The 108,411-nt window shown below is 39.5% G+C and overlaps 3 protein-coding genes and 1 long non-coding RNA gene across 6 annotated transcripts; 2 read left to right on the forward strand and 2 right to left on the reverse strand.

Annotated features, from left to right (window-relative positions):
- Positions 1 to 1,548: 1,548 nt before the first annotated feature.
- On the forward strand, positions 1,549 to 65,441 carry ROCK1 (Rho associated coiled-coil containing protein kinase 1). 2 transcript variants are annotated; one of them, XM_083748318.1, is made up of 34 exons: positions 1,549 to 2,849; positions 15,157 to 15,238; positions 17,795 to 17,895; positions 18,637 to 18,774; positions 21,824 to 21,999; positions 23,237 to 23,321; positions 23,717 to 23,861; positions 25,733 to 25,871; positions 27,806 to 27,897; positions 28,445 to 28,604; positions 29,833 to 29,899; positions 30,897 to 30,985; positions 32,125 to 32,173; positions 33,035 to 33,170; positions 33,419 to 33,510; positions 33,647 to 33,893; positions 34,647 to 34,753; positions 35,929 to 36,079; positions 37,268 to 37,428; positions 39,305 to 39,489; positions 40,154 to 40,223; positions 41,872 to 41,966; positions 42,676 to 42,841; positions 44,321 to 44,414; positions 45,995 to 46,083; positions 46,455 to 46,643; positions 47,117 to 47,282; positions 51,021 to 51,091; positions 51,658 to 51,746; positions 52,256 to 52,334; positions 52,444 to 52,705; positions 54,045 to 54,249; positions 59,418 to 59,474; positions 62,374 to 65,441. In XM_083748318.1, the coding sequence occupies exons 1-34, from the start codon at positions 2,757 to 2,759 to the stop codon at positions 62,375 to 62,377; spliced, it is 4,131 nt and encodes a 1,376-aa protein (XP_083604444.1). In that variant the 5' UTR covers positions 1,549 to 2,756; the 3' UTR covers positions 62,378 to 65,441. The 2 variants fall into 2 exon arrangements, with proteins under 2 accessions (XP_083604444.1, XP_083604445.1); XM_083748319.1 differs by lacking the exon at positions 59,418 to 59,474.
- LOC310848832 lies at positions 54,279 to 56,761 on the reverse strand. The gene is made up of 2 exons (XR_014566638.1): positions 55,413 to 56,761; positions 54,279 to 55,245 (listed from the first exon to the last, which is right to left on the reverse strand). It is a non-coding gene; the product is annotated as an uncharacterized lncRNA (long non-coding RNA).
- Positions 65,442 to 67,797: 2,356 nt separating the features above from the next.
- USP14 (ubiquitin specific peptidase 14) lies at positions 67,798 to 83,202 on the forward strand. The gene is made up of 16 exons (XM_083749617.1): positions 67,798 to 68,039; positions 69,161 to 69,306; positions 71,509 to 71,541; positions 72,174 to 72,278; positions 72,884 to 72,987; positions 74,531 to 74,589; positions 75,281 to 75,411; positions 75,736 to 75,816; positions 77,075 to 77,163; positions 77,875 to 77,989; positions 78,773 to 78,838; positions 79,542 to 79,634; positions 80,268 to 80,396; positions 80,947 to 81,007; positions 82,221 to 82,328; positions 82,468 to 83,202. The coding sequence occupies exons 1-16, from the start codon at positions 68,024 to 68,026 to the stop codon at positions 82,623 to 82,625; spliced, it is 1,494 nt and encodes a 497-aa protein (XP_083605743.1). The 5' UTR covers positions 67,798 to 68,023; the 3' UTR covers positions 82,626 to 83,202.
- Positions 83,203 to 84,039: 837 nt separating this feature from the next.
- On the reverse strand, positions 84,040 to 101,832 carry THOC1 (THO complex subunit 1). Of its 2 annotated transcripts, XM_083749615.1 has the most exons (21): positions 101,672 to 101,832; positions 99,690 to 99,763; positions 99,531 to 99,591; positions 97,993 to 98,059; positions 97,338 to 97,456; positions 96,949 to 96,997; positions 95,974 to 96,069; positions 95,575 to 95,657; positions 95,118 to 95,191; positions 94,184 to 94,292; positions 93,378 to 93,509; positions 92,975 to 93,075; positions 92,587 to 92,653; positions 92,305 to 92,355; positions 91,610 to 91,680; positions 90,881 to 90,979; positions 89,229 to 89,294; positions 88,183 to 88,266; positions 87,870 to 88,017; positions 87,158 to 87,236; positions 84,040 to 85,725 (listed from the first exon to the last, which is right to left on the reverse strand). In XM_083749615.1, the coding sequence occupies exons 1-21, from the start codon at positions 101,774 to 101,776 to the stop codon at positions 85,430 to 85,432; spliced, it is 2,031 nt and encodes a 676-aa protein (XP_083605741.1). In that variant the 5' UTR covers positions 101,777 to 101,832; the 3' UTR covers positions 84,040 to 85,429. The 2 variants fall into 2 exon arrangements, with proteins under 2 accessions (XP_083605741.1, XP_083605742.1); XM_083749616.1 differs by lacking the exon at positions 87,158 to 87,236.
- Between the last annotated feature and the right edge of the window lie 6,579 nt (positions 101,833 to 108,411).

Below are 108,411 nucleotides of genomic sequence, written 5' to 3' on the forward strand. Positions count from 1 at the left end.
CTATCTTTTTCAAGCCCGATAGAAGAAGAGACTTTGCTTGTTGCTAAAAAAATAAGAGTGAAGGTGCTGGGCAGATTGCCTAGCCCAGAGCTTCATAAATGAAGGGCAGCCAGAGAAACGGCCCACCTTGTTTGATACCTTCCACAGGTGGGGACACTGGTCATCCAAGCTACTTGGGCAGGCTCATAGTGGGGTTAGTGGTCCTTTGGTTAAACAGGGGCCAAACTATTTAGGACAGGGATACTTAACACCCTCCAGATGTTTTCAGGCAGCCTCTATAATCTGTGACCACTGACCATGCTGGCAGGTGCTAATGGCAGTAGGGATCCGATACTGGGAGGGAAACATGTTAGGACCCTTAACTGTGCCTAGAAACAAACTGGAAGTCACTGAAGCTCCTTATGTATTGGTATGAAATTATCATATTCTGTCCCAAATCTGGCTGTCTGGTTTTTAAAAAGGTGGGCTATAAATAAATCAATTGTTCAGGGTGATGGTGGAGGAAAGTCATTAAAGTCTCTGTGAGGGATGATTTTTATAAATATTTCTGATTTTGATCTTAGTAGTCAGTGGCTCCACAAAAAAACTTTAATAAAGTAATATTTTTCTAGCAGGGGAGAGGTGATGAGAGACTGGGCAACTCAAACTGAAATGAGGCTACAAACACATTAGAAAAGAGCTATAGCTGTAATATGTGTTAACTAAATTAGAGTCTCTTCAGCTATTGGCCTGCCCAGTGAGTAGATTACAGTTTACATTCGCTTACTCGATTGTTCCAAACATTTATTTGACAACCCAATTCTGGTCTTGTCCATCCAAGTACTTATATGCCCTCTGAAGAGAGTCTCCCCTGATCTGTTCAGCACAGCAGCAGCTGGCAGTAAGGCTGCAATGCGAACCATGCCTACTCAGAAGTCCCATTGAAGTAAATGGGCTTTACTCCCAGGTAACTGCGCGAAAACAGTATTTAGGGAGAGACGCGAGACAGAACCACCCGCAGGATGTACTGAGTTTCCGTATATCACTCCTAGGAGCAGCATGAAATATGACTACGCCATGCAATCAAGGAACTTAAGCCAGGGAGTCCTTGGTTACTTGACGGGTCCCCCCGCAAGGCACCGAAAAGAGCAACCTCAGCTTCTAATCCCCAGTCCGCAAACCACCTCTGCCTGGTGCAGCCCAGGACCGGAACGGACTTGCTGCTGGGATGTCTTACACACCCATCCTTTCGTGCGGTCTGCAGGCAGCACACGGCACTCCGGCTTCAGGAGATTGTGGCTTGTTGCGACAGCAAAGGCTGCGCCAGCAACTCAAAGCCGCCGCCGCTGCAGCAGCAGCAGCAGCAGCAGCAGCAAGCAAGCAGCTCGCGGCTGCCTGGCGTTATTACCTCAGCACTTCACGAGCACAGACCGGCCGCCGCGCTCGCGCTCACAGGCGGCGGCACAAGCAGAGAAGAAGAATCTAGACAGGAGAACCCGGGGCGGGAGGGGGGGGGGGGAGAGAAGAGAAGAGAAAAAAAGGAGGCGCGCGCGCGCACGCGCTCAGATGCCAAGTAAAGTCGCCGCGCGCTGGCTTTCCGCCCCCGTCCTCCGGCGCATGCGCTCCCCGCTTCGTTCCCCTCAGTCTGTTTGAACAGGAAGGCGGACATATTTGTGAGAGTCTGCCCTCCTTGACTAGCTGCTGAGGCAGCGGCGGGGCCTCGCCGTTCTTCTCTTCGCCTCCTTCGGTCCGGCTTCCCTCACGACTTGGGAGCAGCGGCTCCTCCTCCGCCGGTCGCAGCTGCGCAACGGGGGCAGCAGCAGGGTCGAGCAGAACCAGGAGTCCAGCGGCCGCACCAGCTTCTCTTCCCCCCACCCCACCCCCATCGCCCGCCCCGCGAGAGAGAGACGTGAAGCCCGGCGGAGTGCGAGGGAGCGCGGCTGCTGTCGGGAAAGAAAGAGCGGGGAGCAGGCGGAGAGAGAGAGAGCGGCGCAGAGGCGACGAGCGGAGGACCCGAGGAGGGGGGAAAGGAGGCGCGGGAAGGGAAGATGCCTTAGCCGTTACGCGGCCGTTGCTGGAGCCGCGCGTGTCCAGAGGGCAAGGCGGAGGCGACCGCCCTTCTCTTTCTCTCTCCCCACCCCCACCGCCGTGTCGCGGCCTATTCTGCAGCTGGCAGCCTCCCCCCGCTGCTGCAGCTCGGGCAAGGGAGGCCAAGCCGTGCCCTCCTCCTGCCTCAGGCCCGCGTCTCCACGGAGGCAGCTGCCCCGCCGCCGGTGACGCTCTGCTGAGAAAGTTTCCTGTTTTCATGCTAGGCCTCTCCTCTCTCTTTTTTCCTCTTTCCTCCCCTTGTTTCAAAGAAGTTGCTGCTGGGTAGCTGGCATCGGAGAGGAGGAGGAGGAGAAACCGCTACGCTGGCTGCCAGGGCGGCTGGGAAAATGTGGCTGCAGAGGCACGGGGGCCCAGGCTGGAGGCGAGAGGAGACTGGCAGGGCTGTGGCTGCAGCCTAGGCGCTGAAGAAGAAGGGGCAGCGGGGAAGGACTGCTCCGCACCCCCCAGGCCCCCTACGGGAGGGGGTAGCGCCTTCGCTCCCGTTTTCGGCTTTAGCTCTCTTTGGCGCGAGGATGTGTGGCAGGGAGAGCATGAGGGACAACCCCAGCGCATCCCCAGACCTCCTTTGAGAAAGGAGGACTAGGAGAGCAAGATCGGAGCACTCCTGTTTCGTTTTTTTCTTTTCGTTTTTTTCTGTGGATTAATAAAGCGATCACCTCTTCAGCACCATGTCGACGGGAGAAAGCTTTGACTCTCGGTTTGAGAAAATCGGAATGATGATAAAGGATCCCAAATCTGAAGTGAACTCGGACTGCTTATTGGTGAGTTGAATGTACTACTGTTTTTGATAAATGAACATTAGCTCGGACTCCTTCTTAGAGAAGAGAGCTTCCTCCTAGAGGTTTTTTTTTTTTAAAAAAAAGTCTACTGATGTTTGCCTTCTGATGAAGAGGAATAAATGTATTCTGGGTGTTATGTGAGATCTATTTTTCCAAGAGGCTGCTGCTCATCTCCTTATGTATTTCTTTAAGCTGCTGCTTTGCTTTCACTATTTAATAGGCTGCAGTAGTATTCAAAGATTTGAGTTAATATGCTGCAATAAAAAATGTTGTTAGGTGGAGATCTGCCTTTATGCTGCAGCTGTAACCCAGGAAATCCTTTGTGAAGATTTGTACTTCTAAGGGGATATGTTAAGAGTGGCTTGTTTTTGTTCCCACCCACCATATTCTGGAAAATGTGGCTAATTAATCACTCATCTAATGTATTACCTGTGCTGAATAGTGCACAGTTAAACTGTGGGTTTCTAAATCTGAAAGTAAATCAAAATATTATTTCATTCATACATGTGAAAGTAAACAAGTACTTTCAAGTAATTCAAGACATGGTAGAAAAGTGGCAGGAGTGGTGGCATCAAAAGTAAGCACAGAGTTGTACACACAATTTTTATTTGGCTTGTTGAGAGTACATTTAAGAGTCTTTCAGCATGGTTCTATGCATGCCTACTCAAAAGTAAGCTCCAGTGAAGAGCTTACTTCCCATGTAAGCAAAGGCTTTGCTTTTGAATGAAAGATGAAACAAGTGAGTATCTTTGATTTAGTAGGCAGCTCATTGTAAAATTTCTTCTCTGAAGCAGACTGTTTTTAAAGCATTTTGACAAAACTTTTTAATACTCTACTGAAGAAGCAGCAGTTTGACTTCTCCTTAGTGCATATAAATTTTCTAGTGATTTTTTTTTGTTAAGAATTTCTCAGTGTTTCATTCTTGTCATTTAAAGGCTTCATTAAGGTAGAATACAACTTTATCATAGCTTCCCAGAGCCGACTAGTGTGGGAAGCTTATATGCACCGCAGTGGTTGTTGGGTGTATTGTATAGCTATATAAAAGACTTGGGATTTCAATATTGTGACTGACTTGGGTCCTAAATAAAGACAGGATTCCACTAGTGAGTTCTCTTAAATGAAAGAAATTGGCAACCCATGCCAATCAGAGGGTTGTAATATGTAAAAATTTAAGAGATCGAAGGATTTTTTTTTGTTCATTATATGCATGACATACATTTTATAATGTATATAATATAATAAACTGGAACAGAGGTAGGCAGGTATGTCAACTAGTATTGAAACATGGTTCTCCAAGTAGAAGTTACATTATGTGGACTAAACACATACTGAGGTTGGCCTAAGAAATTTCTGTATAGACTCTAGAATCCAGTGATTAACTTCCTGTTAGGGCCTATTGACATGATCCTTTCAGCCTAGGGAAGCTGCACTTTTGTATTGGTTCAGATTGATACTTAGCTACATGAGCTGAGCCCAATAGTATAAACATCAGTGGCTATGTTTGTACATCTCTATAAGCCATAAGCCATGGTTTACCATGCACAAGCAAATTGTGCCAGCTTCACTCTTCCTGCTTTTGCCAAAAGGAAAAAAACCCATGCAGACATGACAATAGTGTGATGTATTGGACTTGGGATAGATCAGTTTGGGTACTTAATCATAACTGCAGCTTTTCAACTTAGGTTGTGTGAACAGTTTCTGTTATAGTTCTAGAATATGTAGGCATGGGAATCTCAAGGCATGGCGAGGTATGTGATATTAAGGTGTAGTAGAGCAGTTTCAATGTTTGTTTGAGATAAAGCTAGAACTGATGGAAACGGTGTAATTCACACTGAACCTTGTCTATATTTTGTAGTCATCTTATAATCTTATAATAGACAAAGTGGGATCCATAATCTTTGAAAAAACATTAAGGGAATTCTGTAAGAAATAGTAGATCAAATATTTAAGTAGAGTTCCTCCCTACAGTGGCCCCCTCTTCCTTCCTTTTTAAATAAGGGCTCTGATAGCTATGGATTAACCTCCAGTCATGGTGAGGCCTCTTGTAAATGGGTTGGAGAGATTTGGAATCTGTTGCATAATATTGGCCTTTGCTGTGCTACTTTTTCTGGTTAACTTTGAAGCAGCTACACAGCTGACTGTTGTTACTAAGCAACAGTCCTACATATCTTCACATATTTTTTCTTTTCTTATAAGGCAGGGCACTTTTACATACCTCGTCCATGGGTGTTGTATGGGCAATTCATGTGGCAGTACGTGGCAACTAAATACCCTTACTGAATGCTTGTGGATAAAGGCAATGAATGTTTTCATGTTTGTGATAAAAACATTTAAAACAGGCTTCCTCAACCTCGGCCCTCCAGATGTTTTTGGCCTACAACTCCCATGATCCCTAGCTAGCAGGACCAGTGGTCAGGGATTATGGGAATTGTAGTCTCAAAACATCTGGAGGGCCGAGGTTGAGGAAGCCTGATTTAAAACATTATTCTGAATCAAGTAGATAGCCTTCATGGAAAAACATTTTCTAGCATTAACCACAGATTGGTAATATGTAAACTAGGCCTCAGTATTTAATTTTTGGGCAATGGCAGGAAATGTGTATGGGACATACTGAATATAGGAAGTTGAGTCAAACTATTAGTCCATCTTATTTAGTATTGTCTACACTGACTTGACAGCCATTCTCTAGGGTTTCACACAGCAGCCTTCTTCAGCCATACTGAGAGATAACAAGGGATTGAATCTGGGAGCTTCTATATGCAAAACATGTGTTCTACCCCTCCATTACAGTCCTGAGTTGGACAGGTATGTCCAAAGTCTGTTTCGGGGGTTAAATTCTAAAAAAAAACCCTCAACAACTTCAACATTAAAAAAGCTCAACAAATTCAATCCTAAAAAAACGGTCAACAACTTTGGTTGGCCCTTTGATTGGCCCTCACAGCCCTTCACTTCATCAAATCTGGCCCTCTTTGAAAAAGGTTTGGACACCACAGTACTCTCTTATTCGTGCCACCTTTTGTTCCCTTGTTTGCCTTCCCTTCCCTTTTTGACTCCTGCATCATCTTCCCTTTCCTGTAGGAAACCCCAGTGCATTAGTCCAATATACATAGGTAGTTCTATATTTTTCAAAAATGTTTTAATTAAGCTTCAGCTCTGCAACCTATCCTTAGTTCACAGAAAATAATTGATGTTTCTCTAGGAGTGTGTGAGTGTGTGTACTGTGATGTTGATTTCCTACTTAGCCAAATGCCAGATGTGAGGTGGCAAGGATAGTGATCTCACCCATTATTGTATCTAAGCCTGGTTAGGTAAGCATCTACATTTATTCCTCAGCAAGTATGTAATGCTTCTGTGGACAGAGCTGGATTTAACATTAGTCCAAGTAGGAAATCTTCAGCATTTACCTTTAGATACCATTCCCTTTGACAGTTTCCCTTTAAGATCAGATCTGAAAGAATTTTGCTGAACAAACAATGTGTTATAGACTTGTTCATTTGTATCTGTTCAGGAATGCAGATATATTTGTCCATGAATTTATGTAATCTAGTACATTACTACAGGTCTGAGATACTAAATGAAGAAACCTATGGGCTTCATGTAGCCCTCAGCTACCTTGTGAAGTTAATGGTGTTGTCTTGAATTCCTATATTTATTTTTATCATCAAATGTTGTGGAACTTAAGATTGTAGAAAATATAATGATAAAAACCTAATTCATGGAAATTTAAAATAAAAATGCCTCAATTTTATTAAAATATTTATAAGTTTATCCAGTGTTAGGGATGGATGTGTAAGCTGTTGAACTGTTAGGTACCCAAGTATATTATTTTTGCCAGTTGGAGAAAATAGAGGCAATATTTGGAAAGAAACAGTGTAGTAAACAAAATTAAGGATTCAGTATTTGGGATATATGCATTGTCCATATTTCGTGTTATAGTGAAGCAGAGGTGGAGAACATGAGGCTCTCAAGGTGTTGCTGGAATACAACTCCATTTCCCTTGACCATTGGCCATGTTTGCTGGGGCAGCTGGGAATTAGCAACTAATAACATTTGGTGGGCCACATATTCCCTGCCCCTGTGGTAAACACAGTTAATGGTTTACTATGGACATAGAGATAATTTCCACTTGATCCTTACCGGTGGCTTAGCATTATATCCAAACCAGGAACAAAAAAGCCATCATCAGGAAGCCATGAACAAATCTTTGTTTCAAATCATGGTTTGCTCGGAGCCAAACAAGGTACTATCTTTGGTTTTGGTATAATTAAGCCAGGGATTGTGGTTTCAGTGTTCCCACAGGGAGGAGCAATGCAGAAGCCATCTATGCATACATGATAAACTATTAACATGCAAACTGAGCAAATATGTAGATAATTCTTATGTAGAATTGTTATTCAGAAATGGGAGAAATTTAATTTATTACGAAAAAGTTCATAAAATATCTCTAGGATGTAATAAAGTTATAGCAGTACATTTGGTGCTCAATTACTCCTTAATACTATTGGTTGAACATTTTATTCTGTACGGTGGTGTTTTATTAATTCATCTGATTTGGTTGTCACAGCAAACCATAATATAGCATGACAAGAATGAACCTCAGCCTTGCTTCCCCCACCACATCCCAGATGAAAGGAATTCAGAAGTGTTAATTTCCCTTGTCATGCTGTCCAACCTACAAACTGCTTAATGTTAACATTAACTATGGTTTGTTTGAAACATGCTAACTTTATGCCATGGGTACAAAGATAACTTGTTTCCTTCTGTGGTTAATGCTAACCACAATTTGCTTCTTACTTTGTCCAAAGCTTGAAGTGATGCAGAAGCAGACCTCTTCACTTCCATAATGACAGCTTATCATGTGCCGCGAAATCCAGTCGAAATTTGTGGTCCTCTGGCAGAATGCATCATCTATCTGTGTCTATCAAAAGGCTCTAAAATAGTTGTGTGTACCTTGGCATTAGCTGATCTTGTATCTTGGGTACATAACTATAAGTTTTCACCCCCAGTTCTCTGCTGATTTGGGCCTAGATCCTCACACCCTCAATCAAATTGGAGTAAGCAAATGGCAACAAGAAGGTCCTGATTTGCCAGGCAGCATTCTCTCTCTCTCTCTCTCTCTCTCTCTCTCTCTCTCTCTCTCTCTCTCTCTCTCTCTGTCACACACACACACACGTGTGTGTGTATGTATGATGATGCTGTTGCTGTGGGGCTGCCTGGTCTGGTAGTGGGGTGGGGGGTGGGGGTGGGAAAGGTGCCTAGACAATTTGTTTTGGTGCCCACAACCCAGGTCTGAGGAGCCACATGGCTCCTAGCATTGCAATCTCAGTTTTTATCACTGGTTCCTGCTTGTGCAATGGGGCTTTCCTCCTCTTTGCCCCACATGCACCCCTGAGATTGATTTGGGGGCTCAAGAGAACCTCCCAGAACACCATGCAGGGGGGATGGGGGATTATTTTGTCTGGCAAGCTGCTATGCTCACACAGACTGCACGTTTGTGATAGCGCAATTTAATTTCTGCACTGTGTACTTAAACTTCCAAAAATATTTAGATAAAACCACTTACCAATGATTCCTGAGTAAACATAGCAGTCATGGGATAAGAGAACAGGTCCTCTTATGCATCAGTTATTTGTTAAAGAACAGGAAGTGGAGAATAGAAATAAGTGGACAGTTCTTACACTGAAGAGGTGTAAGAAATGGGCACCTTCAAGGGGACCCATGCTTTAAAACTTGTTCTTGTAAATGACTTTGAGTTAGAGATGAGCAGTGAGGCTGCCAAGTTTTCTGATGACATCCAATTGTTCAGGCTAGTAAAGGCTATAAGAGTTTGCAAGGAGCTCCAAGAGGATCTCTAAACTGTAGGAACAAATGACTCTATATAAGCAAATGTGGTACAGTGTAAGTAAATGTACATGATGCACAACAAATCCTAACCATTTACACATGGCTGAATTTGCGGTGACTGACCAGGAAAGAAATCTTGAGGTTGTGATATACAGTAGTTCAGTGAAAATGTTGAATCAGTATGCTGCAACTCTGAATAATGGGAATTCCATGTTGGGGATAATTAATAAAGAAATTGATAATAAAACTGTCAATATCATGACAGTTTTGAAAAACAAATGTAGTATGACCACATTTGGAATATTTTGTACAGTTCTGATCACTGCACCTCAAAACAAAACTATGGATTTCATTAACATAAGATACAGTTACAGCCACTAACTTGGGACAGCTTTAAAAGAGGTTAGACAAATTCACAGAGGAAAAGGCTATTGCTGCTAGCCATGACTGCAATATTTTATTTATTTAAACCATTTATACACGGCTTAATATTTTGAAAATCTCTAAGCAGTAATAAGAAAATGAGTGGTAGGATACCTTTGAATCCCAGTCAGTGGGGAACAATAGCAGGAGAGGGCTATTGTGTTCATATCCTACCTGTGGCCTTCCTATAGGCATCTGGTTAGTCACTGCGGGAACAGAGATGCTAGATTAGATAGGCCCTTCGTCTGATTCAGTAGGCTTTTATGTTATTATTTATAACAAAATTGCAGAACACCTAGGTAAACAACTAAGGAAAAAAGTATTCAGTTACTGCAGTGTTTGGTGTCTGTTTACGAACAGCTTTGTGTGCTGGAAGGAAGAATTGGATTTTACAGAAAGTTAAACTCATAATAGATTATCAGTGTATTGCAGTGTTGTAAACTGAATGTACAGCCTAATCAATGACAGGTTCCTTTTGAGAGAGAGAGAATAATGTTTAAGATTTAAAATTGAGATTGATTCAACAATAATGGATCCTTCAGGTATATGGGATTCCACAGCACATTTATAGGAAGGAATTGGGCTGTTCAGGCAGATGCTGTCAGTGTAAAGATGTTAATTCCTTTTGAGGCATATGATGTGGGTTAGTCCTGTGGTGGTATATTTTTCATCAGAAATTGTAGTACTTTGTTTTGGAAAAAATCCTTGATATTTGCAAATGTTGTGTTGTGGGGTTGAACTATAAGGACTTGCATTGTCCACAGGCAGACAGTCAATGGACCCTGCAAGTCATTAGTTTCAAACGGATATAAATGGATAAACATCTACCATCAATTGCTCAATGGGTTGAAAATCTTACATCACTTTCCAATTTGAATTTTGGACATATGGACTTTCCCCCTGCTGGTTCAGAGATCAAGGGTCCATCTAGGCCAGTCTCTTCCCTTTTTTTCTTTAGAAGTATTCTTTTCATGCACAGCAGGGGGTTGGACGAGATGACCCTCACAGTCCCTTTCAACTCTACAATTTTATTATTATGATTCTATTTGTGTTTAAACTAGGATTGATGGATCATTCTTAATGTGGGCTGACATTTCTTTCATCATGTTTTTAAAAAGATAGCTGCAATGATTTACCATACCTGATCTTAAAACGTTCAGGTGAAAGAGTTCCCAGTCTCTAATATCAATTTTGGTCTTACATTTGATCTTTTATTAAAAAGAATACTGTTAATTTGAAGCAAACTTATTTGTGTGGCTATATATTCTTGCAAACAGTGTCCTTAAGGAAAGAGTGCTCCCAACCTCTAATACTCAAAGAGAGTAAGAAACCTATTAACATGGATGCCAATTTTTTTATTTTATCTCCCTTGTAAATGTTGGAATGAAATGTTAGTTAAGATGAAAGTATGGAGACATCAGACATTGCTTTTGCAGACCATCAGAATAAAACTATTTTTTCTATTATGTACAATCACTTAATCCCATTTAAAATAGTGTGTCTGATCATGTATTTAAAGCCTGGGGGAAAATATTCTTCCACTCCAGTCTAATTGTGTCCACAAGGGTTTATAGTTAAAGTGTGTTTAGGGGAAAAATAATCTGTGTTAAGTGATCTTGAGTGTACACTTTAGAGACAGCTGATGTTTGTTTGGTTTACTTCTTGGCAGAAATACTATTTCTTTACACCCCATAATAGTGAGGGAAGAAAATGGTATGTCAACACAGTGAATTGATTTAGAAGAAAAGGGCAATTTAAATAATTTAAATGAAGTTTTCTAATGAAAATTGTTCATTTGTTTCCTAACATGACTACTAAACCATGTTAATTTACAACTAGATGGGGTATTGCTTGAAATATTCTTCCAACCAGGTCTTGCATTTCTTTGTTGCACTTTGTCTTTAAAGTATTTCCATATAGGGTCTGCCTTACTACCAGCTTCTGATTGTTTATAATGTCAGCAGTGCAACCCCATAAAACAAGGTGGGCAACTTTTCTTTTTCTTTTCAGGACTGCATTTTCTTGGGGAGTAATCTCTTCCAGGGGCAGAATGCCAGCAGTGGGTTGACCCAGAGCTGATGTTGGAGAATCAGAGAAGAATTGGGAGAATCAGAGTGTTCTAGATTAATTCATGAACACCACCTTGTTTCAGATTTCATCATAACCACATCAGATTCCCTATTCTATGCAGGTTTACTCAAAAGCAGTGCTCAAATAGGTTTTTATTGTTACATCAGAGCAACGCAGCCACTGTTCTTGAAAGAAAGTGAAAACAATTCTTTTCTGATTAATGCTCTCTGCACACTCAAAACACATGTGGCAGAAACTACTAGTTTGTTGCTGCACAGCTGGTGCTATACAACTGTAGAAAAAGTTAATCATGTCAATTTTTGAAACAAAATATTGCACTTCTGTTATTTAAGACACTGTATTTTTTCTAGCTTTTTGAAGTTCGCTTTCCTTCTGTGTAGTGTCATAACAAAGAACAGTTAAGGAATTACAATGGGTTGGAGGAGTGGGATAGTTTCAGGAAGTATCTAGGAATGCATAAAGTGAGGCTTTGGTTCCCAAGCTGTAGATTGTCCATTTATGCTGTAGTTTTATACTGAGAAATATGTCTCATTGACTCAGTGGGGCTTTCTCCCAGATAAGTTGGCAGAGCATTGCAACTACATCATAAATACGGGAATATAGGAACCCATACATTAGACTTTTTTTCTTGTCTTCTTTCTAATGTTGCAATCTTCTGCTTTGTTCTGTTCCATCCTCATAAAAAAGGTAGGAAACAAAAGCAAAATGGTTATGGCTGATAGCAAACAAGATCTGTTAGTCACTCAGCAGACTAGAGTCGTTTATATTTGTAAAGTGAAGATGAGAAGCCTATGTTTAGTAGGGAGAGTATAAATTGTCTTATTTGAGAAAAGATCAACTTGGTTCTTCACTTAAATAGAAATACCACATTTATCTCATTGTACTGTATCTGGAAAGGCACTGATGCAGGTTTAGAGATCAATTAGTAGCAAGTTTATATCTGGATTATTATTAACCCAAGAGAAAATACTTAGTTTAAAAAATCTAATTTAAATGTTAAAAAATCCAAAGCTTTAATAGATGGATTTTTATTCACCCTGCATGTAGCCGATTGTCAGTATTATTTATTTTACTGCTAATTAACTCCCCCCCCCCCAGCCCGCTAGGACCTTCTCTGGGTCTGGCTTCCCTGACTCCCTGATGTCCTCCCACTCCTCCTCGTTTGACCACCTTCTCCATGGGCCTCATGACATGCATGTGCATATGTACATCTGGGGAAGAGCCAACTATGCATTTTTACTCAGAAGAACCCCATCGTGTTCCTTAGAGCTTCCTCCTTAGTAAGTGTTTTTAGGGAAGCCTGTTTTGTGGTACAAATGACCCACCCAAGCATTTCCATACGTTGTGGGAGAGGGAGAAGTACGGTAAATAAACCCTCTTGCCTTCCTCTTCATCACTCAGGTTCAGGACTTGATGAGCAGTTCTCAATCTCAATAGTGATACATATTGCCAATTGTGTAGTAGTGCTAGACTGAAGTTCAGGATTAGTTGAGGGGGAAATTACTCCACTGAGCTCCAGCAGTCTTATAAACTATGGGGAGAATTTACCTGCTGTTCTCTCCCCTCTTGCCCACTGCTGTTTCCAGGTTAAAGGTAAAGGTACCCCTGCCCGTACGGGCCAGTCTTGCCAGACTCTAGGGTTGTGCGCTCATTTTACTCTATAGGCCGGGAGCCAGCACTGTCCGCAGACACTTCCGGGTCACGTGGCCAGCATGACAAGCTGCATCTGGCGAGCCTGTTTCCAGACCTTTAGCTTATTAGCTAAAAGAACCATTCACATTAGGAGGCAGTATGTTTCTGCATACCAAAACAGGAGAAGGCCATGCATTTAAGAACAAGAGCAGAACAGAGGCCCATCTAACCCAGCATCCTGTTCTCTTAGTTGCTGACCAGATGTCTACATTAAGAATACTAAAAAAGGCTGTTGCTTTGCCTTTCTTGTCTGTTGTGTAAGCTTTCTGGAGGCATTTAGCTTTCCACTACTGAAAACAAAATGGTGTACTTGATTAATTTTTGGATTGATCTAACAGGGCTTTCCTTGTGTTATTATCACATTCCCATTTGTTCTCAGATATCTGGCTCCTTCCAATATCTGAGCTGTATATTTGCATAGTTTAGTCATGTCTTGATTTAATATACAAAATAGCTGGGACAAAGGACACTAAAACAATTAGACTTTCAAAACCAAATTTCACAAGCTGAGAAATAAAATAATTAATGAAAATTAGGCTTGATGGCAATCTAAATTATCAAGGGACTGGAGCAACTCCTCTGTGAGGAAAGAACACATTTTGGGCCTTACCTTAAAGGAGGGGTGGGAAGTCTTTTTGGCTTCTTGGGCCAGATTCTTTATCAGGATCTGCCTTACGGATGGGGTCACACATCTGTCAGTTGCTTGATATCACAGTGATGGCGAGAGATTTGGCACTTGAAAGTCCTGAAGTTGGGACTTCAAAGTGCATTGCAGGTAGCAAAGCGCTGATAAAACAAAGGTGTTTTCCTCCATTTACATTTAGTCCTGCCAAGCTGGTAGGATTCAACTGCTGCTCATCAGTTGATGTATGTGGGGTTAAATCCTGCTAAATTATTGAGTGTTTCAGTTCCCTGCAGGATTGAACCCCACCTCTCTGCCAGAGAGTGACATCAGTTGGTTGACAGGAATGTGCCGTTTTGGGGAAATGGCTCTGTGAGCCAAAGTGGACCCAGTGAGGGGCCAAGATTTGCTGCCATCCATGGTTTAAAGAAGAGGCAAGTGAGAGGGCACATTATAAAGATTTGTGAAATTATGCATGGTGCAGAGAAATTGGATAGGGAAAAGTCTTTCTTTCCCTCTCATAACACTACAACTCACTGAATCCAATGAAGCTGAATGTTGGAAGATTCAGGGCAGATAAAAGAGAGTACATCTTACAAAACAATTTGCTCTTACAAGAGGTAGTGACAGCTACCAATCTGAAAGCCTTTACTACAGTGGCTCCTAATTGGCTGGGGCAACCCAGTTAGATAGGCGGCAAATAAATATAAATATTATTATTATTAGCTAGACGGATTCAGACGATTAGAGGATAAGACTTTCAATTTCTACTGGCCATGATGACTCTGTTTTGCTTCCACTGTTCAAAGTATGCCTCTGAATTCAAGTTGCTGGGAATTGCAAGTGAGAAGAGTACTTCTCTGCTCAGTTTCTGCTGGCAGGCTTGCCATGGGCATTTGGTTGGTTGAGCAGGACTCTTATGTTCTTATGACTGTTCAGTCAAAGCAGTTTGTCATAATTCCTTACTAATAGGAGTAAGACATGCTGCATGTGAGCGTCTATGTATTGGGATAATTATCCAGTCCTGGCATTGGAAGAGAAATAGCACATCTCTGACCTTCCTTCACCTAAATCTCACATGGGGACCTAGTCTTAGATCAAAAGAGTTTTTACCAAATGTTTTTCTGAAATTATTTGGATGATATGTGTTTGGGGGAACCTTTGAGGTAGGCATTGGTTGACAGGGTGGTGATGGAATCTTCACTAGATTCAAGCCCTATATGCCCTTGGAACTTTACTAAGTGGAATGCTAAGAAGAGAGTTTGTATTTGGGGTCCCTTCTACACACATTGTTTCTTAAATATAAAACTTAAACTAGACATTATTTCGTTGGGGCACCAAGTAGGTCCATTTGACACAGTTCAGTATACTTGTGCTCCCTCAAACTTTAGCTCTTGCCCTACAAGTGCTTTTTCTCTCCTGGATTCAGTCGAGCTCCTCTGCCCCATTTGTGACCAACTTTTTACTTTTTTATATATCTCATTTTGTAGACAGTAATGTGATGAATTATTTACACTTCATGTATTCTTTAAACATTTTAAAGCCTGAGAAGTTCTGTACAGTATAGCTAATACATACAAATTGTGTTCTAAAGAAAACATCACTTTTGTTCTTCAGGATGGATTAGATGCATTGGTGTACGATTTGGACTTTCCTGCCTTAAGAAAAAATAAAAACATAGACACCTTTTTAAACAAATGTAAGTATGTCTTTGTATATATGTTTACAGGATTTCTGGTGTTGATAATGTTCCAATATAAAGCTTTTTTATTAAAAAAAGAGGAATTTTATGTGGTTAGCAGTTTGCATGGAAATATGGTATCTTTTTCTCACCCGTATATGCATTATCACAGTTGTTACTGCCATGAACTTGTTGGAGGAAGCATGGGCTAAAAATTAAAGCTGGGAAAAGAGAGGCAGATGTGGCAATTCATGCTGTGCATGTAATGAATAGGTCTGGGCAATATATCAGTTCATTGCCTGATAATGGATTAAAGTTAAAATTGCAAGAGCAATTTCAGACGTTTGGAAGAGACAATGTATTGTGAATCCCCACTCACTCCCAGCTGCAGCCAGCATCGTGCTCTTCAATCCAGAGAGCCCAGCCAGCCTGCCTGATGCTCACCCATTCCCTCCCTCCCTCCCTTCCTCCGCCAGCTGCCGGCTTACCACAAGAGTGGGGCTTGCCAGCCTGCACCTTAATTTGTTTCTCTGGCTATGTGAGTGCCAGCAGGCTGTCTCCTCCCTCCCTTCCTTCTTGTGCTGATCACTGAGCAGAATGGAGCCACCTCCCGTGACTCACGTAGCACTCCAGAGGGTGGCTCCCAGTACCTGTGGTTTCAGGGTGAGCCGTGGCTCGTGGCTGCGGGGAGGCTAGTGGCTTATCTGTGGCAGTTCCAAGGCTTTGGAAGGCCCTCTCTGGGGAAATCCACCTGGTTTTTTCTGTGTTGCCTATTTCTATAGAAATAGAAAATGATTTTAAACAAACAAACTTTAAATATGTTGTTATCTTTATTGCTGTTTTTCATAACTAAGTTTTTGTTCTGTGGCTATTAATATTGTAGCAATATTGCATGTTTGTTGTATGTTTATTTAAGATGTACTGCGGGATTGAATTGGCCATGTGTTGGGTGTGTTGGGTTCTCAGTATAGAGGCATTGTGGAAAAATAAAATCCAGTGCACATATGCTCAGTGTGGGGATTTGTAGAACCTGAAAAATTGCATAGGGTTTTGATTTGAAATATTTCTAAAATTACTGCACTACAGAAATGCTGAAATGCCTACAATGTGAAAGGCTGAGAGTTTTTTTTTATATTAATCAGTCTATAAATTAATAAAAGAGAAATAAATAAAAACACTTTCCCACAATGCTTCTTAATGAAAATGATGACTTATTATGGCAATAAACCAGAGGACTCTTTCATATTTTCACATTTGCTTATCGTCCTGGTAAGTCTATCGTCCTGGTAGTCTAATTGCTTAACTTTTTAAACATTATAATTTTGGATTTCCTCTTCATATATGCTAAAATATTTATCATTTTGTGGTCTAGCCACTATTCCCCCCCCCCCCCCAATTTAAATGTCCTATCTTGGAGAATGGGAGAATGATAGCATACAATCAGTTTAATGGATGATTGCAAAGATGATGTTTTTGATGCATTAAGTTGTCTAAGTGTTAACCTTATGTGTTTGAATAGTATGAGATCAGAGGTTTCATCCTTGCTAAGTTCATTCCTTTGGAACATAGGAAGTTGCCTTATACTGTACTGTGTTGGACCATTGGTCCATCTACCTCAGTATTTTCTACAGTGATAGGCAACAGCTCTCCAGGGTTTCAGACAAGGTACATTCTGAGCCCGACCTGTACATGATTGTGATTGTACCTGGAACTTTTCCCATGCAAAGCAGGTGCTCTGCCACTGATCTACGACCCTTTTAGCTTCCCAGCACTAAAAATTTACAATCTGTGGTTTGGGGAGGCACACTCTATATGTATATCTTAATAAGGATTGTAATTGGTCAGTATTCTAGTATGTAAATATTGTTCCTTTGAACATTTCATTAGAAAAGTCTGTTTCGGTTGCTGTGTTCTGCAACCACAGAACTGAAATACTTTTTATATAATCTCATGCCAGTGTTGACCCATGTAGATTAAAATAGCATGTTACCAAATTTGGAGTTAGACTATTTGACCACTGTGAATTTAAATTATTGGTTTATTGGATGATGATTTTTAAAAATGCAGACTTCCTGCTTCTATTTTCATGGTAAAGTTGTTTTTTAACATGAAAAAATAATAAAAAGGCCAAACACTGGAATCTTATTTTAGTATCTAATTTGTAACCTAAATAGCTGATATGTTGTGATGAATGCAGATTTGTCTGGTCTAATTACTAGTTTCATATATTTGCATATAAGTTGAATTAAAATTGAACTTCTCTCCTGACCTGTTCCTACAGTGAGTTGTTTTATTGTGCGTTTGGCATTTATATGTTGCCATAGGAATGAAAGTAACTTCGAAAGGAGATACTTGCAGTAAAGAAAAAGGATCTTAAAAAGAGCAAACCCTAGTCTTTAAACAATTTGTGTATTTAACAGGCAACAGATGTTGCAAGAAATTACCAGCAAATGAAGTATGAATAGAATGAGATGTTTACCCAGTACATTTTTCTTATATGAAAGTTTATTTTTAAGATTGTGTGTGTGCTTATGTCTCATGGTGTAGTTTTTTTAATTTATATTTTCATCACAGATAAAGACACAATAAACAAAATCAGAGATCTGCGTATGAAGGCTGAAGATTATGAAGTGGTGAAAGTGATTGGCAGAGGTGCATTTGGGGAAGTTCAATTGGTAGGTTTACTTTTTGTGTATGAATAAGGCTAGCATTTATAAAAGAGGAAGCTGCAATTGTAACAAAAAAACAACGCTTACATGTGCACCATATATTTGTGGTGATTCCTCATCTGTCCCCATGACACTTCATGCGTTTTTTAAGAGAATTACTTGTAAGCAATCGCAAAGCTGTTTTGATGAACAAGCATAACAGGACCAAACAGTAAAAAATGGTCCTGATTTTAAAGGCACCTATTAATCACTAATTGCTTGCCCTGGGAGTATCAGGCTTTTGCGGGTGCAATGGTGCCTGCTAGTGCTGGGTTAGTGACATCTACTGTGTTGTCTTCAACCAGGTGCACCAGACCAAGCACATTACAGTACCTTTCAATCATAAAATCATTTAGCATTTTCCATAGAGATATGTCAAGCCACGCCATGACCTTGCTGCTTTTTCCAGGGTCACAATGCTAAGATTTTTCAGGTTTACAAATGCATTGACTATTATTATTATTATTATTATTATTATTATTAGAATTATTATTATTAGAATTATTATTATTATTATTATTATTTTATTAACTATGCTCTGGAGAGCTTGAGAAGATCAGGGATGCTGTCTGTCTTTATGTGAAATGCAGAAGGACCTGTCATGATTGATTGATGCAAGGCATGTGTATCATATTCATGTAGACTAAGCTTTGCCTTAAATTTTAATTTACGGTAACATTTTCTTCATCTTAAAATTTGTTTTTAAAGGTAAGACACAAGTCATCACGAAAGGTTTATGCCATGAAGCTTTTGAGCAAGTTTGAAATGATAAAAAGATCAGATTCTGCATTCTTTTGGGAAGAAAGAGATATCATGGCATTTGCGAATAGCCCTTGGGTTGTGCAGGTATATTGACTAATTTTTGATGTGTTTATACCATTAGTTTTGCTGAATAAGGAAAAGTTCATTTTTCAATAAAAGTGCTAATTTACAGATTTTTAGCAACTTTAAGTCTTAAGTATGTTTGCATTTGCTGTTCCAAGTTTTGCAGTGCATATAAATGTGATGATTACTAAAAATAGAAAACCTGAGTGAATAATTTTTAAGTATCTTGAGCAGAATCCAAAGATGCAGGAATGGACTTGTGCTCATAATGCTTCATTCTCAACTCCTTGCCCTGCAGCTTTCTAATCATGGCTTTTTTAAAAACACTTTTACTAAAAATAACAATATTTGACTATGAATGGCCTGGTTCTGTAGACCATTGCTTGGCTTACTGAATCAAGAAATGTAGTGCAACTGGACTTCTCTGCGACCCATCCCCTCTGCAGGGAGGTGGGACCGATTCGGATGGTCCGCCCCCGCCACTTAATGGATCCAAATGGTTTCCAGAGAGTGGTAGGGGATGCTTTATCCCATGTTGATGGCCTTTCAGCCGATTCCCTGGTGGCCCGCTGGAATGTGGAGTTAACCAGGGCTATTGACTGTTTGGCTCCGAAGCGCCCTCTCCGATTGCATGGAGCCCGGAGAGCCCCGTGGTTTTCCACGGATCTGAGGGCAATGAAACAATCGTTGAGACGGCTAGAGCGCCGGTGGCGGATAACTCATTCCGAATCTGACCGGACACAGGTTAGAGCTCAACGTCGAGCCTACCAAGTGGCGATAGCGACGGCGAAGAAGACTTTCTTCACCGCCTCTATTGCATCTGCAGAAAACAGCAGCAGGAGACTCTTTCAGGTAGTTCACAATTTAGCGGAACCACCTGTAACATCGGGGCCCAGTACGGGCCACATGTTCTCCTGCAATGATTTTGCAAATTTTTTTGCAGATAAAATCGCTCAGATTCGGGAAGAAGTAGACTCCACTGTGGGAGCAGGGCCGGGGCGGGAGAGTGCTAGAGTCCTGTCTGGTCAAGTTGTGTGGGATCAATTCCAATCTGTTACCTCCGAGGATGTGGACAGGCTGCTTGGACGAGTGAAGCCAACCACCTGTCTCCTGGATCCTTGCCCATCCTGGCTTATAAAAGCTAGCCGGGAAGGACTGGGCGATGGGCTTCGTGGGGTGGTGAATGCTTCCCTCCGCGAGGGAGCCTTCCCAGACCCGCTGAAAGAGGCGGATATTAAACCGCTTCTTAAAAAACCATCTTTAGATGCGGCCACGATGGCCAATTATCGCCCAGTCTCAAACCTTCCATTCTTGGGCAAGGTGATTGAGCGAGTGGTTGCTGAACAACTCCAGGCACGCCTGGAAGAAGCGGACCATTTGGATCCCTTCCAGTTGGGATTCAGGCCTCATCACGGGACTGAAACTGCCTTGGTCGCACTGGTTGATGATCTCCGGCGGGCTAGGGACAAAGGTGAGAGCTGTTTCCTAGTTCTGCTGGATCTCTCAGCGGCCTTTGACACCATCGACCATAACATCCTTCTGGACCGTCTAGAGGGGCTGGGAGCTGGGGGCACTGTCATACAGTGGTTCCGCTCCTTCCTCCTGGGCCGTGTCCAGAAAGTGGTGGTGGGGGGTGAGTGTTCAGACCCCTGGGCTCTCACTTGTGGGGTGCCTCAGGGTTCTGTCCTCTCCCCCATGCTTTTTAATATCTATATGAAGCCGCTGGGAGAAGATCATCAGGGGGTTTGGACTGGGTGTTCATCAGTATGCAGATGACACCCAGCTCTACCTCTCCTTTAAATCAGAACCAGTGAAGGCGGTGAAGGTCCTGTGTGAGTGCCTGGAGGCGGTTGGAGGTTGGATGGCGGCTAACAGATTGAGGTTGAATCCTGACAAGACAGAAGTACTGTTTTTGGGGGACAGGAGGCGGGCAGGTGTGGAGGATTCCCTGGTCCTGAATGGGGTAACTGTGCCCCTGAAGGACCAGGTGCGCAGCCTGGGAGTCATTTTGGACTCACAGCTGTCCATGGAGGCGCAGATTAACTCTGTGTCCAGGGCAGCTGTCTACCAGCTCCACCTGGTACGCAGGCTAAGACCCTACCTCCCCGCGGACTGTCTCGCCAGAGTGGTGCATGCTCTAGTTATCTCACGCTTGGACTACTGCAACGCGCTCTACGTGGGGCTACCTTTGAAGGTGACCCGGAAACTACAACTAATCCAGAATGCGGCAGCTAGACTGGTGACTGGGAGCGGCCGCCGAGACCATATAACACCGGTCTTGAAAGACCTACATTGGCTCCCAGTACGTTTCCGAGCACAATTCAAAGTGTTGGTGCTGACCTTTAAAGCCCTAAATGGCCTCGGTCCAGTATATCTGAAGGAGCGTCTCCTCCCCCATCGTTCTGCCCGGACACTGAGGTCCAGCTCCGAGGGCCTTCTGGCGGTTCCCTCACTGCGAGAGGCCAAGTTACAGGGAACCAGGCAGAGGGCCTTCTCGGTAGTGGCGCCCGCCCTGTGGAATGCCCTCCCATCAGATGTCAAAGCGATAAACAACTACCTGACATTCAGAAGACATCTGAAGGCAGCCCTGTTCAGGGAAGTTTTTAATATGTGACATTTTAGTGTATTTTTCATCTCTGTTGGAAGCCGCCCAGAGTGGCTGGGGAAACCCAGCCAGATGGGCGGGGTACAAATAATAAATTATTATTATTATTATTATTATTATTATTATTATTATTAATAGTTTGAAATCCAGTTTGAAAATAGATTAATATCCTGTCCTGTTTATTCAGAGGCTGGTAACCATCATTTCCTTGTTCAGATGAAACAAGGACACTATGGTTAAGTAAATCCTTCCTGGTTTAATTGCAGCTTGCTGCAAGTGTATTTTCAGATAAATAAGGCATTGTATTTAGATGGTAAACTGGTTCTTCCTTTTGGTTGATACACATACTGAACAGCAGTGAATTGCTAATAATTTAAATGTTAACAAATAATTCTAATTGAGTGAGAGGAAGGCAATAATGATGAACTGAACACACAGTAATCTTAGTTTTATTTCCTTTTATAGTTATTTTATGCATTCCAAGATGACCGCTACCTTTACATGGTGATGGAATACATGCCTGGTGGGGACCTAGTGAATTTAATGAGCAACTATGATGTTCCTGAGAAATGGGCAAGATTTTATACTGCAGAAGTTGTTCTTGCATTAGATGCAATTCACTCAATGGGCTTTATTCACAGGTGTATATGCTATTTTTCTTAATATCTGACTAACTCAGTATTCTATCTGGAGTGCATTACAGTATAATCAGTTGCATGTTTAATTTTTTTTTTGAATATTTATTCTAAATAGCCAGAATTTGCCCACTTCCTTACATGTTTGGGCTAGCCAATCGCAGCCATTTTGGGCAGAAACCATGAAAGGAAGGAGGAATTACACAGCTAATTTCATGATTTTTGAGGAACTGTCCAGCGTTTGGAGTAGTAAAGCTTTTTACTACCGCGGACAGAGGTTGTCCAATCTTCCTTATAAGTTAAGATTTTCCATCAGCTGCAAAACTCTGCAGAAAAAAAATGTTGTAAAGCAAAACAGTATGTGATATTTGAAGGAAAGATGTCTAAATAGGGTGTTCATGTTGTGCCTTTTCAGAAGATGTGTGCTATCAAGTTCAAATTTTAGTTAACGGCAGAGACTCAAAAATTAAACAAATCAAGAAGCAGGAAAGACTGGACAGGCAGAAGCTTTTTCCTTTGTTTGTCTTTTGCTGGTTGGCTGCAGAAGTTTGTGGTGGAAACCAGGGAGGGAGAGATTTATGCCAGTATAGATTAGAAATTCCAAATTCTGCCAAATCCAAACTCTCCCCCTGCCAGTGGATCTTGGATTTGGATTACACAATTAGGCTTCTGATTATGTTGCCACTGCTGTAAATAAGGTAAGGTGAGGCTCTACCATATGCTGAGGGAGGGAGCGAGAGAAAGAGAGAGTGAGTAGCGGGGAAATTAAAATGTGTAGTTCTGCAATGTGCTTTATGTTAAGAGATACAGAGGCAGTTTCATCACATTGAACGTAAGTCAAGTTCAAGAAATACTAAGGTGGCACTGGAACCATAGCCTCTTCCTAAAGAAAATTTCTGTCCTCTGTCTCATTTTTAATGGTGATATGCTAATGGTAAATTATGCTGCCAGTGGACTTTTAAAGGGGTCAGGCAGCTGGTGATTGGAAAGACCTCTGCCTGAGACCCAGGAGAGCCACTCCCCGTTGTGTAAAGCAGTTTCATTTGTTTGTGTGTTTAAATCACAGCTAGAGGAGGAATTTGCTCAAGGAAGAGGATAAGCTATGACAACAGTAATGGCCAAAGGTTGGCTCTAAGTTTGTTAGGTGTTAGTTGTTAACCATCTTATGTGGCAAGACGGGTATGTAGCATAGATGATTTAAAAAATAAAAAATAAAACCTAGATTGATTTGCTTTCTTTTCAGAGATGTAAAGCCTGATAATATGCTGCTAGATAAATCTGGTCATTTAAAACTAGCAGATTTTGGTACCTGTATGAAGATGAATAAGGTTGGTATGCTTTTTTAAAAAAAAATCTGAATTAACTTCCATGCTTTTGGAAGTAATATTTTTCTTGAAGAATGTTACTTGAATATCAGTTTTGCCTAAATTTAGATACTTGGAATACTGATGTGGTTTTTTTTTAGTTTTATTGCTCGTTTAAATTTTTTTGGCATGTTTTAAAGTGTTGCTTTAATTGTTTTTACCAGTAATTGTATTGTTTTATTATTTTTGTAAACTAAATAAATTTCATGAAATAAATAAAATTCTTAAGATTTAAATGAAGTTTAGCTTACATTTTCCCAAGGAAATCTAGGAAAATGTTTTGCTTCAAGATACTTTTCAGATCTCAGGTGAATTCTACAGAGTGCCTGTTTTAAAGAACCCCTCTCTTTTCTTTATAGGAAGGCATGGTACGATGTGATACAGCTGTTGGAACACCAGACTATATATCCCCAGAAGTATTAAAATCTCAAGGTGGTGATGGTTACTATGGACGAGAATGTGACTGGTGGTCAGTTGGTGTCTTTTTGTATGAAATGCTTGTGGGTAAGCATCAAAATAATCAGTGTTCTGCAAATGACATTAACTGCATTTACTGTTGAATAAAAATGCCTTTTATTTTAACTATTGCTTAAGGTTTACATGGAAGCAAGCCCCATGGAGTTCAATGGCTGCCTTTTACAAAGATTATAAGATTGTAGTCTTCTATACTTCAAGGCTACATCCTTCCAGATCTTATGCTGTTGCTAAACATCAAGTCAGGGAGCAGAAAGACTTCAGCTATTCAGGGTTTGATCTCAGATGATCAGGCTGACCCTTGTGTTCAGTAGAGACCTAGCTAGATAATGGGAAGGCTTAATCTTATCCAACTCTTACTGAGGGATTGCATGTTGCCTTTCGATGTAGAGTTTAGGATTTTAGCCTCCTTTATTTAAGGCTCCCACCTGGGGCTTTCTTTATTGTCTCTGGATGTCACTTTATTTTATGAATTGGCACACCTGTCAATAGTTACACCTGTCAAAATAGTTGCATATGTAAAAACTATCTTATCTATAACAAAAAACGTTTTAAAACAACACATACATAAAAACTATTCAAATCCAAGACATATACCAATGGAAAGGATAGATGCTGCTACACTAAATGTCTGATTTTGAAGATGTTGTTGTTGATGATAACAATAATAATAGTAATAATAATTTATTTCTACCCCACCCATCTGGCATTTAGAACACTGCGCAGTGATTGGTTTTGTATGTAGAACACATTGTGGAGGTTTTTGGCACATAGATGACAATGGTCAGGCTATCTGAATCCAAAAATGGCCATAGTTGTCTTACCAGCTAAAACTAGCACAAGGCACTCCTAGCCACTAAACTTAGAATCATACTGTCAGGGCTGCCTCTAGGTCCCAGCTCACAGAGGACCAACGCCAGGTTGATGTAATGTACAAAAGTCTTTATTGAAGTTTGGTTTCCATTCCAACGCCAGAGCGTGCAGCCCTACGTCTTAACCTTAGATCGGCGAAGTCCCGTCTGACTCATCACCCCTTCCGCACCAGTTTAAGATCCTAGCCCTACTCCACCTCTTCCGTTGTTCTTTCCTCCTCTGGGTCCTCCTGCCCCCTGGGGTTTCCTCCTTTCTGGACTCTTCTGACGCTGACCCCCCTGAGTCTTGCCCCTCCTTCCGGCGGGCTTTAGGACCTGGCTCCCTATCTGGGCTACCTGCTGTGCCGCTCGCCTGTACATTTGAACTTGGCGCGCGCGCCCAGCCGGTAACCTTCCTCCTGACCGTTTCCCCGCTCTCCGATGGAGGCGTGGTCAATCCTGACTCATCTCCTCTCGCTGGTAGTGAGAACACTGGTCCCGATTCCTGGGACTCCTCCCCCCCACTGCGCTCTGGTGGGGAAGCTGGTCCTGATTTCCAACTGCTGCTCTGGGAGTCCCCGCTGGCCCCTTCCTTCTGGGGTTTCCCCCTTGGCACCCCCCTTGCCCTGGCCATCGGCGCTCCCTTCTGTGAATCTTCCGATTCGCTGGAGAGGCTCGTGGAATCCCTCTGACCGCTGTCACTGCCTCCACCCCCCTCGGATTCCTCCTCCTCGCTCTCCATCTCCGCCCACTCCTGTGCCTCTGCTCCTGAACCCCTGACACATGTGATGTGAAAATGCTTCTACCGCATACTTGTCAGAACGTGAGCTTCTTAGATCTTCAGTACAACTGGAGTATTGCTTTCTAATTTGATTTTTATGTTAAGTGATAAGGTGAATCCTGACTACTTAAAATCATGGCATGAGAAATAGCAATCATTTGCTTTCTACATCCAGTATTTAGCCTAGTTCTGACACAATGTTTCCTTGGAATTTTATTGTCTTCAGTTATTGTGTGACATTTTTTCACTTTCGTTCTTTTTAATTTTAGGGGATACACCTTTTTATGCAGATTCTTTGGTTGGAACATACAGTAAAATTATGAACCATAAGAATTCTCTTAGCTTTCCTGATGATAATGATATTTCAAAAGATGCAAAAAATCTTATTTGTGGCTTCTTAACTGACAGGTAATATTTTACATCAAAATGAAAGTTTTTGGTTTAGAGGTTTTTCTGTAGTAAACTTCATCACCTGGTGATAAACCAGTTTTATGAATTTTACATACATTTTAATAAACTTTTTAATCCTATTAGGTCTTGTCCTGATAATAAAATATAGTGTTGCTGCTGTAAAACCACTCTGTATACGAGAGCTTTTAAGTCAGTCTGACAATTCAAGAGCTTGAAATCAGTTTCCTAGTATTTTTATTTGTTGAATAATAATCTTATGTTAAAGGGACATGGGTGGCGCTGTGGGTTAAACCACAGAGCCTAGGACTTGCCGATCAGAAGGTCGGCGGTTCGAATCCCCGTGATGGGGTGAGCTCCTGTTGCTCGGTCCCTGCTCCTGCCACCCTATCAGTTCGAAAGCACATCAAAGTGCAAGTAGATAAATAGGTACCACTCCAGCGGGAAGGTAAACGGCGTTTCCGTGCGCTGCTTGGGTTCGCCTGAAGGGCTTAGTCATGCTGGCCACATGACCCGGAAGCTGTACGCCGGCTCCCTTGGCCAATGAAGTGAGATGAGCGCTGCAACCTCAGAGTCAGTCACGACTGGACCTAATGGTCAGGGGTCCGTTTACCTTTACCTAATCTTATGTTAATAATTGGTTTAAAAATGTCTTTCTAAATGTTTAAGTACTTTAAGTTTATATACATTTTAAGCAGTGGCATTAATAGTATATGCAATCATACCCTGCAAAATATTTAAAGAAATTAGAATTAAACTGGCTTCAAGTTTGAATATCTTAACATTTGTACGAATTTTGAAATCTTTTACCTCATTCCTGTGTGTTCATTTCTTGATGCAAGCAATCATTTCTTGGACAGTCAATATCCAAACAGTTATGAGCTGTACAATGTGTTTCTTTTTAGCTTTAGTGTGCATGAGTTTATTATTCTTAGGTTTAATAATTTATGTAAAGATGGAATTTAAAAAAAATCTTGCAATTTAAAATATTGGTAGGATTATAAATGCGGTTTCTTGAATACCCTAAACAAGACTATAGATACACTTCTTTAAAATAACATGTGTGAGATTGTGCTGCTGATGTTCTCATCGACTTGGATCCCAAAGTATCCTTTCTGCAAGCAGAAAAACTCTTCTGCTCATAGAGAGGGGTTTTTATGACTTAGCAAAGAGCAGATGAGAAACTAATCTATAATGCCAACAATGTTCTTGAGTTTGTAAAAGCTCTTATAAAATTGTATGCGCAAGACTATTCAGTATTTTTTCTCAGGAAAAAATACTTCTAACTGTTTATAGTGTTAATCCCTAATGTGGAATAATTTTGTGCATTAATGATTGGAGTGCACACTTGCAGTTCTCCAGAACTGCAAAGCAAGACCTATGTTTCGGTCTTGCATTGCAACAGGGACTTGCGTGTGAATGGGCAAGAATTCGCCTGATAATTTTGTGGACTTTGACATAACTCTAGATACATTGTTGTGTGAAAACTTTTCCTAGCACTTATACAGCAGCTTACAGAAACAGTTCATAGTCTGTAGCAGTCCAGGAACATATATCAAAAGAGGGCGGGGGGAATGCTGCATTGTGTTTTGTTGAGGAAAACCCCCACTTTGGGTGGGGGTAAAGTGGATGGGAGGAGTGGTTACTATTTTTTATACACATTATTTCTATCTACCCCATAGTTTCAAGACAATGTTATGAGGTAGCATGAGTTTGAACCACAGGAGGTGTGAAACTGCTCCCTCACCTCAGATTCGGAGTGGACAAGCAGTTGGTGATTTTCTTTTGAGCTCTTCTCAGCTCCTAATCACCCCTCTCTAATTTTCCATTTAAGAAGTGACTTATTGGGGTACTGTTGCAGATGATTGCATGCTTTATGTATTTTGATCTTCAGAGCTTGCATATTTACTTGTTTCAAAATATCCCTTCAACAGGGAAGTCAGATTAGGCCGAAATGGTGTAGAAGAAATCAAGCGACACCCTTTCTTCAAAAATGACCAGTGGTCTTGGGAAAACCTTAGAGACAGTAAGTATCTCTTTTGACCACGCATGAAGCTATCTGCATTGAGGCCCATATCATATCTTTTAAAAATCAGTAGTATAAATTAGTTTGGTGTCCAGACTTGTATATACACAAAGTTGCGTATGTATATATAGATCGGGAGCCTACTCCAGGCATAGAATTCACCACTTAGGACACTGCAGAAATTAAATAGCAATCAATTTTTAGTATTTGTGAAAATATATTGCTCAAGAGATCCCTATTTCATTGCTAATGTGAGGTCTCTGGAGTGACCAATGGGTGTGAGGTTTTTAAATTGACAGCTGTCTGGGGACCTCAGGAGCAATCTGTTCTGTTTAGTAATTACAACTATATTTAAGTTTTGAAGCTTTGATTTTGTAATAATAATATTTTTTCTATTGCATGTGCTGCTCAATGTAGAATAAAGAGTTAAATCTTGCCATGTCTCCTTGTGATTCTTTCATGCCTCTTCTCCATTCCAATTGTAACATTTTTAATATATTAGTTTCAATAAACATTTTAGTAATCCTTTTTTTGTTTGTATTGATAGCTGTAGCACCTGTTGTGCCTGATTTAAGTAGTGATATTGATACTAGTAACTTTGACGATTTGGAGGAAGATAAAGGAGAAGAAGAAACATTTCCTATACCAAAAGCATTTGTTGGCAACCAGCTGCCTTTTGTAGGATTTACTTACTACAGTAACCATCAGTAAGTATACATGTGCTACTGAAAATGCAGGCATGTGAGCTTAAGTTGTGAGAACAAATCCTATAAGATTTGACAGCAATGTCACAAAAGCAACTTAATTCTGGGTTTAAATGATACTTTAAAAAATCTGTCTTGCCATATCATCCTGAAATGTGCAACACTTACTATAGCAGTTTTGAACTTATGGTACGGGCAGCAATTTTGTACATCTAATTTTGGTTCCTCTTGATGTGACATCATACCATATCTCTGATTTTTGTGTTTTTCTCAAGCAATGTCAGAAGGCCAGGCTTTTAAGTAATTATTACTTCCAGTGCATGCTTACCTGGGATAAAGTCTCATTGAACTTGGTGCGGTATATTTCTGAATAGACGTTCATAGAATTCCACTGTTAAGGGTCAAATTATTCTATGTAGTCTGCTCATTAATGTGCCTTTGAATTTGTTTGCTTACTAGCTATGGAGAATAGCAACAATGTCTAGTGAGCAAACAAGGAGAAATCATGCAAGAGGTTGATCCACTTAATTATTTGCTAATATAATTTGCAAAGAGTTCATGGATTCTTACTAGGATTGCGAAAAACGTCAGATTTCATCTAGAGAAATTTTAACTCTTAAAGACCATTCAAAATATGATAGTAATACATACTACAGGTTAGAAATACATAGTCAGATACGTATTTCACAATTACACAGCTAATTTCATGATTTTTGAGGAACTGTCCAGCGTTTGGAGTAGTAAAGCTTTTTACTACCGCGGACAGAGGTTGTCCAATCTTCCTTATAAGTTAAGATTTTCCATCAGCTGCAAAACTCTGCAGAAAAAAAATGTTGTAAAGCAAAACAGTATGTGATATTTGAAGGAAAGATGTCTAAATAGGGTGTTCATGTTGTGCCTTTTCAGAAGATGTGTGCTATCAAGTTCAAATTTTAGTTAACGGCAGAGACTCAAAAATGTCAAAATACACTTTAAAATTGCATGCACCCTTCCTACTATATAATGTGGGCATTTAAGTTTCAGGTATATGGGTTGCAGAAATGTGCAAGCAAAGTGATCAGGGGGCTGGAGTACTTTCACTATGAGGAAAAGCTAAAATGTCGGGGGGGGGATTAGTTTTAAAAAGGGTAACTTAAGGATAGAAATGAGAGAATTTCTAGTATGTACAAAGTGGGGAGAAAAAAAGTTGTTCTCTCCTCATATTACTATAACTTTTATTGTGTGCTTACAGGTATTTATCTAGCTGTACAGCAAACTCTAATGACAACAGAGCAAGCACCAACGTAGATAAAAGTTTGGTATGTCTTTTTTTCTTCTTTTTTTAATCCCCCCCCTTTGTTATCAGTTTAAGACCTCAAATAAGTGCTATTAGCTAATTAAATATTTTGTTGATTAATCCTTTGTATTGATAACTTGATTTGAATAAATGTAAATTACCAAGACATCCATATATACACAGGTCCCTCTTTCCGAGCACAGTATATTCCCAGGAAATTGTTTGTTAGGCAATCATTTGCATAAAGAGCTGATGATTTCTATTATTTCCTATGGGAACATTTTTCTGGCTCTCTTTCCATGCTTTCTGCCTGAATCTGATGCAACCAATCAACAAAAGCCAGACAAAGGAAAAGCTGATTTGTCCAACCTCCTTTCTTCCCTCCCTCCCACCCTCCCTCCCTGCTTTCTGCCCAAAATGGCAACGCCAATCAGCAAAGCACAAGTAGGGAAGTGGGTGAGCTCCAGCTGTTCCGATATGTGAGACAGCCCTTTGTGTAGTGAGGGTTGGGTATAATTCTTTGTATTTTGATAACTGAGATTTCGTGTAACGAGCATTCTGATAGTGGGACCTATCGGAAGATTTGTTTTCAAGATATTGAAGGAAGTGTAGTGTAAAGATTAATAACCAATATTTGCACTCATGTAAGAATGAAAATGAGGAGTCAGTTCTTTTTCTTTCTCATTATTGCAGCACAGCAGAGCTAAAATGTCACCAAAAATTAAATCGATTTTTAATTACAATGTTTATATACTACTTGATTATAATAAAACCTCAAAGTGGTTTACAAATGTGTCTTAATTTCTGGTCCCATTTATAAGAACGTGCCCATGTTTATTAATCTGTTAAAGCAGCAATCTCTTAGCTGAAACTTGCTGTTCCAATTTTTAAAAATAAGATACTGAGAACCATTCAAAGCAATTTTATATGGCTGTTGTAAAATTCATTATAATTTAGCTAGTCCCATAAGATCATGTCAAGTATGGCTTTTATTTTCATTCTGTATTTTATATTTAAAGCTGGAATCTCTGCAGAAAACTATCTATCAACTTGAAGAACAGCTACATAATGAAATGGAACTGAAAGATGAAATGGAACAAAAATTCAGGTGACTCATTTCATTCTATGTTATCAGAACTTCAGAAACACCTGTTTTATGAATTTTATATTGGGGAATTATGATGGTATTAACATTTAATATGTGTAGACCAGGAGATTTGTAGCCCACCTCCAAAACTGAATATCAGGGTCTTAGGAGCCAATTAATGGCACCAATTCTGAAAGTGATATTTTTAAGAGTTGCTGGTAGCAACAAAGATGCTTTTGCTTGTTGGCATTACAAAGAGCAAGACTAAGCACTCTTAGGTGAATGTGTATCAGTTATCTTGGGAATGAAGAATTTGAAAGATAGGGATATAGTCACTTTGAGTCTCCCATTTGCCTGCTTTTTGGTTTAGTTTCCTTCCCTCTTAGAGGTCACCCTGGTTCTTCTCAGATTATATTCTGGTTGCTATAAAATACAGTGGTACCTCGGGTTACATATGCTGCAGGTTACAGACTCTGCTAACCCAGAAATAGTACCTCGGGTTAAGAACTTTGCTTCAGGATGAGAACAGAAATTGAGCTCCAGGGGTGCAGCGGCAGTGGGAGGCACCATTAGCTAAAGTGGTGCTTCAGGTTAAGAACAGTTTCAGGTTAAGAAAGGACCTCCGGAACGAATTAAGTTCGTAACCCGACGTACCACTGTATTTCATATTCCTTAGTGGCAGCTTCAGATATTTGGAGCTAGTTAAAATCTAAGGTTCTAGTTCTACACAGAAATAGTTAAGTAAAATTCTTAGGTTACTAGGATATCAGTGTTAGACATAATGTGTATTCAACATAGCACTAATTTGCTGGTTTCGTCAGCACAGGCATTTTTCCTTATGGATTGTTTCCCCCTCTGGGGCAGATTGGAGATGGCATGGAGCAGTCACAGTGAAGGAGAGGGAGAAAAGTCCTGTTTTCCTAGTGCTATTTAGTTGAATACTGCCCACTCTGTATGACATTGGGCTATACCCACTAACAGGTTGGTGGTAGCCTATTCTGTACACCACTGTCAGCCTTTTGGTCACAGATGTAGATTACACAGCCATGATGATGTGAGTTATTGCAGTATAATTGATTAAATTGGGTTGTTTGCAGAGCAGTTGTAGAGCAGTGTCCAAAAACAAAAAAGTGTCACTAACATAATTTTATTTTTTCTAGAACGTCAAACATTAAATTAGACAAGATAATGAAGGAATTAGATGAAGAGGTAAGTGGTTTTTTGTGTGTGCTTGGAATTAGTTTCCCCCCATTTTTAAAAATAATGGTGTTAGAATTTTACTTACATACATGTGATTTCTTTCTTCAATCATTTACTATTACAAATAAAACAAATCTCTCTCTGAAAGATTTCTTTCCTTTTGGGAGAATGAGGAAAGTCAAGACTTGCACCGTGGGTTGCTTGTACAGAGAGACTTTTGCCAAGGTCTTGATTCATTTATTTTAATCTCTACTCTTGGAACGCTGTCTCTAGCCCAAGCATGGCCAAACTTGGCCCTCCAGATCTTTTTGGGACTACAACTCCCATCATCTCTAGCTAACAGGACCAGTGGTCAGGGATGATGGGAATTATAGTCCCAAGTTTGGCCATGCCTGCTCTATCCTGTCAAGTTGATGGGCATGTGGCTAGTGACTGTAAAAAAGCCAATATACAGATAACTCATATCAGTTTAATACAGTATTTTTAAAAAATCTAACACAGTTATGATATTTATTGCTCTATTTTATTCTAAAACATGAGAATATTTTCTTTAAAAGATGGATTATGAATTTCCTAAATAAAATAATTTGGACCAGTTTCAACTAAATAGTTGTCTGAGTGGGAGCCAGTGCAGTGAGTCCTTCTAGTGCAACAGGGTTTCCCCTCCTCTCCCTATGCACCCACTTAGATCGGCTCCCAGAACAGTGGGCAGGGAAAGAGATATTGTTCTGTCTGGCAAGCAGAAATGCTTCTGCTAATCCTATTCGTACAGTGTTGAATTCCACTGACAGCTTCATTGGGATGATTAGAACTTAAATTTTCTACCAAATTTAAATGGTGAAAAATTAAATGGCAGTATATATCTTGCAGGGCAGTCAGAGAAAAAATTTGGAATCAACAGTTACTCAGGTTGAAAAGGAAAATATGCTTCTGCAACATAGAATAAATGAATATCAAAGAAAAATTGAGCAGGAGAATGAGAAACGTCGAAATGTGGAAAACGAAGGTAAGCTATATTTCCTTTCAGGAAGCACCTTTCAGGTAAGACAGATGGTCTGCTTTGTAGGATATTTTTTGAACAGCATAAATATCTTAGTATTCTTTTCAGTATTATAACTGGGGCATATTTGTGTTTGAATATGCCTCAGAGCAGTAGTGGCTTGTTTTTTTTCTTGCTGTATAGAAATATTAGAAAAAATACCTCCAAGAGACATGCATATTTATTTACATTTAACATTTCCCCTTTGCATCTAGTGTCAACGCTAAAAGATCAGTTGGAAGACTTAAAAAAAATCAGTCAGCATTCACATATTACAAATGAAAAAATAACGCAGTTGCAAAAGCAAGTAAGCAATTTTCTATGCCTATATCTGCTTTCCCTCCAAAATGTATCAATTTAGGGTAAATGCAACAGAGCTGGATGTATTTGTTGTATGATACCCACTGCTACCTTTTCTTAACTTCCCCTTCCCCTCCCAACAGCTTGAAGAGGCTAATGATTTACTGAGGACAGAGTCAGATACCGCAGCAAGGTTGAGAAAGAGTCACACAGAAATGAGCAAGTCAGTAAGTCAGTTTGAAGCCCTAAACAGAGAACTGCAAGAGAGATGCAGAATCCTGGAAAGCACAAAATTACAAGTGGAAAAAGACTATTATCAACTTCAAGCTGCGTTGGAAGTGGAAAGAAGGGATAGGAGTCATGGATCAGAAATTATTGGAGAGCTACAAGGTAATAATTTAAGCCAAAGTAAATCTAATACAGTGGTACTTTGGTTTAAGAACTTAATCCGTTCTGGAAGTCTGTTCTTAAACCAAAGCATTCTTAAACCAAAGCGTGCTTTCCCATAGCAGCAGGGGACTCAATTTACAAATGGAAGACACTCAACAGGAAGCGAAACATGTTCTTATTCCAAGGCAAAGTTCACAAACCCAAACACCTGCTTCCAGGTTTGCAGCGTTCTTAATCCAAGTTGTTCATAAACTAAGCTGTTCTTAAACCAAGGTACCACTGGAGTGCCTTCATTTTTGTATTGATCAAATATATGTATGAATTCAGTGTGCTTTCAATACAGTGGTATCTTGGTTTACGAACTTAATCCATTCCGGATGTCCATTCTTAAACCAAAGCTGTTCTTAAATCGAGGTGCACTTTCCTTAATGAGGCCTCCTGCCGCCGGTGCCCTTCCAGCGTTTGGCTTCTGTTCGTAGACCTAGGTAAAGTTTGCTAACCAGAACACTACTTCCGGTTTTGCGGAGTTCATATACCGGATAGTTAGTAAACAGGACTGTTCTTAAACCGAGGTACCACTGTACTGAATTTTAATACAAGCTGAGAGCGTAACACTAACATTAGAAACACTGTCTCTTTTTTTAATTAACCAATGACCTCTGATGTATGTTAGGAGCTTTATGTGGGTAAATCATAGTTTCGGTTTTGTGTGCAAGTACTGTGGCAGATTATACTATTTAATTGTTTATGTAGCTCGGGTTACATCTTTACAAGAAGAAATCAAAGGTTTAAAGAACAATCTTGAAAGAGTGGAAGAAGAAAGAAAGCAGGCCCAGGACATGCTTAATCATTCTGAAAAGGTAAGATCATTAAAACAATGAGGCATAAATTTCTTGTTTCTTGGAATACAGATGCATATTTCTAAAAATCTATAAAAAGCAGCATGTGAATGTGATTGATAGGATGATTTTATAAGATCTAAATTAAGCCACGGTGTTTGAATTTAAGTTTGTTTAATTCAGTTGATGTGAGTGGGAATATGTTGGCTCATGTAATATTTTTTTATATAGTTGTGGATCAAGCTTTTAAGGGTGATAGAAATGTGGCATTAATACCAATGCATCTATTGTTGTTTTTATTGCTATGATACCATCAATGTATATATATTTTCACCAAGTATTATAGGGAAAAAGGACAGACTGTTACCCTAAGGGACATTAAGTCTGTATCATGAGAGTGAGAGGTAGGGAAAAGTGAATGTTTGATTCATTTATGGGTGAGGATTAAAGGATTAAACCAAAAGCTTTCTGCAAAAAGTGGAGTAAGATGAGAGATGTTACAGCAAGAGTTTTTGGGTGGCTTACCATAGCAGAATTGAAGAGGCAAAGTCCTAGGAGTAAAATGACTTGGGATGCATCTTGAATCAGTGCTTGTGGTTGTCAATATATATATTTTAACCAAATGCAGATGCAGTGATACCAATTCCTATCAGAACTTGTAATATAGGTGGTTTAACCCTTCCTCCATTGCCATCATTGCACTGAAAAATCACCCCACCAAAGCTTCTAGGGATGTTTAGTGGGGAAACGGTGCATGGGGAAAGGGTAAAACATCCTTTCATGAGCTGTAGTCCCCAGATGGATTGTGGGAAGCCCATGGCTACATTGTGGGGGAGGATAATACAGAGAAACTCAAGCATGGCATTCAAAGATACATTTACAAATAACTTGTGACTTAACCCCAGATAAAGAGACACCAGCGCAGGGCAGAGCTGTTAATCATTTGTGAAATTCTAAGCATCTGCAATCATAAATATTTGTGGATTGTGTGTGCTAAAAGAAGTATGTGTGTGCATCACTTTGTCGCTCGCTTGCAATGTAGCAGTTCATTATCATATTTTCAGTTTTTAAAAAAGAAAGCTGAGGCAGATGGGATGACAAAAAACTATTGAGTGTCATGAAATCTGAATTTCTTTTTAGATTAAGGAGGGTATGGTGTTCTTAACCTAACTTCAGCTTATAAAAATATCTTACAGGAAAAGAATAATTTAGAAATTGATCTAAACTACAAACTCAAAATATTACAGCAGCGTTTAGAGCAAGAAGTAAATGAGCATAATATAAATAAAGCTCGTTTAACTGACAAGCACCAGTCAATAGAAGAGGCCAAGTCAGTTGCAATGTGTGGTAAGTTTTTATAGCGTTTGTTCATATAGCGTTTATATACTGTCTTCCTCCCAAGGCATGTTTACAGTTTTAAAATACTAAAACAAATAAGTAACTAGAGTCCAACTGGAGCAGGTCATGATGTTGGCTTTACCTGCCTCCTTCACTCTTTTCTTCCTTCTCACAGGGAAGATCATGTCCAAGGTACTGTTAATTGTTTGTATATTTTTCCTTTGGATAATTACAGGATAAACATGCCAGTTACGTATATAATAAAGAAATGACAGCTGCAATGATACTTGTAAGTCAGAAGGAGAAAGGAACAAATTGGACATGTGTGCCTTCAAATGTCTCTTTCCTATCCAATAATTAAACAAAATGCTGCCTGTAGAAGCAGTCCTAGTGAAATGCTCAATAAAACAGTGCTGAAATGGAAAGTATGTTTCTAACAGTATTAGCACACAAGTATTACTTGTTTTTTCCTCACAGTCATCACTAGTTTTATCATTATACAAATTACACACACACACACACACACACGTGTATATATATATATAGAGAGAGAGAGAGAGAGAGAAACAAATTTTATTACACAAACATAATAAAATAATAAAAATAAAATATCTACTTAAGGCCCCTTTGAGTAGATAAAGAACACTATGAATGAGACATACAATGATTCTCCATAAACTGTCTAAGTTAAATTACATAATTCACAATTACAATATGTGGTACAGCCAACAATGCAGCTGGATCATAAGGGACTCACAATTGGGGATAGTGCTGTTGCACTCAGTTCCTGCTTGTGGAGTTGCCATAGATATTTGGTTGGCCATTGTAAGAACAGGATGCTAGAGTGGATGAACCTCTACTGGTGGCGATTCTTATGTTATTAAGGGGAATAGACAAATTCGTGGAAGATAAATCTATCAGTGGCTACTAGTCATTTAGTCATTGCATGCTACATATAATAATTCTGGACAGTTTTAGTATCTGCTATGGCTGCTTATACTACCTAAGTCTCGCCTCCCCACCACTGCCCAACATCAGATTATTGTAACTGATTGGCCAATGTCTGTAGACAGTGTAGAGTGTCTGGTCAGGTACCACTGCAAATGTGGAAGCTCTGAACATTTAGTATGCAGAACAGCCTACATAAAATTCTTTTATTGGAATTTTTTTAAATATGTACTATCTTTGGTCCTTTAGAAATTGAAAAAAAGGTGAAAGAAGAGCGATCAGCAAGAGAGAAGGCAGAAAATCGAATAGTCCAGATTGAAAAGCAATGTTCCATGCTAGACTTTGACTTGAAGCAATCTCAACAGAAGCTGGAGCACCTTAGTGAACAGAAAGAGAGACTAGAAGATGAGGTAATAAAAAGTGCTTAAGTTAGTTGCTATAAGTTTGAGGTACTTAAGAAAACTTAACTTTCTTCATATCCCTTTAAGCAGAAAACTCCCCAAACCTCCGCTTTTGCATGTAGATGCGAATCCAGTTTCTGAATTAATTTTCCCCCAATTTAGTGTTGTAATTGGAAATGTTTTCTCAATTCATACAATTTGGATTCTACGTGCCATGTATTTTGCACTACAAAGCTTTGCTACAAAAGGCGAAAGATTTATACGATCTGAGGTGAAACCAGAGTAAAAAAGGGGCGCCACTAGGGGGCGCATCGGAAGATGGCTGACAATAACATCTCTCCGACCCACACAAGGTAATTTGGAGGCTATGATGGGGTAATTAGCCTCCCTAACCCCCCCTGATGGTGGGGGGGACGGCCCTTGCCTGCTGTGCCCTATACCACCCCCGAATTTGTGGGGATGGGGGCACTAGGCGCACAGCCCTCCTGTGGGATTTCGGCACTCCTGGACGTCATCCCTGATTCGCGCCACTAGCTGCAAGAACTTCAAAAGAAACAATTTGGATGAGGTGAATGCACATATTTCAAGGAAGAAGGGGGAGTAAAGACTGTTAACAGAAGAGATCTCTGATAAAACAAGACAAGAATAAAATATGAGAAGATACGCCAAGACACGGTATGGCAAATGACTGATTGGGGAGGCGGAAAAAAACTTTTCTTTCTTTTCTTATGTGATTAAACAAGAATCCCCTCCCCTTATGAGTCAGAAATGTTGTTTTAAGGACTTAAGCTGTGGATTTAAGGCTGTGTGGAGATAAACTTTTGAACCAAAGCATGTTTTAAGAAGAGCGTAGAATGTATAAGAGCTTTGGAATGACGCAGTTAAAAATGCCGTCGCCATATTGGGAAGCTCTATCGGAGGTCTTGAGTCTGGGAGGAGAAAGAGAGAAACAAAGCTGTTTATATATTGTGGCTTAAACTCCTCAGTGGGACTTAAGAGCGACAGTTTTGCAAGATTATGATGGAAAGAGCGATGTTATCTATGAAGGAGATGATATATGGAAACCATCTTGCTTCGAGGATTGGAAGAACGGAAAATTCACACAGGATTATTATTACTATTGGTGTTTATCGGCTTAAGGAGACTATCAGAAGAGATCATAAAGAAAAAAGAGAAAATATATGAACAAGATGTGATGTGGAAACAGCAAGATAAGATGGGATAGAATTATGAACTCTGTCTGGACTGATTTGGACATTAACGCAGCAGCAAGAAGATGATCAGAATTCCCCTTCGGATCTTGAAATATGGGTCCCCCCAACAAAATTCAAAATTTGGCTTTGTAATTCAGAATTTATGTGATGTGATTTAATTTGATGTGATTGGCCAGTTAATAATTTTTTTTTAAAAAAAGCTTTGCTACAAAATATGCTAATGAAATTGGAAATACATAGAGAAATGATTATTATAAAATTAGTAGGACCTTTCTTTTGCTGTATTGTGGGGGAAATCATGGGTTGTTGTTTCAAAATTTAGAATTGAGGAAGATGGGCTGCTTTGTAAAGAAATTCTGTATGTTGCCATGTACATTCTGTTGTACATGGACATAAAGGCAGCTTAGGCAACCACACAACTTGTTTTGCATGCTCAAGGCAGTTTGTGTGTGCGTGCAGAGGCTTGTGTAGTGTTTAAGTCTGTGTGTGTGATGGCAAACTGCTTTCAAACCTGAACTCACTTTCAAAAGCAGCTTTTGATACTGCATTGAATGCTGCTGTATAAAGAAAAAAATGTTTAAATTCTGACATTAACTTATTTATGAAATATTACTACTTTTAAAGAAAGTAGTAATATTTCTATTGGCTAAAATATTTTATTGTGTGGTTAGGTTAAGAATATCACACTTCAGCTGGAGCATGAAATTAATAAGAGAGTGATGACACAGAATGACCTGAAGATTCATGCTATAGAGGCAGATAACTTAAAAAGTTCTGAGAAGCAGCTAAAACAGGAGATCAACACGTTGTTGGAAGCGAAGAGATTAGCAGAATTTGAGTTGGCTCAACTGGCAAAGTAAGTAAACTGAATTTAGAATCAGCTGCTTCACCCCATAATGTTACAAATGTTACTGAGTGCTTTTCTGTATTCAAATATGCATACATTTCAGTACATGAATATCTTTGTTTAGTAAGATCTGTTTATATGATCACATTACAGGTTAATGCTATAAAAGTAGATGCCACAGGGTTTGTTTCTTGTCTTTTAAGCAGAAGTGCACTGCTTATTTTCTAGTTGTCTTACAAATGAACTAATCAAAACGAAGCACTTGTTCCAGTTTGAAGTTTCAGCTGAAATTCATTTAAGGGAACGTATAACCTTAAATTAAAACCTTGGAGTAAGACGAACCCCTTCAGAAGTTTAAGCTGTCTAAAGGCTTATTTCATACTTCATGCACAACTTGGATGTTTAGCCAGCACTTGATGACTGATAGTTTATTGTATAAACTCCTTCAGTTGAGAAGTATTTTATTTGAATGTGTATTAGGGATTTGAATGCTATGTCAAAAATGAGAGATTTTTTGAATTTGGTGGTGGGGAGCAGAAGTCTGCTGATTGACTAGGTAATGTGGGGATGGGATAGAGAGGGTTATGTGGGTTAAAAATCACCAGATAATATGTTGCCAGCAGGTCTTTGGTTAATATGTAGAAAGCTCTTTATTATTTTTCTCCTCTCAAAGGCAGTACAGAGGGAATGAAGGCCAGATGCGTGAACTGCAAGATCAACTAGAAGCTGAACAGTACTTTTCTGTAAGCTATCCACTTGTACATTACACAAGCAATTTTTCTGAGTGATGATATGGTAACATTGTATAATCCCAATAGTAGTGACTTTCTATATTAGCTTCATATAATGTTTGTGCCTGTGGAGGGAAAATGGATAAAGAGGTAATGATAAGGACAGGAAAAACAGACAGAAGTGGAAGACAATGTGCAGATAGTGCTAGCAACCCTCAAGGGCCATGGTTTCGTAGTCAATACAACAAAAAGCAACTACATCCCTTGGGATGTAGCACTTGGGAGCCATCAAAATCAGGGTGGTCATTTGCTGACTTTTGCTAAGGATATCGTATGTAATGATGTTAGCTCAGCTGTTGAATATGATGGCATTAGTTATAGGGATCACACCATGGGCCAGACACCACTCCTGACCCTCCTACTATACAAAGACATCATAGCCAATTGTAGACATTGTCAGATCCTCCTGGTGGCCTATATCAAATGGCCCTTTCCGTGGTGCGGCAACTTCAGTGCACCTGATAGCACTGGTTCCCCTAAAGAACCTACCACCCCTAACTATCACAATGGATGCTAGCCGCAGGAATTGGAAAACCCACTAGTGAGCCAGCATGTCCAGAGCAGGAGGACCAGGCCAGAAGCCCAGCATTCTTGTCAAGTGACTGGAGCTGTGAGTTGCCCACCTGATGCTGAAACACCTCACCCACACATTGCTCATGTCTGATGTTCAAATATGGATGGACAACACAACCATGAAAGTCCATGTTACAGGTAGGAAGGAACCAGATTGTTGCCCCTTCACCTGGAAGCCTTCCATGCACTAGACTGGGCAGTGATGCATCTGACTTAACTCAGATTGGAGCATATCATTGTAGTTTCTGGTGAAGGTTATGATTTTATAGGAATTTATAGACTTGTTCTCCATTGCTTGCTTTATTGCTTTGTTTAATCATATTTTAAAGCTCTCTGAGATATTGCCTATACCTGTCAGGGTGCTGTCAGCGACTCCCAGCTGATTGCTTAGGGAAGTATGAAGACAAGGAAAAGTTTTTTACAGTCCTTTTCTATTTCAATCTTTACAGAGAGAGGCTATAGAACCCAGCCTCTTGGATAATGGCGTTGTTCCGAGTGAATCTCCACCCCCACCTTCTCTCCCACTTCCTCATTTTTCTTCTTCATCATCTCCTCTATGGGTGCCACTATGTGCCCTCTGTCTTCAAGCTCTTTGCTCTCCTACTTTTAAGGCTTGATGGGTTCTGTGAGACGGTGGGTCTGGAATGCTTTCTAGTGACGTGTCAGCCAGCTGCTGCTCTGACTCTTCCTGCTCCTCCTCTCCCATTATTTCCCAACCTTCCCCCTAATTTGTCCCTGAGCTGTGACCTCCTGCAAACCACAGTTCTAAATCTACAGTGTTTTCCTCTTCTTCCTCCCTGGAAGGGACAGGATGGGGAGGCGGTTTCCACCACTCCTCCTTTGCCCAAATCCCTGACAATACCTGAAAAGTGTTTAATAAATGCTCAGAATGATAGAAGAATATACAGTAAGTAGAAAATAATGTGCCAGTATTTTTTTATGTGTCCTGTAATAAAGAATGTTTGAATGGTTAGACATATTATTGAGCACAGTATTATAGATTTGGATTTGATTTTTTAATTTGCAGACTCTATACAAAACTCAGGTTAAAGAACTTAAAGAAGAAATTGAGGAGAAGAATAAAGAAACTCAGAAAAAAATACAGGAATTACAAAATGAAAAGTAAGTAAATGTTGGAAGCACAATCTCTCCATTATTAAGCACCTGTTTATTTTAATTAGAAAGTGAAGCATGTACTCAGCCCCTCTAATTGTGGAGACATTTCTGCTTCATGTTTCTCACGAGAATGCATACAGTGTGTTTTTAATTTTGCTTAGAAATAAAATGTTCATAAAAGTGTAGGATGTTACATATGCTAGAAGTGTAGGTATACAAGGTTGTACTTGAGTAAAAACTGTACATTTTTATTTGTTTTTACTCCCAAGTTAGGACAGAGCAGAACAGCATATTCTAGAATACTGTGGACATAGTATATTTTGACACAAATTTTAGTTCTGCAAGCAAATAAAAAAATACAAGTATTTAATGATTGTAACATACAGAGGAACATGAGAAGAAGACCTTGCTCTTTCCCCCTGCAATAGCACCTGTGTTGTCTGGAACAGACTTTTTGTTTTATTGTGTTTTATTAAAAAGACAACATGGCTCATACTTTGCTTGGAAAAAGTATGTATAATTTATATGCTACATTTATTTCATACCTTTCCATCAAGGAGCTCAAGGTAGCAAATATAATTTCACCCCATTTTGTTTTCACAACAACTCTATGAGATAGGTTAGCCTGGGAGATAGTGACTGGTTCTCTGCAGTCTTAGTCTTTAAACACTATATATTACTACTTTGGAAAAAAAATATTAACTTTTTGTTGTAGAGAAACTCTTGCTGCACAGCTAGATCTGGCTGAAACAAAAGCTGAATCTGAGCAGTTGGCCCGAGCTCTCCTTGAGGAGCAGTATTTTGAATTGACTCAGGAGAGCAAGAAAGCTGCATCACGAAACAGACAAGAAATTGCCGACAAGGATAATATTGTAAGCCGGGTAAGTTACTGTGCAATAAACACATTACAACACAACTTGCTATCTTGTATCAAAAACATCTTTGAATCCTCTATTTTATACTCCTTTAAAATTTTATTCCAGATGTATGTATTGCTCTGATGTGCACTGGAAGTTCTGTTTTCCGTAGTGGAGAATGGAGAACACATAACAGGGTTAACTCCCTTCCAGCTAACCAGTAGTGCTTTAAAAGTTTTGACCCTGCCTCAGAGAGAGTTAACCCCTTCATGTGTGCTTCCATTTCCCACTGAACAGAAGGGCACTTCATGGTAAGGCTAACTTTCTGATTTCAGTAAAGGGAACTGAGGCATATATACAAAGGGCTACAAATGCAAACTGGTTCCTTCCTTGAAATTATAGGAAAAGCCATTCCATGCTTTACATATGTGTCCGAGCTGTCAGGGGTGCTCCTCAGCCAAAAAAAGTATCGTATGTTTCCATCTATAAGACGCCCCCTATTTTGGGGGGACTCTGGTTTAAGAAAATGGGGGGAGATGGCCTCCGTGTATAAGACGCCTCCACATTTTTGACATTATTTTTAAGGGGGGAAATCTAGTCTTATACATGGAAAAATACAGTACATGACATACCTGTTTTGCCGTGTCTAGGCAGCTATTCCCAGGTCTGTGCTCTGTGGAGCAGTTGCAGCAAGAGGGACCATGCCTCTTCCACCAGCTTATTTATCTTCCCCAACAGGCTATGCACATGCTACTGGATACTATACCTGTGTGTGAGCTGCCTCTGCTCTTCCTGCTTCAAATCTCTCCTGGTTCTAGGAGAAATTGGTGCAGAAGAGGGTGGGAAGCACCCAGCCCTTCACTTGCCTGACCAGTCTTTTCTTCCTCTCCCTCTAGCTCTGAAGCTTCCTCTGCCTTTGACTCCTGGTTGGTACAGGTCCCCACAAATAACCTTCCCCTTTGCCCTAGTCAGACTCCATCCACTCCCCCCCCCCCGCGCCCAGTGCACACTCGTCAGCATCCTGCTAGTTCCTGGCAGTTCCCTTGCCTTGACATACAGTGGTACCTTGGTTTTCGACCGTCTCTGTTGACTAACATTTCGGAACTCGAACGCCGTAAACCCAGAAGTAAATGCTTCTGTTTCCGAACACACCTCGGAAGTTGAACTGGAAATGCGGCTTCTGTCTTGAGTTTTCTGTTTTGAGGCTTCTGCTTTGAGTTTTGAGAACGCGTATGGTCTTCCAGAACAGATTAAGTTCGAAAACTGAGGTACCACTGTATTTGAATCTGTGTTAAGTTTTCTAAAGTTTCTTTACATAGCAAAGCACTGTATGTGATCTTTTCGCACATCACTAAATATGTCTAGTACAGAAAAGATCTGCAGAAACTAGTCCAGATTTTTAAAAGGATAAATTATGAGATGACAAATTGTTACCGGTCAAGTCTTTGTAATGTGCTTATTGATGTCAGTGGTTTAACAAAGCCTTCCCCCTGTCTTGCTTAGCTTGAAGAAACAAATAATACATTAACCAAGGATGTGGCATTTCTAACAAAAGAAAATTCTGAACTAAATGAGAAGATTAAGAAACTGGAGGAAGGTATGTGATAATTTCCATATCAATGGCCATAAAAGATTAATTTTGAAATATATCAAAGCCTTTTATACACGGAGAGCAGTTCTTTTTTCAGTGGGTTAGGTCCAAACATCTCTTTCCACAAACAGAAGGGCTCCTAGTGTCTGAAGGCAGGAAATGCACCAAGTTGAGGAAGTACTGTAAGTGGCTTGAAGTCCTCAACTCCAGTCTATTTCCTGCTTTGTCCGAGGTGATCTTTGGTGTTAGCCAGGGGTTGGCAAGGTTTACCTCACCTGGGCCAGTTCACTCCAGTGGAGATCCCTCTGTGGGCTGGATCGCGCACATGCATGAGAGCGTGCCCGTGATTTTCAGCACCTGTGTCTGTGCAGATGTGATTCCGGCGCTGCGGAAGCAAGTCCTTGTGGCTCGGTTTAGGGGCAGCTTGTGGGCCGGTTAAACGACCCCCGTGGACCGCTTGTGGCCCATGGGCCTTAGGTTGCCGACCCCTGGTGTTAGCTGTTGCTTTTGGCCTTTGTAAGATGGCTGTATTCTGTTGTTTGTGTCCCTTTTTGCTAGTGGACTTCTTCTGTAGGCAAGTCTAGAACTGGCCTGGTATGTCCTCTGTAGTAAAGTATACAGTTTAACAATCTCTGTTCTGCTAGAACATGAGCTAAAAGTTGGAAATCTAACCGTTAGAGTTTGAGGTATGGAGGAGCCATGCTCTTTATTATAAATGAAGATGTTTAAGAAGAATTATTGGCAGTATCATTTAAATCAGGGGTGGCTAACCTTTTGCCCTCCAAATATTGCTGGACTAAAAGTCCCATCAGCTGCTGTCAGCATGGGTAACATTCAGGAGGTTACCCACCCCTCATCTAAATTGTTTCTATTAAAAAGATTGAGTTATGAAAAAAGTGTACTTAAATTTCTCAATTACCGTCATAGACGGTAATTTTCTGAGGTCTTAGTTTTTATCTAATATCGAGAATAGTTTCTTCTAATTTCATTTAGGCACCATACCAATCCATAATTTGATTGTGTTCTGCCTTTTTGTAATTGAAATTTGTTTTTTTTTTTATTGATTGCTTTGAGAGCCAGTGTGGTGTAGTGGTTAAACGCGGTAGTCATGTAATCTGGTGAACCGGGTTTGCTTCCCTGCTCCTCCACATGCAGCTGCTGGGTGACCTTGGGCTAGTCACATTTCTTTGAAGTCTCTCAGCCCCACTCACCTCACAGAGTGTTTGTTGTGGGGGAGGAAGGGAAAGGAGAATGTTAGCCGCTTTGAGACTCCTTAAAGGGAGTGAAAGGCGGGATATCAAATCCAAACTCTTCTCTTCTTCTTCTTCTTCTTATGTGACTCATCATAGTGGAAAGGTGGGATATAAAGCTTCTCATAAAACTAATAAATAGGGTGGTATCTGACTAAATCATCCTAAGAGTACAAATATTGAATCATTCCAGAATGATTATGCAGTGGCATAACCATTTGGTTACATTAATAAAAATTAAATAACGATTGATGGGGGAAGGGAACCAAGTAAGGAGCAGTTATTTCAATGTCATAAAAGGCCTTGCTTAACTTTAATGCTTAATATTGTCAACAGATTATATATTGAAGAAAGAAGAAGAAATAAATACCATAAAAATGCAGTATGAAAAGAACTTGAACACTGAAAGAACCCTTAAAACACAGGTATTTGTCTTTTTTTTTGATGCTGTGTTAAACTACATTCTGAAAGATTTTATTAGCCCTTCATATGTTCTTCTGTTTTCACTACAAACAAGGATGAAAGGTTTCAATTGTGATTATACACCCACAGCATTTCCCCATTTGTCTTAGCTGTGGGAAGAAGAATAATGGGTTAAATGGCTTAGACCCATAGAAATATATGAGATCCATATATTTATTTCACTAATTGATAATGCTTTGTAAAATGTTTAATTTGTGAGCAAGACTCAAATGTTATCATTGGTTAGAATAATTCCAAGAGGTTGGGGACCATATATGTGCTTATATTTTTTATGTCTATTCAGATTTGTGCATATTTGTTTGATACATAACAGGCTGTCAACAAACTGGCTGAAATTATGAATCGCAAAGATTTTAAGCTAGATAGAAAGAAAGTAAACATGCAGGACTACAAGAAAAAAGAGAAGGAAAATCGGAAGTTACAATTGGAACTTAACCAAGAAAAAGAGAAATTTAATCAGATGGTAATAAAATACCAGAAGGAGCTTAATGAAATTCAAGCGGTAAGACCTTTCCCCTTTTTTCATTTGGTTTTATATAGTCCTGTCAAATACATTCACTGATGGTTTTCTGCTTAAAAGCTAACATATATGAGAATAAAATGGTGTTCAGTACTCAGCTTGTCTGTCTAAACTCTACTGTGGAGTACCTTGTTCAACTAAAGAGTTTTCAAATGATTACTGTCATGCACGAGGAAGTAGCAGGACAAAGTTAATCTAACAGAGCAACCAAGGCAGTTTCTGTGCCAAAACTGGTGTTAAACCTGACCAAAAACTGGAAAATCTCTCATTTAAGAGACTGAAACTGGCCAGTGATGATATTGTATACTAGTAAATAATTTTGTTTCTGCAAGGTTGTGATGATAGATCTGCAAATAATGAACATTTTGTTTGGCTCAGTTTGAATTTTAATACCTCACGTTCTTAACAAATTAGTTCATACAAATAATATTCCCCACATTTTCTACTGAATACAGCAAATTGCGGAAGAGTCTGCACATAAGAACGAACTTCAGATGCAGTTGGATAGCAAGGAAAGTGATATAGAACAACTGCGCAGTAAAATTAATGACTTACAACTAGGCATGGACTCAACTAGTGTTGCCAGCCTTCCGCCAGATGACACTGATGGGAATGTTATAGGTAAGAGGCATAGATGTTTTGCTTACTATTTATGCATCTTGTTCACCAGGCTTTTCTTCTCTATATAGATAAGCTATCACCCCCCCCCCATTTTTAAACAACCTTTGGCTTTATTATTTTACATTTCTTTTGTAGATAGAGGATAATATGGTTTAAAGGCAGGGTGCAAAATTCTCTGCATACTTCTCTTTAGAGAAAATTTAAAAGCTTGAGTTCCCATTTAGATAATTCCTTAGTATGCAGCTTGCAAGTTGTCATTTTTTTATACAGTGGCTGTAGATGTGATATCTGCATTTACCATCATTGTTTGGTTAGAGTAGATTTACTGTGGATTATATTTCATTGCAGGGACGCGGGTGGCGCTGTGGGTAAATCCTCAGTGCCTAGGACTTGCCGATCGTATGGTCGGCGGTTTGAATCCCCGTGGCGGGGTGAGCTCCCGTCTTTCGGTCCCAGCTCCTGCCAACCTAGCAGTTTGAAAGCACCCTTAAGTGCAAGTAGATAAATAGGTACCACCGCTTTATAGCGGGAAGGTAAACGGCGTTTCCGTGTGCTGTGCTGGTGCCAGCTCGCCAGAGCAGCTTCGTCACGCTGGCCATGTGACCCGGAAGTGTCTTCGGACAGCGCTGGCCCCCGGCCTCTTAAGTGAGATGGGCGCACAACCCTAGAGTCGGACACGACTGGCCCGTATGGGCAGGGGTACCTTTACCTTTATCTTTATATTTCATTGCACAAATAATTAACAAGTCCACTTCCCCACATGTACTGTTGCAGTAGAAAAAAAAAGTATGGATTTTTTAAAAATCTTAATTATATTTATATGTATGATCTAACTACTGCAAAGAATAAAGCCCCTGACAATTGTAAAGCACCTGTTTCTTAGCTCCCCTTTTACAATTGCTGTATATCAAAATAACTGACACATCAAGATTGAATTGTTTTCTGATTCTTGATAACAAAATTAATTAGGGTCATTTCAGTTTATATTATTTTATGCTTTTAAGCTGATTGTTTAAATTAATTAATTAAATTAAGTCTGCATCACAATAGCAGACTTCCACTCATTTTAATTTCCTTCTTGCCCTGCATGCCCCCAAAATCTGCTCTGGAGGATCTTCCAACTCTCTGGAGCAGACTTTGAGGGTGTACAGAGGGCTGCAGGGTGGAGAACAGGAAGGTGAAGTCAGATTGCAAGTCCTTTCTGCTCACTCACAGATTATATATATATATATATATATATATATATATATATATGAAACATCTTAATTAATAGTGGACAGAATGGCCGAGGGATTAATTACCTAATTATTTCTTACTTGGTTGACAGTTCTATTTAAAAAGTATTAGATGGGAAAACCTATATAACAGGAACCCTGGAGGTAAGGAAAGATAGGACAAACAATATATAGATTATAATTTCACATCAAAATCTGTAATGTGAACAGTTCAAGTTTTAAAATGTAACAGTTATTCTGCTCATTTACATATGATTCACCCCATCTGGCCAGATTCTATATCTCTAGTCTCCAGTGAAGTGCATTTAGGATTGGATTCCTAGAGACTGAACACTACAGCTATCTTTTCTGACTCCTTCACCAGATTGTTTATCTTCTTTAGCCCTATTCAGAAGTTAGACATGTGCAGTGCTTTATTTGAAAAAAATGGGTTGCCAGTACACTCACCCCTTTGCCTGCCTCCTCCGCCACTGCTTCCCACCCACCGCCATCCCCAGAGGCATTTTGGCGTGACCTACCAAAGCAGGTCTACCACAAAATGGTGCGGCTAGAGCGGCCCACAGAGCAAGGAAAGGAGGAAAAAGAAATGTCATTGTTCTAGCCACGCCACTTTGTAGTAGAGCACAGCAGTCCTCCTCTACCACAAAGTGGCGTGCTTGGAGTGGCCCACTAGTCAAGGAATGGAGGGGTAAGAAAGTCGGCCGCTCTTGCCACGCCACTTTGTGGTAGACCCACTTTGGTCCAAAATGGCTGTGGGGAAGAGGTGGAGGAGGAGGTGAAAAAGAGGTGGCGGTACAATGTACTGCCGCATACCGCCTAAAAAAACCAAAAACCTTGACATGTGAATGGGAAGCAGGGTTGTGCTGAATATCTGAAAAGCTCATGCACCGATTTTGTGTATGCTGAGTATTCCTGGCTTCTGGTGTCTGAGCATACAGTGTAAATATATGTTTAGACAAAGCCTTTGTGTGTACAGCTGTATGTGCAAAGAATTCAGCACAGTCTTGAACCTCAGTTATGAGGGGTTCCAGATCACATGGAAGTCAGTTGTGTGTACAAAGGCTCCATCCGCACTGATATTTGTGCTGTATGTGCAGATGCCAGAGGGCAGGGCTAGTTGGTGCCCATGATGTTGGGGGCACGGCTACTTGGCACAGCCTTGCTCATGCGCTGGTTTCATGTGTGAGCAGAATTTATGAACAGTGTTATGTATTGTATTCTTTAATGGACTTCATCTTGAAAAGCAGCAGCTTTCATTCCTAACTGTGGCTTGCTATCTCTTCCTGTCTTCTTATCATGATGTATAAGCATCTTTCCAGATAGTGGTTCTGCACACTAAGAATTAATTCTGATTGTGTTCATTTTTTGTTTATAATGTGTTGAGAGTTTCAGTGGGGAGTACATCTGAAAGTAAAAAACCTCAGCCTGGGCTTAAAAGTCCCACTTTAGCCTAGACTCACTTTGTAATCAGAGGTCACTAGCTCTCAGCCTCAGTACCCTGTCATTAAACCTGCATCCAGTAAAAAATTATTTTTTTACTGCTAGGAGCCAGATGAAAACATTCTTCTTTAACCAGGCCTTTGGCTGTTAAAAAATCTATGGACTTTTAAATGTGTTTGCCTGTGTGAAGAAGAAGAAGAAGATGATGATGAATAGTATTTTTTGTTTTTATGTTGTCAACCACCCTGTAATCTTTGGATGAGGGGTAGAATATAAATTAAATAGTAATAATGTTTTTCAGTCAATGCTTGGTTCTGAAACAGTACCCTGAATTTGGCATACATGTGGCAGGGTTCTTTCTCTCTGCCCCAGGTTAGAATATCACCAGCTGGTAGTTACTTGTAATGAAATTTGGTGTTACAAACATCAGTCCTTTTTATAAGCATTTAGAGAACCTTTAGCCTTTTATATGATTATGTAGGAATCTTATCACAGACTAAAAAATGTTGTATGAAAACTAAATAAACTGCTTCTCTCTTATTCTTTATATCTAGCTGATTCTTCCTGCATTCCTTATTTATTTCTCTTCTATTCTTACCTTCTGTGAGTAATGGGACAAGTGGGTACTTTGTGTTTGCTCTCCTGCTTTTTTTGTTTATTGTGAACTGTGGCTTTCAGTTACTATACCTTTATGCTTAGTATTTCATCTTCCCTTTCCTAGTGTTACATTACATTTATGTTAAAAATTTTAATAATACTATGATTCATGCTATACCACCATTTTCAGACCAAAGTCTGGTCTGGCTGTTTCAAAACTTTGCCATTGAAACAGTATTTGATGTTACCCTTGTAAACCCTTTTGCTGCTTATCCTGCAATAGGTTTATTGCCATGGAAAATGAATTTGTGACAAAGCATGAAAAATGCTTCAGTTCTGTTTTTTATTTAGCTGTGGCTTTTATTCCTGCTTCAGCAGTCTATTTGGTAATTGCTAATGGCTGCATGAAATTTATTTTCTTATAGTTCTCTGTTATTAAAGTGTTGCCTAATATGTCCCCCAACAGAGTCAAGAATGGAGGGCTGGCTTTCAATACCAAACAAAGGAAATATAAAACGTCATGGATGGAAGAAGCAGGTATATAAGAATTCTATTTTCTTTTGAAGCATATGCCAAATCATATATTAAATTATTCAGCTTACATCCAACGCATGGGTAGAAAATATTTGATGCTTACTAAGACACACACACATGCTGAAAAATAATTGGTTATGTAAGACCATTTATGCTGCACAAAAAAACAACCCAGGCCATCTAGTTATCATTTCTTCTATCTGCATGTTTTTGAAAACAATTTAAACTGAGTAAAAAGCAGTATATATGCATCATTAGTTTTTATCCTAATTTATTAGTGATTAACTAATGTTGTCTCTGGGTGGTTCACATGTCACCCCCAATTTCAGGCTAGTGTACTCCATGTTCCCTATCTTCCATCCTTCCCTTCCTTGTGTTCATAGTTAAACTCAAACTCAGATGTTTGAGTGAGATATGGCAACTTATCCTTTGCCCCAACTAGGATCAGAAGTCAAGCTATGGTTTTGCATTACACCTGAACAGCCTCTCTTTTTATCCAGAGAAATGACGAGGTGAATAGAATTGCCTTTTATGTATTAACAGTCTTTTCCCCTTTCTCTCTTTTTCAGTATGTTGTGGTCAGCAGCAGAAAGATTTTGTTCTATAACGACGAACAGGACAGAGAACATTCTAATCCATCCATGGTATTAGATATAGAGTACGTTCTTCTAATATCAGTTTGAGATAACAGAAGGGAATTTCCTAATTTAAAAGGTTTAATTTTTATGGGTCTTTAGATACAGAGATACATTTTAGTTTCTGTCAGACTGGATAGGCTCAACTATTCAGAAGAATGGTTCACTTGAGCATGTTGAATCCTTTAGTGAATAGAGTGTCTCCATCATTTCTACAACTTTTATATGTTCACATGTCACACCAGATTTTCCTGCAGTAAATATGTATGTGTGAACATCAGATGAACACCCATTAACACCACCTAGATACACTTCTATGATTCCTGATTCAGCTACATCTTCCTGTTACCTATACTCTGTTACATATATGCACACTTCTCAATAATTCTTTATTTTGTAGGAAATGCAGTAACGTTATGTACTTGTAGCAAAATGGATATTGATGTTAAACAGTAGGGAAATTAATTTTGATCTAATATCTGCTTAGTTGTGATATAATTATTAAAACAGTGCAATGTTTATTTGATTGCAGAAAATTGTTCCATGTGCGACCAGTAACACAGGGGGATGTCTATAGAGCAGAAACTGAGGAAATTCCTAAAATATTCCAGGTAACAGCAACTGTCATATATTGATTTGAACATAGTTTCTTTAAATAACTTGTCAACTTTGAAGAAAAATGTATGAAATACTACTATATGCCTTTCTTGTTTTGCTCAGATTCTATATGCCAATGAGGGCGAGTGCCGAAAAGATTTGGAAGCAGAACCAGTTCAGCCACCAGAGAAGACAACCTTTCTGAATCATAAAGGTCATGAATTCATCCCAACATTATACCACTTTCCAGCCAACTGTGAGGCTTGTGCCAAGCCCCTCTGGCATGTATTTAAGCCACCACCTGCAGTAGAATGTAGGCGATGCCATGTTAAGTGCCATAGAGATCACTTGGATAAAAAGGAAGAATTAATTGCACCATGTAAAGGTAAGGTGACTATATTTATATTTGAATTCAGTGCAGTTCTGTCAGAGGGGCAATCCAAACTAGGTTGATTAGATTATGGGTTGTATCTGGTGCAGGGACGCAGGTGGCGCTGTGGGTTAAAGCCTCAGCACCTAGGACTTGCCGATCAAAAGGTCGGCGGTTCGAATCCCTGCGGCGGGGTGCGCTCCCGCTGCTCGGTCCCAGCGCCTGCCAACCTAGCAGTTCGAAAGCACCTCCGGGTGCAAGTAGATAAATAGGGACCGCTTACCAGCGGGAAGGTAAACGGTGTTTCCGTGTGCGGCTCTGGCTCGCCAGAGCAGCAATGTCACGCTGGCCACGTGACCCGGAAGTGTCTCCGGACAGCGCTGGCCCCTGGCCTCTTGAGTGAGATGGGCGCACAACCCCAGAGTCTGTCAAGACTGGCCCGTACGGGCAGGGGTACCTTTACCTTTACCTTGTATCTGGTGCTCTTCATGTGTAATTACACTGGCTGAATGGGACTTCCATTTTTCTCCTCTTCTTGTGCCCCCACCCTCAAATCTGTTCTGGAGGGTCCCCCAAACCCCCACAGCTGATTTTGAAGACATCCATGTGCTTGTGTTTACATGTAGTTTTATTAAAAGTAATTTGAAAATATATTGAAATATGCTGACTGACTGTAACTTTTAAATCAGTAATCTGTTTTAAATTGATTAACCAATTAAGCAACTAAGTAAAGGTAAAGGGACCCCTGATTGTTAAGTCCAGTCGCGGGTGACTCTGGGGTCATGTGGCCAGCATGACTAAGCTGCTTCTGGCGAACCAGAGCAACACACGGAAACGCCGTTTACCTTCCTGCCGGAGCGGTACCTTTTTACCCACTTGTACTTTGACGTGCTTTAGAACTGCTAGATTGGCAGGAGCAGGGACTGAGCAACGGGAGCTCACCCTGTTGCGGGGATTCGAACCTCCAACCTTCTGATCGGCAAGCCCTAGGCTCTGTGGTTTAGACCACAGCGCCACCCACGTCCCTAAGCAACTAAGTAGTGCAGTTTTAATTTTGAAAGATCTGGATTTCTTTGCTGTAAAGTATGTACCTAAGTGCTACCAACCATAATACATTATATTAAAATCATATAATTGTAGAGTTGGAACGAACCCTGAGGGTCATCTAGTCCAACCCCCTGCAATGCAGGAATATCAACTAAAGTATCCATGACAAATCACTACCCAATCTCTTATTAAAAACCTCCAGTGAATGAGAGGTGTTTGTTCAATACTTTCATTAGCCAACCAGTGGTTTTATTTAACAGTATTCTTTTTTTCTCATTTAACAGTATTCTTTTTTTCTCATTAATAGTGAGTTATGATGTAACTTCAGCAAGAGATATGTTGTTGTTAGCCCCCTGTCAAGAAGATCAGAAGAAATGGGTTTCTCATTTAGTAAAGAAGATCCCCAAGACACCACCATCCAGTTTTGTTCGTGCTTCCCCCAGAACTCTTTCTACAAGGTCCTCAGCAAATCAGTCATTCAGAAAAGTTAAGAATGCGTCTGGAAAAGCTAGGTGAGATGTGAATGGACTAAGTTTAAATCTTTCTTTTTTTTTAAGGAGGGTCTGCATATGAAATAACTGACCTATCCAAAGGTTACTGTGTTGACTAGATTCACCTCTTACAAATCTGATTAAATCTGGTTCCTAGTTAAGGGCATTTACTAACTGGAGATACTGTCTTTTTAAATGCAGCAAATCTTACTTTATTTTTGTTTAACAAGCAGCAGGAATTCATATCAATGTAAAATGATTTATTCAAGTCATTTGAAAATCCTAATGCATTTTGAGCAAATTGTTCTACAATGGGATTTAATTTTTAAAATAAACATTCAGTTTGTGAACATAACATACTTATAATTTTTATATTTGTAAATATTATTAATATAAAAAATTAAATGCACTAAAACATTTTTAAGTCTTTAAAATAGACATACCAAATCTACCTTACCCTTCCATCTATGCCTTTCTAGCTGATTGTAACTTGCTGTCACATCAACAAAGGAACTGGTGGAAGTTGGGGGAGGTTCAGAGTCTTATATAAGCACCCATTTTTCAGTATAATCAACTGGAATTCTTCATGTACTTATGGTGATGTTCATTTTTACACAAACATCTCTTAAAGAGAGGAATGCACATGTTAGTAGTATCCATAAAATGCATTGCTACTTGTTTCACCAGGTTTTTGCTTTATTGTTGCCTTATATTTTGCCTTGTATTTGGTTACTAATGGAAGTTTGATCTTCAGTATTATATAACTCTGTGCCCCTCTTTGCTGCATTATTCCACATCCTGGTCAAAGTTCTCAGCAAAGTATCCTGATAATAAGTCATATCATTGATGTTGGTAAATATTCCTCCATGTAATCCTTAATACACTTTGTTTTATTTCTAGCATGCACAAGCCATTTATTTAGCCCTTTGTGTGAAAGTGCTTTCCAATATTTAATACTTTGCTCTTTTTTATGGCAAAAAAATATTTTATCTAGATTTTTAAAACCACAGGTACATGCTTTAAATTGAAAAATGTAAAAACTCCATAAACTCAGAAATTCAATAGTAGAAAAATCAGCCTTCTCTCAAAAGAAAGTAATCCACCCCACTGTGATTCAACTGACAAGAAATCTTTGTTTCTCCTTGGAATATTCAAATGGAATGACTTCCCAGGAAAAATAACACAGTAGAAACTAATTACACTGTAGAAGGCAACACATTTAAATGGGGATAATATTGGGGATGTGCACTGACCAGAGGATTTGTTCAGACCCTGATTCAGCACTTCAGAAAACGTCCACCTAAGTCCAAAGTACTTTTGGAGGGTGCCCAATTTGTGTCAGTTCCAAGTCTGCGCCAGAAAAAAAGGCTTCATCATCTCTCCCATTTGCTATTGAGAACTCAGAAAAGAGCTCTAAATTGGGCAGAATTTGATAAAGGTTTTAGGTGTGCATGCCTAAAATCCTTTGGCAGAAACAATCCTGCAAAATCTTGTGAGGATAACTGCAGTGGTTTTCCTACAAGTGGAATCATTACATTTTTAAGGTGGTGTAAGAAAGTGATTACATTAGTCTTCCCTACTGTGGTGGACACTCAGGGGTGTATTTATCAATCCTTTTGGGGTTGATTATGGAGTGGGGGGTAGGAACAACAGTCCCTGTGGTTTTGTTTGTGGGCACTACATCAGTGCTCATAGGTGATACTGCACACAGAGCTGTAATCAAAATGCTTTGTTTACTTGTGTTCCTGCCCAGTATGCTGGGATATTGTACTTTCCCCACCCCAGGCCCTCCATTGTTGCTTCCTAAGCCGCTATTGTGTAGCTTCTTCCAGCAAGAGGAACTGGAGCTGTCTGGTGTAATGCCCTTGAAACTTGCCCCCACTCAGCTTTTTTTTTTTTTTTTTTGCAGTACAGGCAGATGGCATAGCTGGGATCCACCGTCATCTCAAAATTATCCCAGATTATGCTCTGCTACTTTCTCCTTTTTATGGTTCTGCCAGCCTTGGAGAGGGTGGGGGAGAATTTGCATCTGCTGTGTATGTTGTCACTACTCCTGCCTGCAAAAGTTTCAGCTTCGTGGGAGAATAATTTTTCTAGGCAGCACTGCCTCTACCCCAGTGGGAATCACCATGTAGTTTGCTGCCAGCACCAAGTACGTGCCTGCTGATCAGACATGTAAGGGTGCGGCTGTGTTAAATGTGTCTATTGTTCTGCTGCTTTGCTACCTATACCCTTTAGCCCAGTAACACACAACAGTATGTATGTAGAAAAGAAGCACATAAAAATGGAAAGCACAGAGTGAACTGAATCCAACTAACTCATTAAATCTATTGAAATAAATGGAAAGGAATGATGTAAATCCATTTATTTGAATGAATTGGATGGATATGGCTTGTGGTGATACAGTGTGTGCTTCTGGAAATCACTAGTACGTATGATGAAAACAGGCTCAAAAGGACAGGAAGCCACAATTAACAAATATGGAAAAACAGGGAAAATCACTTGAGGATGGGCACATATGGGGAGGGGGGGGAGAGAGAGACAGAGAGAGAGAGACAGAGAGAGGTTGAGTGTTACTTAAATTAATATGACTTAAAAGGAACTGTTTTTCTCATCTTTGAGTGACTGAAAGTGTTCAAGTGGGTTTGGCTTCCCCTACTGCTCAAAGGCAGGGAACATTGAACTTTAGAGGAAGTAGATGGTTTTCTCCTTAGGCTTCAGTTTGCTTCATGTGCAAGCTTAAAAAAAACGCACACACAAATTACACAATAACAAACCACTGCACCAGAAAAAGCTCACTGAGTACACAGCAGAGCATAAGACCAACCTTAGGAACAAGGAAACCTAGTATGGCAGTTGAAAAAAACATTTTTAAAAGGGAACGACACCTTGAAAACTTTAGATCATCCAAGGACAAATACCTTTCAGGTGAGAACAATGGTTCCTTCTCCCTTGGGTATTTAAGGTCTTCAAGTAGGATGTTGCTGTTCATGCCCTTTGACCACAAGGTGGCACTAAACTCTCAGACCTGCCATTCAGGTAGGAAGCAAAAATTCTCTCTCTCATTCCATCTCTTTTATCTTTGTGTTACAGCAGCTTTGCTTCATGAGTGCCTTATGCAGGCAGTAAGTTGTGATTGTTGTAACTCATCTGCTCATTTTGCCGCCTAAACCATAGAAATCATATGATCTCAGTTAAGTTTAATTATGAGTTTCAAGGTTAACTTTTTCATTTAAGTTTCAAGCCATCTTTCTTCTCTAACCAAATATGTTCACCCTACTCATTTGTCTCCCTCATTTCTGACACTTTCTTATATACATCTTCATTTGTGCTTCCCTACATTGTACTAGAGGTTTTGTATTCTTTAGCTAAGCTCCCGTATGTGGATAGCATGCCTGGGAGCATGATTTATATATGATTACATTAATGATGAAAAATATAGCTCTATTTCAATACAAAATATATCATAGAAGATACGTTTTCTGATTTCTGGGAAAGAAAAAACAATAAAGATGTGATTTGGAAGCAAAAATATATCAGCTAAATATACTGCTGAGTCAACCACTGGAGGATATAAACATAGATGCTAAGTTGTGCTAGGATCAATGCTGGCATTCTGTATAATTTTTGCACATTCATTCTAGTTTTACATCTTTTCTTCATTATGTATCCTGAATACTGATCTTCATCTTTCTATATGTACCTGTGAGTGCATATATGTCTTATATACATCATTTAGCCAGATAAAGAGCTACGTAGCTTCACTTTGTCAATTCATATTCATAGCTGTTTCTCCCTTAACCACCATTGTCTTCGGAGGAAATTCAGAACGTTGATTCATTTTAACTAGAGAACTTTGTGTTGTCCTCACCATTTCTTTATAAGTATTTCTTGTCCTATTTCACTGGGATTCACAGTCTTTGTAGTCATGGACAAGGGTCTTCAAGCATGAAATCATCTGGCACTGACCCTAGTGACAGGCTTAGCTTGCTTGTTCCATCTCTTAACTCTGATTGCTATTAAACTAGCTTTAACTGTAGTAGAAGTTATCAGAAAGGGCAGAAATATAATTGAAGTTTAGAGACCATTTTCATATTTTCACATTCGGTTAGGTTGGTATTTATCAACATCCATTCAGACAACTTGAAACATTCAGAAAATCACTAGCAGAAGAAATTGAACAGAAATGCTCTCTGATCTTGCTCCATGAGCACTTCAGTATTGCTGAAGTCAGCAAGATAGATTTAAATGGATATTTGTTTGGAACTAGGGACTAAGATACACAAATACTGGATGGAAATATGAGGCTGTATATTAATTTAAAAAATAAGACTTCTAAAACATTTTTCTTGATGGTTGCTCCTATTGAACATCCCAGAATATACTAGGCTGTGGATGGGGTTTATTTTATTAGCATTGTGTTATGATGCTTCTGGTTGTTCAATTTTGTTACGGCTGCCTGAAGTTTAGGCTATCTTGAGCATTTTGAGAGCAGGGGAAGAAATAAATACATGTTTAGAGCTAGTTAATACATTTTAGTTTTGTAAAATAATTTCATTCCTCCTGGAGCTATTTTAATATCTGTTTATTTCCTTGTCAGTGATTTTTATTTTCTGATGGATATTTCATTCCTTATTTCATTTATTTAGCATGATGTTATAATTTGTCTATAAATACTAAATATATGAACAATAAGAAAAGATACACTGTATATCATTTATCAGAAATGCATATATTTAAATAGAAGTTATGCAGTGAACAGTTGACTCAGACAGAAAATAATATATCTTTCTTCAAAAACAACCATGATCTATAGTTTTAGAAATCCCAGTTCTTTTAAAGATTTTCTTTTATTGCAAAATAATTTGGCTATACTTTTTGAGCCTTCATCTGTGAATTTCATTGTTTGGGTCCTGAACATTTAGAAATTAGAGTCTCTTTGATCCTTAATTGAGAGGCATAAAATTTCCATTTAAGTAGAAAAAAGGGGAATATTCTTCTTGTTAAATCAATTCCTTTCCCCCCTCTTTCTTTCCACTGTTTTATTAGAAACTTTGGTCTAGGTCTTCCCTTTTATTTGCTATTAGCATTCAGATCACTTTTCCTAGAGCACCATTTTTCGTATAGAGTGCACAGTGAGCCCTCAGCGCATCGAAAGTCGTGAAATGTTCATTTCTAAATTTCAATAGGTCAAAGGAGTATGGATCTGTGGGGGACATTACCCATTCAGAAAACTCAAGTTACTGGTGAGTAGTCTTTGCTTTTGAACCCACTGCTACTTGTCATGTGACAGTAGTAAGAAAGCAGAATTGCTTTCTTCTAGTAATGAAGAAGGAGCTTTCTTAGAATGGGAAAACTATTATTTCTCAGATTGTTATTTTGGAGATGTCTGTGGCTTTCTTTCTTTGATCTTGGATATCATTTGCTCGGATTCTTTGTCAACTCTATGCTTTCTGGTCTTGATACTGTTGGTAACAAAACAGTATGCATATCCTCATAACACAATTATGTTGTGTAGAATATGCCATGGTGGTGGAATCCATTCTTGGAATAAGTACATTTCCCTCATGTGCTCTCTAACAATTTTCTATTCTGATGGTGAAGGTGTACACTTTATTATCCACAACAGCCTAATTCGAGAAAAGTCTGTGTTAACTTTGGACAGTGCTAAATATATTCATTTCCTAGATAACAAAAAAATCTTCAAAACATGGGATTAATGAAAATATTCTCATTTTATGGCAATTTCACAAGATTTCTTTTAATTTTACTGCCCTAATATATTTCCTAGAGAGAACAAGTAAGAAGTATATTCTGCTACATCTTTCTTTATTATTTGTTAGTCTAATTTAGCCTGCTTTTCTTAAGGAAGGCCAGAGCAACTTACATGGGGTTCCTAAGCATTCTCCCATCCAAGTACTAGACTTGTGCATCTTTATCAATTTTGCATCCTCATGTCACTTGTTGGATCCAATATTTTATAACCATAGATGTCCTTGACATTTATTTCACATTCTTGATGTTAAGTAAGTTTGCGTTATAACTACTGCTCTACAAATCAGGCCATCCCCAATTCAAATCTTATCCCAGTGGCAACAGAGGTAATTCAGTTGGTAGAGGATGAGACTCTTAATCTCAGAGCCCCACACTGGGCAAAAGATTCCTGCATTGCAGGGTTTGGACTAAATGGCCCTTGTGGTCCCTTCCAACTCTACAATTCTATGGTTCTATGGATCTTCCATGAATTCGCTAGGTGGCCTGAAGCAAGATACTCTGAGTCTTATTGCAGGGCTGTTGTAAGGATTATAAATGATAAGTAAGCAGGTGCTGTAACACTTCCAACGGTTTGGCTTCAACCCCAAAGCCGCACTCCTCCATTGTCTCCTGATAAGACACATGCCAACAACCAGCAAAATTATAAGTATTGTTACTTGCCTTTTGCTAGCTGGGTTATGGCTTCTGGTCAAGGCAGGAACAAAAGCTTTGGAAATAGGCTTTTGCTGCCATGATTCTATACTCCAGTTTGTTTCCTGCCTTCCTCGAGTTCAGTACGGTTTGTTGTTGCTCCCTCTTATCCTTCTCAGGCTAGTGTCTGTGTTCCCCCCCTTCTTATTGCCCTTTCCCATCAGCCTTTGTTTTCCAAGATCTTTCCCTCTCTCCCATCAGCTTTGTTTCTGGAGGCTTAACATCTATGAAGCTGCTGTGGTCATCAGGGGATTTGGAGCGAAGTGTCTCTTTTTCTGTAACATCTGAATCAGGAGTGACTGTAGAGACCACTGTTTGGGTGCAGTGGGGGACTGGATGAGGGTCAATAATAATGTGTGAGAGTGGTTTCTGTGTCTGGGTTTCCTTTTCTGGATGGGATTACACTTCTGAAGGAACAGGTATGTAGTTTGGGGGTACTCCTGGATCTTTCTGTGTTACTTGAGGCACAGGTGGCTTCAATGGTAAGACAGATGCACCTGTTTCCAGACCTAGATAGCTTGGCAGCTGTGATCTTGGCATTGGTAATCTCAGATTATTGGAATGTGCTCTGATGTTTCTCTTGGGCTTAGTCTGGAAGCTGCAACTAGTGAATGCAGCGATTAGGTTGTTGACTGGGGCACACCACCAACACAATAGAACATATTTGCTGAGGGAGATACACTGGCTGCCAGTATCCTACAAACTGAAGTTCCAAGGTTTTGCTTTTAGTATTTAAAGCCCTAAACAGTGTGGGACCAGATTACTTAAGGGACTGCCTTGCCCTATATATCCCTGCCTGGTAACTGGGTTCCTGAAATACTGCATGCCCCAGAAATGTGCGTAGTGTGTACTAAGAACTGGACTTTTGGTGTTGCACCTCTGTAATGAGTTACAAACAGAAATTAGACAAGGACCTACCACCTTCATATCTATTCATATATTTTGATTTAATAAGGCTTTCCTTGAAATGTGACCCAGTCAGTTTATGGAATATTGATGGTATAATTGTAGAAATGGTTTAAATTGCTTTTAGTTTACCAATACCATATGTTCTATTTTATCTTACCGTACACCATTTTGGTAGCTTTTCATTTTGAAGCAGTATAGAAATGCTATTTAAAAAAACCCCCAAAACAAACTTTGATCCCAGATTAGGCACAGCTCTGTGAGTTGTACTAATGAATAAAGCATATATAAACGTATCCAGGGTTTTGTATTATTTCATTTATGTTGTGATATTACCAGAAATACTAATTATATTTGAATATCTGAATCTACGGAGTGTATAGTGAGGTTTGGGCATAATTCTTTACATTCAGATAAATGAATTTTCACATAGCATGTGGGTGGATAGTGGGACTTGTGTGTGGTTTGCAAATGATAGCAAAGTTTACATTTTTACCATCATACCATGGGAATCTGCTGCCAGTTGCAGCTTCTCAACACAAATACAGTAAAAAAACCAAAAACATAAAACCCCCCAAAATGTTCAGTATGTACATAGGAAAATCTCCGCTAATGTTCCATTGTATGTAGAATATCAAATGTAACACTCCTCTAACATGCCTCTGGTACATTAACTCCTGAACAATATTTTAAATATTGTTGACCTGTTAAACTAAACGACATAATGAAAAATGAGGCAATTCTAATGGTGTCTTTTTCTTTTTTTCTTTCCAGTTAACAATATATGCCGCACTCCATGGAATCTGGCTGAGTCTGAGAAAGCTGTGCTTTTTTCCACCATACAGGGCAGTGCAGACTGGTTGTTTGTTACAATGCAATTATCACAGGCTTCAGGGCTAAGACTGCTATTACTCTCTCCTCCTTGCTTTGGCACAAAAAGCACGCTGAGGGTGTCTTATTGCGGGTTTGCCTTAAGGTAGATTAGATTAATTATTACTATGTAATGCAAGTAAAAGCAAATAAAGCTTAGCTAGAAATAAGTTTAAACTGCTGCCTTTTTGGATTTCTAAACAATAAAACCGCCAGCTAATCATGATGGAATGCAGTGAGCTTTTCTTGTATCAATGAGAATAAGAGGACTATTTACCCTGTGGGAAGGATATTTATATCAAGATAAGCACACAAATATGAGTATAGAAAGAAGGTATCTCAAACTGAGAAGGACTGAATTTTCTTTGAAGACTCGAAGTTGTGCAGAAAACAGCAAAATTTGCTTGAAAACAAATATAATCACTTGTGCCTTTTCTGCATTGTTGTTAATGCTAATAATTCATCATGACAGCTCAAGGTGTTAAATATTTTGCTTTACAAAATACTGATTCTGCATATTTGTAAAGGGGGAGAAAATGAGTAATTGCATGTAATCTATGCATTGTTGCCAAGCCATACAGAATTTTACTTCTAGAGGCATTAGAAACTAAGTTAAAACAACCAAGTTTGGAAGCATATTTTGGTACATATTTTTTTCTATAATTTGTATAACATATTGCATTAACAATTTGAAGTGCTAATTATAGCAAATACACACACCCCACAAAATGTATGCACTGTTTGAAATGTAAATTATTGTTAGAACACTTTTAATGGATGTTGCCCTTTTAGTGCCTTAATCTGTTTTACTGCCAGGTCAAATAAGTGTAGAAATCTCAAATACCTATTATGTGTCAGTGGTTTTATTGATCAAAGTATTGTAGAAGTTAGTTCCATTTTCATGTGTACAATTTTAAATGAAATTGCCTGTTACCAAGAGAGATAAATACAAAAAGTAACAAATGCTTGTACCACGAATTTGAAACACCTAGAACACTTTAAAATTCCAGATAATACAGGAATTGAGTACATTTTAAGCTCTTGCTTTGTAGCAGGAATATTATTGTGGTATGAACAGTATGGCTTATTTTATTTTTTAACCAAATACCTCTTCAGTAACTTATAACAGCTTTGCAGTTGTGTATTAAATAAGAAGCACTGGAAAACTGATTCGTCTACATGACGATTTGCATGTTTAAAGTGGTATTGAAAGCCACACTAATAGATATGTAATAAGCATATCTGTTATTACTATGGTAATGACTCGTGCTCATTTAATACAAAATAAAACTAATTTATGGAAGAACTATTTTGAAAATGACTGTGGTATTTTTCTCCAGAATAGACTTCTTAGGAAGTTTGGGAAATTATGATGCTTTACAAACAGATAACTGTCAACATATTTAAATCTGATACAAACTTGATAAAAATTTTTAATTACATTTTTATAATGTCATACTACATTTTAATACAGGGTAAAGTAGAAAAAAATTCATAGGACTTTGAAGAATTTATTTTGATATGTGAATTGTTAAATCCCATTTAGTAAGCACATAATGACTTTCATCAAAAGGAAATTATACCAGGTACACAGCTCTTAAAAGAGAATATTTACATATATTTTAATTTATAATTAAGTCATGATTAGTAGTAAAAACCTGTCAAGCTTATTCTGCACTCTTTGGAACTCAGTGATACTGTGCTATCCCTAAAAAGAAGTAGCACGGACTCTTAATTAGATGATGAGATGAGATGGGGATGGCCAGAGAAGACTGACAACAAATTAAGAGTTGGATTGTAGCAGGGGAGACCATGAGGAAGGTCAGAATTGTTCAGGAACAGATTTTCTTAAATTGGGCCTTGAGGAAGGAGAGAAAAATGGTTTGAGAAAGGAAAAGGAAAGACGGAATGGAGGGCAGCATGGCATAAGCTGCCAAAAGCAGCAACTGGGAGGGAGAGACAAAGGAGAGAAGGCAATAGATGAGCTTGTGACAGCCACGGAGTAAGAATTGGTGTGAGAGGGAACATGCAAGAAGAGGTGGAGCAGAGAGGTTGACCACTGTAAGTTCTTAAAACTGAACAGGGAAGCAACACTGGAAATAAGTGGGGTCTGATATGGCCAAAGTGAAGAAAGGATGAACCCACCTTAAGGAGAGGAAAATGGAGAAAGGCCAGCAAGTGATTTGGGCAGATAGTGATTTTGGTGCTTGCTTCCCCTGGTTCAAAAGGTGTGGGTTTTTTATTCTGTTTTCTTGATTAAAGTTGTATAATTGTACACTGTTTCCATGAAGATGGATAGAAAAGAAATGTTTATTTACAGATGGGTATAAGCATTACCTGTAAATGTGCAATTTACAGCCTTTTTGCCAGATTAAAAATTTTGGTAGAGGGGATGAGGGGTGCCTAGGAGGGAGGATTAGAGAGTACTCACGACCATATATACATATGGTAGCTAAATAGCAACAGAACTAACATAGAATTTGATAGGAGATGGAGAAGGGCATTGATGCAGAACAATACTGATCCTTGCTGAAAGCTATGTGGTGACATTTCATGAGGGTTCACCTGTTACATTCTGGAGAATTATGCCTAAGCCCCAAATTTAGGGTGCCCAATTGGTTTCATCTCCAGGGCATATTGTTATATTCAGGAATCAATTCCTATGGTGGGCAGGTGAACCTGTTAAAATATGGATTCCTGCCCAGTTCTGAATTTGGTATCAGGCCTCTCCACCACGCAATGTCATTATATTGTGAGTTAATGTTCCCATTTAAGTTATGTATTGTATCAAGATCTGATATATTTTATCAGTATTGTTTGTTTTCACTGTGCTGTTTTGTTCTCTGGTGTTCCTCAACCCATATGTATATATCTTCTACCTTATCAGTCCACTTCATGAATCATTTGGAGTAGCTGTTGCCTGTAAAACATTATGCTGCAATAAACCAATGAGTCTGTAAAATGTCACACAAGTTCATTATCGTTTCTTTAGAATGCTATGGTTACTATTCTGAATGAAGTGTGTTCTCAATAATCCGAACAATAAACATCTGCTACTTATACGGTAATTCTTAGAATATAAATTTTTTAGGGGAAAAGAAAGTATGGAATTAAGAAAACAACTGGAAAAGTCACCTATTGATAAATATTCATTGGGCCTAAGAGAGTGTAGACTTTTCTCAACCCTCTGGAGACAGAAGGAAGAGATGGACTAGAGGAAATTCTTACATCGAGAGAAGGCTGTTGGAAGATTTAAAGCTGGCAGTTCAGTGATTCCAAGACTTACTGTTCTACCTACTCACAGCCAGGTGCATGAGGTGGTCACAGGATTACTCAGTGCTTTTTTTCTGGTGGGTATGCAGGGGTATGCATACCCCTAAACATTTTGTGAATCTTTGTACTTTTGTCCATTCACTGTATTTATTTCCCCCGATATGAACTATAAAATGGTGATTTTCAAATGAGAGTACCCCTAAACTTTTTTTAAAAGAAAAGAAGCACTGGGGTTACTGCCAATAGACTAGAATCCCTCTTCCAATATGTGGCATGCAAATAATTTGACACTGTAGAGCAGGCCAATGTGATGCCCTCTAGATGTTGGACTACAGTTCTGATCTTCACTGGCCATTGGCTATGCTAGTTGGAGTTGGAAGTTGCATTCTAACAATATCTAAGAGGGTACCATGCTGTAAAGGATCTGGATTCTTCTCTGTGGGAGGCAAATCTGGACGTTGACTGTATTGAAGTTTATGATGAGGCAGGTCTCTAGGAAGGGTTCCCTTACATTCAGATCTGATGGGAATTCATGCCCAGCCAGTTATTGGCATGGTTCAAGTCCCTACTGGCAAGGGAAGTCAAGAGAGTGGTGCCTGAGTTGTCCCAAGTGTAAATTGCTCTCTGTCAAGCCACACAAAGGCAAAAGGGGCACAAGCCCTAGAGCAGCAATAAGGAGGAGGCTGCAGCCCAAAGCCTGCTCTAAACCTAGTAACCACTGAAGGAGTGGTTGGGATACATGGCCTTATGTTCTCATAGGGATGACAAATTGGACCAGACTCTTCATTCAACATTGGCAATTTTGAATGGCACATTTGGGTTGTGCTTTCTTTGATGTGGCTCCTCAACTGTGAAAGTTTAGACAATGAGTTTCTGCTGACAAAACGTTTCCATTAGGCACTAGGAGTACATTAATGATTGATCTTTGGTGTAATTGTTCTCATGCTGCTCTATTAATTGGGCTTAAAAAGAATAACAGTTATTGGAAATTGCACTGGAATCAGATGGACCTGATGAGTAGTCTACAAATTGGAGGAATATTAAATCACAGATCAAGCACTATAGACAGAACCATCACACTGCCTCAAAGACAATGCTTTTTCATCAAAGCTGTGAATATATACAGCTCTTATTTAATAAGGATGCCCTTAAATCAACCTAGAATTCAGAAGCCTTGGTAATGAGGGAGCTTAGTGTAAAAATATTTCCACTTCTGGCTGCAGATTGCAGGTGGAAGTCATATAGGGTTGGAAATTTGCAGATGAGCTGGGAGATGCACTTTCACACAACTCAAGTGAAGTGTGACACTTTTCAAAACAACCCTAGAATGCAGCACCTCTAAGCAATTTATCAAAGAAACCAGATATGTATCTTTAATTATCAGGGCTAATAATTTGTTGGATAAAAGACTAACACTTCTTGCCACAATCATAATTTCCTTTAATAGTAAATTGGGTACTTGACTACCTAACAGTTTGCAAGCAAAATAGGGCCAGCCAAATATAAAGCAGTACTGTAATTTCTATATACTTAGGGGATTCCTTAGGTATGCTGGAATATATAAATGTATAAATTAGAAACACGTCTTTAAAAAAAACAACAACCTCAAAAACCGCCCAACAAAGTTGTGTTGTCAAATCGATGGCTGAGCACTTGCGACAGAGAACATCAATTAAAGTATGGTTTGAGATAAAGGAGAGGTGGGGGGAAAGAAACGAAAGGAACTAAAGAATGAATTGACCAGCTGAAGGCCCTGACTATTTCATTCCGATACTAGACGGGGATAATTCAGTGATAACGGGGGGGGGGGGGGGGATGCATGCAGAGTGCGATATTAAACGCAGTAAGCAGGGCTTCCTCCGAAGCAAGCAGGACACACTGGGGACATGCCCCTCCCTCCACCGGCCAGGATCCTTTTGCACGAGCACTTGCCGGACAAATCCTATTACATCCAGCGGGGTTTACATCTGAGTAACTAACGGGACATACCCGCTAAGCAGGCGGAAGCAGCGCGACTGACGGCGAAGCTTCCTCACGCGGCTCCCTTCCGAAGCCGCCGCCGCGCGCCGCGGCCACTGGGGGCAGCAGCGAGGCGGCCTTTCCGGAGTTGCGCGCGCACCCGTCCGCGCTTGCAGCGTCATCCTGAGGGGCCGGTTTGAATGAGACCCCGAGGAAAGGAAGCGCCGCGCCGCCAGAGCTCCGTCTCGCTTCCTCTGCGCGCCCTGAGCTGCCGCCGCCGCCGCTCCCGCCGTCTTCCTGCAGGCTGCTCTCGCTCGCCGCCATGCCGCTTTTCACAGGTGAGCCTGCTCCGCCTCCCGCCACCAGCGCCGCGCAGGGGCCTAGTGCGGCTTCTCCTTCGTAGGCCTTGCTGGGGTCCTCCCGCTCCCCGGGCCGGGGCTCGCTTGCACGGGGCTGCGCGGGCTGCCTTCTCCGAAGGGCCTTCCTGCCCACCAGAGACACGGGGAAGGAGGGAAGGCGGTTTTTATCAGGTGCGAAGTTGGCTTGGCATCATGGAGACACCTGCCCTGGTGAGGGAGGAAGAAGTAGGGGGTCGCTTATTATTTGCAAGAGTCCCCTTCCTGTCCAGAAAAATGGGGTTGCTGCACAGTAAGCCTTCCTCTAGTCTTCTCATGCACTGCGTAAGCCACCCGTCCTGGATGATTTCGAGTGGCAGTCTTCAACCTTGCCAGAATCTGGGCCCCTTTTGATCACAACATGGAATACGGGACCTTATTCATAAGTTATTTTATGCACACACACATCTTCCTTCCTTTTCCCCAGTGGTGATATATGCCGCAAAGGAGAATATAGTGGGCTCCTGTGTGGGAGTGTGAGAATTTTGTTGAATGCTGCTAGCCATGCAGTAGTGACGGGAGCTTTCCCTCTAGAAATCACCTTTGCATACAACTGTTAAGACTGAGTCCTTGTTTTCCTTTTCATCTAGTAGCTTTCTGTCTAGCCTTCTTTTTTTATCTTTTAAAGTGAACAACAAAATGATGGTTGGTGTTGATGCTATTGGTGTGATCCATAAAGATCAGGACGTGATGCATTGGGAAGTACTGAGGATTTTGGGGTCTTCTGAAGACCAATGGTTTACATGATGAATAACACTGTGGTGAATGTCTCAGCTTGCATATGTGAAAGCTTTGGTAGAAGTTCAAATAATGACCCAGTTTGCAAGTAATGCTAAGCCAACCCATGGCTGACCATATAAGGTTCATTATTCTGCAAAGTTCTTGACTGCAGAATCCTTTCTGCTTGAATAGTGAATCTTTCCTTTAAATTTGTGCTTTACAATATTTCATTGTAAAATGAAATATAAACCTCTATAAACCTTTTCAGTGTATACAGCATGTAAGAACTGCACACCACTGTACCATAACTTGATGGTCCTATTTTTCTTTTTCCCCCCTTGCAGTTAACGTAAAGTGGGGCAAGGAGAAATTTGATGGAGTGGAGCTGAATACAGATGAACCTCCAATGGTATTCAAAGCACAGCTTTTTGCTTTGACTGGAGTTCAGCCTGACAGACAAAAAGTGATGGTGAAAGGTGGAACTTTAAAGGTAGAGTTTGAGAATAATTTTGCCATACTTTTGTCATTGTGTGTTTTATAAATTTCGTGGATTGTTAGCAGGAGAAAACATATTGAGTTTGGGTTGTGGGATATAGGTAGAGAAGCACCAAAAAAATTAAACAAAGCAGGTAACCATAAAGTGGTGCTTCCCTTTAGGTACTTATGTTTTGGGTATGGTAAGCTACATGGCTGAAAGGAAGACTACTTCCTGTGTGTAATGTGATAACTAAAACTAGCATATTGATGCAAACCAAAGAGAGCTGGTCTGCTTTTGTGATGTTTTAGAGAATGTGTGTGATACCAATTCACCAAAATGGGTGCAACCCACCAAGCATTGCTTCCAGATGTGCCCTGTTCAAATGAACTAGAGCTCAGTAGTGCTTGGTAGGTTGCAAGAGGTATATGCATGCAAATATATAGATACACATAGACACTTGTTGCTTTCTTTTTCGTTTGATGCAGTGAGCTGATATGGTAAAAACTATTAAATCACTCAAACTTTAAGCTTTGGCAATTTGATGCCATGAGTACTGCAGGAAAATTCATTCCTGTGTCTAGGACATTGAAAAACTATAATGTGTCCTAAATAGGGCAGCCATTGAGGAATGGTTGAAAAGCTTGGGTATATTTTGCCTGGAGAAGATAAGACAAGACGTGAGAGCTGATATCTGTTACTTGTTGAAGATAGAGCAGACTTATTGTCTCTTGCTTCAAAGGGCAACACTGAAAGTGATGCTTGGAATTGCAAAGAAATAGATTTTGGCTAAAATTATGTGAATACAGTGGTACCTCCGGTTATGAACGTAATTTGTTCCGGAGATCCGTTATTAACCCCAAACCATTCTTAACATGAGGCGCGCTTTCACTAATGGGGCCTCCCGCTGCCACTGCGCGATTTCCACTTGGATCCTGGGGCAAAGTTCACAACAAGGAGCATCTACTTCCGGGTTAGCAGAGCTCGTTACCCAAAGGGTTCGTAAGGAGGGCGGTATGTAACCCGAGGTTCCACTGTACTTCCTAATAAGTGAACTGTTCAGCAGTTCTTGTAGGACATGCCCATGTCTTCTTTGTTAGAGGTATTTAAACAGAAGAGGGATCTGTCAAGGATTGAGCAAGAATAAACCTTGAGGAAGCAACATGCACATACCTGTCTCTAATATGTAAACACTTTTCTAGCTGCCTTAGCAAGTAGTAGCTGTCAGTAAATAATTCCTTCCCGGCTAGCTTAAGAACTTGCTTATTTTTGCAGGTAAACAACATGAAACACCTGCTATTTTATGGCAACTTATGCTTGTATATAGTTGGGAATATTTTCATATATAATTGGAAAACCTATAAAACATGAAGCAGTCTTAGATATTACACTGCTTATTATATAGTTAATGGCTTGCACAAAGAATGGCATTAACAAATACAGTGGTACCTCGGTTTACGAACTTAATCCATTCCGGAAGTCGGTTCTTAAACCGAAACCGTTCTTAAACCGAAGCGCACTTTCCCTAATGAGGCCTCTTGCCGCCAGTGCCCTTTCACAGTTCGGATTCCGTTCTTAGACCAAGGTACCACTGTATTCATAATCTTCTGAGTCTGTGGCTTGGCCTCTAGCTTCCATCCTTTGAATGGAAAGGTACTCCATTTGTGGGATTACACTTCCCACCTCTTCTTTTCCTTAGTGGCCCTCTGCCTTCACATAGTTTTGAAGGTTAGGGGACCATCGGGAATTGAATGGCAGGAGGACTGCAGCAGCAAGAAGGAATTGCTGAAAATCAGGGGGCCCACCTTGTGAGAGTGGAAGTGCTGATACAACACTTTGGGGAACAAGCCCATGTTTGCAGTTCAGAGTCGCTGCAAGTGTACTCCCCATCCATTATACTGCACATTTTCAGTCTCTTCTGTGATAAAGGAATGCTCTGTGTGCACATAGCCTTTCCCTGTTTCATGTATTAAGTCTTTCTAATGGATGAGAGCGAGAGCTTTTACATAGGTGGGGCTCTATGTTCTTGAAGCTGCTGCACTGCAGTTCACATTGGTGCAATCTGCATAAAGTTATTCATGTTTTTGTTCTGTTGGAATGAATAGCACTTAACTACGTCTTTCTGGGGATTGTGCCTTGGGTTTTGCAGCTACTAGATCTGCTGACTCATCTTAATATTATTTCAGGCACTTAAATTTGTTTTGTTTTGTTCAATAGGATGATGATTGGGGCAACATCAAAATAAAAAATGTAAGTATTGCTCAGTGACTATATTGGCCTGGATGTCTTGGATCCTAATTTTTCTTCAGTGAATGGGGTTCACAGAGTTCACAGAATGAGACTTTTCTGCCTCCCCCTTCTCTCTACACTTTTGTGCCCTTGTCTTCTGTGCTTCTTTGGGGTTGGAGACCCTTGGTAATGGTGTGGGATATGGTGTGGAAGCTGCAGGTGGAGGGGGGTTGGGCAGAAATCCCCCCTTTTATGTGAATTGTTAAAACCTTGTTCTGTATTTGCTACAATTATTCAGCTGTGAATGTTGTAGTTGGGGTTTGTTGTTGTTTTTTAAAGAAGCAAGCATAAAGGTAGTAACGAAAAGTCAGACTGAAATGGCTGATACCATTACTTAGTAATCTTGGTAAAAAAATTCCTGAATGTTTAGTAAATAAAAGCATCACTGGAAAGAAGAGAGGCAAGGTTAATTAAGAATATGGCAGAGCCTAAATTTAAAAAAAATGAACTGGAATATACTGATAGTGCTCAAATATTATTTTTGAAAGATATTCCCTAACGTGCACAAGTAACCAAAGTGTTAAAGGGTCTAAACCACCATGCATTTTATTTCTTAATTGTCTAATTATAGTCATTGTTCCTTTTTTGAACAGGGCATGACCTTATTAATGATGGGTTCTGCTGAGGCGCTTCCTGAAGAACCAATTGCTCGTCCTGTCTTTGTGGAAGATATGACAGAAGAACAATTAGCCTCAGCTGTAAGCATATTTTTTCATCCCTTTGCAGAAGTCTGAATGTACCTCCTCATATTGCCACAAGTTTAACTTAATAATGTGTTGTGAACTTGCTTCATTTTCAGAGAGAAGTCTGGATGTATAAGAGCTGCAAACCTAGTTTTGTATGCCTGAGAAGGGTGTTTGAGAAAGTCTAACAGTCAACTGCTTATTGCCTATTAAGCTAGGAAAATTTCAAAAGCAGTTTGTGGCATGGTGGTGGGGTAGCTGTTTAAAGGAAAGAAATTGGATTCATTGGACTACAGCAAGCCTTTGCATGAGTCTTAAGGTTGCAATACTATACTTGCTAGAAGTCAGCTCCATTGAACTCAATGGAACTGTTGAGTAGACTTGTATAGAATTGCACTTTGGATCCATAGTGGTGCCTTAGTTAAAAGTGTAAAAGCTTTTCTTTTTTTGTTTGTTTGAACAAACCACTTAATTTTGTCCACAGAAAAGTAATAGCTGTTCATGTACTAGCCTTAGCTGTGCAAAAGTGCTATAGAACTAAATGTTGATAGTGCTTTCCTGGAAATCACTCAGGAAAAACTGCTGTAAAATATTCAAGCACTCTTATATTTTTGTGGTAGATGGAGTTACCATGCGGCTTAACAAATCTTGGGAATACGTGTTATATGAATGCTACAGTTCAGTGTATTCGCTCTGTGCCAGAACTGAAAGAGGCCCTTAAGAGGTAGGTTTCATATTTTATTCAATGATGTTCAAAATCATTATTAAATAGAGATTGTGGCTTTGGGGGATGGGCTTCAGTATGAGCACCTTATTGTTTTTAACATTCAACTTCTCTTCTTAATGGGTACTAAATATATTGATGCTTACAATTTGGTGGTAGAATTCAGATCCAGTTAGTGATCTGCTTTTCTGCAAGTAGACTTAAACACTATTATGAATTATTTTAAAATTTGATTTCTATTCCTATCCAATTTATTCCAGAATTTTTTCTGTTTCTTATTTGCCTAGTGTAGCATATTCAGTATAATAGCTTCTATGTTGGCTTTTAAGAATACTTCTCAGGTTGCCAAATCCTAGAGTACTGTGATTTGAGATGCGATTAAGTCTGATATAAAAATGCTTTCATATTAAGTAGTTGGTGCAGAATTAATTTGTCATGCTTTTAAAATAGTGTTTTCACGCTTAATGTTACTTCTGTGTGTTCTTTACTGCCACTTTGCTCCCGCTCTTTGTGAATTCATCAAGAAGCAGAATAGGCAAAGGTTAGTCTTGTTAGCACTTTGGGAGGTAGGAATCAAATGACTGACTTGTATAACTTGCATATAAAACAGAGATTAATAGAAGTCATAACATTCTGAAACATTCCAGACGGGTTAACAGTTCAGCTAAGCAACTCTTTATGGACTTGTTGCCCTTTTAAGGCCTTGATTTGGATCTAAAGGTGTTCTTGTGCAATTGAAAGGCAGTTTTGCTTATGCAAGGTGGCTTTCTGTACTTTCTTCCTTTTCTGCTCTTTCGCTGCAGTCCCCTGTGCCACACTCCCATGTTCTCCCAGAGGGTTCCTTAACCCTTGGGTGTAGCTTGTCAGTGGGCATACGAGACTGGTAGGGAGAGGAAGGGATCGGAAAGCCATATTGCACAAGTGAAGTTCTGATTGCTCATGTTTGGGCCCAAGCGCTTGGCTTTTAAACAGTAACTTCATTTTTAGTATATCCTGAGATGGTAATGATAAATATGGAAGCCATGGTAGGTGATGGTTGTGCCATAACTCAGTGAACTCAATGTGTATAGAAATGCAGTTATTGGAAGGCAGAATCTCTGGAACCCTGCAGAATAGAGAGCTGGTTTTATCTTGTGTTGTTGGGGAGATTCTGCTTTGGAGTAAATTTGTGGCCTCAGTTCATTTCTGTGTACAGTGAAAGGAGCAAGACAAGGAGCCTAACGCTGTCCCAATGTCAGTGGGAGTAGAATTTCTGGGGTGGGATGGAGGAACAAATAATGAGTAATCCAGACTTGGGGACAGAAGGATCCTGGAAACCTTGTGATTTCCTCTGCACATGTGTGCTCACTGTTCTGCAGACACTAGAGGACACATTTTCATTATTATTTTAAATGGAAGCTGACTCTCAATTTCTACACTTTCATTAGATAAGTTTTGCTCCAAGTAACACAGTCCTGATAAAAGTCCACCTCAGCATTATTTTTGTGGGGGCTGCATTGATTCCAAGGCCAAATTAAATAACATGTTTTAAACATCTGTTTAGATATGCTGGTGCCTTAAGAGCTTCAGGAGAAATGGCCTCTGCTCAGTACATCACAGCAGGTTTGTATTTGATCATCAGTGTAGAGCTTTCTGCTGCTTAAAAAACCCTCTTTGTAACAGAATTTTAAGGATTCTATTCACTAGATTATAACTGAGGGGAAGCCAAAGGCAAGCGGTCTCTTAACAGGCAAAGAAACACATCTCACTGTCTTATTTTTTGTACTTCTGAAATGTCTAGGGTTGTCCCCACCCCAAATCAATTACTGTCATTTTGTTGAAACTGATGGGTCCCTTACAAATCTCCATTTCTATAATTCTATCAACAGTTAATAATGTTTCTTGAGTTTTCAAAGAATCTCAAATATAACTAATGATTTCCAAGTGTGAAGTTTTATAATTGTGTTTAAAGAGCAAAAATATCCTATTCAGAGGTGCTCTTGAGGAGCTACTGATAAATTTTGTAGTAACAATTGGCTTTGGGTGCTATGAAGGATTCTCATACACTGAATCTCCACATGCAGCAGTTTAGTCTGTTACAAGGGTGTGATGTATTTAGTCCTGTTTTGCAGGTAGATTGTTGGGACGTATGATGTAAAAAATTTAACTAGCCCTGTTCTAAAAGTAATACTATGGTATACAATAAAAAGGGAAATATTTATTTGAACTATATTGTGTTTATTGCATCTATCCTTTAGTGCTTAACAATTTAATGTTTATTCACTTTTAAAAACAACTCTGTTTTATTTTTAAGCTCTTAGAGATTTATTTGATTCCATGGATAAAACCTCCTCTAGTATCCCTCCCATCATTCTCCTCCAGTTTTTACATATGGCCTTTCCCCAGTTTGCGGAGAAAGGGGATCAAGGCCAATATCTTCAACAGGTAAATGCTTTTATTTTACTTTCTAATATTCAGGCAGCATATGTCTCCCCAAAATACATCTATTGTTCAATGAGTTTCATATGTTTCAGTTGTGAGGCAATAATTAAGTACAAACCTACATACAGTTTGTGTAAACTTGAATTTTATAATTGTATTTATATGATTCTGTAGCAACTATGAAGAAAGACACTTTTGAAATAATGTTAATACTTCAGATTTATGATGTTTGCCGTAAACTCAAATTAGCATATTTATTGCAACTTCTTTTGTCAAACTCAAGCTATCACTGTGCCAAACGTTTGCTTTTCTCTGCTTCTTTCATAGGATGCCAATGAATGCTGGGTTCAGATGATGCGAGTCCTGCAGCAGAAGTTAGAAGGAATCGAAGATGACACAGTTATGGAAGTAAGTGGTCTTAGCCTTACAGTCCTGGAGAAAATGGCATTAACTCTGTGCTCAGTCAAAAACAGCAACAACTTTTGATTTTGACACACACAAAAAACCATGTGCTGACTGTGTGCAAGTTTTGGGGTAAACCTTAAGGACTATGACCTTTAGTACATAACATTTTAATACGTTTATTATACTGCTGCATAGCTTCATTTCCAGAGACTTGCCGAATGTGTCTCCCTCCCCCCCCCCCCATACTTGAACAACTGACTGTAGTGGCAACAGAAACCTGTCCACATTTTTAACTTAGAATTGAAGTCTCAAATATTAGCACTGTGTAGAAAAAAACCTTGAGTAGCAACTACAGAAATAAGAAACTCAAGCTGTTGAATACATCAATAAAAAGTTGCTTTGATGGGAGTATATCTGAGGAACATATACATAGAGATTTCAGAGAGCACAACTATCCTCATTTATCCAGTGTTAAGGAACAGCTTTAAGCTCACACAATGGGTTTGTCCATGCAGATCTCTTCTTCATATTGAAGAGGATGGTGGAGCATTAGAGCTCTCCTGTTCACTAAGAGCTCCTGACGGAATGTGCTGGAAGCTGTCAGTCAGTGGCTTCCACATGTGGAGTACCCACTCAACCTGGTCTCACTTCCACTCCCTGCCTTCCTCCTTCCATGTCCTGCAGCTGCTTTAAGCAATTTCACATAGGGAGAGGAAGTGTTCCACTTTTCAACAGCTGTCAAAGCTCAGGTCTGTACCCAGTCTTAATAAGCACAGTAATACTGAAGGTCAGGCATAACATTATAAGAGTAAAGGAACTGGGAAGATGTAATGTGGCTTAAAGAAGCTCAGAATGAGAAGTCTGTTTCAGAGCACAGTTCAAAGTTGTTGGTATTGACCTTTAAAGTCCTAAATAGCTTCGGCCCTGTATACCTGCAGGAGCGTCTCCACTTCCATTGTTCAGCTTGGACACAGATCCAGCTCCGAGGGTCTTCTGACGGTTCTCTCACTGCGAGAAGTGAAGTTATAGGGAACCAGGCAGAGGGCCTTCTCGGTAGTGGCACCCGCCCTGTGGAATGCCCTCCCATCAGATGTCAATGAAATGAACAAGTGTATGACTTTTAGAAGACATCTGAAGACAGCCCTGTATAGGGAAGTTTTTAATGTGTGATGTGTTACTGCGGTTTTACATTTTGCCAGAAGCAAATGGACGACATATAAATAATAAATTGTATTATTATATTACTTCTTTGTTTTTACAGACTGACTCTGGAGCTTCAGGAGCAGCAGCAGCACCTCCTAAAAAGAAGAGCTTAATTGACCAGTTTTTCAGTATTGAGTTTGAAACTATGTATCCTAAACGTTACTGGCAATACATGGGGGATGATGTTCATGGTAATAGCAACATGGGCAGGGTTGGGATTTTACTGACACAAGAGGAAACATTTTTTTTTTTAGGATGGGTGATTATTAACATAGAATAGAAATAAGGAATGGCAAGTGGAAAGAGGGAAATGAAAATCTAAGTTTGGGAAATCTCCCACAGTGGGAGCTACACAAACTTTGTTTGTTTGTTAGTGAATCTGGGGCAGGGGTGAGGAATCTGGGGCCTTCCAGATGTTGGACTTCAAGACTCATCCACCCCAGGCAGCATTGCCAGTGGTCACAGGCAATGGGAGTTATAGTCCAGCAGTCTCTGGATGGTCACAGGTCCCCCATCCTTGATGTGATGTAGCAAGCATTCAAATCAAATAAAAACACAGCCAGCTGTTTTTGTTAAACAGTTCCAAAGTTGCAAGGGGCGGGTGGCAGGTGACGTTCATGCCAGGATGTGCAAATGTGTCCTGTACTGTTTGTTAGCAAAAGAATTGGTCACTGCTATCAAAACAGCTTTCCTTGAAATAAGCACCATTGTTTCACAGCAAATTAAAACATGCTGAAATGAAGAGTAAGTATTGACTGGCACTCGTTTTAACTGTTTCATTACGCTCAGCAGTGTTGAAATAGAGCAGCACTTCAAGTCTTTGCATAAATATATATTTGTCCTTAACATTACGCAAAGCATGAAATGCACAGAAGCAGAAGAGGAGGATGTCACAAAAGGAAGAGAGAATCAACTGCAGCTTAGTTGTTTTATCAATCAAGAAGTAAAATATCTTTTCACGGGTCTTAAACTGGTGAGCAACTTCACTTCATTGTCTCTGGAAGTTGCTTTCTTTCTGTAGCACAGTGCTTGAAAGACCTTGCTTACTTTTGGCTGGCTTGAAAACAAGCCACAAAAAGATGGTGGGGATAGGGAGAAAAAATTGTTGTGTGGGTTGTTTGGACACAAAATGCAGATTTGTGTCCTGAGCATGCACTCCCAACTTTTAGGTGTCTTAATCTGTAAAGCAGAATTGCATTGCAAGTTATGTTTTGCATTTTGCCTTCTCAATCCCATCCGATTGCTATGTATATACCATTTCTTTAGTAGCTTAATTTTTTCCATGCTAATAAAGCAGAGAATTCAAGAGGTCTCCTTCAAATCTGATATGGTGTTAAGGTAGAAGGCTGAGCATGAAATGTAGACTAGTATCCTAAGTGTGACCACAGGATTAAGAACGCAGAACAGATGGGGAGACTGTCCAGACTAGATTGGGTTGTATGAGCAGATGTCTGATTGTACAGTATGGAATGTCACCCTTTGCTTTTTAGTTCAGACTTTAAAATGCAAACTCAAAATGTCACCAGCTGATAGGCATTTCAAAGACATCTCCGACTGTTCCATATCTCCCTATTCTTGGTGACTGCTTGAAAGTGCCCCAGAGATTACTGCATTTAAGACCCATCCATTGGTATAGGCTATATCTTATTTTGGCAGAAACCAAAATAAAAGCAGGGAGAGGGCAAGTTAAGACACCAAAGCAGGGGGTTTGGAATGATTTTGTATGATGTGATGTAGTATTATGTTTCTGTTTCAGCGTCTTCAAGAAGAAATTACCAAGCTGTCTCCAACATTGCAAAGAAATGCACTCTACATAAAATCTGTGAGTAAAATTTGTAGCCATAAAACTGTTTATGTTGACATTTTAGAGGGGTGGAGAGTAATAAAGTTCAAAGACCCTACAATATCAGTAGATTGGATTTTGTTGTGCTGCATAAATTGGAGAAGTACGCAGTATAATTCTAAGTATTGTAATCTGATACCCCATTCCAATACTGTAACAAGTAGCTTATGGGAGTAACTTGTATCACCTGCACAATGTGCATGTACCTTGCTGGGAGTGGGGGGCTGGGTAAATAGTGCAAGCCAAATATGGGAACCTGATACTACTTGTACCAAAAGGTGTGGATTTTGTTTGTGGATTTTGCACATAATCCAGTTACAGTGGTCCCTCAGGTTACAGACGCTTCAGGTTACAGACTCCGCTAACCCAGAAATAGTACCTCGAGTTATGAACTTTGCTTCAGGATGAGAACAAAAATTGCAGCGCAGTAGCAGCGGGAGGCCCCCTTAGCTAAAGTGGTGCTTCAGGTTAAGAAGTTTCAGGTTAAGAATGGACCCCCAGAACGAATTAAGTTCTTAACCCGAGGTACCACTGTATATGGAATTCAGTGTTCTTATTTTCAGTGAAATTTCTTCTTGTAATCCAGGGTCGTACAGGATATAAAGTTTAAAATGAATGCATACTTCATTTGCTTCCACTTGCAGCTAAGTAGTTACTGCTGTGAATATTTTGCTTGTTTTAGTCCAAGATAAGTCGCTTGCCTGCCTACCTGACTATTCAGATGGTTCGTTTCTTTTACAAAGAGAAAGAATCTGTGAATGCCAAAGTTCTCAAGGTAGGTGTTTCATACATTATTATTATAATTATTTAAATTTGCCTATAGTTCTTCATCCAGAAGATCCCAGGGTGGTTCAAAACACCACTACAGTTCTGCTTTTTGATCCACCTGGTGGTCAACAAGCTGCTAAGTGAACTTGGGTACTTCCATGTCAATTTAAACTGTTGTGATAGGAGTGAAAGCTGAACCAGCATAGCCCATTTGATTAGGAGCATGAATTTTCTGCTAGAAAATGTTTCAGACCAAGGGATAGTATGAAAGCTATAACATGACAGAACATTCTGCAGATATTCACATAATATCTTTTTATATGTTAAGGCTAGGCTATTAGCTCCAGCATATACTTTATGTGCAAAAAGTTCCAGATTCGGTAACTAGAATCTCCAGGTAGAAACGTGGGAGTTGCTGCTAGTCAGGAGACAGTTCTGAGCTAGATGGCCTGACTCTGTATAAGGCAGCTTGCTATGTTCGTGTTTTTTAAGTAAATCCTGAGTTTTGAGTGAAAAGACAACTTTAAATGTGTTAACTGCATTTAAAGCAGTCCTGGGAAATGGTGTCTGTGGTGGTCAGTTAGCTTCATATGATGTTTTACAGAGATGTTAAGCAAGCCTCTCTTCTAACTGCTCCTAGGATGTTAAATTCCCTCTTATGTTGGATGTATTTGAGCTATGTACATCAGAACTGCAAGAAAAGATGACCCCGTATCGATCAAAATTTAAGGAACTAGAAGACAAAAAAGCGAATCAGCAGCCAAAGAACGTAGGTGACCTATTAAGATTGGTTTAGCAGTGTACCTAATTTTATTTTATGTGCAGGCCTTAAATAAGAGCCAGCATTGAGCAAGTGAACCATTATGACCCAAACATCATTTAGATGCTTTATAATAATGCTGTATTTTCAAAAATTTAAGGTTTGAGTATCAACATTTGCTGTTGAATTTCATTAATTTCTAGACCTAGTAATTGTATTAGCCACAGTTTTTTAAAATAAGTATGCAGCTGCCATTTCCCTCTTGCTGACAAAGACTTCCCTTTAATTTTATTAATGGGGAAAGCAGAGTGGCTAGTTCTTCACTGGTTGTGCTTCTTACTCTGGCTGTGATACTTTTGGAGCTTCTGTAATGCTTTGACACACCATGGAATTTGCTCCAAAGACTTTTAACTTTTATTTAGAAATCGTTTCTCATTGATAAAGGTAATCAGTGATCATTTATTAAGATGATAGAAGTTATTTTATTTTTTTAATGTATTTCTCTTTTGGCTTATATGAACATAACTCATGTAAACCATAAACATGTTTATTTCTTAAGTCTAGTAAAGGTGATGGTGCACAGAAGGAAGTTAAATACGAGCCATTTTCCTTTGCTGATGGTAAGTGGAAATTGAAAGGACTTTGGATACATTTAAAACTCTACTGATTTTTTTCATCTTAGATTACCATAAGGCATTTAGGTATTGAAAATGGACAAAACACATAAGCATTTTTATTATTTCCTTGTCTGAATATCTGAAGATATATTTGACCAAGTGAGCGAAGGGTGTAAGTGGTGTCTGATAAATTGCACAGCTTAATATTTGAATAGTACTTGATTGCAGTATCTATGGTACAAAAACTAAAGCTCACAACTGCTACAGAAATATAACAGGAAGGAGATCTAGTGAGATCATGTCTTTGTACCAGACAAGCATTTGATCTTCTACACTCTTTTTTGTTGTTAAAGCAGATGATTTTTAAATTTTATTTTGGCTTGCACTTGTTAAAATGGAACTGTGTGGTTTTTCTACGCATGTTGTTTGTAGTCTGCTTCAGATAACAAGTCTGGACAAAAATAACAGGTAGCAAGGCTGATTTCTTCCCAAAGCCTGTTACATGTAGTTCTGCTATTCGCTCTATGTGTCTACAAATTTCCTTAACCCCAGACACTGCTTAATTTTGCAGGCAGTCTCTTCCTTCACATGCTTAATTTCGTGTCCTTGGGTGTGTGCTTATGTGGAGAGAATGCATTCATGAATAAAACTTACTTGAACCCAACTTTAATCCAAATGGTTTAAAATATATTTTGTATTAAATGGCTTAGTTGCATTTCCCCAGAGCAGGGTTGGGGAATCCGTGGTCCTTCAAATGGATTAAGGATCATAGGAATTGTAATCTAGCAGCATCTGGAGGGCTGTATGTTCCCCATCCCCACCCTAAAGCTCTAAAGCAGGGGTTGGGAGCCTTTTTGACCCAGTGGGCAAGCCACTTATCAGTTCCAATTCTCATGGGTCAACTTTGGCAGGTCTAGACCTCAGTGCTGGGTGTCAAGTATTTTTGCAGCACTGGGTGGTAAAGCTGCTTTCTGCAGGAATCCACTGTGCAATCAAGTATCCATGAGGAACTCGAGCTGCACAGCTGATTTAGCTGCTTCAGTATCTGCCTGACACCACATGGACAAAGTTTGGGGAAAGTAGGCTTGTGGGCCAAATTTGTGGGATGGAAGTTCCCCATGGCTGCTGTAAAGATTCCTGTGGCAATCACAAAGAGACATGGGTTAAGTGTGCGGATTGTTTACTGTAGTGTTACATTATGATCTTTCTCCCCCAGATATTGGCTCCAACAACTGTGGATATTATGACCTACAGGCAGTGCTAACACATCAGGGAAGATCTAGTTCTTCTGGACATTACGTATCTTGGGTTAAAAGAAAACAAGGTACTGAGGCAATTTTAGACACTAGCAAAATAATAGTACATGAAGTTTTATTGGTTTATTGAATGATAAATTGGAAATCCTAGCTCTGAATAGTTCATGTAATATGTGGTATTAATTTACTATTTCTTTTTCTTCACAGATGAGTGGATTAAATTTGATGATGACAAAGTCAGCATTGTTACACCTGAAGATATTTTGAGGCTATCAGGGGGTGGAGACTGGCATATAGCTTACGTTCTACTTTATGGGCCACGCAGAATTGAAGTAGTGGAAGCGGAAGCAGAAGCCGATCAATAGACTTCATTTTTACCATTTCTGCCTAGGTGTGAAATAAATTTCTTAACTCCAGAGAGCTTCACAGAGGCTGCAAAATTGGTTCCTTCAGTCTACTGTCATTTGGAGCGGCAAGGAAGCAAATCAGGTTTTGAAACTGACCTCTGCACTAAAGTCACTACTACAGTCACTCAATAGTTGTTATATTTGAAATTGATTTTAGTTTATGGGTTGCAAAAAATACCATTTTAAAACAACTAAGTTTTAACAAAATTAAGCAGGCCTCCTGCCCTTTCCTCTAATGTTATCAGCAAGATATTTATTACACACCTATTCATGGATCATTTCGTTGTTAATTCTTGCATGGTTTCTACCAGTTCAGTAGCTGTCGATCCTTTCTATTGTGTCTTGACAGCTTTGTCAAGTGGAATATCAATTGTTGCCTCAACATGTAACACAGTGCTGCTGCCCATAGCCTATGGAAATATGGCTACAATCACGTATTTGTCCAGCCTGATGTGCCAACTTGGTCTGTTCTGTTGCTGGCATTCCATGACTTTGAATAAATGGTGATCAGTAATGATGGTGCTTCTTACATAAATGTTTGGTGTTTTGTCTTCTTGCTAGAGCTTAATCGTATACCTCTTGGCTTGTATCCAGTGCAGGGCTAAGTAAGTATCCCATCCAGCTTCGACAGGAAACCAAAGAATACAGTTTAGCAGAACTGTGATAGAGTGGTTTAAATTGAGGTAAAGGGGACAGTTTTGGGAAATAGTTCTTATTAAAAACTTACTTGAAGAGGAGCAACCTACCTTCTTATACTGCATGTTGATGTTATATGCTTTTAAATGGGTTTAAATACTATGATGGGTTTCTGTAAGTTGGTGCTCTGTATAGAAGTCAATGTGTAAGCAGTCACTTCTCTTCCACCATATTCTTATTCTTTCATCCTGTTCCTCCTAGAAATCTTACAGGCTTAATAGTTGGTACACTTCCCTAGTCCACTCTTATCTCCATGGAACGTATATTTTGTTGGACCTGCCACAGAAAGCCAGTTTTCCTGCTACAAAGTCTTCAGTAGTAATTAGTTAATTACCTAGTAATAGCAGTACATTATAAGCATGGAAAATAGTGTAGTGGAGTTTCTGGCAACAGGAAAATAGTGTAGTGGAGTTTCTGGCAACAGAAACCAGCGGTGCCCAGCAAACCTAGGTCTGACAACTTTCTAGGATTTGAATTGATTCAATGTGTTTGGTGAACAGTAAGGGATCTACAGGAAGCCACTGATTTCATGCAGGCAGTATTGGTCTGTTTGTGTGTAAGCTGGCTTTTTGTTTGATCATGGTTAGGCCCAAACTTGATTAGCTACAGCAATGGCACTGTATTTGGTCAGGTATATAAGCATACCTAGGGAATGATGTGAAAGCAAATACATTCCTTATAAGAAAGCACACTTTATAATTTATCCACAGAGAGGCGCTATGATACTTAGAGTAATATGAACATATTAAGTGTGGTATTTCACAACTTCAGCAAGGCAAGAGCAAGCATTTTCTGGGAAAGTGCATCATCGACTTGACCCATAAGAACATTTCATGTTTAAATCCTGGGGGTTCTTCCATAGCTCAGCTCATCTTTTCACACTGCATCACAAAAGGCGGGACAAAATGATCTGCTAAAGCACTAATTTGGTAAGCTTAAAGGGGAATCCTAATCAGCCTCTTCATATTGTGATCCTTTTCTGGGCATATTTTAAATTTTGTTGCAGTGAGAAGGCCTAGTAGCTCTGAAGTCAGAATATCTACAGCGGGAACAGAAACTAACAGAATGCCAGTTACCAGGAATTGACAAACCTTAATGAGCCAGACCCATAAACATGTATTGCCCTTCACTGTACATCTATACTGTATCCTATATCCCACAGAGACTTTGTAGGACCTAGCACTCTAAAACAGCACTACAAAAGCCCAAGCCAAAACTGAACATCTAGTTATAACACTGCTATCAACAGGAGAGACTTCCACTACAATGAAGTACCTTAGAATGATCAGACACTTGCTGTATATAAAATAGGTCTTCAAACGGTCATAATTTCATGCATAAAACACTACAAGCATAGAATGATCATTCATTAAGATTATTAAAAAGCTATTTCCATGGCCTTAATAAGTAACCAGAGTAATTCAGCATGCTGCTCTCCTACTGTTTTGGCTTACACTTATCAAGCCCAGCCAACGAAGCTCTCAAGAGGTAGTGAGAATTTTAGTCTACACATTTGAAGTTTGCAAAGAATGATCTAGAGGCAGCTTTCTCTTGTGCATCATTTCCATACAGAACTAGGGGCAAGGGCAAGGTGAGAGACCAGGGAGATACCATTCTATCAGTATTATATTGGGACCACTTTGAAACAGCAGTACAGTTCTGTTCAGTGATTTCCCATTTGCTATAATACTAACACACGTTTACTGAACAGCCACCTAATTTTCACTAAAGGACGTTACAACATTTTTAGCCACATGTACATTGGGGAGGAATCCCTAACCAAGAGCAATCGTTCTCCAATCTTCATAGAATTTGAGCACTTAAGGCATCTCAAATTATGTAAGGACTATTTGTGTACTATGTCCCTTCACCACCCATATTCCATGGAAAAAGTCAGTAACCTTCCTATCTGCTTTGGAACAGCTCTAACAATTCATTTATTCCTGGAATTTCTAGACAGAAGGTTACTTTAAAATGTTTTATTGCTTACCAAATTAAACTGATCTATCAAATGTTGGGTTGTTACTTAGCAACAACAGCTTCTTTTTCCTTGTTTAACACCTATTTTAGCTGTTGTTTTCGCTATCGTTTGTTAGGCTTTCTGCAAGGTCATTTAATCCAGCTTTGTTCAATGCAGTAATCAGATTTTCCATTGTAGCGTGGATCCCTTCTTGGTCTTGCCAAGTAACAAGCAGCTGCTTAGCTCTCATCTTCACATCTTCACTATCTGATTCAATTTGCCTTATATCGGTGTCTTTCATTTCCAAATATGGGGCCAGAACATTCCAGTATTCTCCAAGCTTGTTAGCAAGCAACTCTATTTGTTCTCCTGTTACAAGTTTATCCCGTTGAGCATCTGGACCTAAAATCAAACATAAAAAAGAATATTTAGATAATAGCATTGTATAATGCTGCACTCAACAAACCTGTTTCTGAAAACTAACAGCTTGTTAGCATTTTCCAGTTTCAGTAAAGAATTATCCTTCTACATTCATGCTTCCAAGTTTTATTTAAATTCTACTATCTTAAAATCATATTACAGAAGGTGCATATAGACAGATCACTTGTTAGGCTACTTTTATATTCCCTGAAAGTGCAAACCTCAACCATTACTTTTAAGTCAATCTGTGATTTTAGACAGCTGTCTTAATTTACTAAGCATTGAAATTGCCCAGCTGATTTGCCTTTGTTTTGCAAGTTCAAAAGGAATCCCTAACTGCTCCAAAAGAAAGCTGCCTATTCCCCAGTGTTAATGACTATTGTTTATTGGTCACGTTCATTTACAATATATTTCGGAAACAGCCCTCAATGAAATGAAAACTGGATGGCCAAGGAGCGGGGAAAGGTTCACATGTAGCTGGTAAGAGACATTGTCAGGAAGGGGGTATTTGAACTTTTAAAAACAAGTAGGAGTGAGATACAGCAAAGGGAAAGGCAGATTTCTGCTGAAATAGAGAGGATGGGAAGTAAAATTAGTAAACAAAAGGAGAACAAAAGCTACCAAAATGAGAGAATGCAACAGAGCAGGTAAGTACATAAGCAGGATTCCACTGAGGGAACTAAAGCAAGGCTGATTTTTCAGTACTATTGTGGAGGGTGAGGGGACACTGATGAATAAGCATAGAAGACTTGCATGAAATTATAGCATGAATCAGAGAGCAAACTGGATATGAAGTGATCACATGAGGAAGGAAGTCATCATGCAAATGAATTTAATAAGAAACACAAAAAATAAGCAGACCAAAAGGTATGGAAAGGAACAATCAAGGATATGCCAAGCTTAGGGACAGACACTGATTCACAAATTGTGAGGCAGGAGATGGAACTGGAAGGATGGTCTTTGAAAACTAGCTTTAGAAGAAGAGGACAAATTCTCAAACTGACTTGCTTCAGGTGGAAATATATACCAATAGTTTTCATAGAACATAGCCGATGAGCGAGTTGAGCAACTGTTGACAAGGTGATGCTGTTTTGGAAGAAGAGAGTTTGCACAAAGGAGCTATGATAGATGCAGGGAAAAAACTTGAGGAGAGACAGTACTCTCAAGGTCTACTCATTTAACAAGCACAGACTATCCATCAAGAAGGCCAGGGTGAAATAAAGTATGAAGGATTAGGAGGCCCTGGTTTTGTGCCTTTGTGTGGCTCCTCTTTCTGAACATGGGACTTAAGCATTATTACTGCTACTCAGAAGCAGTAGACAGGATGAACTTGGGGGGAATGTGGGTCTGCTCACATACTCCTTTTACAACACGTGTTGAGGAAAATGGGAAAACCCCAAGAACACTGTCTTACTTTCATTGTTTTCCTTTAACAAAGCATCATTATCTTCCTCATCTTCATCCTCGCCTGTTTTAATTTCTTCGGAAGGAGGCTATAATGAGAGAACTAAATATCACCGAATGGATTTGTACTTAAAAAGAATTTGCTACATGGTGATTCCTGACCTACATGTAGCAGAACAGTTTAGAAAGAGACATTTGGAATTTATAAAGAAACCATACCTTGTTTTTATACAGATATCTATTCTAAAACTACTACTAAATATTCTTTTAAGGTACTGTAAATCAATGTTTCTATGAATTCCCATGCAAAACTGCTAAGAAGACAGAAATTACATCCCATTGCAATGAAAATAAATTCTTAGTAACTGGTTCCAAAAAATAATCACTCGCTCAAATTGACTTCCCAGAACTAACTAAAAGCTTCATTGTCAAGACAAATTCCAGTTCTCTTATTTTTTCCTGTATATTAAAAGGCCAAGAGTATGTCCAGCCCACAAGGCTGAATTCTTCCAAGGAAGATCATGAGCCAAAATAAAAGTAGACGTACGAAGCAAAAAGGATCCTTTAAACCCAAAATTCATGTCTCCCTCCTGATGAGAGTTCTTTTCACAAATGCTAAATGTTACAAAGACAAAACACACCATCAAAATCATCTGCTTGCAGTTTAAGGGCAGAGAGTTATAGGCATTTAAAGAGATAATCAAAGGTGTTTTACTACTTACAGGTAGTTCTTTAGCTAATTTGATGACCATGTTTTCGAGGTATTCTGGTAAACTCTTGAATTGCTGATTGGTTGGCTGGAAGAAGTGGGGGCTTCTACGTGCCAATAGCCGTAGTGCTCTCCAGCCGTAGTTAGAATTATTCACAACCCTGCCATCAAAGTCAGAATTAGTCTGCCATTTGGCATCTAGGAAAAAGGAGCTTGTTTTCTCAGCTTTGTTGTGCAAGCCAAACTATGTTTGAAGCAGATGAACAAATCAGTGCAACATGGATGAGAAATGTAAACGGCAATGAAAAATGATCTGCAGTACATACTTAAACTCTTTATCAACCATGTTTTCGGGATCTGCCTGTTCAATAGCCTCTTCAAAGAACTCTTCCAATGTTGGCATATATTCTCTAGAAAATAAAAGTCAGATTTAGTGTTTAACTTTCTAGACTGCCTTCATGTTTCCACATCTTAGTTGCAATTCCTTCAATATAAGAGTGGCCAACAATCAAATGAGAAAAAAATACTATTTTTTCTACTGTCATCAGCATTTTTGATGTAGGTTCTATTGTGGTTGAACAGCTCAGTGAATTGAAGACTTTTCCTTTTACTGTGATACAGCATATCTGAATCTGTGAAACATGCAAAAAGTATTCCATCCATAACAAAGCATCAAGAAATACTACTATTTGGATTAAATCCATGTTTGCAATTATAGGAACAAACATTATAGGTGAAATATCTAGCAGATGTCCTTTGTGATACCTCATGCCCTAATACCGGTAAGAAACTTACTGCAAGCCCCTTAATTATCTCCTCACCCTCTCTACATCAATTCATTCAAATCACTTCATGGGTATTCTGGCTTTCAGCTTTTAAAAACTGTTTTGAGGTTTTGTTTGTTTTACAATTAAATGGTATATAAATTCTATGAAATAAAATATGAAACAAAGAAATAATACAGCTTTCTCCAAGAAGCAGCTCCCATATGGGCAAGCCACCTTGAAAAACTGAAAGGCACAGTAAATAAAGTCAATTGACCTGCCTAGGACTTGACAAAAATCATTTTTTTAAAGAAGCAATGCTCCTTTTACAATATATATACATTAACAGTCCCAGGTTATAATCTGAAGGCACATAAGGCCACCATCTGACTGAAGCTAAGCAGGTCTGGTCAGTGCCTGGATGGGTGACTTAGAAACTACCTTGAGATCCATGGTGAACAAAACAGGATATAAATGTAATAAAAGAAAGTGAGCAAACAAACATTATTATAAAACTGCCATATTACTTTAGGATGTACCACTGGCCACAAGAGTTCCAACTGGTTTTATTATGGACCACCCTGCCATATTCTTTTCCTATGACTTACCGGGTCTCAGATTTACAAGCTTCCATGTTATCAGGGCATAAATTCCAGAGTCGAGTCAACTCTTCACTAAAATGAGAATGAAAAAGCAGGTCACTGCATTGTTATGAAGTGTGTTTTGATGAGCCAGATATTTTGCAAAGAGGGGCTTCTTCAAAGTGAAAAAAAGAAAAAGAAATTAATGGTCTAAAACACACACACACACACACACACACACACACACACACACACATTATTGTACCAAACTTCTCATGTAAGAAATCAGATCTAACACCTTTAAATTCCTATGTAGGAAACTTCAATACACACTGTTTCTGAAAGAGGCCCAAGTCTTAAGAAAAATTAAAATAGAGATAAAATGAACAGGAAATACTGTCAACAATTATGTATGGGCCTTGCACCTTGTTCTGTCAGTAGTCATGGTCTGCTATAAAAGCTGTGGCCCTTTTGCCCTCCAGATATTGCTGAACTACATCTCCCATCAACCCCAGCAAGCACGGCCAATGGCTGAGGACGATGAGAGTTGCAGTTCAGCAACACCCGGAAGGCCAAAGGTTTCCCACACTAGCACTATACGGTGACACTAGAGCAGGCATAGGAAAACTGGGCCCTCCAGATGTTTTGGGACTACAACTCCCATCATCCCTAGCTAACAGGACCAGTGGCCAGGGATGATGGGAGTCGTAGTCCCAAAATATCTGGAGGGCCAAGTTTGCCTATGCCTGCACTAGAGAGTTTTCTTTATTGCAGGCCACAGCTGTGGAATGCCCTTCCCCTGGAAATACAGATGGTAGAGATATTGATGGGGTTCCACTAGTATGTAAAAATGTGTGGTGCAATGGGTCAATGGCTGTTAACCAGAAGGTTGGTAGTTCGAGCCCACCCAGGCGCAGCTGTGAGCAGGATTCCTGCAATGCAGGGGTTAGACTTGACCCAACTCTACACTTCCATGATTTCATTTCCACGAGCATTCAAATTAAATGAGTAAGACTGCCCCCCCGGGCATTCTCATACTGCTGTACTCATTAACAGTTGAATTACTTGGTTTTTTTTTTTTTTAAATTAGAATTTATTTATATTAAGTACGTTAGAAAACATACATATTTACAACAACAAAAAAATACAAAAGAAAAAGAAAATACATATAACCAAGGAAAAAAATTAGAGAATACTTTGTCTCTTTTCATATTTACAGTTATTTATACCTCTATAAAATGCTATTCACAATAAAGGAGTGAAATGAAAGATATCAGAAAAAAGAAAAAAAGAACAAAGGAAAAATAAAGAAGTAAAGGAAAAAGATCATAGGTGACAATTTTTTAAAGTAGATAAGTATTCACTATGCATAGCCATTTCCCATCTATATTTATATTCAATTGTATAATTTCATCTTGTCCTTATCTACCTTAAATAAAGTGTTGTTTTTTAAAAAGGACTTGTTTTTTAAAAAATTACTTGGTTTGTTTAATCATTGTGTTTTCTGTTTTTCTGGGATCTTTTTAATGTGATGAACGGCAACCTAAAAATGTCAGAAATAAATTTATTTACTGACATTTATAATTTAACAAAACCTCAAAATAACCGCTTTCATATCATTAAGTGATCTATAAAAGATTACAGATATATAGATGATGAACTATAAAGGTTTAACATACTTCCCCATCAGAATTTTTCTGTTAGGTCCTTTCCCCAGGAAATCTTCAGGAACTGGTCTCTTTCTCACAAAGAGTCTTATTGGCTTGGGATCAGTTGGTCTGCAGAACAGATATGCTAAGGTTAACAAGCAGAATGGTGCAAAGATGTACAGCTATTACCTGTTCTACTTGGGCAAATAATTGTGTTTCATTTTTATGTTAAAATGCCAACCCAAGCTCCTTAGACATTTTCCTTAGCTGTTCTTCAAAATCTCAAAGCAGAGGTCCGTAAAATGACAAGAACCTACCAAGGTTATGTATCATGGGTAGACAAACTAAGGCCCGGGGGCCAGATCCGGTCCAATCGCCCTCTAAATCTGGCCTGTGGACGGTCCGGGAATCAGCATGTTTTTACATGAGTAGAATGTGTCCTTTTATTTAAAATGCATCTCTGGGTTATTTGTGGGGCATAGGAATTCATTCATTATTTTTTTAAAAATTATAGTCCGACCCCCCACAAGGTCTAAGGGTCAGGCCCCCTGCTGAAAATCTTGGCTGACCTGTTATGTATCCGGGGGGGGGGGGGGAGCTCCCTGATATGAATTTGTTTCTAAATAGTTTAATACAGCACAACCTGTTTATTAGCTTGAAAACCTTTTATATAAACACAGGTATAACAAGAAGATGAAGCCTTGAACCTGAATGTTGATCCGATATAATACAATCTCTAAACAACGTTTTTGAACTTACCTTTCCTTCACAAAACTTGGGCAACCTTCGTTTTTCCATGCATTCCAGTTCTCTTCAGTGTTTAATATGTGCTATAAGAGCAAAAACAAACTAATGTGTCAGTGTGAGTTACTGTCACCTTCAGTATTAGCATTCTTCATTTAAAGAAATCTGCATTATGAATGTATCAGGTATCTAGGGTAGAGGTCAGAGTAGAAATACAATCTCTGTTTACTTCTGACAGTGGGAAAAGGTAATCTTTTTTTAATATGGGTCGGATTCAGAATTCTGTTCTATTCACAGGACACTCTTGCTAGAGGAAGAGTGTGGGAAGAAAAAAATTGCCAATTCCCCCTTCAGGCTCCTTAGTTCAGCAAAAATCTGCTCTAATTGAGGGACCTGCTGGAAGAGTGTTGCTGGTGGCACAGGGACTGCCAGCCTTCACTTGATCACACTGCATTTCATAAATGGAAAGACCCTTCCATTCATAGAAGGGGATCTCTGTACCCAACCCCACACATATTCGTGCAACTTTGTCACAGTTCCATGGAGAATATCTTGTAGTTAGAGGGCAAAGTGCCAGCAGACATTATCAGTAAGCAAGCATCAGTATGGCACTTGAAACTGTCATTTCACTGTTTTGACGAAAACCCCATTTAAGTGGATGGTACTCATCTAAAATTTTATTCAGTTCTATTTATGAAGAGGTCACTCACCTCTACCATTTTTGAGAATCTCTCTCCATCGGGAGGATTTTCTGAAAGAAGCTGTTACCAGATGTCAAAGAGTTAGCCAAAGGTTGCAGCATCCAAAGTTAGGACTGCAGCTTCAGAAATATCATAAATACAAAGTAATATATTTTGGTTTCTAATTATCCAAATTGTGCTTCACAATCTAAATAGCTTAACCAAACTTGATTTTTTCAAATGTAACAAAACAAAAACAAAACCAAAACTGACCAACTTGTACATATATTGCCCGCAGTCTATATCACTGACCTGGTAAACTAATTTTGTAGTATCTTCAATCCACAGAGACTGCTCATCTGTCAAAATGTAGTTTGAACTAGAAAGCAAGCCATCACGTATGTCAAGAAGACTGATGTTCCACATATTTCAGTTAATAATTTGAGTATTAACGATTCCCACCCCCATGGTCCCTGAAGAGCTATTCTGGAAGGTTCATGGACCCACCAGAAATGGATGTGAGGGACTGCTGGCAGCTGCAAGGGAAAGGAAGTATTGGTGAAAATGCCCACCTCCTAGATCACAGTTCCCTCCTCCATAATGGGGAACAATTAAAAAAAGTTTCTCAGGGATTTTATACGGTTAAAAATAAAGCATAAAAAAAAATCAAATTAGTTCAAATTTAATAATACTAACCTACCTTTTAAATTTCACCTGTCCCTTTAGATACTGAAATAATATTAAATACTGCAATAGGATGTGTCGGCGGAAGTTGCTGTCACTCAGCTGTAAATCCATTAACTGAAAGAAAAGATGCACAGGTGGATAGAAAGCCTCCTGCAATGTATTTTACAACATAAATAGAAATACAGAGCGGTAAAAGTTAACCAGGGGCCCAACAATGCAGGATGGGTAGTATCCTATATCAGTTCTACTCAAAGCAGGCCCACTGAAATTAATGATAATTTCAACAGGTCTACTATGAATAGAACTTAGTTGAAGACCACCCAAGATTCCAACTAATTATTCCCCATTGGTAAGGTAACACTCCTTTGCCCACAAAAGCTAGTTTTCATGCAAGTTGAGAACAACAAAGACAATACCTTCTCACTTGTGAGGAATTTAGCAAAGTAAACATGCTCCCCGCCAGCTTTCAGCTCTTCCAATTTCTTTCTCGACGCTTGGGTGTCATCCAACTTGTAGCTCTTAAAGACAGCCAATACTTCTTCAGAGTACTTGTTAAAATTGAAAAAAATAAAATGCAATATTTAAGGACAATCACATCCACAAATCAGACCTGAAATTTGATATGCAAAATGCTGATCTACTGATGCTCCTTTGCAGAGTCCAACTTTAACATTTATCTACCATATTTTTCGCCCCATAGGACGCACCTAGATTTGGGGGGGGGGGGGGAATAAAGGGAAAAAATTATCCCCTCCCCCAGGCGTGGGGCTGGAGGAAGCCCCAGCTTCCCCCGACCCCAGCCCCTAGAACGGGAGCCAGAGCGATGCCGAAGCTGAGCGCAGCTTCGGCATCACTCTGGGAGCTTGCGGGGCTGGGAGGATAGCTTCCTGAAACCCAGAGAGCGAGAGGGGTCGGTGCGCACCGACCCCTCTCGCTCTCCAGGCTTCAGCGAAAGCCTGCATTCGCCCCATAGGATGCACACATTTCCCCTTCATTTTTGGAGGGGAAAAAGTGCACCCTATAGGGCGAAAAATACGGTACTTTGTCAAACACTATTACACAGCCTGGTGTCAGTTCATTTATCAAGGACCTACACGTCCTCCAATGATATATGCCACCATCTATCAATACCGTTGTTTACACAGGTCAAACAGGGCAGTTACACAGCAAAGAGAGTGTGCACAAAACAGACCTTAGAGAAAAAATAGTCACAAAGCATTACCTTCAGAAACGTTTTCCACGAAAGCTTTTCGTAACACTGCACTGGATTCCGAAAGTAATCTTGAAGTGACCAGAACTTTCTATACAGGTTGTAATCTATTGGAATGGAACTAACAAAATATTTAACATATAAACTCTCACACACTTCTGCTTATTCCTGAAGATACATTCATTTATCATTTAAATTTATACCCCACATGAGGTGCCCAATTAGAATGCAGGCAGGAAATTTGTCCAATTTCCCTCTTCAACTCAATAGAATTAATGTGAAAGACATTAATGGTAAATGGTAAATGCCTCTCTGTCAAGAATCCCCTTTTAGAAAATGCTGTATATAACTAAATAAAGCCCATCTAGTGGCTGTGGAATGTCTCTAGTGAACGATGACATTTTTAATTAAGAAGCTACAATGTTGTGAATTCTCTATTTTTAAAAAATCTTGCACACCTGAAGGAAAGCATTATTTGCCTCTGCTATGCTTACTAGTTCTATCTACACTTCTCATTTGGTTCCTTAGACATGCGAGCAAAGACTTGATAATCCACCAATACAGCTCCAATTTTCAATTGTCACAAAACAGTGGCAGAGGACACTCTTGCAACCATTTAAGTCAAAGCTAGATATATTATATTAATGAATACCAAGCTAATCAAATTAACTGCATTACGTATATCACTAGCCACCCAGAAATATTTTCCACTCCAATACAAGTTAGTTGGATGAAACTGTTTATAAACATTATCCTGATAAGAGGACATGAAATCTGTAGCCCTCCAGAGGTTTCCGGACTACAACTGGGACTTATGGGAGCTATAGTTCCTCAATAACTGGAGGACCAGGGGCTCCTCACCCCTGCTCTAGCCACATAAGATATTTCATGCATTTTCCTCCCATTTTAGAACAAACCAATGGCTTAAATTGGTCTAAGAGCTTACCAACTTGTAGGAGCTTCATCATCTCCCATCTCACCTTCCTCTACATCCATCCCTTCATCTCTCTCCTCAACATGCTGAAGAGAAAGAGGGCATTTAGAATTAATAATGCTGAAAAAGGGCTTTGTACCAGAAAATTAGATGCAGATTAAATATTAAAATATTCTTTATCACTGGAATTCTAAGTAATTAGTAAACTACGCAAAGAGCTCAGATAGGACACAGCAATTTCCTCCACCTTGTGCCGTCTCCCCTTAAGACTCTAGTTCAGAAAAGCGCTAAAATTTAAAACCGATACTTAAAATAAATTATCTTCACATGTATATTAGTAATTGTTTGCCCTCTTTTGAGAGTTGCATGTGTATTTGTTCAGTATATAGAAAGTAGAGTGCTATTTTATGCCTTGTTCTGCAGGTATCCCACAGAATGGAAAATATAATAGAAAAAAAAGATGACCCACCTTCTGTCCAAGGGTGCTGTCTTGCTCACTGGTATTATAAACTGTGATATTTTCCAAATTAAATTGACTTTGCAAATTAAGCCCTGTAGAAAAAAGGATGCACATTAAAAGCCAAGAACAACAGAATTATACCCAAAACCCAATAAGACATTTGTAACTCGCATATGTCAATTTACAGAGTATAAGATATGATGTTTCTCATCAACAGCATAAAAAACAATAATTGTACTTTAGCTACAATTAAACAAGACAGGAAATGTCTACCATTACCACTTCAGAGAGTTCCTTGGCTAAGGCAGGCTACATAACTAAACAGATTACAAGCATAATAAAATTAGAAAAGAACTTCCATTTTTCTATTTGAGTATGTTTATGTCATTATACACTAACAAATCTCACCTGATTTTTCTGAAAGTGGAAATAATCTAGCCAGGAATAGCTGGATTCTTCCACAGAATACTGTATTTTGGGATTTAGACAATCGTCGCAGGAGGTCTAAACAAAGAGATAAATAAGGAGAATATGTTTTTTATCTTATCATGGCTGCAGAATTTTTATAATCTCTCATGGGCAGACTGTGGTATGTTAAGGACCTGATAAATGTCCTACAGGCAACCAACGTCTTCACTTCGCTCGCATGGCTAACTAAGACTAATAGTGGAGCATAGCTTCCCAGCCAGGGCAAGAGCGCCCAGGCGTGTCCAGGGGCAGGGCTTTGGAGCGCAATGTGAGGAGGATGCAACAGGCGAGGGCTCCCACTATGCCCTGGCTGAGACTGCAGTCCTAACTGCAATGAGAAGCAAGCCCAAACAAACTCACTAGGAACTACTTCTGAGTAATCATGCAGTAATTCTCTGAACTTCGAATACACACACAATACTAATACCCTGTTTCAAAGAGTTCAAACTGAAGCACATGTCTGGCTGCAACGTGCAATAGCTTTTTATCTTTAATTGTATATTATTATTATTATTATTATTATTATTATTATTATTATTATACCCCACCAGTCTGGCCAGGATTTCCTCAGCCACTCTGGGCAGCTTGCAGCATATCTAAAAAATTGTAGTACATCAGACATTAAAAACTTCCCTAAACACGGCTGCCTTCAGATGTCTTCTAAAAGTCAGATAGTTGTTTATTTCCTTGACATCTGATAGGAGGGCATTCCACAGGGTGGGTGCCACTACCAGGAAGGCCCTCTGCCTGGTTCCCTGTAACCTCACTTCTTGCAGTGAGGGAACTGCCAGTAGGCCCTTGGGGTGGACCTCTGGACTGTTTAAATGTAGTTGGCTTGGAGACGAGTGAAGTTTCGATGAACTGCACTGAAAGTTGTGCAAACTGGGGATGAAGTGGAGAAACAAGACTACTCACCATTGCACATTCTCAGCAAGTAATTCTTTCCTGCTGAATAAAACGTGTTCTAAAAATAAAGTGCCAAAAGGATGCAATCAGTTAACATTTTAAGTAAGAAGGTTGGAGGTTACACTGATACTGTAAATAAATTCACTTAACTGTAGAAGAAGAACAGTCACTTTATATCAGGCCTAGCCCAGAGCATGCCCCACACGGGGCGCAACAGTAGTGCCCAGCACTACCTTCTAGGATCATCCTTCCAGAAAGGAAGAGTTATTGCTTCTTTCTTTTCTTTCTTGCAACTAATGGCTTAACAAAGCTATATATCACAGGTATATATTGGAAAGCAATACAGAAACCCAAAAATCTTCTAATAAACAAATCTATCCTGGAACAATAATACTTACAGATTTCCATGTAGTTACATTCTTTTCCACAAAGGTGAAAATTCTATCACATTGATCCAAAGGAAGGCAATCCAAAACATCTCCCAAGAGGACAAAAGGGGTTGATGCAGTGCAGATACCTTCATGGGTCAGAATACATTAGCTTCAGAAATTTGTAAGAGACTTGCAATTTGTTTATGTTGAAAGACTTTTCAATTCAATGTACACGCTAATCAAAATATCTTTTACTCGATTTACAGGTGCAATTCTTTAAATCTAGTCTTACAGCCCAAGTCTCTCTCTCTCTCTCTCTCTATATATATATATATATACCCAAAAGTAAGTCCCACTGTCTTCAGTAATGCTTACTTCCTAGCATATTTAGCACTGCAGCCTTAGAAAACAGTAGACTTTCAAAAGCAATTTCAGTTCAGTTGTTGTCAAATAGGAATAAAAAGCTAGTAGTAATTACTAATAGAAAAACTTGGTATCAAGCCACTCAGTGTCCCCTCCTCACAGAAAAAAACAAACCCAATTGGCTGCACGATGCCAGAACATTACAAAATATTATTTAAGGAGTATTTAAAGCAGGGGTTTTAATTATTTTATTCTATTTTATTTATTGTAAGCCACCTGTAAATTTTATAAACAAGCAGAAAAACTGTTCCACACTCACCTTCTGTAACCCCACTAATAACAAGTGATATGATAGCCAGGACATTTTCACAGGAAGCTTGGTTTATCTGAACAAATATAGTACAAAGTAAACGTTACTTTACAGGTGAAAATCCACTAAAAACCAACAGCCACACCAGCACATTGTCAAGAAACAACATTAAACTGTGACAATGGCTTAGAGCAGTCTTTCCAAATGTGTTACCCTCTAGATGCTTTGGAGCACAACTGCCATTAGTCCCAGCCAGCATGGCCAATGGTAAAGGATGATGCAAGCTGATGTTCAGAAGATCTGAAGGGTAACACATCCGGAAAGGCTGACTTAGACAAAAGCAAGTGAAGCAGGACTTAAAGCTCACTAGTAACAATGCAGGTTTCTCCAATACATGTATAGTCTGCTTAATTATTTACATTTCTAAGCAGCATACATAAAAACAATTTTAAAAATCATAAAACTGAACACTACTTTAAAATGCCTCCTTAGTCGTGTGCCTGATGTTCAGCAAGGAGAAAATTTCACAGGCTTGGTCCACTACACTGAATGTACAACTTCTAGTAGTTACAAGCCATGCATCTGACCCATGAGGAACCACCAACAGAGACTCCCCACCCCCCAAAAAATCTCAGTGATTGGGCCAGGATAGAGGGGATCAAGCATTCCTTAAGATAACCCGGACCCATTTTGTAAAGGGCCTTGTAAATGAATTCAAGAACCTTGAACCCTTCCTGGTAACATATGAGTAACCTGAGGAAGCCTTTAAGCACCACTGTTATGCACTGGCAGTAGTCTTTCCCTGTCACTAGTATAGCTGCAGCACATTGCACCAGTTGAGGCTTCTATACCAGACAGCTGCACATAGGCTGCATTGCAATAATCAAGTCTTGTGGGCCCTGCAACATTGAAGAGGGCCCTCAGGAGTGACTGTATCAACAGCTGTCTTCATCTGCCCACCCCACAACAAGACCAGGGCCTCAACAGGGTCCCCAGCTCCATCCCATGTGAAATCCCCCAGAGAAGTCAGGAACCTATCTGGTTCCATTGTCTCTTGGTGAAGACCATCTGATTGGTTTCCTCACTCCCTCAAAGTGGGGCTGCTACCAGAACTCCAAACTTCACCAGAAAGTGTTCCAATCCTCACAATGGGGTTATGACCACCCCTCTCCCCACTAGGGACAAGGACCAAATCAAGAGTATGCCCTGCTCTGTGTTGAGTTGGTGACTATCTGGGACAGTCCTGTGGTTGCCATGGAAATCATGTGATCTTGAGCTAGCCCTGAAGCAACCTCAACATGGATGCTGCAGTTGTCCAGGACCACAGTCCAGGTTTCCTCCAACACAACACCAAGAAATTATAGTTTTTGGTTCTTCAAAAAGATCAATCAAAGCATTGAAGGTTCAACTGATTTGGTGACTTCCCTTGGTGGTCATATTTTTCCTGACGTATCAGAAGTAATAGGTATTATACATTTTTTACTTTGAAAGGAACCATACACTTTCTGCTGACAGTGATATGTAGAGTTACAACAAGTAGTACTCACAATTTCTTCTTCCAAGGCAACTCTGAAAGCTTGATCCAGGGTAAACTTTTTTTCATTTTCACTACCAGAGGAGAAAAGCGTTAAGACTATTTTGCCAAAGTCTTCCATATCAACATAATTAAATACATGTTAGGAAAGAAAAAGCAAACTAAAGGTTACCTTCCAGGTATCTGGCTGAAGGCACTCAATAAAGGTTTAATAGTTTTGTTCTTAAGTGCATCTCGAGTTGAGTTCTGAGAAGAAAATGCAAGTGGGGAAGATTAGGTTTTTAAAGTAGTATTCCTGTTCAATACTATGTGTAAATCTATATCAAAATTAATTTATAACCCACCTTTCTTGCATGATGGTATTTAAGATAGGTAACATATGGTTCCCGGGCACAAATCAGAACTGCTTCACTTTAGCAAAGTTTATGCATCGGGGCCTTCTCACCACAACCATGGATAACAGGGATTTTAAAGTTCCATATTTACTTAGAATTTAATTGCTCTAGTACTTTAAGTCCAAGACTTTACACATATGAAAACATGCTATACCTCATATTATTAGAATACAAGTTCAAATTATAATTGAATATATTCAGTACAAGGAAAGGATTCATTACTTATGTACACTCAGACCATAAAAACTTCTTGGGTCATTCCAAATCAAATGATCAAACTTCTAATGGTTTTTTGGTTTTTTTACCTTGTGTCATTTTCTTAACATTTTGTACACTTGTTGAACGATCAAAACTAAGTTTAAATCTAAAATTTAAACTGTTTATCCTATCCCCTTTTTGAGACAATCAGAAATAATAAATGTAAGCATAAAATGTGCCTCAAGGTTTGTGTATTCTTTTAAACGCTGCAAAAATGCATGCCCTTAGCCATGCAGTTTTGAAAACAGATATGGAAATGTAACATGATGGGTAAAGGTAAAGGACCCCTGGACAGTTAAGTCCAGTCAAAGGAGACTATGGGATGCGGTACTCCCATAAGCACAATCCAAACCATAGTTTCTCAGAAGAAAGCACTACATATTTAAGTATTATTTACTCTCAACCAAGTAGACTTAGGAGTGCATCCTTTCATCTCTGCAAATAACAAATGTGTTTTTGGTTGAATTGGGGCCAATTCACATGATTAAACTGGAATGTTTGGAGTGCAGACTGAATAAGTAAAATCAGGCTACAATCAAACAAAATCAGGCTACAATGAAATACTCATGTGACTACATTTTACCAGTGTATAACTCAATCTAAGCAAACCACCTGAAAGTTCCATTTTAGAATTAGAGATGAGATAATGAATTACAGTGATTAAACCGAATGTTAAACTTTTTAAACATATATTACATTCAACTGTTATACACGTCCCTCACTAGTTGTCTGTAGCACAAAACAGTGATTTGTATGAATGAACATCACCACAGGTCCAGCATGCTACTTCTATTTACACTCCTTTCTCCACACACCAATTAAAGGTGCAGAAACCCTCTCCCCTTGGGCATCTGGCCACCCTACTGGAAGCAAAATTTCGACATCTTCTCAAGGAGGACAATGTCGCCCTGTGGTGGGTTATCACCAAACAGCTGTTATTGCTTATATCCCACCATTCATTTCCACAATAAAGGTACGGGCATTGAAAACGAAGCTTAAAAACACAATTTCAAAGTGCAGAAGATATTAGCGTTAAAATGTGGTCGATACGAATGCAAGTGATGTCCCTCTTATTAATACTCAACGACCTGTTAGAACAAACAGGTCTGAAGCCTATGGCTTTGGGGGTGGAAAACGGTCAGGTAGAGAGGGAGCTCCGTAATAATACATTTTATTTATACCCCGCCCTTCCCAGCCCACGACGCCGCCACCGAGGGAAGCGACGTTCACCGAAAGTGCTACATTTCTAAACACATTCATTGGGCAGGAAACGCCACGGAATAGGACCGGGTGTGAGTGCGTCGTTTTTTCGGGGGGTGGGCATGCATAAAGCAGCGTGGGCTTCTCTCCCCCCGCCGCCAACCCAGTTCGTCCCCATCCATTCCGGATATAAGCGGGGATGAAAAGGGAGCTCAAGCGAAAAGGACAGGCGCTCGGGAAGCCCCAGCTCTCCGGAGTCGCCAGCGGCGGCATTCGCGCCCCAGCCCGCCTCCCCGCTCACCGTGAAACGCAGCCGCGCCTCAGGCAAGCTGAAGAGCGGCGGCGGCGACATAGCACCTCCTGGAAGAATCGGCGAACAACCGGCGGCCCGCTCTGGTGACGCCATCCCTTTGAGACTGCGGAAGTCCGAAGGCAGCCGCCAGCGCCCCCTCCTGCCCGGGAGGAGTCTTTTTAGCGCCGAGACTCGGAAGAGGAGGAGGAGCTTCAAGGATTCTGAACCACGTGACTGCTCTCTGCCTATTTAACTCTCGCATCGTCCCGCCTCGTTTTATTCTCAGTTTGTTTTGTGGTGATGGAAGTATGGCTCGCTGCCTCTCCACTTTAGTTTGATCTTTCCTATTCCTTCTAAGAAGCATTAGCTTTCTTATTTTCCTAAACCCAGAGTCCCAGCATGATTGTATCCAGGGGTGAAGTGTGCTCCTCCAACAGGGATTCTATATTCAGTTCTGCTTCTGCTGAAGTTGGACCTTTTATTTAGCTTTTTAAGAAAACATGTTTTGATATGTGCAATATCACACACACGTGTGCAATATCAAGCCCCAAATGTTGCAATTCAGAATGAGTGTGGGCTGCGGTACACTTGCACAACTAAACAAAGGATGACATGAACCATGTGGAGGGGAAATGGGTTGACCCAAGGTCACAATTTGATTCAACTGGAAGAAAAATAATTGATAGAGTGGGAATAGTGCACAAAAGATCACTAGCACCAGTTGGTTCTGTCCACATAATAAGGTTATTTCTTTAATTTGTATACTACCTTTTCAAGAAATGCTGGGTAAGTTAATGTAAAATAATGCCTTTCCAAATCCTAACGCCATGTTGGCAGAAACATGGGATTAAATGCAATCTTTCCACCTACAGTTCTACACACATTTTATTGGATTGCATTGTAATAATTTATTGTGGTAAAAATGTTCATTGATTTCTGGAGACTTTTTGATCTAGTAACTCAACGACCTAATTTTCCTGCTGCGTCTTCAACAGATGTTACAAATGTGTGTTTTTAGCAGACATTGGTGCACAGTGAGTCCCAGTCTGATGCAGTACTAATGTAGAGGAAATCTCTCTTACAGTGAAGAACTGGCGTGTTATATTTTGTATGAGCAACAATGCCTAGGTGTCACCTTGATTGATTCTGTGCAAATTTGTAAGAAAACCAAATAGGAAATTGTTCCTTTGGTGATACTACTGCATAGCTAGATGCTTTCATTTCCTTAATTCTCTGGAGACTGAACACTTCTTCTCACCAGCTTATGAAACCATGCAGATTCATCTTTAGGTAAGATCACTCTACACTACAGTATTTGTTTATTAAAACACATGGCACAACACAGTTGCCAGTACGGTGGGGTTGGGGGTTGGGGAGAGACTCACAAAACCTCTTTATTCCAGATTGTTTTTATGGTCTATTGGGAAGACTAAATGAAATGTTTCTTATTTTTGTTGACATTGCTATCCTCAGTGGTGCATGAAAAAATGGTAAAGGCCACTCTTTCATAACAACCCTATTTCTCCTTTTAACTCCCACTGCTCTTAAAAGAGCAGTGTTATGAGTATGTTATGAGTAACATATAGAGTATGTTAGCCTGATATGACCCGGTGGAGGGGGGGGGGAGGGAACCCACAAATGGGAACATCCCTTTTGGCTGATCTGCGAATGCCCATTATTGCCAATTTTTATTTATTTACTCACTCACTATATTTATATAAATGCACCCAATAACATTGTTCTCTAGGTGAATTGCAACATAAAAATGATACAGCACAATTGAGCACAAAATAATAAAAACAATCCCAGCTGGTGGGGGAGGGTGTGGCTTACCAGTGAGCAAGATGTATATTGGATTGTTTCCTCAGCAGAGGAAGAGACCTGGTGCCTTTCTTATTCAGTGGCTTAAAACTGTTGATTCAGAACTAGAGATATCCACCAGGAAAAATAACAAGTGTTTAGAGCTCCGGGGCCACACAGCTAAGATGGTGGCACTACTAGAGAAGTAATTATACACTTTGGCAAGTACTTACTGAAGGAGCAAATTTTAACTGTACTTCACAATTTTCGAGTCGTGAAATACAATGAAGAGCAAGTTCAAGTTTATTAAAAAGTAGACCCTAACAGTTTGAAGAGATAGCACTGTTTTAAACCAATCACAAGAAGTATGAACTCAAAGAGGCAAATGGGCAATGTCACAAGAACATCAGTATTCTAATGTTTGTTGAAGTTGTTATAGTTCATTGTAAGAGAGAATAAAATTACTTTTCCAAAAAGAGAAGAAATCCATCCAAAAATGAATATATTTATTTTCAAATAACAAAACTGTTAATGTTGAATTAAGATAATTAGAAAACAAAGTATACATTTTCCCCATGTGAATGAACTTTCCTGGGCTGTAAGATCAGCATAAGAGGTGCTTATCTCTGGCTCATCATTAGCAAGGAGACCAGAAGAAGAAACATTCTCAGTGGTTGCACTGCAAGTTGTGGGTTGCTTTCCCCCCCATCAGTTTGGACTAAAAAGTTCATTCCCTTTTCATTTTTGGATTGCAAGAAAAAACAATTAATTAATTAATTAATTAATTAATTAATTTATACAAGAAAACAAATATCTCAAAGTGACCTAAAAAAAAGATACAGTTAAAAAATACAAAAGTCAAAGATAAAATTATGAAAATACTAGAAGTTTCACCATTTGCAAAACGGCATTAAGATTATGACATATTGAATTTGTATATTGCCCTTCATCCATAGATCTCAGAGCGATTCACACGACTGGTTTGTAAAGCTGTAAAGTTTATCTACATAGCTGAGATAATATCCTGAATAAATTTAATTGAAAACTTGACCTTCCTCCCAAATAATTTTCCTCTGGGCATTCCTCTAAGGCTTCAGTGGTTAACCATAAGAAAAAACAATACCATATAAAAAAAGCTAATCAGGAAGAATTAAAAACCACAGAGTGAAAGTAACAATCCAGAGTTCCCAATTAAAACAGTTTCTGGCAGAATTAAAATACTAAAATGTTATATGAGGGGGCAAGGAGAAATTTCCTTGGTGGGGCATTCCAGAACCTATTGGCAGGAACTGTGAAAAGCTTCTCCCTGCTGCCAATGAGGCCTATTGTGAGTCACTGGGACACCAAGAGGCCCCCATCTGATAACTGTCTGTACAAGCGGGCAAGTTCATTCATCCATTTTGGTTTCTTCTTGATCGGATACCTCTGGGGAGGAAAACAAAACAATCAACCATTCCTTTGTAGATCAGAACTTGCCCTGTGGAATGCTCTCCCAGCAGATGTCAAGGCAATAAGCAACTATTTTACTTTTAAAAGACAACTGAAGGCAGCCCTGTTTACGGAAGTTTTAAATGTCTGATGCTTTTTTTGTTTTTAATATTGTTTTTAATATTCGGTTGGAAGCCACCCAGCGTAGCTGGGGAAACCCAGCCAGATGGGCGGGGTATAAATAATATATTATTATTATTATTATTTGCTCCACTAGGGTTGCCTTATTTCAGAAAGTAAAAACCAGGACACCCTCAAAATTGTTGAGTTTTTTTAGACAAACACCAAAGTTGCTGAGCCAGAACAATACGCCACCTTTTGGAATGATTCCCCCCCCCCCCATGTTAATTCCACCTTTGAAATCCCGGTAATGTCCATGAAAATCCGGATGTATAGCAGCCCTATCCCCACATACATTGAGAAAATAGGACACTTGGGAAGGTCTGTGATTATTTTTTCTTTCTGCAGTACAATTGGAACCGCCCCCCCCCCCCCCCCCGCTAGGAGCTTTAGGGAAAAGTCCACAAAGGCCGCAAATTAAGTTTTAGAAGCATATGCACTATTGAGTTCTGCAGCACACACCTAGGAGCTTTGCCAATTTCATTTGCTATGAAAAGCAGGCAAGTAAAATGGGTAAGAATTGAGAAATGAAACAGGCCAGAATCATGGAAAGCAATATTGACAAAAGGTCCTGTCACAAGGCAATTATCTCCCCTCCCCCACTTGACTGGGAACTGTGCTGTGATGATTTGCAGGAGGCTTGCTCAAAGAAAAAAAATGCACTTGGACTTGACTGAGTCACTTGTTTTTATGCATACCAATAAACTTTGTTGTTGTTATTCCAGTTGGCTAGCTGAAAAAATAGTGTGTGTTTATTTTTTAAAAAAACGGAATGAATGGATCAAAGAAATACTATTCCTTTGGATAACTGTACATCAAAGATGTTCTGATTTTATTTACTTTTCCACTTCCTGGCATAAGAACAGTTTGTTAAGTGTACTTATTTGTAACAGCATTGCTGCAACTGGTTATTGTGCCAGTAGGTGTCAGAACTGACCCAGAAAACAAGCATGCACTGTTTGGCTTCTGTTTTCCAGCTTGGGCTTGATGTGCTAGAAACTTGCAAGGCATTTTGACTGCATCAGTGATCCAAAGTAGAGGTCACGTTGGTTCTGTTTCAGCACAGCTGGTACATTTTCAAATTAGTAAAGGGCATGTTTTATTTGGAAGTATTTTTCTGTACTTACTAATCCTAGGGAATGTCCTAAGCAAGCTCAGTTGAAAAGGTGTTTGCTTCCCCATCCCTCTGGTGCTTTATAACGAAGCTACACCCGGTACTTCTTCTTCTACTGTTCTTCTTATTCTACTCTGACAAAGTATGTTTTCTGTTCAGATGAAGTAAGAATCTAATTCAGTTAAAGCAAGCTAGCCTAGCCATTCCCAGTTTTTCATGAGTCATTTCCTGCATTGGTCCACCCACCTTGCGATAAACAGGAAATAATTTTTCTTGGATAGCAAGTGTGCTTTAAACTCGAAGGCATCACAGTAGTAGAAGATGCCTAAATTAAAAACCTTCATGTGTAAAACCACAACTTTGAAAATCAGAAGGAATCCACGTTACATAAAACCACGGATACCATGTAACCAAAGTCACTTAAGAGCGGCTTCTTTAAAAAAGCCTAATGTTTAGTTTGGCTAAAGGCAGATAGGATGGATGGCAGTGCCAGCAAATAAAAATTATTAAAGCTGTATAATAGGTGGTTCTTTCCAAGGAGAGTCCAAAATATCTTCAAAACAGAAATATTTAATTGTACTGAAAACAAGTATGGTCCAAATGCAACACAGAGAGAGGGCTTGAGGCTTCATTGGCTGTAACAAGAGTGCATTTTATCAGTTACACCTAATATGCCAGTTGTACTCTTCCAGGAAAATGAGGGTTGACCCATGCTTCTGTTAAGCTGAACAATGACTAATACAGCCCTACACAAGCTTGTGAGCTACCAAGCCCATTCCATATACGGTGGCCCACTAAGGTCTTGTATTTTGTTGCCTGCTTAAATAAACCAAAGGAAAAATGAAAGTGTGCAAAACCTGGTCAAATGCATTAAAAAAGGGCCAATCCCTTGAAATTTTTTGTTTCAGAACTTGTATAATAGTGACTTCCAGTTTGCTTTTTCAGCTGAAGCTCAAAGTAGGCTGGCTGTTAAAAACAACAATAACAACAACAACAACAACAACAACAACACATGTTTTATTTCAGCCTGTCCCCCTTCCCCATTATACAATAGAGGTTTTTAGGAATCCATTGTATGTACATCCATAGGCTGGGAGGTTTTACTTCATGGATATCAAAGAAAATCCAGTTTCCTTAGTTTTGCCTGGCGTACACACTATACAGCTAATTATGGATCTTGGCCCATAGTTATTCTTTTAACCCTTTATGAGGCTTTCATTTAGGCATCCTTTTCATTTCATTTTTTTACATTTCTTCCCCTCAGAAAATGACATAGAACATTTGTTTTCCAAAATCTCTTGTCCCACACTGACTCACAATTTTACCACCACATTCTGCTTTGACTGGATTATGCATAAGAGATCACCTGATTAGTTTAAGCAGCTTACTCAGTATTTCCAAAGTGGTCATGCGAGAATAGTACCAAGGAAAGCCGTTTATCTTTAAAGACAATAAGAATACTTGACAAGCCACACTATAGTAACCTGATTTCTAGTTAGCATGAATATGTTTTATGCTTTGATTTACACCATATACGGTAGTTAATATCTTATGAGAAAAAGCCATATCACCATAAAAATTGCTTTTGAAGAAAAAAGACCTGTCCCTTTAGGCTTATCATCATGTGTTACGCAGATTGTCCTCTGCTATGCAACATTGCAAATAGCATTTTATTACTTCTATTGTTATTTTCAAATAGGTTTAAATAAATAATCAATCTGATTACAGTTCCCCCCACCCATCCTGTACCTACTCCACCCCTGTTCCTAAAACAGAATGCCTAGGGTGCAAAGAAAAGAGGAAATACAGATATAAGAAAAGACAGAAGAGAGGAGAGGTTTATCTTCTAAATCAGGAGCTAAGACCAACAAGTTATCAAATTGAGTTTTTCCAAACTCCCTTCTCGCTGTACAGTGGTACCTCGGGTTACAGACGCTTCAGGTTACAGACTCCGCTAACCCAGAAATAGTACCTCACGTTAAAAACACTTTCAGGTTAAGAATGGACCTCCAGAATGAATTAAGTTCTTAACCTGAAGTACCTTGTTTTAAAGTGCCACTCCCCCCCCCTCAGTACCACCCCCTGCTTGCTCTACTCAGACTTCTGCAAGTGTTTAAAATAGGCACCTTTTCTTAGTTACCCTCCATCCTTGCTCTATTCAAGTCTCTGCCTTTGTATAAAACTGCCATTTCCCCTCTCCATTTCCTCCATCCGTGCATTACTCTAA

This window comes from Podarcis gaigeae (genome assembly GCF_964106915.1).
Source record: "Podarcis gaigeae genome assembly, chromosome: 7".
Taxonomy (NCBI): Eukaryota; Metazoa; Chordata; class Lepidosauria; order Squamata; family Lacertidae; genus Podarcis; species Podarcis gaigeae.

Excerpts from the sequence above, each read along its gene's own strand:
- ROCK1 (XM_083748318.1), top strand. The coding sequence starts at position 2,757 with ATGTCGACGGGAGAAAGCTTTGACTCTCGGTTTGAGAAAATCGGAATG. Across the intron at positions 23,862-25,732 it reads TTTGTATGAAATGCTTGTGG|GGGATACACCTTTTTATGCA; the intron begins GTAAGCATCAAA and ends TTTTAATTTTAG. Across the intron at positions 25,872-27,805 it reads TGTGGCTTCTTAACTGACAG|GGAAGTCAGATTAGGCCGAA; the intron begins GTAATATTTTAC and ends TCCCTTCAACAG.
- USP14 (XM_083749617.1), top strand. Across the intron at positions 77,164-77,874 it reads AGTATTGAGTTTGAAACTAT|CATGAAATGCACAGAAGCAG; the intron begins GTATCCTAAACG and ends CATTACGCAAAG. Across the intron at positions 78,839-79,541 it reads ATGCACTCTACATAAAATCT|TCCAAGATAAGTCGCTTGCC; the intron begins GTGAGTAAAATT and ends TGCTTGTTTTAG.
- THOC1 (XM_083749615.1), bottom strand. The coding sequence starts at position 101,776 with ATGGCGTCACCAGAGCGGGCCGCCGGTTGTTCGCCGATTCTTCCAGGA. Across the intron at positions 94,293-95,117 it reads GATGAAGCTCCTACAAGTTG|TTCCATTCCAATAGATTACA; the intron begins GTAAGCTCTTAG and ends ATATTTTGTTAG. Across the intron at positions 92,654-92,974 it reads GGACAGGTGAAATTTAAAAG|TTCAAACTACATTTTGACAG; the intron begins GTAGGTTAGTAT and ends CTTGCTTTCTAG.